We start from the raw sequence: 144,179 nt of genomic DNA on the forward strand, positions 1-144,179 counted from the left end.
CAGTTCTAGCATTATTCTGCCATTTGTATTCATTTCTCTAAGATAGGTAATAAAAAGATTTAAGACACTACAGGTTTCATCCACTGATCAATTTTGCGGTTTTGGGCTATTTTTCTCCCATAAGATATCTTCTTTCAGCAGTAATAGTGGAAAGAAAACATCCAACACAAACATTTAGGTGTAATATAAAAAAGATAATCATTAGAAAGTTCTAGAATGAAATGTTTAAAGGCTGTTTTCTCAAAATTAGTTTCTCTCATGCTCTGAGCCATAAATCTCAACTTCAACTACACTTAGATATCAAACTTACCAGTTTTATTCAAAACTATATTCTGAAGGTTTTTAAAGAGGGGTTTGTCTATATATCATTCATACCCTGATTTATAGAACATTTTTTTCCAAAAAACATGACAAACATTGATTTTATATGGCTTTCAACAGTATTTTCTGTTACATGAAATGATAAAAAGGAGATATCCCAATTTCCTTCTGTAAAACAGTATATATCAACAAAACAAAATAATAACTTTGAAATCTGCTTTATCCAATGTTGAGATTTATACGAAAATATATGCAAATTAGCACATATTTAATGGGATCATGCCTCATTTGCATATCTAAACATACAATTTCAGAAAATGCAAAAAAATATTGTCTTAATGTAAAAAACAAACTGGCAAGGTTTCATAGTGATATCCATAAGTTTAAACAATGATCCTATTCACCTGTAGTGTCTCCCCTTAGATTGATCTTCTCAGCTGTTACAATAAGTGAAACTTTTCATTTAATTCAGCTTCGAATAAAGAAGTTAAATTATTTTGTTTCTGAGGAATTCATATTTCTTGCAGTATTTCCAAATTCCCTTATGAAGCAATCTATGTATCCATCATCCCAACACTTCTATCTCTATCCATCTCATATTGTACATATGAACATGCACAGAGCATATAACAGCAATAACAGTTGTAAGTAATGCTGTGAGTTTTGTCTGGCTTGAATTAATAAATCATAGCAAATATGAGATATCTGCATGTCCAAAATGTAATCTGGAAATTTGCTGTATTGCAAAGCCAGTTTAATTCACAGGTAGCCTCATGATAGCTGAAGCAGAAATGCAATATGTCATGCAAAATTAGTTCAGAGAGAATAAGTTTCAGGGGGAGGCAAAATGTTATGAGGGAGTCCATAATGGCAGAGGCAGCTTTATCTGTGCTGCTCTCTCTCACACACACTCTAATTACATTTCACAGATTGTACTACAATAGCTGCTGGTAACCTTTAGTGGATGGGCTTTTCAATAATGCAAAGTACACATTTTCATATCTATTTTTCCCACTGTGCTTCCCATTTATTAATTTGCTGAACACAATAAAACAAAGACTCGACGTAATGTGCTCCTTTGCTCAAAAGGCACCCAACAAGATAAAAACACAAAGCCATCTCTCTGTAATGAAGAATGGGCTCGCATGCAAACCAGCAGCATAATATCTGATGTTTCCAATTTGAAAGCCCATTTGGTTAGTAAGTGTAAAACGGCTGCAACGTTCTTTTGTTTCTAAAACTTCCAGTTTGTATTTGTCTCCCCGATCAAAATAATTCATATCCTTTGCTGTAATTTAGCCTGTAAATCTGTATAAAATACTGCATCATGTACAGATAATACTGCAGCATATATCATACAGATATTTTAAACCAATATGTTTTACTTACAGTATGGTTATATTGTTTGGCTTTTTGTTTCCTCTCCACATTGTTTGGAAGAAATCCAGCTGTCTGGGGGCGACTGGATACATCTAAGTGTGGGAGATCAGAGGCAGGGTGAGGAGGAAGTGCTTATTCACAAGCTGTCTGTCTGCTGAGAACTTACACTGCCCTGTTACACTGGACTGTTCATGCTTTACTTGTCTGTGCACTTAGTTTCAACCAGAGGAGTGGACTGGAGTTACATGACTTGAACTCGAGCCAGAATCCAGCCACAAATTTGATCATTTAGGAAAAACATTGAAAAAAGATTTTAACACCATTGACTTTTCTTGGACTTGGTCTTTTGACTTGAAAAAACTTCCACCAAGTATGGTGGCCCTGAGAGCTCACAACTTGCAACTTAAGAAAACACATGCAAATACACAAAACACAAGAAAATTGAGAAAACATCTTCATCAATTTGACAACATAAGCGCAACAATTAGAAAATGCACTGCAAAGACCACAACACAACACAATAAGAAAAAGCGCTGCAAATAGACCACAACACAACAGAAGTTCCAGAGGACACTTAAAATGATGCACATGTCTGGACAATGCTTGTGATATTATCACGTTATTTCAAGATAATGATAATTTCATGCTATAACGCGAAATATATCGTTAGCCTGCTAACGTTAGCCTACTAGCCTGTATCAATGACATTGCATTTAAACAAATCAAATAAATGAATGATACACGTTTCAGTTGGTCTCTCTCAATGGCACCAAGTTGGTCTTGGTCTTGCTACCCCACTAACGCTAGCACACTATCGATCGCCGGCTAATGTTAGCACGCTATGATTGGCCGCAAACCTTAACATGCTATTGATCGGCCGCTAAAGTTAGCACGTTATCAATCACATCGCAGTCAAGCACATCAAATAAAATAAATATTTGATGTCTAAAATATTCACACATGTGCAGCACTTCAAAGTGTCCTCTGGAAACACTTCTGTTGTGTTGCGGATTTTGCAGCACTTTGTCTCATTGTATTGTGTTGTGGTCTATTTGCAGCACTTTTTATTGTGTTGTAGTTTTTGCAGCAAGTTTTCTTATTGTGTTGTGTTTCTAAATGCTGCGCTTGATAAAGATGTTTTCTCAACTTGCTTGTGTTTTGTGTATTTGCATGTGTTTTCTTAAGTTGCAGTGCTGTGAGCTCTCAGGGCCACCGTAACCAAGCCATGCTACATGAAAGTGCTATGTCAGCACTACTTTTTAAGATTAACTTCAAGCGCACTTGTTCAAGCAAATACATTTAAAAAAAAAAAAAGCATCCATGACTTATACACAATTAAATGTATTATTAATATGTTGTTAATTGCATTACATTTGGTGTAGAATGCATTATGATTGATATGATTATGATATTATCTTAAAAGTGAAAAGATAAAACTTAATCTTATTGGTTTTTTATGCAGTACCAAATAAACATTAAAAAACCCCACTTAAAACACTTTGATTAGGCACCAGAAATATAAAAAACAAAGATTGTTCCATACCTAAATTCAAACAACATGACACAAGAATTCTATAATAGGACACAAAACCACCAGTCTCAGCAAAAGCTGCCAAGGATGTTAGAACGCTAACCCTTAGCCCTAAGCATCTAACCATCTAACCACCTAACCCTAAACCGTGTTCACGTTCCTCCCGTTTAAAGGACCTTTTAATATTGTACTGCTTTATTACTCGACAAAATAAAAGAGATAATGGATGTGTGGTTTCCAGATGCGTACAATGCTAACATTTTTTTTCCACACTTGAGTGTGTAATGTTTTTTTGTTTTTTTATGTGACTCAACTTTTTTTTTTTTTTTTTAAACCTTGTGGTCATTGAGATATTGGCATAAGTGTAGCAGTACAGTGATGAATCTCACTTGGTTTGCTATAGTTCATGTGGAAAAAACACAATTTAGAATCAAAGCAAAGCCTCATTATGAGCATATTTTTAAATGCTGCAGTGTGCAGGTACATTTAATTTCTCTCTGCACAAAGACCAGATTGTGGCCCTCGGTTAAACAGTTTGCCTCATACCACAAATAAAATGTTCCTTTGATCCAAATCGACTATGGCAGCTGCTACAAGGGATTTTTAATTGAATGATTATTGTATTAAATAGTTGCTTTTAATGGAGCGTGCACCTCTGCAATTATTTCCGCTTTAAGAACCTGAACCCTGGGCAGGTCTTTACAGCCACAGGCGTTTGGTTCGCTTCCAAATGAGTGGTCACTGTTGGTGTGAAGTCAGCCTTTCATTTGCAACAGAACACCAGACAAAAAAGGCATTTATATTAAGGTTTATACATATTCTAAATAAATATATTTACAGTAAATATATATTTATATATTCACATTCTTTACACAATCATTTCTGAACACAGTTTGTCCACAAAAGCTTGGCTGTGACTCGAGCCTGGCAGCAACACCACTGAGCAGATTCACAGCACAGAAGGCCCTTTCAAGTATTATCTTGTCTTATCCTTTTTACACATATAAAAAAAGAAGTCCAATAACTACTAATAGAACAAATCTGAGTAACTTCCTTAATCCTGTGATATTTTCCCCTGATAGGATCAATATTTGCCAGAACGCTCCTCTTATCTAAGCACTGTGATGAAATATTGAATGTATGAAAAAGGTGATAGTGTTAGCCATAGTCTTTTCTAAAGCCAAGCACGATCCCAGATTATGGGATCATTTATGAAAGATTCTGCTGTTGTCTGAGACGATATTTTCCCTGACATCACAAAGATGGAAAGCCCACATGATCAAATATGGGGGAAAAAAGTCTCCTACACTATGGCTCTATAGGAAGCTATAGTGCTGGATTCCTCTTTATTATGACTGCTATAAACTTTAAGACACATGTCCAAACACTTTTCATACGGACAAATTTAGATTAACGGTTTGTTGATATCATAAAAATAAGAATTTCTGTCAAATAAATAAGAAAATGTAGTTCCAGCATCTGAAATGTGAGAAACTGACTTTTAATTTTTCAATTTGACAGTAACTGTGGCTTCATCAGTCAGTATTTCCATCTAAATATCAGAATTAAGGATGTCAAATGCATCCAATTCTCATATGCCTGGACATGGAAAGTATATACTATATATTTTTATCCATGTATTTATAGTGCATGCTTTTCTTTACAGTCGGTAGATTGAGCAAAACACATATATTTTTTTACAAGTTCCCAATTAGGGATGGGCAATATGGATCAAAAGTCCCATCCCGATATATTTAAGCTGAATATTGATATACGATATATATCCCGATATTTTTATCGCAAAGGGAGACCAAATGTTCAGTCAAAGTCGAAGCCAATTATGACGTGTCACAAGTGTTTTTATTGAAACAACATCAAAGCTCCATGAAGTGCACATTTAAATAAAAAAAATATAAAATATAAAAATAGCCTATGAAATAAAATGGGCCAATCTTAATAAATATATTTATAAGAGAAAAGAATACTGACCATTACAAAAGAACTCAATATGACAAACCCTAGTAAGGCCAGCATTTATATATAAAAAAAGAAAAAAATTGAACTATATCGATATATGCGAAATTGTCTAATTCCATATCATATTTAAAAATATATTGATAAATGTTTTATATCGATATATCACCCAGCCCTATTCCCAATCAAACAATAGCTAATTCCTAGCTATAAATTGTACATTTCCAGACATGTTTTTGGCATTGTTCATACTTTAATGATAGTAACAGAGAGAATGGAAGGGGAAGACATGCAGAAAAAGGACTTCGGGGCGGATTGGAACCTGGGTCCGCTGCAACGGAAACTCAGCCTTAGTGGTATGTGTTCTAGTGAGCCAGCGGGGGCAAAGGATGTCACCAGATAAAGGGTAGGCATACTTTAGGGAACAGGAATCAGGATGTACTGTATAAAATAAACTGGCAAGTAGGTGATGTTACCTAAAACCTAAAATAATGTTGTAATGTGTGACCAACTGGGAACATCCTTTGTGCTGGAAGTTCTGTTTGTGGATATTTCTCGATGGTTACCAAGGGAACTTTTTCCACCTAAAAAGTCCTGGCGGGAACATTCTCATATTCTCACCCATAAGGGAATGTTTTCTTTATCTCCCAAAGGTCCTATTTGTGATCTTGAAATGTGACCACAAAATAACCCAACCCCCATGGAACATCCCCCAAAGTCATATTGGGAAGATTATTATATGACCATCTTAGACCCATATGGGAATTTTGTGAATTAGTCCCCAACAAAACATCCTCATTGGCCAACAGGGGACCATATGGGAAAATTCTGTTTACGTCCCAAATAAGTGATAATAAAGTCATAAAAGGAGATTTGAACTGATGCACTTGATGTTTGAGGAAGACTTAGGACCTTCATCACTTTGGAAAACCTTTAAGGGAACATTACACATAGTCCCCAGAACATCTCCTCCTATGTGGGATTATAAATACAGAAATGATACATAGTAAGGTATATTAGATGAGGGCTAAATGTAGCAATTTTCTGGCATATATTAGAGTCAAATCTTCACTATAAAGCATGTTTAACCATTTCTTCACAATGAGAGGGAATGTTTCATTCGGCATGCTTGGGGACAGCTTTCTTTTTAAATTATTTATAATATGTACCCTATTAAAAGTCATAAATGTGATCGGGATGTCACATTGTTGGGAATATAATGCTTTAATTAGAGAGTAAACAACAAGCTGATATCATCTTGTGTGGAAATGGCCGGGCTGGGTTCTTGGGAATTTACAGCTGCCAATACCCAAATGATCTAACTAACTGAAAGAGAAAAAACAGTTCTGCACTGAAGACACTTGAGTCACACATTGTGGAAAAAAAACACCCTAACAGCCACTGTGAACAATAAATTGGAGAGGGGTGAATGGCAACATTTGTGTCCAGTTCTTGGCTTGAGAAGAGGCTGTCAGAGGAACAATTCAACACATATCAAGCTCGTCTTTATCAGAATAAAGGTCATTAACAGTACTGTTGTGTGCAGTTATTGTCTCAAATTCTGCTTTATTAAAGTGGCAGCAAGGAGAGATTCATTTAGTGTGAGAAGTCTCTGCAGCTGGCTGGCGAATGTGGGAGGAAACACTTGGTAAAAAAACAAAACAGGCACAACACACTACTTCATCATACCCATACCCACTTTTTTATGCCTCACTCTTAAATATATCAGGGCTTTTCTTTGTTTTGTCTGTTAAATTCAATTAAATTGCTGATTAGGTATTATTAACATGCTGTATATAAATTATTTTTTTAATTCACATTCCCTACAAATGTGAAATATTGACCTTATTATTTGCCTGAACTAGGGTGCTTCCCTTAGACTGTATAAAATATGCTTTCATATTGCATCATTTTTATAATCTTAATTCTGTTTTAGATTGGGAGTGTAATTATTTTGCTTAGAGTTGCCAACTTTGTCATTCTTAATGGCCAAAAAGATGTTTTTATGTTTGACAAGAGCTGTTATATTATGTTAGGAATATTTTTTCAGGCAAGAAAGGAACCATGAATATTCCCAATATGCAACAGAAAATTCCTGTTTGGAAATGTACTGCAATGATTTGGGAGGTGTGAGAGCTACTGGCCAGGTGAGACCCGTCCTTAGTCATGTGATACACAGCCGGTAGACATACACAAGAATGTCAACTGTGAACGAATGATGAACAAACACGAACAAATATAACTGCATTAGAACCAGAAGAGAAAAAACTGTTTTGGTAGTATAAGGTGAGTAAAGGTAAAGAATAGCACTTCCTGGCACACTGAAGTCACAAAAAATCACTGGTCCTAGCCAGGAAATTGACCAGCGACATGGATAAAACTACAACTTCCATATTTCCTTTTTTAATGCATTATGCAAATTACATTAAAGATGTTAATAATTGGGATACACAGTGGTGTAGTGGTTAGCACTCTTGCCTCACAGCAAGAGGGTCGCCGGCCTGCGGCTCTTCTGTGTGGGGTTTGCATGTTCTCCCCGTGTCAGCGTGGGTTCTCACCGGGTACTCCGGCTTCACAGTCCAAAAACATGCACTTAGGTTTAATTGAAGATTACTTTATTAATCCCACAATGGGGAAATTCAACCTCTGCATTTAACCCATCCTTTTTTACAAACAAGTGGACACACCATGCAAGGGGCAGGTGCCTTCAGTCCACTTCTGTCCTACACCTGTCAGTACCGGGATTTGAACCAGCGACTCTCCAGTTACAAGCCCGATTCCTAACCTCAGGCCATGGACTGCCCGATTGGTGACTCTAAAGTGCCTGTAGGTGTAAATGAAAGCGTGATTGTCTGTCTCCATGTGTCAGCCTGTGATAGTCTGGCGACCTGTCCAAGGTATACCCCGCCTCTCGCCCAATGTCAGCTGGGATCGGCTCCAGCCCTCCGCGACCTGAGTGCGGATAGGTTTAGGAAAATGAATGAATGTTAATTATTGAGCTGGTACATGTCTTTTTGCAAACAGATTCAATTAAGTTGCTTAATCCTGAGATTACATATACAATAGCCATATACAGTAAAGCCCATAATGACAACAGAACCCAGCCATAAAAAGCATTTGCAAAAAGCAAAGTTATAGAGAGGAAACAAAATGATGTATTTTTGTAGGCCAACCTGAAAGGATTTTGGATCATTGCAGAAAATAAGCTCTGTGGCAAACAGTTACATTTCTGATGCTTACACACTTTGTTCAGCAGGATAATCTTCCTTCACAAATGAACACGTCCATATCCTGATGGTTGAAACGTTAATGTAGCCAACAAAGGGAAAAAGCTAATGTTATGCTAATAGCATAGTTATGAGACTGTGGTGTAGTTCATCACTATAGCATAATGTTATAGCGAACTACACCATGGTTGCATGACATTACAGCCGATATCTCCAACAAGCTAACCAGCAGTTTTGACAAGCTAGGGAATCCGTAGCCTAATTAATTGTTTATTAACATAATTTACAATCAACAAGAATTTGCAAGAGCACTGAAAAACACGACTAGAGGCTGTGAGGTGGACGAATGACAGAGTTCCCGTCCGCGTCCAGCGTGACAACGTTTAATATCCCCGATATCAAACGTTCCCCCGCTCATTTAGCTGCTTTTTTAGCAACTGCCTTTTTAAGGACATGTAAAAACTCTACTAAAGTGGAAGTATTTACTAACATATTTTATGCAGTGCAACAAAATGTGAACATCTCTTAAGCTTGTGTTAACCACAGACCTTATTTCAGACATCTAACCAAAAACCCATTCAAAATCCACATTGAGTTTGAGAGGTTAGACCCCAGGGCTCAAAAATCCTCACTGGTTGAGGAACTCATTCCTGTGGCGCCCTATTCACATCATATATTCCAAATAAGCTCACCTTTGGCACCAGTGAGTTTTTGTTAGCTTTGGTCAGGAGTATATGAGTGAAGGGGATGGTGGAACAAAGTATAAGCCCCGACATGAGGAAGACCCTCAGAAAGCCTCCAATTATCTGCAGTTTTATATTTGTACTATTAAAACTAAACTATTACTGAATAAATAGACTGTTTCTTGTATCTCAAACAATTAGAGTATCTCCAGAAATATGATCCTTTTACTTTATTGTTTTGATCTGTTTTATTACTGTATGTCCAAATGTTATTGGTGCAAATAATAAGAGTCCTCATTTAACATTACTCCCTGTCATCACTTAAGAGTGATGGCAGGTTCAAATCCTGTGTGTACATTTTGATACACGGCATATTTTTGTATATATCTGGTTTGTTGTTACTTGTGTGCTGCAACAGATTGGGCTTTCATGCAATATGCTTCCCCTGAAGCCTCATTTATTTGTCTTTTATTATGAAATTCAGTGATACAATAATCCTTTCTTAGTGTAGAGGCCAGAGTAAGATAGCTTTCCAAGTTTGTTTTATGCCTCAGGTATAATAATGGCCCAAAAATATGTACTACTTACACTAATACTACCACGCAGATTCATGTGTTTACTAAGGGGGCCTAGATTTTTCTGTTATGCCACCAGTTTACAGACTTGGACCAGACTCTGGCTGTTTATTTGGCCCACATCTCTGTTAAAAGACATTCACTGAATAGTGATTCATAAACACACAATGGCTGTCTCATGGATTACAATGCATTAAAAGCAGGTATTGCCAGGAGACAGCCTTTACAATCTAAATTGGCAAACTGTTATTTTCACACAGCCAAAGAGGTCATATTTCACTTTTTTTAATATTACATCAAAGTGTTCACACCAGACAAGCACCAAGTGTTGCCAGACTCAAACAAAGGTTGGTTAGAAACACAGGTCTGCGAGGGGGAATGAATGGGCTTCACATTCCACTGATCTGCTTAGCAAACAGCACGGTTCTCTACTCAGAGAAATTCTAGCAGTACTTTTACTACTGACTTCAAGCTTGCATGTGTAGCCTTCTTCACAAATAAAATGTCACTGGTGCAAATTGTAAATTGCCAGATGTGTTGGGAGATTACCAATCCACGTGCCCGCAAGACCTTACACATCCACAATAATACACATAGAAGGGACTTTCAGTGCTGTGGCTGCAGGGCATGGGGATCTGAAGGTGTTGGGCAGAGGCTGGGGGCGTCAGTTGTCACATTTTTCTCCCGTTCAGCTGATACGCTTTACAATCTACACATTCTACATCATGTGACCACAAAAGCCAGTGCAAGATTAAGTCTTCAGGGGGATTATGAGGTCGAGAGAGAAAAATAAACAAAGCCAGAACAGAACCTATTCACTGCATTCCATAAATTGAACTTAAAGGTATAGTATGTAATTTTTCTGCATTCAAATGTTGAGTTGTGTAGGTTGACAACAATCTTAAAAAACAGAGAATTCTGTATTTTAGTCATGGTAATGGTGAGTTTTGTTTTTGTCAACTGTCAATGACGTCATTAAACCTTAACCCCTTAAGTTCCTCTTACTTCAGGGGAAACACCAGATAATACATCAAAGGATAATGATAAATCATACGATATAACAGTAATATACTCAGTAACCGTAATACAGCATTTTTTCCCTGCCACACAGCATCATTTTTTTCTGCCATTTAGCAATACAGTTATCTACTCGAGACCACATTTATTGATATATTTCAATATTGATCCAACAATGAAGACAACAACTCCAATGGTAGTTGCTAGTGATCAGGGTTATTATAGTCGAGTAAATTAAAAGTGAAAACTAAAGTAAGTAGTGATATACAAATGTATATAAAACTGAACTGAAACTATACTGCCCGATTTAAAAGGAAAAGATCAAAAGTCAAGAAAAGAGCGTACATTTATTTCAGTTTTAATTTTTTTTTGTAATTTTTGTAGAAACTTAATGGATTTGACATTCCAGATGGTGGCACTATGCTGCAATTGTTGAATATCAGACACTAAATTAGCTCAAACATTAAATATTAAATACACAGTTATCAAAGCATGTATTTTTCATGTATATGTAGCTTGATACTTTTATATTATACATGGTCCTAATGAAGCCAATCTAACACGTCTGTAAAACTAAAACTTATTAAATGTGTAAAAACTGAACCTTTCAAAAAAAAAAAAAAAAACCAAGTACCTAAACTAAGATTAACAAACGCACTCTAAAAACTAGCTAAAATGTAACTGAAACAAAAATGTATTGTAAACTATGACAGCCTTGGTGGAGACACATGTCTAAAATATTATTAAGTTCAGATTTTTAGAAGTACAACTCGAAATCAGACATGATATTTAAATCTAGTGGCCAAGTGGCCATGTTAGGTGGAGCGGGGGTAACATTAACCACAGACAATATTATTTCCTTCCTACATATCTTCAGGTCAGACAGGACCCATTTCTCATTTCACTGTCTTTGATTTAATAATGCACCCATACCCTGGAAAATGAGGAGCACGACTGATCGCTTTTTTACTTTTCTGTGAAGTTAGCTTGTCATCGCTCTCTCCCCCTCTTTAACAGCCCTACCCAAACTTGAGTCCACCCTCTTCCCCCAGCCACTCTAAAATCCATCACCACACATCTCTGTCAGTGCCGGAGAGACTCGGAGTCGGGTGCACTGAGTTGTCCACGCTCACCCGAGCACCAGTGGACCTCCGATGGGGAAATGCTTGGCTGCAGAGAAACCTGCACGAAATTAAATTCTCCACTTGGCTGACTAGGGTGACTCGTCCTGGTCTGCCGGCCTGTTCCTTCATTATTCCTGGGCTGATAACTGACTGAACGGGATGTCTTGTCTGTTTAATGCCAGCTCAGCTGCTTCATGGGAGGAACGGGCTTGTCACTCTCCGCTATAACACACTGTATTACCATCTCCACTTCATTTATTTGGCTCAGATTCAGTACGCCCGTCAAGCCACCCCGTTCCCCCCAAAGACACTTGCAATTCACCACTGCTCAACCTTCTGCATCTTTTAGGAAACTATTCAAAATAACCTGTCTAAAATTTTCATTAAAATGTCATTTAGATGTCACACCGGCAATCCAGATTGGAAACAATAAAGGTGACCTTAATTGTACTTTTTCATACCCCGTGAAGTGCTCTGTGGATATCATTGGCTGGGATTTGCACCTTTTATCAGCATGAAAAAATCTCCATGCATTAAGCACAAAAACAAAACAATGACAAACACCCGCTGACCACAACAAACGCTTCCCACAGAGGTTGCTGGTGCTGGAGCAGACAGTAAGCTTTGCTTCCCTGCATTTATGAGCATTGAGTTAAAGGTTTCTGCATGAGGGCACTGCATGATTGAACGTTGTGATATGGAAACACAGGCAGGCAGCCACTGTCAAAGACACGGCTCGCACTTGACCCCGCAAGCACTCAGCCCTCCTGCATCCCCCCCCCACCCACTTTAGCGGTGCTAGGAATGGCTTTCTCTTCTCAGCTTGCTTTGTAACATTTGCAGAATTAGAATGAATATATCCTTTCCTAATGCACTGGTATATAGTATACTTATCATAATTCATAGCCTTAATGCAGGCTTTTAAGTGCATGTTCTGGTGTTGAGCCTTCGGTGCTCATTAAGGCAAATCAATGGCAAATGCTATTGTCTTATTGGCACACGGTCGCTCAACGTAGAGCATCAAACATAATCGAAGGCTTGCTTCAGAGCAAAAACCATCTTAGAGTGAATAGTAATAAGTGTTTGAAAAAAAAGAAGAAGAGAGGAATCAGTATTTGGAAGTCATTAAACATCCAACGCCCACTCCTTCTGTGTAACCACAAAGCCAATAGCATTGTGGGACAAAATGCTTTCCAATGTGACAATTGATTGCTTTTTGAGGTAGTTGTTGGTTGATTTCATAATTGGTATAATTTTTCACAAGTACATGAGTGTCATGCCATGATGGGCTTTGGAATCCTGGTAATGCAGTGGCCCGTAGTTCAACCTTAAGATCAATAATGTATTAAAACCAAGAGCTTATTGAAATAATAGAAGGGTTTTCGCCAGGGAAGAAAGGCAAGGGGAAAGAAAAATGCACCAAAGAGGAGCGTTTGATTCGACGCCAGGCCTTGACTGTGAAGCGCATTGTTTTCCTGCCAGAGCTTTTACTCCAAGAAATAAAAGGACAGAGAAAAGTCTCGGTGATGTGAAAACTCTGGACTCTGTGTTATTGACGTACACTACAATGTGCGAGCAGCATAAAGCAGCACTTGATTACTCCAAGTCCAAATGAACTGCGAAGCTGTGAACACAAACTGTTCATTTTTTCTTATTTGGATAGCAGTCAGTGAGTTGATGAAGTAAATGATCCCAGATTTCCCTGGTTTTTTTGCCTACACAGGTCATTATTTGCAGTGCCTGATCAGTGTATAACATTTGGCAATCTGCGGCTCCCCGCTGCTATCTCTTCCTGTTGGATCTCCCTGTTTTGACAGTGTTTGAGAGAGGAACACTCTGTGAGGTGTCAGGTGAAGACTATATGTGACAGATTTGGAGGGGAAATCAAGAGAAGACAAACAGGCAGCTAAATGCCTGGGAAATGTCTCAGCGCTCAGACAGAAGGCGATAAGTGCTGTTGACGTGGACATGACAAGCTAGCAACAGTAAACCTCAGGACACGCAGTCCCACCGGAGGCCCGGGAGTGGACACAATTCTCGATGACTGCTGAATGTGCTTAACGGCTCTTATGAAGAGAATTAACAAGAAGTGGGAACCCCCCCCTCCACCACCAGCACCACCACACACCCAACTTCAACCTGCCTTTCTACTGTAAGCTCTTTGATGTTTCCCTGTTTCTCCTCGACAGTCAGCTTTGGTTTTGATCAAGGTTTGATTTCCTCTGACATATCTGATACATATTATGAAAGCAATACAAGCCCTCATAGAGAGGCAGGGTGTCTGGAAACTTTAACTGTTGCAGAGCGGTATGCCGGAACAGGGCAATGACAGAAGTACATCTCCTTTCCACACCGGCGGCTGCAAAATAAATAAATAAAAAATCTGTGCCTAAGAAGTCATACAAGTAAAATGAATGTAGAAAGTTTCCTCACACTGGTGTTGATTTCTTTTCAAAGTGGTTATGATTGTACACTGTCATAGGAGTCTGACAGAGGAAAGGGAATATTGTGCTTTCATTTCAGGAACATCAGAAGACCTGGCTCCTCCATTCTAAACACTGAGGAGTACAATGCACAATCAATGTCACATACAAGATATAAAAATAAGCCTTTATTAAGGAGACCATATTATTGTAAGATCAGTAAAAGGCAAAACATGTCATCTTTGTGTACAGGTTAATACACATTTATTATTATAACTATACTTAAGTAATTTAATATTATACTTAAGGTTTTCCATTTTATGATTATCATTATAAATGACTTTGGCTTTAAGGGTTTTACACACAATATTGTGAGTTTATACAGTATAGCTTTTATTGATTCAACTGCCCAACAGTATATAAAAAAGGTTAAAATAAGCTCAGCGTCAATCAGCTACTACAATGAAATGCTGACAGGTTAATGCATCACTGATAATAATTTAAAAAATAATATGATATTCAATTTAATATTACAATGTTACAAGCCATTCTGTGTTGCATTTGATACTACTAAGTCATTTTTTTCTGATACTACCAGCCAACGCAGGGGTGCCAAAAACTGCAGCATTTTCAAAGGCCACTGGCTCTTAAAGCTAGTCAGTACCCATAGACTTCCATGTTAAAATCCCCAACTTTACAACAGACATAAAAATGTTTACAGTCTTGTACAGTTTTGGTCTCAATACCTAATATTGCCCTTTATGAGAACCATATGGGTTCTTTTAAATTACATTAAGGGTAAAAGTTCAGCTAAACAAGCTGCGAACACAGCACTGACATATTATCCGTTTGTATGTCTATATGATTACTCGTTAGCAAGTTTCTTCCAGCAGTTACAGAGCAGCACTAGCATTCATGTTTCTGGCAGCCAGAAGTCTCTTTTAGATTTGTTTTGGTCTTCACCAACTGAGAGAACTATCTTGCTCTTTGGCACCAAGTGCTCCACTGTGTTTACTACTACAATTTTTAGAGCGTTTCTGCTGAAAATGACGCTATAGAGCTCATAGAGGCATGTGACTTGTTTTGCTTATGCTGCCATTTTGACATGAAAAATGCTAGCACAATGATTTGGCGCTAGCATCAATTTCAAGCTGTCACCGGGCACTTTTAGTCAGTGGACATTAAAGTCCATATTGCATAACTTGTTGGATTAAAGAATACTGATCCCTATAATGTCCCTTTGACACGTTTGGAAGAAGCAGTGCCATTGTTAATATAAAAATATTGATTATAGTAAATAATTGGAACACTTCCTCCATGGCTAACGGGGGACCCAGCTGCCTAATCTTTGAGCATCCCTGTGCCTTGTCAATACCAGCCACATTACACAGCATTCACCTCAGAAGCCACCCGTCATTCCAAATATATAATGCCTCCCACCAAAAAAAAACAAACAAACAAAAAAAAAAACAGATGCACAACCTGGTGCAACTCTGCCCAGAATTGTATGGTGAATCAAAATTGGGATAAAACATTTGAATTACAGAACACAACTGTGATGCCTGCCCTCCTGGACTGCCAGATCATGAATATATATTGCATTATGAAGATGTGATGACATTTAGAGCAATCACATTTAACCCTCTCGTCTTGTGCCTCTGTTTCTCCTCTCTCCACTAATGCATTTTGCAGCAAGGGATGCATCTTAAAAGATTCAGGGAGAAATGTCAGCCAAAGCAGACACTGCTTGAGAGCTGGGGTCATTTCAGACTGGTTTCTGAATTCTGGAGACACACACAAGGGTGCTCTATCCTTCACTCCCCCTCCCCTCCCCCCCTCCCCCCTCTCTTTTTCCTATTCCATTCTGTCTCAGCCCCCTTTCCACTCTAAATATTTCTGTTGGTTTACCCTTGTCCATGTGACTGCGTTGGAGGTAGCACAGACGCACTACCGCGCGAGAGAGGCTTGACCAGTTGGGCGCTGTCTCCCACCTCATTACCAGATGCAAATGAAACGGGTACACATGTTTAATATTTAGTGGCAGCAGAAATGTCAGGCTGGCACAAGATGGAATTAAACAGCACTGTCAGCGCAAGTGAACTCAAGGCTTTCTCAGCTATTTCACTTCATATTGAGTTACTGTCACAATTTATTTCACAGCGGTGGGACGACTAGTGTGAAAATGTTCTGTGATGCCTTTAAGGATGGAAGGGGAATCAAGGAAGAAGTGTGAAGGGTATTGTTCAGATGAGGCTTTGTATTTATTTCTGAGCTCTATGACAACACTTTATTGTCTTAACAAAGCCCTACTATTCATCAGGGCATTTTTTTTAAATATTATACTTCTGTTATTGGATAGTACTGATAAAAACACAAAAGTGAGAGCTGGCAAATTCACACTGTTGTTAATATTATGCACTGAGCCACAGACCTCCCAAGAGAAGGCTTTGGTTTAACTAATCCTGATGATCCATACCCGTATCAAATGTGTCATCCAGGCCACACCAAGAAGCCATGAAGGATTTAAAGCAAAGTGGCTTTGCCTGCTGCTAGCATGAAAATAATATGTCTAATAGCTCAAAGAAATATTATATGCAGAGAAATAGTAGAATATGTTGGCTGCAAAAAGATTCCAATTGGATTTTGCACTCTTGTCACCACACACCGATGCATATTATCAGATTCAGGGCTAAAACAAGTTAATGTTCATCCTAATCAGCATGGCAGATAACACTGGGACCCACAGGGACCTAATTAAAGATACTGTACATGAGAGGTTTATCTTCACAGCTCGGGAAAAAAAAGTCACCACATTGGTTTATCCTGGCAAAAAGGCAGGAAGTAGATTATAGTGTGTTTTCCCTTGTTCTTTTATGTAAAAGCTCATTTTTTGATAGTTGCATTGAAGGCAATCCTTCTCTCATCATGCCATATTTAATAATAATAATGGTAATAATAACAATAATAATAAACATAAAAAACAAATTTGTGGTTGTTATTTTACTTTACCTAAGTTTTTTGTCTTACCCCACTATATTTATCCGAAAGCTTTAGTGACTACAACCCCGATGCCATAATGATGTGATAATTTGCTCATGCTTTGTGACATAAATTTAAATTTATACATAAACAAAGACAATATGTTTTATGTTCAAACTGATAACCTTCTGTTTTTGTAAATATACACTTTTTATTCATATTTTGATGGGGGATAGGGGATGCAATTAAGTTGCAGATTAATATATTCGGAAACAAAACATAGGAAGAGTTTAAAAAATATATTGTTTTCTTATCAATTAAACTACCCAACAGTTTATACAATTACAGATTTTATCAGTCAATTAGCTGATTAACAGAAAACTATTTTTGATGATTATTAACATTTTATGGTTTAAACTTCTCATATATGAAGATCTGCTGCTTTTTCTTTTAAGTATTTTAATATTTCTAATGAAACTATGAGGTTTGTACTGTTGGTTGGACAACACAAACATTGTGAAGGCATCACTTTGGGCTCTGGGTAATTGTAATGACATTGCTCACTATTTTCAGATTTTTTAAACACCAAACAAATGATCAATAATTGGGGAAATAATCAGCAGTTAAATCATAATGAAAATATTAATAAAAAATTGATACAAAAGCAGCTCCAACACAACTAACTACAACAGTAAAATCCTTCTTTGACATTAATGCATAAATAATAATGATGTAATGATATAATATATAATGGTACAACTATTACATAGTAGTCACGGGTGACATTTTTCTTTTTACTTTGAATACTTTTTACAGAGTGGTATTGGTACTTTTACTTCAGTAGAGGATGTGAATACTTCCTCCACCACTGGTCAGATCAATGAGAAAGGGACCTTGGAAAGAAGGGGGAACATGTATTTTGAATTAATTGAAAGCATTATTATACAATATTGTATGAGTGAATGGAAAATTAGAAAGTTTTGCTGTGGACAGGCAGTCAATGAACTCCCACTGCCTTTTGAAAAAAATAGAAGTGTTTCATTATTTCAAGGTGAGGGCTTTAAAACAGCATTTTAAATGTTACCCCGCTGTTCAAGATCATGAAAACCTTTAATTTCATGCAAATGAACAGCAAGGAGCATGGAGCTTAATGTAAACGAATGCTTCTTTTGTACTGCTGTAGAAGTGAGCTGGAGAGAGAGGCCAGGATGAAAATTCCCAAGGATTCTTTAATTGCTATCTGAAATTATGTAAATCCCTCTGCTAGGCTGAGTGCAATTATCCAGCGCCTCTCGCTGCCAGCTTTACTAATGTCTAACAAAATATCGGTGGCTGACATTTAGACGTGGTAATGCAAATGAGAATTAATTTTTCTTCCAAGACAAAGGGCATTGGAAAGATCACACCATTTTATACAATAAAGGCTGGAAAAAGTAGGGTTTGCAAGATGACAAAAAATGTTGATCAAGAAATGAGCCAAGCATTGAAGCCCATTTTATATCAGCAGCATGGTCCCCGATAAGATTATTTTCCCTATTCTGCACTATTAATCTATTTCTAATGCAACACAGAGGTATGCTGCAAGCAGTAGACATTCATTTAGAGTTAGAATTAATTGCAGTGTGTCTCATTTTTAGTAATGATATGGGGAACCCTCCCCGCTCCCCATTGTTAGAACACGTTCCTGCCATGGCTGTGATGTTGGACTGTTTGGGTCACGTTTTTCCATTTATCTCCCCAGGTACAGAGATGGATGTAGGCCAGGCACCGCAGCCTAGTGAGGCTCCCCTGTGTGCAGCTCAGAACACCTGTCCCGCTGTGCGTCGGCACCCCCAATCTTTACCAGGCCAAGGAGGAGCACCATCTCTCTCCATAACGCTTTCCCCAAACCGTCGTCTCACGGGAACGCCCAAAGGAGCAAGATGAGGAGGAACCTAAGGGACCGGCGTTCACTGGGAGATCCGCCGCCCAAAACTGCATTTCTTAAACCAGAAATCAAATTACAACCTGCTGACGTGGAGAAAAACCAGCTATTAATATTTTAGTATGGATACTGTGTGCAAGACACCCCAAGCTGTGAGAGCATTCTCAGATGAAGGGGGAAAAATACACCAACAAGTGCCTGTCTACACTGCTTTTACCACACCAGCAGAATTTAACAAAGCTACCACAAGCAGACTAATGAGAGTTGGTAGTAACCAGGTTACATCTAGAGAAGCTGCAGTGGGATAAAAAGCCATGAATCTTGTGAATCATGAATCATACTGAAAGAAAATCATTGATTTCCAAATTTGTTAGTAGTGAATTTGAAAATTAAAGCATTACATGTTAAGTGTTGCTTTTAGGGTTGAAAAAAAAGATCCTATTTCTACCATTGAAAACCCCCCAAAAATTGTCAAAAAAAAGAAGCTTTATTTTACCTCATGAAAAGACATTTTGTTGAAACATGGTTTTCACAGGACAGTGACGCACCAGCTGTGATGAACCATATGTTAACAGCTAAAACGCTGCAAATGCTGTTTTTTGCTGTCAGAGGAACTGATTGACAAACTGTCATGACACATGATTTCCACAGGAAAACAACAACAGTTCCTCCACGGTCAGTGGTCAGTGACCACTGACTCATAGGTCAGTGACACTTCACCTAATGCCCATGGGTTGAATCTGGCCTGTGGTAGGTCCCTGGATGGCTCACCGACCCCTTAATAAATTTACAATTATAAAAAAATTAATTTGGATTCTGATAATGTCATTTTTTTGTTTACTTTGAATGTAAATATGTGCCAGTGTGAACAAAAGGGGAAAAAAATAGAGCTTGTTTATAAAAAAAGAAAAAGCCCCTGATGGAGGTTTAGGCTAAGCCCTGAATGTCTTTAAATCCTAGAAACGCCCCTGTGTACACCTGACCTGCACGGGACTGCTCTGACTGGATTATGAGCCTTTTGATGTTTTTTCATTTTTATCAGATAAATTATATCAATGTTTCTTTTATAAACTGGAACCTTGACTCAAGACGGTTTGTAAAGTGGCACACAAGTGTAGCAATAATTTGTATCCTGGACTAAGCTTTGTTAGGGAAATGATTGTGATTTGGGTTAAAATAACTTGTAGTTTACCTACATTACATACATGTCTTAACTTGAGTTAGCTTGTATACGTAAGTCAATGCTGAGTTTTGATTTCCCAGGGGACAAGAACTGCATTCTCCTGAGTCAAAGTCTTGTGTTTGTTCAACTTATTCTCATGAAGGTGCTTGTATGATTTCCTATGGTAAAAAGAACAAGTTTGGGCTTGAAAAACACTAATTATGGACATAACTCTAATAAAAAGACAGGAACCAGGTCTCCCAGTTGAATGACTGGGGTTTGACTCATCCACCATCACTCCTGCCCACTGATAGCCAGCCACAGTGGCTTTAAACATTACGTTGCTTCATCACTATTTTTTCTTGTGATACCTACAAATCCTAACTATCAAATCATATGAACTGTTCATGAGGACAGCCTTTTACCTACACGGACTTTGTCATCCATTATACTGCATTGCCTGATTTCCTCCTTTGCTCCAGTTATAATTACTATGGCCACTAGAGGTCACAAATGACTTATGGTGTCATTTTGTGGGCAGAGGACAGTCTGAAAAACTAAGATAATGCCACAATCCACTTCCCTCCCCAAAACCATCTCAGCTAACAATTGTACAAAATCCTTTTCTCCTATGATGTCACACATCTATGGCATTGCATTACGTGTCAAGTTTTGATGTACAGATATTTAGATTCCCTAAATTACTTTCAAATGGGCTGTTATCATCAGTCTGTTTCATATAGAGAACAAATCATCACAGGTCACAAGGAATAGGCTTTGAAAATTCACCACACAGGGCCTTTATTTTGTTTCGGAGATGGCCTGTCCAATTGAAAGCTTTATCGTGCATGCTAATGTTATCTCGGGTTCTGCACCTACTGCTAATGTGCTGCATCTGTAGGTATTTACTATTGTATATAACCCCCCACAACACCTCATATCACCCTCCTTCTCCTCATCTCCAGCTTTCTAACCTCCATCTTCCCCCTGCCCCTCCACCACCTGTACATCCATCAGAGGGCTGTCATGGTAGAGGGGCTTCAATGCTCCTTCCTGATGCGGCCATCAAGGCCCTCCATCTAACACAAGCCGACACATCATAATAACAGTAAGAGGCCTTTCCTGTCCAGTGTCATGCTTGGAGAGATTAGTTCCCCTCCACAAAACCCAGGTAATTTGCTTTTGCTGAAACACATTTGTAGATGGTATTCTTTCAGGTTAACTAGTTCATGAGAGGAGATGAGACACTTGCTGCACACAGTGTTTGCTTCTTTATGCCATTATTCCCCCTCGGCCGTTTTAAGTAGAAACCAAACAGCTTTTCTTACATGCATACAGTGTGAGTGTCTGTGTGTGGGTGAATGCAAATAGTAGTCTTTTAGCTGTTAAAAATGTGAGACTTTTATCACACATTTTAACTCTGCATGCATGCATATTATAAAAGGGTTCATCAGTGAATATACAGCTTTTCAGATGGTGCACTTTTCCAAACATCCCTGGAATGTAAAGCCAAATTATGATGCCAAAATAATGCAAATTTGTTTACTTAAATACAACAAAGGCACATAAGTGACAAGTCAGTAGAGCGTAGCTGTTTTATAGCTGTCATTATTTTTGACTGAATTATTATAAGGGTTAGTTAAAGGTAGGTAAGGGTTTTGAATATGTCACTGACTAAATGGCAAGTTAATCCATCTTCAAGCCTAATGTAAATACTGCCAAATATCAAATTTGGTGTGAGCTTTGAACATAATTTAATAATAATACATTGGTTATAACCTGAGAGCAAAGCAAAAAAAAATTTGAGCAGGAGTTAATTTCTGTACGTCTAATGTCTATTTCATTCTTTATTAATCACAGTGGGCTGCTCTGAGTCCTTCTGTGTATGAATGGGCTGTGCTCTGTGTCTTCTCACATTTGCTGCATGATCATATTTCATAAACACTGCATTTGAATTTTTATGTACAGAGTATGCAATATTCATGATAAACTGAATATGTAAATAGGTAACCTTTATTTATGAGTCCCTGCCAGACTCGTACTCTTAAGTATTACTTTGGATGATAAGATGGATAGACAAAAAATGTTAGTTAGGGGACTACTTGTGTGGTCGTGGAATGATTGATAATTAACAGCTTAATCTATACAGGTTAGAGGTCATAATTCTGCTATGAGTTTTTTTTCCAGGCTGACAAAAATAAATGATATTTGTAATTGTAAACAATGGCAAAAATATGTTCTTTAATCTCTCCACTGAAAGAGAGACAAAAGGATGTGCTTTTATGCTGCTTGCTGACTTCTATTAGGATGTATAGTGATGCTGTACAGAGCTGAGAATATCTACAAATTTATTTGAATGAATCACCCACGAAAGAGCCCCAAAACTAGTCAAGTCTGTATCTTTTAGTCACACATTTAATCCTAATGCTACATTCCATTACATTTCCAGCCTGTAAGTGCTTTGGAATTACACGTCCCATTCCTGAAGGAGTCCTTTTTTCTTATTGTTTAGAGAGCGGTTAGCATGCCGGGGATGCTCCAAATACGATTTTACATCCACTTATGGAAATCCATTGTTCCTTGAACATTTCCACATACAAACCAATATATGCTTTTCTAAGAGGTCTAAGACCTCAATTACATCAAAGGCAGTTTGTCCTGCTGCTGGGCTGCCTGCTAAAGGGCTTAAACAACTGTGTCAATGCTACCCCCTTGTGACCGCACTGCAGCAGAAGCATTTCCTTACAGCCATCTTTCATTGCAAGAAATACTAGAGAACTGGTCCACTTCAATAGCATGAAATAAAATCACATTTTAACTTGTGTAATATCAAAAAGGAGTTAAATAATGTAAAGAATCTCAACATTTCTGCTGTGAGAATGATGCCCACTGCTCTGCATGTGTTGCTGTGTAACACACCTTTATCACAATAGTCTGTGCTTTGTTTTGAAGGGCAATTGTCTCACGTCCTCACTGTAGTTTGAACACGGAAGCACTGAATAATAAAGATTAAAAGAAACTCTGAGAGATTCTATTTGCACAATGGAATTGAAATGTGTCATCACTGCACCGATTGCATTTGTAGCTTCCCAGATCTCTTTCATTAAAACCAAAAGACGTCGAGAAAGTTGCCATGCTGACGTGCAGACAGATGTGCATGTCAGAGGCATGAGAGGGAATATTTTGGAGGGCACTCCTCCTGCTGTCCTGGCTCAGGCAAGAGAAAAAGCATGCAGTCTTTTATTGTATGGACTTGAAAAGAAATAATTAGACACACAGATATATAATTCTGCGAAGCTGCATGGCTCACTTGTCACATGTGGCAGAAAAGAAAAAGGGGGCTGAATTCTCTGAAGTGCAGTTTGCCATAGGCCGCCACTTTTATTTCCCCCCCAAGTTTGCTCTGCCTTCAAAGACACGGGGAAGTTGGAGCGCATGGGTTTTTATTCTTTGTTATTGTAGTGAAGTCTCTCGAAGCAAAAAAGGAGCATTTTACAAATATTAGTATTTTATTTGAATATAAGGTACATTAAAAACTAAAGTTAAAATAAAACCTATGGCAATATTATTTAGCAGACAGCCTACAGTATTGAATATATGTACAATAACGTGTTCATTTAATAGCTGAAAGGTATCTTTACAGCTATAAAAACGCCAAACAAAGCTGCCCAGCATGTTTTAAAAGCATAATGATAATGTTAACCATAATAATGGCATTTTCCTATTACAAAATAAGATCCTAGTTGAGCATTTCTTAGAGGCTTTGTAATGGAAATTGAGATGACATTTTCCATCAACTTCACCAAAAAGTGGGAGGAAGCAGATCATCAATCAGAATGGATATGCCAATACTAATAAGCATTGACGCAAGCCTGCTGAGAGATTAGTGAGCTAAAAAGGCTAGTGTATATTCTTCCACTGTAACTCCCTTTTACCATGCTTTCAATATTTTTACAATTTCCAAATAATTTACTAAAACAATATATACAATCCAATCCACACAATTTAAATGAAAGCCTGTGATTGTCCTGTTAAATCAGAGGTGGAGTGTAACTAAATACAATTACTCAAATACTGTTCTTAATTACAATTTTGAGGTTCTTGTACTTTACTTGAGTCTTTTCTTTTAAAGCCACTTTCTACTTCTAATCTCAGAGGGAATATTGTGCTTTTATCTGACATCTTTGGTTAGTTAATAACGAATTAAGACTATAAACACTTTTTAGATAATTGTTATTAATTGTGTTATTAATTACATTTTTTAACCAAAAACATATCATGGTCACATTTTCTTGAATGTGAAGATATTCTGTTTTTCTTCTCTAATATTTTCAGATTATTTAAAAAAAAAAAAAATTCCTAACTTTGAGATTTATAGGCAACTGTTGGTTGGACAAAACAAACATTGTGGAGGTGTCACTTTGGGTAATTGCGACAGAATTTCTCATATTTTTCAGTTAATTTTATCAGTTTTTACAAAGCAATCAATGTATCAGTTAACGGAGAAAATAATCATCAGATTAATTGTTGTTGAGTTGTATCAGATTCAAATGAGTTCAACTTCAACCAACTATAACAATAAAAGCCAGCTTTTACATCAATGCACGTGTTTTCATAATCTAATGATATAATATATAATAGTATAGTAGTCACAGGACGTCATTTGGGGGATTAAGTAATTTTATTTTTAAGTGCATTTTCATGAATTCTTACATAATGTTACTTAAGCTTAAATGCATGACTATACTTGTTACAGTGTTGTATTATTCATTTTACACAGGTAAAGGATGTGAATACCTCTTGCACCACTGTGTAAAACTATGCTGTAAAAGAGGTGCAGGTTGGGTCACATAACCTACAGTCTTCACCCATAATTCACTGTGCTCCTATGCAGCGACATCAGCAGAGGCCATATAAGGGGGGCTGCACTATGTTGACATCTCACACAGCCCCCCAGGTTAGGCCATGTCAATCACAGGACATGTGATTGCAGGAGTCCCCGCCTGCCCTCTCATTGACACCTCCCATTGACTTTCCTTCACGCAGATCAGTGAGCCTAAACCATTTCATTCAGGGTGACCCACACACACACACACACACACACACACACACACACACACACACACACACATACACACACTGGACAGGTTGATTTGTGGCTCGCTGGCAGGCTTCAACACGGCTATGACTTTTATCCACTTAAGTATGTATATTTTACCAGGTCCCATCTCTCATTAACAGTCTATGCACACTGGAGAGCTCCATGTATGTATGTATGTACGCCACCAAAACAATGTTCACTTCAAAAGAAGAGAAATAGTGTTTGAATTATTTTCTTCCCTGACCTTAGGTCCATGTATGTAAACATGTGACCTAATATCATGCTACAGCGTTGTTATTTATGTCATATAATCATTTCAACTCCCTCAGGATGCAGTCGGCACACAAACATGACCAAAATACATATTTAGATTTATTTGTCTGCAACTGTCCAATAAAACATATCCTTTGCATTTCCATCTCTGGGCTTTAGTCCCAGTGGGAGTTGGCTGGCTGAGAAATGTTGTGCTTTCAAGCTTCAGGGAACAGCGATGTGAGCAATGTTCAGGGTGGAAAAAAAAAAAAAAGTGGTACGCTGCCTAAGTGTTGTACTATAAAGAGAGAAGAAGTAGGTTTTCACATTCCAAAAGCCTCCAAGGGTTTTAGCTCTGCAGTGGAATGTGGGTGCAATCATCATACTCATCTCAGGAGAGACTATAGCAGCCTCTCGACCACTCACTCAATCTTTTTGTCTCATTTTCCTTTTATTTCTCTGTCTGTCGCATCGTTTTCTGCCTTCTTTGAGTTTGTCCTTCCTCCTAATGCTCTCTCTCCCGAGCCATCTGAGCGGCATGTTTTCTATCAAGGGGGAGAACATTTTGAAATACCCAAATGAGCCTTGGTTGTGTCATTCCTGTTCGTGGAAATAAAATGTACAACTTTGTAATGAAACAAGTCGATTGTAAAAAGCGGAATGAAATATTTTATGATGTGCTTATGAAGGGAAGAAAGAATGTCTTGATGAAAGCTGTGCCCTTCAGTGCGTTGTGGATTTCATCCTCATGCCATCCACACATGTTTTAGGGTGTTTGTGGCGAGAGAGGCATCCCCTCTGTAACCAGAGTCATAAATGAATTACTATAAAAAGGGTTACTCAAGGGCTCCATGGCTTTTACGTAATTGTGTGGTGGTGAAAGGGGGTAAGGGTCTTTCCATAAAATTTCAATAAATTGTACATTTTCTCAATGACTTGTTGCCCCAGTGAACAGTACAGTAAGAATACTAGACTAGAAAGAAATGGAGTGCAAATGCTGGCAGAGGCAATGTAATTTTTTGAAATGTGAACTGTTAAAAAGATAGCAATATGCTTTTATAGTACATATTGTGCATATTTAGGCTTATTTAAAATGTCATTAGAGGTAGTCTACATACGTGACATCTGTGTAAAAACTGACTGCTATAAGTGCACCTCATATTCACAGAACGTTCCAGTGCTAAATGAAATTCATGACCAGACGGCCGTTCTCCCCTGAGTAAATCAAAAGCCTTTCTTATTTAACAAGCGTTTAAGTACAACACCAAGTTAACTGTGTTACAATGTAATACATTTGTAGCTTAAATTCTCTCATTTAGTACAGAAAAGTAAACTAAAGCAAATTCAATCAAACATGTTTCAAGTAGACTGGTGCTGACACAGGTGAGCTTTAACAGTATAAAGCTTCTTAAAGGTCCCACATTGTATACATGAGATGTAATCTCTTTTATCATAAAGCAGGTCTAGGTGCTATATAATACTGTGAAAGTATCAAAAAGCTCTATATACAGAGAAATTCACACAGCCCACATTAAGAAACTGTGCATTTTAAACATGCTGTCAGGACTCCTGTCACAAATTTACTATATCAAAGGTAGAAAATGCCACAACAGTGCTGTAACAGTCATTCCCCGGCTGCAGTGACAGTGCAGATGCAGAAGTCCCAGAAACACTGACCAATCAGAACAGACTGGGCTTTTTTGGGAGGGGGGCTCAAAGAGACAGGCGCTAAAACAGAGCGTTTCAGACAGAGGATGAATACAGAATTATTCAGTATGCGAAAAATAATGTGTTTTTGAACATTAAGGCATTTAAACAAATAAAAACCCAAATTGGAAATATGAACCTGAAAACTTGCATAATAGGTCCTCTTTAAAGGCCCAAAAACTTGAAACACTGAATATTTATGACTAAAGGTTACTTTTAAAACGTATTCCCCCCATATTACTGAATGCATTGATTAGATTACTTAAAATAAAATTAAAAAAAATAAAATAAATACCATATTCTAAATACTTAGGATTGATTTTGCTGATAGACGGACAAATCGAGCAAAAATATAACCTCCTTGGAGGAAGTCACTCCCTCAAGTAATCTTTTTTTAAAGACTGTGACTGTTTTCATTTTACCACAGATTTAAATTGTGACTATAACTGAATAAAGTTAGTCATATTTTGTGTTTAAAATATACAACCCCGTTACTTGTATTACGTTGGTGTGATGTTATTGACGATTTGATTGGCATTTTCATAATTGGTGAACAAATGTATGCGACATTAACTTTTCCCAACTGAGCCCCGCCCACTTCGAACCTCCAAGGAGCTCAAACAAAAAAATAAAGCCAAAATCTCTTGCATTAAATGACCAAAACCATTCTTACTTTTGATAAAGTTTTAGACTTCAATAACTATATTAAGAAACTGATTGAGAAAATATGTGTTCAGTGCCTTTGAAAGGTGTCAATATGTGTAGCTTTAAATCACGACATATGTCATTTCTCAAACTAAGTGATATTAAAAGATCCCGTTCTAACCTCTCTGAAATGGTTGGCAGCTGCTCTCTGGGTATCTGGAATATTGGTTTCTCCCACTTTCTGTAATTAGCAATGATCAAGAGGGATTATAAGCGGCGGTTAACAACATTGGACTCCTCAATGACCCTGATAGATGGTCAATTATAGTGATCAGGTCGTGGCGTTTATTGGATTTAAAGTGGCAGTGATGGGCCCTTTTGGCCCAGTGTGGGTAATTATCACATTTATGCATGATTTAAGGAGACAGTGTAGAACGAGAAAGACTTGACTTAAATTTAATCATTTCCTTATCTATGTATTTATGCAAGAGTTAACAATGGATGGTCATGAGTGGAATAATGCAATGAGAGTTGGATTAGTGTGATATCCACGTACTGTATAGCCGTCGTGCAGGACGCTGCTGTCATATCTGAGGCTGCAGGGAAATTTACTCTTTCAGACAACTTGGCTCTTTGCTGGGAACGTCTTGTTTTGTTCATTTTTGGCGAGAGTGTGTGTATAATTCACGTCAGTGTATCAAAGAAGTGTTTTTAAATTACACTTTAACTTGTCTGTTTTTTTCTGTATTTCATTGTGACCTCCACGCGGAGCTACATTTTTAAAGAATGCTCAAACTAAAACATCTCATGGTCAACAGCCTCTGGTTCTGCTAGCAGGGGGGATTATGCCGATAGAGAGCAAATGCTATACACCGATCACAGTTGTCAATAAATTTTTCTCTTCCTCCCCATCATCCATTATTCTCTGCCTGTTCTGTGGAGGGAAAAAAAGGCATCTCGCCACTCTTGCTTAGGCAGCGGCGGACAGCTTTCTGAATCCAGACACCTGAATATGATCAACTGAAAAGCTGCTGCTCAGCTCCTCTGGTAACGGAGGAAATACATCAGTGCCTTGTTTATTTACTTTTCCCACATGCCAGAAAAGGTCAGAGTCAGAGGATTATACTGCACGGACCAAGTGGAACTCAATAAAAGCCCAGCAATGAAAACAATATCATCCATATTTTAAACAGCTGGCACCAAACAGAGGGAGCCTTACACTAGGGTGCCAATTATTCTACTTCTCAGGGTTTTCGCAGCAAACCACAGCAGCTCAGGTGTACTTCCCAAATAAAACCATTATTTCATATAGTTTGTGAGGAATCTGGCCACGTATGTTAGCAATCATTTAAAGGACATTTAGGGATATTTCTTCAATCATGAGCCACTAACTAATACTTAACGCTGAGGGGGGAAATGCAGATTTATTGGTGTTTAAATGCAGATGTTTTTCAGGCAGCGAGTGTGGTTGTTTTCATAGTCTGGGTTTGTTTTCCCTCCATGGACTTATTAAAGTCAGTGCAGCACAGTCTGTGCTCTATAATCCTGATGTATTATTAATCATGTCTTCCCGTACAACTCCAAAAAACTTCCCTTTTTGATTTTTTTTAACGTGAAAGTGCAGTGAATTTTGAAACGCAGCCAGGTCCAGGGTGACAGGATGCTTTATTTTCTTCCTGTTACAGAATCCAAAAGCAAAGTAAATACAATGGCAGCATTGTTTGCTGTTGGAAACAGTTTCTGGCACAGTGTACGCCTTGTCCATGTACGGTGTAACATGTGCATGGAGCATGGTGTTCTCGCATCTACTATTGTAAGTTCACAAGTGCTGTCATGCTATAGAGATCGCTTCTGACAGCTCGGAAAATGTGGTGCATAAACAAGAGGTTTCACAGCTGATCCGTCTGTTTCTGTCAAGATTTTCGAGTATTGTATTAAATTGACATGTAAACAAAAGTTTGCTCCTAATAAGGCCTTTACCCCTCACCGATTAAGAGGAATAATGACTTGTTTCATTCATATCTTGTCACGTTTTTCTCATGGGAACTTTTATAAATGCCATCAGCCACAATGCTAAAAGCCAGTACTTTGCTCTCACAATACCCTAAAGCATACATCTACCATGAAGGCTGTTTGAAGCGTCAAGCTTCAAAAGAGCAATTCTATGAAATTATTATCACTCAAAATAGATTTTTATAAGACAGTCTGTCTCTGTGGCATTTGATGGGGGAGAATTTTCTTTTTATATCTAAATCCTATTTTCTCTTTCTCCTTTTGTCATATCTTGGTCAAAAGTATAATATGTAACGGTTCTGCGTTAAAATGTCTTTAAACACCTATATTTTTTGGGTTGTGCACTGACATTATCCCAAATGTTTCCAACAACGTTCAAACCCAGAGAATGCCTAATTTTATCAAGGATACACTCCGTGTCTGTTGTCTGTCAATAGTGCTGCAGTTGTCAGTCAGCACTTGTTTTAAATGGACCTTTATCAGTTTTGCATTTATATAAACATACACACAGAATAAAACACTACCCCACACTGTGCCTCCCACCACCACGGCACAAAGAGCACCCCCGAATGAGAAAAAAAATAAATATATACATATGAATATAAAAACAGCATAACATTAAACTACTTGAAATGTAACAATTAGAATTTAGTGTAAAAAATAATGGTCTATTTCTTTACATACTCAATAAATGAAGACAATACTTGGATAAATATGTCATGGGAGCCTCTCAATGTATGCCTTGTTTTATCCAGGTGTAGTAAGGACAGCACCTCCTGAACTTTTTATCTAGTTTCAATTCAACTTTTTACAATACACTTGTAAAAAATTGCATGCCATACAGCATTGGAAAAGCTTAGATTTTGAACATGAAACTGCTTCATTCATTGTTTGTACTGATTTTAATCACATGGTTTGTTTGTTTTATTATCAGCAGAACTCTGCAGATAATTTCAGGTCCTTGAACAATGAATACTGAAGGAATTAGAACTGGGAGGAACTGACTGAAGTTACATCATTGCTTCATTTGTGTCTTTCTTGTTTTGATTAAGAGACACCTAGCAGCAGAAAATTACATATTGCACGTTTTAACATTTGAAGACAAAGTGTTAATGAGCCTTCATGTTTGTGCATAACTTTGTGAATATGAATGTACATAATATATTACAGCATGTAGGCTGATCAATAGTCCCACTATTCAACTCTGCAACAATGTGGGAATCATGCTCACATATACCACCCTGCCACCATGGCAGGTGCTCATGGCATTTTTTCTCTCCCTTTTTTTTTTTTTTTGCCTCGCTTGGGTAAGATGATAATCCAAGCCTAGTCCACTGACAGACTGCAACATGATTCACTTGGACAGTGACTGACTGCACATCCAATTTGTTTCAACTCCAGAGCAGCAGCTTATTATCTGAAATGCATGAGATGTCTGTGCATGAGAGGCGTGATCAGCTGGGGCATGCGCCGGGGCTGCTGGGAAAGTAATCAATAAGGGATTGTCTCTTGTAGTTTAGGCCGACACATTATGACAGAGCTGAAAATTAAACAGGCAGATATTAATAATAATGGAAATCAGAGGCTCACTGGTGAGGTCGGGGGGAGGGGTAAAACTCAAAATATGTATCATGTTCGGGTGTGGGTGTATGCGTGCGTTAGTGGGGGAGGAGGGGGAGTATACTTGGTATTTGGTTTTTTTTCTTCTGAATATGTGAAATATGAGACATGGATGCAACAGTGATGGCTGAGTGTGTTATGTCTCTAAATGTCTTCCTAACTTATGAGAAACATTCACTAACCACAATCATTAAAAGAGGTTTACATGTCTACTAGTTTTATGGTATTTCAGGTCACAACAATGAACTTTTTGGCAGATGTTTTAAGCCCTTTGTGGGTTTGGTTTATAATTGATCAATAAAAGTAAATCTAAGAAGATTGCTCATAATAAGCAACAGCTGAAATGACACAAAGGGAATCAGGTGACCTCAATTTGACTGTATAAATTATTATTTTATCCAGACTTAATTACCTTTTTTCCCCACAAATGTTTATTGCACATACAGAAAGCATTTACACATGACAAAACAAAAGGCGTATCTTGCAGTATTATACAAGAGAAATCATGGGTATATTACTGGACGAGCCTTCCGGGTACAGGCCCAGGGGCCCAGAGTGTATAATGACAGAGTGTGAACCTCCAGCTACTCCCTGAAACCCCGCCCCTTAGCCTTCACCTACAAAAGGTGAAGGCTAGACACATACCAACAAGAAAAGACTCAAAATAACTACAAAGAGACAGAAAAAGACTACAAAGAAACCTAAACAAAACATAGCTGATGCAAAACAGCTGTAAAGAGACAGAAATAGACCACAAAGTAACTACAAAGATACACAAAACAACTACATAGAGATGCAAAACAGCTGCAAAGAAACACAAGGAAACCACAAAGACACTTTGAACTATCTGAACACAACACATCTACAAAGAGACACAAAATGACTAAAAATAAACACGAGGCAACTACAAAGAGACAAAAAGCAACTACAGACACAAAAAACACTAAAAAAGACAAACAGAGCAAATTCAAAAGAGATTAAATGACTTAATTAAATGACAAAATGGGATGTCAACTACAATGATAATTTACTAATCCTTTGGAACATATATTTTACTGAAAACTGTACAAAGACGATTTTATGTTCAAACTGACACATTTTATTCTGTGAAAATATATTCAATTCTGAATTTGATGCATTCTGTTTTACATAGTGCTTTCTATTTTTTTTGGGAATCTGGGTTGTACAACCACAAAAAGACAGCAAGCCACAGAGAGATGCGTATTGACTACAAAGCGGCACAAACTAAGACAGAAAGGCTTAACAACAATAACCTCTGTGTGTCTTGCTCCTATGTTAGAAAGGTGTTTGGGCCCTTTACACGTCTCTGCCCAGGGGCCCACTGCCTTATAATCTGCCCATGAGTAGGAGTAACACAGAGAGACAGACAGCTAAAGAGAGATCCCCCTACCTTGTCAATTAGCCGTGGCAATCCGTTGCTATTGTTTGAGCAACAAACGCGGCACTCTGGGTGGGAGGCGGGGTGAAGTGGGGGAGTTAACAAACTGCATTACAGGCCATTACAGATGCAGTGTCATTGATTATTTATACCCTTATAAAATGCCTGGCTCCCTGGTGGACCAGGCTTGCTTGGCTAGCTCTGATAAAATGTTCCCTCTAAATCACCACACCACAGCTAACAACACATTCAAATACATAAGAGAGTTGAGTGACAAAGTCCTGCGTGTATAATAGATGTGAAAATCACTGTATCAAGAACAAGAAATAAACTGTTGTGATAGCTAAAGCCCATCACTACATCTTATTAAACTAATAACTCTTTGTGTTCTCAGTTTTTTTTGACATCTGATACTGTATGTGTGATATGATTAATTTTAGAAGGAGGAAGCTGCTTCTTCGAAGAAAAATTGGACAGTAGATCACATCCCTCCTGGAGATTTGTCCACAGTGGATATTTTGCATTAGTTAGCAGGGGAGCAGATGGCTGCGACTAGTCAAGCTCACGCTCAGCACTTTTTTTGAACTTTCATGTTGTAGGTGTCTGCTCTGGAGCAGGACCTTCTCCAACCAGTCACCTCACCATGGGAATATTCCCTCCAAGATATTAATGGTTGCCCTTGCCGAGCCGACCACCTCAGCATAAAGCCCACCGGGACGCGGAATAGCAAATGCCACACCTTTCGCTTCCTAATGACACTACGCTGACATTGTGGCGCCTTCAAAAACTCCCTGAATTACATATATCAACCGCTTAGTCAACTAAAACACCCATGTAGTAATTTGACACGCTGCCCTCTAAATATTTGTTATTAGTGAGATATATTGCATCTCATGAAATGCATCCTTTATCATATGGGTTAAAGGTCCAGATGCCAGATGTCCCGTAATGCAGCACGTAGAAAAGCGTGCGAGAAATGCACGGTATGTCGACACAGTGACAAACGCATGCCAACTGAATTGCAAAGAGGTAAAGTAAGTCCATATTGGACACACTTCCCAGAGCACGGAAAGTATGAAAGAGAGGACAACATCTTGTATCATCTATCTTCCTTAAATGCTGAAGCCGTGACAAAGTGGATTGAGAAATTATGATAAATGATAAGACATATTTAGTCAATATCTGTAATTCTCTTTCTTCACTCTGCTGTATTTTTTTCACCCCCCACCTCACATTGTTTAGTTGAAAAAGACACCCGTTCATTTAAATAGCACTTTGAAGGCCAGATTGTGACCAAATTGAAATGGGCATTGTACATGTTAATATCAATATCTCCATCCAGGAGATAGATTGTCAAGCTGCCTTTTTGTGAATTTATATCTTATTTACAGAGTGAGAGAAGTGGAACTGTGGGTGTTTCTTTTAAACCGGATCTCCGGAAAAACACAAACATCACCAACTGTGTAGGACACTTTTGAGATTAAAGGTATCTGTTGTTAATATTTGACCAAATCAGGGACTTGAGAATGAGACAACCTGTATCATTTAATTAAATTAAAAGAAAAACTACAGAGAGAAACAACAGCATACAAAAGAATGGAAAAATCCAACGTTTTAGTACAGACTATGGGTTAATCTCATTACATAATCTCATGTCAAGTTATGAAAAGGGGTTCATGGACCATCAGATTCTATGTCTGCATTGTTTGTTCATCTGTGACATCAAATATATAATGATGTTAGACACATTTTAAAGAAACATTAAGAAAACAGTATTGCCTGCATTTTCACAACAAAGCAGGAAGACCCACATGCCCACATAGGCTGTTTGTTCCACACCTGCGAATACGACCCACCGGAGAGCTTCCTACATTTATGCTCCTACTGGTGGCAGGAGATCAACACATCCTCATACCTGAGCATATCAGTCACCGTTTTAAGCATGTGGTTAACATTGTGAATGGATTGCAGTTTGGTTAGGTCTTGGAAAATATCATGGTTTGCCTTAAAATATATACGTTCGTAACTATAGGACGCGTAAATTCTATGTTTGTTTGCCCGTTGTTATGTTTATATGTTGCCCAACTTCCTCCTTTGCTCCCGTCATAATTTCTACAGCCACTAGAGGTCACTGCCACAATAAACGTAAATATGGTTTGTAAAACACTGCTTGTACAAACAACCTATAGGGGCGGTTTTGGAGGGCTGATACATTTGTATCCTTTAGAACACTCCCAAGAATTGGATGTGCTTAAAACTTTCAAAAATCACGTGAAAAAATGATGGCAACTTACACTGAAATACATCAGGTTCTCAAAAAATAAGTCCAAGGTTAAAGCAAATAATTAACTACATCTCTGAGATTTACCAATCTGGTAAGGAACATCCCATTATCAAGGTTGAAATAGTTAATGAATAGTTCATTCACTCAAATATAAATTAATTCAATTTTAACATTCTAGGTAATTTTTTATATCTTTATTATCAGAATGGTTTCAGTGAGAACAATGATCTGTTTCTCATGAACACCTTAGAGGCTGGCATTTTTTCAGGAACCACATGGGCCACAGAGTTCCTGTGGGAATCTTGCTGGATAGGAGTCAAATTTGCTATTTATCTTGGGACTGGAAGGGGACAGGGAAAAACTACTTGTTCTACTTCATGACAGTTATGTAAACACCATATTACAGAGGTATATACAGCACAGTTAAATGCTGAGCACTGGTTTATAGCACAGATATATGGAAACAGTTTAACTCCACACTGGTAGCCACTGTGACGTATGCAACATACTGGAACAAGGTGGTGTTTCACAACACTTACGGAAGCAAATTAGTTTGTTTTTTTCATCTTAGTTCTGCAGTGTGAATTAAAATGCATTAAATATCCCAGTTAAATGCCAATTCCAGGGCTGTGGTATTGTTATTGTTGGTATCATTTAGAACATTCTTACCACTTTATTTGCCATTAGCAGCCCTGTTTGAGTTTACATGGGTCAAACTGAAGCCATTATCTATGCTGCCTTCAAAGCCACCAGACTCCTTTGACAAAAACAGTAATTTTAACCTGTAGAACAAAAGGAGTTACTGATCTACTCAGTTGGTTGGCAGTACATAGATTAGCTTGCATAATGGTACTTCTGCCTGCTTCTCCAACCTGGAGCCTTGCTGACCACCATCTAGTCTAGATAACACTCTGACTATAGATAAGTACCTCATACAACCCCGCTTACAACAGTTTATCCATTAACCAAGTCAAGCGTTACATGAAAAATGTCTATTAATGCCTCCTACTCAGGAGTTACTGCTTGGTTACCGTTATTGACACTGGATAGTGGCCCTATCTTGCCACTAGGTAAGAGAAATTGCTCTAAGCTGGCAATGAACTGAGTGAGATATGTGTCGGCATGAACCACCCTGGGAACCAAAAACATGACAGGAAGATGAGTGAAAAGCACCATGCAACACAATGCAACATCCCCTCCAAGGAGAAAGACATGATGGCGGCTCATCATGTGTAATGTCTTTTTACCTTGCACTAACCCAACTATTTCAGAACCCATAAAGAATTTCAATTTCCAGCACAAGATACCTGAGAACCATCTAATTACACGACTGAGGGATGATTGAAGGGTGTAGTAATGGACTGAATGGTGACGCTGTGAAACACCTTGTTACAAACTGTTTCCTGGATGCCATCAGTCACAGTGCAGCGGGGAAATACTACAGCAACAGGTAGCCGTCTATACAGTCAATGGAGTCCAACGTCTCTGTGAGCTTTAACACACAAAGTGGGAGAACCCAAAAGGGAAAGGACGAGGACAGGGATGGGAGAAAAAGACAAGGGGATCATACTGCCCAAAAAATGTTTGCAGAGTCGATATTGAACACCGTTGTTGAGGTTACTATTTATCTCATGCCGGCCAAGTTGGCACGCACATCTGGCGCTGGGTACTTAGTGCAATTATTTATGATTTCCTCCAAGATTTAAAAGCTCTTCGCCCGGCCTTGTAATGCAGTAACTGATTGCACTGCTAATGTAATTAAGGGGAGATTATGATGTCCACGTGGCACACCAGATGGTGGCATTCACAGCGATGGGGGAAGGCACAACTGGCACACCACTGCACAAGGGCAGTGAGGCGCAGTCAGTCGGAGCAGTCCAGACTCCCCACCAGACGGAGGAAAGTATATGTGTGTATGCATGCGTATGTGTGCGGTGTGCATGCACAGATGCATGTGAGTGTATGGGTGTGTGTTTGATGATAAGTTGAGCGATAAAGTGTAAGCTGGTAAGAGATGAATGTAAGTAAAATACTAGCAAAGAAATTACTTAAGCTAGACTGACTGCCTGTAGATTCATGGCAAGGGCATAGCAAGCATATAGGTCGAATAAAGACCTGCTGTTTGATTTTAAGGTTGTATTGGGATTTTAAAGGTATTGCTTCTTTTTAAGTGCAAATGTGAAGAATTACAAACTGAATCTGACAGTTCCTACATTGTCAACTTGTGCAATTCAGCACTGCAGCCAGGAAAACAGATGGCATAAATGGAAAATTAAATCACATTTGGCGAAGCCATCATGTTTCAGGAGATTTTTCAGCCAAAGCAACAATGAGACTGGACCAAACTGACCTTTAATTAGAAAAAAAGCATGATATTATAGAACCCTAGCAAGGCTGTATCCTATGGGGGCACTAAGGGTAGGCTTCTTAAAGCTTGTTATTATAAGCTATTCAGGAGACACAGGGATTTTTTTTATGTGTAGACAGAAAAAGGGAGGAGGAGGAGGAGGGGGGTGAGGGTCATATATGAAATGAGACCTGCAGATTTCTACACAGCCCATAATGGGTTCATACGGGTGACGGGGACATTGGGGCGCAGTAGATTTCCCAAGTTGAGATAGGGATATTATTACTCTCGGGGTGGCAACACAGAAATCTCCATCTTCAGTCCCCGGAGTAGTGTCAGCAAATTACAAAACACAGTGAATGACCTTTACACACGAAAAGAAAACCTTTGCTGTTTTTTATCATTTGGGTGCAAAGTCGTTCGCTGAGGTATAATTTTGGTCCAGGGGCTCTTCTGTCATCCACTGATTACCACTCACAACATTGTTAAGACTCACCAGAACATGTGAATGATATCTTGTACATGCTAGGACGATCCAGTGTTTATGGGGTCGATTTTAGCCGTCATAAAGTATACATGAAACAAAGCGTGAACAAAGAAATCTCAGTTTTAATGAACCTTTTCAAAATGCCAGCTGTAATGCTATGCATCCTACACTGGCTGCTCCCCCACAGCAACCTGCCACAGCCATCATTCATCTTACCCCACAATCCTCAGCATGCGATGTGCGGCACATTAAAACACTGTAATAGCTGATGGCTTTCACAGTTAGCATGTGTTGCTGATATCTCCAGACTCTCAACGAGTGTTTCATCACCTATTCCATAATTAGACCATTACTTTAGCAGGTGTATCTCTTCTCAGCCAAAGCATGTGTTGTTTTTTTTCCACTGACACCTGAGATTTTATCTTATCAACTTCAGCACTGCTTCAAATTCTACATAAAACGAGCATGCCTGTTTCAGTAGGTTGTCAACACCTTGATGTGGAAGCATGTGTTTGTAGGATTGTGTGTGTGTGTGTGTGTGTGTGTGTGTGTTTGAGGTAGGTGGTGGTGGTGATGATTGGGCGTGTTACAAGATCTGACAAAGAAAGATTCTTGTAGAATTGATTTTTTGTGAACTGCTGCTATGGTTTATGATCTGAGCACTAAAAACTGTTTGGCTAGGGTGGAGTCTTTGTAGTTGTTGTTCTGTTGATCATATATATTATTTGAAGTGAAGTATCGCTTTTTGCATGTGTAAGAGAGCCCTAAATACCCTTGAGCTCAAAGTCTGAAAAGTTTCCTACATACACTTTGATGATTTGGACTACAAGACTACTCCTCTGAATTGTTTGACATCTTAAGATACAAGTATTTACCTTTTTGCCAAGAGTTAGAGAGACATGACCACCACCCTCGTGTCTGTGCAATAAACATGAAGCTATTGCCAGCAGTTGGTTAGGTTAGCTTAGCATGAAGACTGGAAACAGGGGGAAAGAAGACCACCTGCCAGCACCCCTAAAGCTCCTCAATATACAGGTTTTATTGTTTAATTCAGACAAATAATGTTGGAGCTGTGGAAGTTACTGAAGTTAAGGTGCCCAGCAGAAACAGTGAGACACATAACCCCTGTAAAAAGCAGTTAAAGCTGTAATTTTTACATTTCTGTTTTGTATAAATTCAGTGGTAGGAAATGTTGAGTTTCAAATTCAAATTTCCTGCCTTCTGGTGAATTATTATGCACCAATTTATGACGGGAATGTCTTAATTTATGTCAAGGAAAACACAAATTTAAACTCAATATAATGCAGTAAGGCTATTCTGTTGTGTTTTTTGTGCCACCTATATGTCAGTGATAAATGAGTAGGCGTACATTTTAATCAATTTATAAACCCAGACTTGTAGGCTGCATAACTGAAATGCATGTAACTGTAGTGTTACACAACCATGTGAGCATAATGAATTCCATTAATTTAAACTGAGCAAATCAAATGCAAGTTTATGACAACAAGTACCAACAAGTTATCACAATCCAAATCATAAGCACTACAGGAACAATCTGCTGATTTACAAAATACTGTAGCTGTGAGCACGCAAAACGTCTGCAGCACTGACTTCAGTTGATTTGGTCAACAGAGCCAGGGTTACTGTGGGCACAGCTCAGGCATCGTTAAACAGGTCACTAAGCTTATTGCAAACAGTGCACATATTATAGCCAAATACACACAATATCAAGCTCGTCTAAAGCCTGTTTTGCACAGTACACAACAACATAGCTAAATACATTTTTGCATCTAAATTATAGTGAAATGAAGTGTGGAAACGTATAATAAATCAAAAGCTTTACCTTGACCTGGTGCTGCTCTGGTTTATTAAGTTACTCCAAACACGTTTATAAAGTGGTGCTCAAAGGGTGAGGAGCTAAAGTCCGTCACTGATGTCCAGTGCGTTCCAAATGTCTATTTAGTCAATCTTGTAAATGTCCATTTATTAAACCAAGCTGATTGAATGGACGATTTAGTGTTTCTGCTCCATAACATCTGCCAGGTAATACAAAGTTAGACTTCTGGAAGGGGTCCTTGAATTAGCACGCTACATCCTACAGCAATGCCAGCAGCTTTCTTGTTGGCAAACTCGTAAAAGGCGCCCGGCTTCTTCTCTGGTTTCGCTGCGCTCTGTCTGTGCCATTGTGATAGCTAGCTGCAACATTAGCCTATAGATGCCTGGTTTTTAATAATCATTGTGTATGAACCAGACACATGGGTATACTTTTTGCAATGCAGGGTTATTAAACCACTCCAAACAGCTCCAAATCACAGTGAAGTATTGCAATGTCGGTCTACCGCCTGTGGGCCAGAGACAAAAGTTAAGAGTGCGGCTGTATGGGGGCTTCATCGGAATTAGAAAACCGGAATCACCCTAAAAACACTTGAGATCAGGCATAAGTCTGACCATTGTTTGGCCTATTGTCTACACAAATGTTATGTTTGACAGACGCTGTAACTACCATGGACATAAACACCAGCTCCTGCTGCTGGTGTACGGCAACACCACTTGGACAAACCACACACATTGCAGTATACTGAAATACTAGAATGATAGTAGTTATTCATAATGGAAATACATTAGGTTTATCTATGAGTAATAGTATGCATGGAGGCCTGAAGTAAAAGAGATTATTTCCCTGACCATGGCAGCCTACTTGTTGAAGTATCCTTGAGCAAGATACTGAACCCCAAATTGCTCCCGATGCTGCGTTCATCGGTGTGTGAATGAATTCCCAATGGTGGCCACCGGTATAAATGTGTGTGTGAACGGGTGAATAAGCGCTGTCTGTAGTGTAAAGCGCTTTGAGTGGTCGCAAAGCAACTTCAAATATAAATGCAGTTTACCATTTACCATATGTAACCACAAGTTCCATTTGTCTTTCTCTCTCACCGCTCATTTCCTGTCAATCTTCAGCTGTACAATTTAATAAAGAGAAAAAATAGGAACGAAAATAATCTTTTCAAAAAGCATCTTCATACTGTAGGAGTGAGATATCTAAAATCAGAACAGAATCTAGAATAGATACAAAGGCTGTAAAAGCAGGCGGTGCTGTGTTTGCCTGTTGAGAATTTCCAAAATTAAAATTAGAAACTAACACTTGTCTGCAAACACAGGCAAGATTCTGCCCCTTTAATTAACATCAACAGAAAGTGTGGAGGTGGTGAAAGTTGCTGGTCATAAGAGGTGGCAGTTTCCCTCCGAACATCTCATCACTAATTAATAGAAGCGTTATAAAGAGAGAGAGAGAGACAGAAAGAAAGAAAAAAATGGAAAACTGATCACATCATGTGCTGCCATGTAAGCCCATAAACACATTTCACAGTGTGTGGCCCCAATGAAGACACCATACTGGCATATGGCACCATGTCACAAAACAGAGCAACAAGTCTTTGATTTGAATAAATTAGGATAATAGTTGCACAATGAAATAATTTATTTGATTGGTATGATGGGGGTAGAAATAATAAACTTGGTGATGGGAGAGCATCTGTCGCCCCTTGGTGTTTTGGACAGTCTACAAAGAGGCTTTCAAGTTTTGTACTCTGGGAGATGTACATCCTAATGTTACAGCTAAGCTAATACATTGCTCTTTATCTTACTTTTATCTGATTACAGTAATGATATGTGATGATTAGAGAGACAACCAACTGTCAGAAGGCGTGACCCGTAGATACATCCATGTAATGATAGTCATTTAGTGAAGCACAACCTTAATTTAGTTACCACAGCCAAATTGGATCTCAAAAGTTATTGCAAAGAAATACACCCACGAGTCAATGTGGCATTGTTGGCCCAGGCCTTTATTCTCTGCGTCTCCACAATTCACACTGACAAAGTAAATTGGCACATTTAGCATTCATAAAGCTTTCTGATGGTGCTTTCATAAGATGGTCTCTGTTGAACTGAATGTTGATAATCCACTGCTTCCATAGGCCTACTGCACTCTTTGACTATAGGCAGCATGTATATTATGATTTTTATCTGCAACTCATGATGAGCTATAAACATAAATAATTATGTTCTAAAAGTAACAGTGAGGCACTTGATGAATCAAATGACTTTCTAAAAAGGAGTGTGATGGCAATTTACACAAGACAGACAACTTACATACAATAAACTAGGGGGAGGTGAAGGTTGTCCAGTGAAGTAGCCTAAAGAAAAAAAACTGAAATAAATATGGCTTAGTAATTTATTTATTTTTGTTCATTTTAATTGCTTTTCAAACAAAAATAATCTGATGGAAGCATAATGCATTCACCTGAGAAAAGAATATCTCATAATCTTGAAAAAAAAAAATACAAAAAAGAAAGTCTGGTCTTGTTTTTCTGAATCAGAAATCTTACTGATTCAGAAAAACAAGAGCAGAAGATTTTTTTCCATGAAAACTTTTCTCATTCATTTGATATATTTAATCTTAAGTGTGTATGTTTTTTCCGTACTTCTACCTATGGTTTTGTTTAATCATTTATTATTAACGGTACCCGGAAGTATCTACTTCCGGTCGGTTGGCGTGATTTGCGAGGTGAAAGTCCAAAGTTGAAACGGTGACAACACTCAGGAGACAGACGGTTGAACCAGGTAAACAAACGCCGAACGACATTTATTTACAGTAAGAATGTCATGATACGTTACCACTTTAAGATAGCGGCTGCAAGAAATAAATGAGGATAACAGAGTAACAATTTAGCAATAAATTTGTATGGATTTTTTTTATGTTTGTTCAACATCAGTAGACCTGCTGACCACAGTCTGGTTTAGCACTGAATCACATGTGTAACAGCATAATATTAAATGCATACCAACTATTTTTGTCGCCTGTCCAAGTGTGCATCTAACTATCTATTGAGTATTTACTTGAGACTGTATGATTAGTTAAATCATGAATGAAAAAAAGAATTGAAGGTAAATGGAATCATCACAACCACAGTTAACTTGCAATGATGTTCCCAACCTTGTGTATATTGTATAGGCATAGTAAATGTTAGCTAGTTAACAAGGAAACCTATACAAATTGTGACAATGTCTAGATCCAATACTTACAAATTACATGTTTCTGTAACTCCCGCATTTTTACCAGCTTGCATTTATTCCATCTTTTTTAAAACTGAAGTGATGGCTGTTGAAATTAGACCAATTCAACAATATGTTAAATCTTATCAAGAACACATTTTTTAATAATTAATTCACATATTAGTAAGACTCCAACCACACAGCTACTATTACTACAAAGGCTAAAGTAGTAGCCTATTGTACCTTAAAGTTGTTTTTAAAATCTTTTTCAAGGTATTTTTTGTTCTTATTTTATTGGTTTTACATCAGATGTATACATATTTTAATGGTAAACTTCTTTGTATTCATTATTATTTTATTGTTGCTTTTTACATTAATGCTTATTATTTTGCCTATGTTAATTCTTACTGGCCATTTACTGATCTAAATTAAATACATTTGTATTCTTGGTTGTTAACGGTTTTTACTCACATGTTTATGTCTCTGTTTTAATTATGCTTTTTTGTATCAGTTATATATGTTTTATCTTTATACAATCTAGTGTTTGTGGCTGTAACTTCCATGGTAGCTCTGATGTTGTGCAGTTCATTGTGCTTCCAAGTGGAACAAAATCACCCCTTATCATCAAAATAATGTTTTGCTCGCTTACTTATAGTTATAGAGATGAAGCTTCACTTACTTTGCTTACTGTAGTCATCATATTGAATATTTCAGCAAACCATTCAAGTTTGTATACTGTATAGAAATACACACTTTTACTCAGGAGCTGAAAACAAGTTTGGATGGATTTTCTTTGGTCTGCCTGGATGAGTCTCTAAGCCTTGATGTTGTGCTGGAAAACAAAGCTCATTTTGAACAAATTAATGTTACAAAGAGATCCTTCATTCTATTAGCTAATTTGCTATCCTGTTTCATTTGAATAAGTACGGCTATCCAACATTTGTTAAAGAGACAGCTGTTTCTGGAGCAAATCCCCTAATTTGATCAGCTTAATTGCAATAGATTTCGTAAACATCAAGATTGAATGCAGCAACTTTGTCAGTTAGTACAAGAATGCTTTAAACCTAATCTAATAAAATTGCGTAAGGGAACCATTGCAAAGCCACTTACCCTGTAAAAGGCTTGCATACCCATTAGGGAAAAATTCCCTTGGACAGGAATAGATACCAATTGATTGGGACTTCCTTGAAAATATGTGATCACTCAGCCTAATTTGTGATTTGGTGAAGTCATTTGGTAGTCTCCAAATGCTGTTTTTGTCATTGGTCTCACTTGTCATTTGATTCTGGATTAGGGGGCCACTTTTTCTTCTGGATCCTAATAAGCCTCATCAAGAAGTCAATAATGTGGTCATTTTAGCCAAGAAAAACCTTGTCCATTCTCTATTTAATCACCCTGAAGGGTGCAATCCTTGTTTGGTTTCACTAGCTGCAATTTGCATATTAAATTCAAAGTTTTCACATTTAAAATGCTCCATGTTTTAACTGGACTGTTTGTGTTTTTACCACAAATTATTTTCAGTATTTATATTTACATGTTGTGTCTAAATTTCCTTTTCTGGAGAGAAACAACTGGATCATTGTTGTATGTTTTCTGTGGTAAAATGGCAAAAGTGTAATAAAGCTGATCTTTTTTTTCTAATGCAGCTATGTCCGAAGTAAGCAACCAGCTGCCCAACGACCCCATCTCTACAGTTGGAGTCATCACTTCTCCCAGCAAGGCCCCTGACGGCTACTATGTTGTGAGTGTTCATTTTGAACTGTATTGAAACACATACTTTGATTTAATACGCATTGGATTAAGCCTACAAGTTTCTCTTTAACTGTAAAAAAACACAGGTGAAATAGTTGAATTATTTGTTTTATTTATTTATTTCATTTTTTTGCCAGTTACTTCAGGACCAAAATGTCATTGATTCAAAGTTTTTTCTGAAATATTATCTTTTTATTTTGGTAAGTTTTTTTTGTTTTTGTACACTGCTGTCGGCTGTACATGTTACTGTTGTCACTGATTGTGTAGCATAACTTAGAGCCAGGATGTTGGCAGCCTTCCAAAGTGTTTTTGTTGAGCTGTTAGATGATTTATTCATAAAGTTTACTTTGATGATTAGGAAGATTCCCTTCCTGACATTGTTGCTGGTTGCCACCAATGTTAGAGACACACCAGAGGCAAAGATTTAATGATGTTTGGTTGATGCCCAGAAGAGTTATTTAAGTGTAGGCCCCGTGTTTCTCTTGCTGTATATCCTAGTACTACAACAACTTAAACACTGATAGTACCTGTGTAAGGATGTAGTGCATCTACCTCAGTTGCTTTATGTGAACCTGTCCTTGTTGTGAAAGAGTTTGAGAGGGTTAAAAAGAGAAGAGAGTTTCACAAAATAAGCTCAAGGGCAGATCTCTCTTCCTCTCTCTCACTTCCTATTCAGACTCCTTCTCCTAGCTCTCACCCTACACCCCCCTCTTCCCCCAGATTTTATCTCTTCCTGCTCCACCCTACACACCCAGCTTGTTCTAATCTCTGGCAGATGATAGTGGGTTGGCATCAGAATGGAGCCACTGGCAGGGAAACTGAGCACACACCACACGGTAGTGACAAACAGAGAGGAACCCCATCAGACTTCCTCCTCTGCTGCTCCAGTGCGCCAATACATTTCAGCTGATGTGCAAATATTGTGCATGTTCTGTAGGGCTAAAAGCTAGTCACTGACTGTTAATGACACTGGTTTATCTCTGTAATCGATGCTCAGTAAATTGTACTTCTTTGTTAACCCCCAGGCACTACAGCAGTGGTTTGAAACTTGGAAATAGTTTGTACTTCAGATAATGAATTTTGGACATGTTACAAGTCACCACAATCAAATGCAAAGAAGGAAATCTTTGTGTCACCTTTTGTCACTGCATTATTATTTTTTGATCATGATTTGTCAAGTTTATCATAGATTATAACTGAAATCAGCAGACACTGACAAGAAAGCTTAGAGATAAAATAAAACACAGGAATGATGAAGTTAGAACATAGACATGAATAAAAGACAATAAGTAAAAGTATGGAATAGCTTGTTAAATACAACCAGCACAAAAAAAATACAATTATTACAAATAAAAGCTAGACTGAAGAATTTGGATTATGAATTTATACTGCCACACTGCAAAAAAAATGACTTCTGCATCATTTCAACAAATGTTCATGTCTGATATTCACTGAAGTACTGTGAAAAATACCCATAATACTGTTGACTAATATGTGACATTGAGCAGTATTTAATTTGGTAAATGGACTGCATTTGTATCATGCTTTTCTAGTCATAGCAACTAATCAAAGAACTTTAACACAACAACTCGTATAGTGTTGGCCAGGAGGACCATGCAAAGAATGATCAGCATCTTCCCCAAGGATACTTCAACATTTAGTCATGGTTGCAAGGGATCAAACAACTGACACGAGAATCAGTCGGCGACCGATCTACCATCTGAACCACAGTCACTTACTCAATATCTGTGAGGTGGTTTTGTGTCCTCGTGTCCAGACTGGAAGATCGGTCTCCACAACTTTATACTAAATTGATCCCCTGACTTCTCATCTACTGTCACCATGTGGTTGAGATTTTCTTTTTAAAGTCAAGTCAAGTTTTATTTATATAACCCAATATCTCAATTCCCAAGTTTGCATTAAGGGGAGAGAGACCGACACCGTCTGTCTTTAGATCTGCGGTTCAGATATGAAATAAACATACCCCCCAAAAATGTCATTAAACTGATGGAAGGTTGTTACCATGAGATCTGGTACAGATATGTGTTGTGGACAGAGAAGAATCCTAGTATGAATTAATCATAATACCTCCAAAACTGACTTTCCCATCAGCTGCATCTAGTGTTAGTACAAATTAGCAAATCCAAGCCTGCTAACCCTGCCTGACTACATGGTAACATCATATCTGCTGAGCTACAACAATGAAACATTTTCAATGGGAGCATGTTAGCATGGTGACATTAGCATTTAGCTCAGAGCACAGGCTCACAAAGCCATTAGTGTTCTCCTATGATGTGAACTTAGCACAGCATATCTTTGATATTATCAGTTTATTGATATATTTCACTCTGTGTTTGTTTTCCTTTGTAAACTAAAATAAAATCCTTCAAGGTAATAGAATATCAAAATCATACCTACGAATAAAAAGTCAAGCACAAGTTAGCCTCCGATGTGATATTCAAGGCCTTTCAGACTCTGAAGCACTATTTCAAATGCATTTGTCCCATCAAGAACATCTTTTGAACATCACCATGTGGTCTTTCATCTGCAGACTTGAAATACAAACAAAAATATCAACACTCTGCATCAGTGTGCTAATGCAGCGCTGAGAAGGGGAAGTCTCATGATATTACGCTGTATTGATTTTTTTTCTCCCTTTCATACTACACTTCTTTTAGAAATCCTCCTTAATACCGACTGCTTACCATACTTACCATACTTTTTATACAGCAGATCAAAGGGCTGATTAACTCTTTTGCTCTCTGATACTATGCGCTCACATCTCTGAACTTGAGCAGGTTGTTCCAACACAAGAGAGCACAGGCCCAGATCAAACACTGTTCCACTGGGATCAGGAGCTTTGCTGAAGCACCAGCAGCCACCCAACATCAAACACCACGAGCAGACTCGCACACACTCTCACTGTGCAAGGGTTGCAGAGGGGATGTGTGTGTGTGTTTCAGATTCACCTGAGCATTTGACATGTTACGCTTATAAAGTCATTACTGAAATCTAAGTTTGTTTGAAGAAAGGCTAGTATTAGCTTATGATTAGCTAGGATGCTTAGGCTTATTACAAAACCAATAGCTGCTTGTCCGGCTTTGAGTGAGCATCTGTACTTTAAAGGTATAGTTAGACATAAGCTCATTTGTTTTCTTCCCAAGAGTTAGAAGAGAAGATAGATACAGCTCTCATGTCGGTCAATAAGACCAGAGCTAGGGTCCAAAGGTGATTAGCTTAGCACGAAGAGTGAAAGCAGGGGGAAACAGCTTGTCTCAATAGCTAAATTAAAAGTTTTGATTAAACAAAATACACATTCATGTACAAACTGTGGAAATGTATTTGTAGGGCTTTATACATGCAATGAAATGCATACAAAAATATATAAAAAATGGATGCATAACCACAATATAAATATAAATAACTGGCCCCTTTTTTGGTCTAATTCAGGCCGTGCTTGTTAGTCCCTCTTGTTTTCGTATGGATTAAACAAACTAGATTCAGTGTGTAGCCGATAGCTGTATTTTTTAACCTTGAGAGAGCCAAGTAGGGTATTTCCCTCTGCTTCCAGTTTGTAGCTAAGCTAAGCTAATCAGCCCTCAGCTCTAACATACTTAATGCCTGGACTTGAGAGTTGTATCAGTCGTCTCATCTAAATCTCTGCAAGGAAGCCAATAAGAACCTTTCCAAAAGTCAAACTATTACTGAAAGTCAAATAACTTTTCAAGGTAACTGCTGCTGTACTGTAATTTTTAAATACATTTTCAGTCGTCATTTTATCTATTATCAGTTGAGAGAGAAAGGATCCAAAAAAATTTTCTCCCTTCAGTTTTTCTGTTCCTCTTTGAAGGGATGGGCTTGTTTCCCCTGTACATCTCTTCTGTCTTCCCCACCTGGTTTCAGTCCCCAGAGGATTTTGATTGTAGGCCTTTATATCTTTTTATTCACAGCTGTGCCTCTCAGTGCTTCATAGTAACTTGCCGTCTCCAGAGATCCTTCATAGGAGTGCTCAGCACACCCTAAAGACTTGTTTCATAGGTGGGCTTTTAGATCACTGTAAGCTTTAGATTTTAGGAAGTGGCAGTTGAATCTGTCATTGCATTTTAAATCAAATGTTACAACCATATTTCAATATCAGAGCCACAACGTTTCTTATCAGACGCGTGGCATTCTTCTCATTGAAGTCTGTGTAATGATGGAGCCGTGCAGTGCCAGACTTGAAAGTATCAGAAAGGAGCCATCGCAACTTTACACATGCCTTTTTCTGCCGTGGCTCAGCAGTTGGCGTTTCACATTCAAGCTGCGTCGCATCCTTGCTGCCGGCGGCTGTGGCAGGATGATGCCTGAGGTGCCTCCGAGGAGGACCGTGCCCTCGTTACTCCTCAACTTGACTTTGGGTTTCACAAAGCGAGCCTTTTGTTTACGCTGACAGGATGCGCTGGCTACTGACCTGGAAAAAGTGGCCAAGACGGGTTGTCTTGTAAGGAAGAGGGAGGCTGGTGATGTATAGGCTCCTTCTGGGACCTTTCATGGAACTGCTGTTGGAGACGCCCCGCAATCCCTCTCTCCGCTCATCTTCTGCTCTTTCTCTCTCTCTCATCCCACTATCTATCTCTGTTCCCCACTCTAGTCCCTGCTCTCATCCCAGCTAGTCACTGGTGGTTTTTCATGAATCTCCCCATGCCATGTTTCCCCCCACCCAGTCACTGAGGTCATTCATCATTATTGTCAAGGGGGTAATGTGTGTGGGTGGGTGCAGAGATCTATGACTTCTTCATTTGAATGAACCTCATTAGATTGACTCTTCTTTGTAAAGGATCCCTTTAGAAAATAACTCTGGCAGTTATTTAGGTGATTCTCACATGATAGCCAATGGAACATGACGCTTCAGCCGAGCATATTTGCCGGAACGATGCAAGAGTCTCTGTGATGCAGTCTGCAGGTTGTGTTTTGCTTTATCATTCTCCCCTGCATACCTACATTTACATAGCAATGTGGTGTTGGACCTTGAGCTTGACTTGTGGTGCCTACATGCTGTCAATATGATGCAATCTATTTTTTTTACTGACTCCACTGATCATTTACAACTATGAATGAGCCTATTGTACAAGGGCGAGCTGCTCAGGTTTTTGGACTTATTTAGGCATGCACATAAAACAGCTTTAAATCCTCAGTAATTTATTCTTAGAAGACTTGTCTCATTAAATCATAGAAAGAATCCACACATGGATTAGAGCAGTAAAACTATTTAAGGTGCATGTGCAGTTTACCTGTTTGTTGCTCAAGGGGTTCTACAGTAGGTTAAAAAAAAAAAAAAAGATATATTCCACATTTACCCCAAATATAATCCCTGCTTTCCCACAGAAGCACATTGAAGTTTGGTTTTCCTTATTAGAGCAGATCCTTGTCAGGGCATCTTTAATCAGCCTGGTCCCTAGGGATGATATTTTTAGCCACCTTTTTGGAGGCTAAGACTTCTTTACCCACGCAGAGCACTAATGAGATGGAGCGCTAGTGTAGGCAAGCGTTAATTAAGGCTAGTATGCAAGGGAAGAGGCAAAAGCAACACGCTCATGGCATACATACATTAACTTTATCCCACCTCCTGCATGTTTTTTTCTCTCCTTGTTTTTTTTCCCCTCTCTTTTTTTCACGTAGGTTGCACAAACAACAGATGGCTCTGACGCCGACCTGTGGAAGGACGGCTTATTCAAATCCAAGGTCACTCGCTACCTCTGTTTCACCAGAAAAACTGTAAGTGTGAACGTAAACTTCTGCCTTTTCCCTATGCATTGTGCACACACACCTCATCTGCAGCACCTTTTTTCCCTGTTTGCCAGCAGTGATTAGCTCTGCTTTCTGCCGCCCAGAATATCTTAATGCACTTTGCACTTTGATCCGTAAAAGTCCCATTTAAAAAGGCCAGCGTTGGCAGTGCAGTTTTGAACTTTTACATATAATGGATTTGCATGCATATTCCAGATGAATAATACCTTGGTGAGATATTTTTCATGTTGTACGTCCTCCTGAGGATATTATTTATGTTTATTCATGAAATAACAATGAGCTGTATTTTAACTATTCCAATTTATTCAATCAACAGTGTCCCTGTAGAGAAAATGGTTTCCAACCAGCAATTGTTGAAAGCAGATATAATTGTGAATATAAAAAAATCCTTTTTCTGGAAGAAACTACTCCACAAAAAGCACTTTGAGTATGGTCGAGCTATATATAGAGCTCCCTAATTGACTCTTCTGTGGCTGAAATGATTTCTGAATGTGTCTCATAATGCTGTTGGGTCATTTTTGGACTCATCTCCTGCCTGCAGCGTACAGCTGATGTGTTGTTGCAGGGCTGTCAGCTGCTCTGTGGCCATAAATACACCTACCTGTCTAACCTCAGCTCATCCAGCTTACTATTGGCTGTCTCTTAATTTGTTTCCATCGGTTGCAGGTAGATAATGCAGAAAGTGTAAACAAAGCCTTTATTTTTAGTATCATTTTGCATCAGTTCAATTTTAGGACTTAATCAAGTCTATTTTTTTTAACAGTATGTCCTCTAAAAGCCAGGCAACTTGGCAGCGGCTGCCTCGTGCTTGAGCTCAATCTGCTCCTCAGTTTAGTATATAGCATACAAATAGCCTCCCCCTAGTTCCTGTATATTATCTTAAAATGTGTGTCCACATTGTTTTAAAGACTTTGATACAAATAAAACATGACAGAGCCATCAACAAAGGCTATTTTGTCTGCCACTCAATGGAGCTCCCACTGTAATTGTCTATGACAAAAACAGATTCTGTAAAATTAGCCCCTGAATTATGTGGGGGGAAGTAAATAGTTTGTGATTTATCATACTCTAGGTTGGAGGTAGAAAGCCCCTTTTGTCAGACCCTGATGGAAGAAATGTCTCCAGCAAAAGGGGGAAACAGTAAAAAAAAAAAGGTTCCATGCATAGTAATAACATTCATCCATATTCCTCCTTAAGTCAGTATAAAAACTATGAATAAAAAATGTCTCTAATGGTAATGACTGTCGGGCAACAGTAGCAGTGAAATCCAGCCTTTTCGGACGCATCAAGTCACGCCTGGCTCGCCCCACTCTCTACTGCCGCTGTGTATTATTGCAATTTATTATGGCAAAAAATGAAAATGTAATGGGAGGCAGGGAAGAGTCATGCTTGAAAATGTCAACTACACAGTCCCTGATTGTTTTTAACCAGTCCCATTCTGTTGATTAGACTGCCTGCTCTGTCTCCCATCATCCCACAGCTTCTCGACAAAAGGTTGAGAATGATTACAAGTTCACAGATGCATTCTCTCATTGCAAAGAAAAAAAGCTATTAGAGAGTAATTACTTCAGCTATTTTGTCAACCCTTCTCTTTAGAGACTTCCCAAGCTTTTAGTAAATCATTGACTCTATTATCTCTACATTTTCTTTCCCGAGCCCTCCAAAAATTGACTAACCTTTTCTTTTTCCTGCTCTCTGTCCTTTTTAAAAGTTAAATTTGCATACATGACTTTAAAATTCCCTGCCTGTGCTCTATCTTTTTTAAGGGGGCCGACGTTGTTGTGGACATGAAGCTGATTGACATTAAGGACGCGTTGCCAGAGGGCTTCACACCTGTGGAAGAAACATTGGACACAAGTAAGTAAACAGTCAATACCGACCACAGGCTCGCTCCCCCTCCTCTCTCCTGTTTTTTTCACTCTCCGACCAGCTTATGCTGAGGTCCTCGGGGGCAGCTTTGCTTGAGATAGTGAATGTTTTATGGGTGCAGGTTAGCTTAATTTATGGCAGACTGTGGGAATAAAATAAACATTTTGCCCTGGAGGTACAAGAGAAGAGAATCATGAGTCATTGTTTATCTCAGCTGGAGCTGTGCTTTTCTTTATGAGGGGCTTATTTATTTATGTATTTATTTGGGGAGAGGACGAGTGGATGGGGGTTATCTAATATTAATGAAATGCATTCCCCAATGCTTTAGTGCTTTTTGAGTGCTATGTATTTCCCCCTCACTATCCATGCCTTGGAAATGTAATAATATTTTGGTGTGGGGAGTGAGGACAGCTTGTTTATTATTTTTATTATCATTGCATTTACACTGCACTTTCTAGTGTTGCAGGGGAAATAAATGAGCGAGGCACGGGTGCAATATAGGAAAGCATGGCAATGTTTTTTTCTTCTTTGTTTTTTTTTTTTTTGCCAGAATGAAGAAAAGAGATTATGTTTTGTTTGGCTGTGGTGTAATTTAATGTTTTATTACTTTATGTGAATCCATGTTTAATGTATACATGTGACATTATGTATGAGTTTCTATCTAGAATATCTAGTTTAAATCCCTGTTGTGCACTAAAGCTGATGGAGTATTCACTTGCTTCTGTCATTTTACCTACTAAAATGATAAAAATTATAATAACGTATGTGGATATTGTGGCTTTCCGCTGTCCAGTTATTTCCCTTTGAGCACAGCAAGTCACCCAGGAGCTGATATTAGCTCATCTCTTATTCTGAGACTGGTAATGACTAAATAGCAAAGCATAAGTGGGATTTGTGAATATACTGTATATATTCCTCCTAGAGGTTCACACTGTGTATAGATAGTTTTTTCTTTAACTTGAAACTCAGAGATGACAGAAATTGACACACAACCGCCAATTCCTGTCTGACACTCTCCTGTGTACCTGACTCATCAGAGGAAACTGCCATGAGGAAGAGGAGGCTCTGTGTGAAAATCAGCCCTTGTGCGGATGCCGTGACGGCTGTGTATGACATCCAGATCATCGCAAAGTCCAAGTACCATCTTGTTAACTACACGTGTTTGGGGTGAGCTGTTTGGCACTGGAAATTAATGAATTGTGTTTTGTTTCTTCTATCAGTCACCGTACTCTGTAGGGGCGTAAAGATTCACTAAATGCGGATTTGGTGGCGGATTAATAAGGAAATATATAGAGGAAACATTTTCTGGGTTTGATTAAATTGATTATGAAATCACTAAAAGACACTTGGGTAGGTTGACTTTATAAATTAACTAAATAAAGAGGATGTTCACACATTTCTGATGATGACTTCGTCTGTTTGTAATCGTGGACAAATGGTCCACAAAATCATAGATGAATTAAATGATTAAATGTGTCACATTGTTTCTGAACAAGGCAATACAACTTTGATTCAACGTAAAGACAGCCATTATCAATCCCAACGGTAATTTTTACTTAGTTTAGACGAGACTAGTTTAGCTATGATGCAGTAGGTGGCGTCACTTACTGTATCCGCAGCAACTGATGGTGGGATGTTAACATTAGCAAAGACGATGCATTGATATTGACAGTTCAATATCCTGGTTAGCTGCTTTTATTTAACTGTAATGTGTGGGGGGTTACACTCGACCCCCCTTCTTACTTCTTACTGCACCTCTCGAGATCTTTGGCCTCCTGTACCTGTACTAAAAGTCAGCGATGGTCAAATTTGTGTTTGGAATTAGTTTTTGCAACAACAGCTGCATTCTGGGAAACCAAAGACAGAACTGCAACATGAGATCGCAGTTTTTCTTTTCAGAACTGTTACACCCCTAATACTTTGTGATACATTTTCTAATTTCCACAAAGGATTGCTAACTGTTTAAAACACATAAAGCATTCCCTGTGTGTTTCTTTTTCATGTGTACACAGTGAGATAAATAGCATGGGGATATGGTACAGAACAGGAGAGGTCTCTCGGCATCAGTCATCCCAGGAAACGCCCAGTTCAGCCGTCAGTGACCCTCCAGCCAACACGACAAGGTAACATCATGCCACTTCATTCAGCGGTGCCTCTTTAAGTTTAACTTTCCTCCTCGCTTTCTTTTTTATTTCACGCCCAATGTCCCCTTGGGTTGTTGTTACGCTTCCGTACCACATGTACGGCAATGAAGACACAAGCAATTGATCACTCCCGGGCAATCTGCCGTAAAGGTTGTCGCTGGACAACGAGGTAGCGAGGGCGAACCGGAGAGACAGGCTAACTAGACAGGATCCCCTGAACAAGAACATGAGTTCAATGAGGGCTAAACTCCTGCTATTTGTGGGTTGTCCCAGGAGGCAGAGGCAGGTCGCTCCTCTGACTGCGGTGACAGGAGAGTTGTACTGTGCAGACAAAGAGGAGGAGATGTAGCCCGGAGAGCGAGCGACAGCTGCAGAGGAAGGGAGGAGAGCTCCAAGATCTCCGCCATGCTGGAGCGTGTGTGTGTGTGTGTCCCCTCCTCTGCTCATGCTGCTCAGGCTTCCTCCGCCTCAGGCCTCAGAGTGAATGGAGCAACCCTTTGTACTGTGTCCAGATCAAACAGCTCAATTATTTATCGCAATGTAGAACTGGGGATTTCCACAGCAAATTGTAAATAAACAATCGAGACTCCTTCGGTGTGGCGGCGCTGTGGAGAGGCGAGTTTGGCACAGGGCGATGATGGCTTTGCCAGCTTGAAGTGCTATGCTTTGCCATCCTGTGCTGGGCTGAGTAAAAGCCACTTAAAAGCCACAACAGGCCAGAGCGGTGGATGCCAGCGGGCGTATTCAAAACAGAGCTTCTGTTCACATGGCCACTCAGTGGGATGAGAACAATAAAACGGACAGCCGTGAATTCAAAACCCAAGTTCAAACTGCGTAGAGTTTTGTGAATCGTCCATATTTTGGAAATCGATGGTCAATAGTCTTTGATGTGGTGAAGCGATGGTGAGCGCTCAGGCCCATGTGTACGCCTTAGCGACTCTTACCGGTAATCCTCCGTTCTTTTGAAGCCCACTTTCAAGTTGGTGAGGCTCAGAGGTTGGAATAAATTGCACCTCGAAGCGACTCACACCCCCTCCTGATGCCTGCTGAGATCACAGGCTGCTGTTTTTGTATTAACATTAAAATTCATTCCACAGTCAGAGAGTCTTCTTTTGAGAGTATTTCCATCCATAATGCCCTGACACATAAGGACGGGACTGTGGGCAATTTAGACAGCAGCAGTTCTTTGACTATTTATCTGGCATCCTCTCTGTGTAGTTACATGCACTTTAGACAACCATACATACAGCTGTAAATATTTCTTTAAAGTCACAGGCTAGATAGTTTGACATGGTGATTTATAAACAGCTCTTCAAAACTCACTGATTGCTTAAGTAAGTACAGTAGTACAGCGTTACTGTCTGTGTAGTATCACCCCACTATACTTTATTCATATTCAGCAAGAGAAAATTCTCTCCTCCATGCCTCCTTCAGGCTATCTATAACAACTTTATGGCCTTTGGAGAATAGCACCTCTTAAATTTAAGTGCTCTTTACAGTCAGTGGAAAAGATGTTTTAAATACAGTCAATAATGTGTAAATTTTTAATGACCCTTATAATTTTGAAAGCTGCAGTGATCCCTCTCAAATGTTAAGTTGCCTCAGGCAGCGAGAGCTTGTTAGAGTTGTGTACAAACGCACACCGCAAATCAGGTTTTTTTCAGCAGCACAGAGCTGCAGTACACACTAACTGCAGGGTCTTGCATCATTATGGGATGCACAGAGTTATTGCATCAAGGCTAAGGTGTTGTATTTGAATTGTTTTCATATTGTTTTGTCAGCTGAAAACAGGATATCTGCAGAGTTTTCAAAAACTTTGAATTTTTTTGCTAAAAAAGGCCTCAGAAGAATCTTCGATCAAGTCACTTATAATTTACAAAAGTCTGAGATATTTATCAAATTGTAGGCTGTCGGTAGACGCTGCACAGCTATGAACTAAAAGGGGGATTGTTACAACAGTGTATTTTGCACATAGAAGGCTGTTTAGTGTGTATTTGTGACTTAGAGTTTCAGTCAGCACCATTAGACCTATAACAACCAGTCTGTACTGCTACTGAAGCTCATTGTCTCATCACGATTCAAATGTTAATTGTAGCAAAAACTTAAAGGAGCAGTGTGTAGGATTAATCGGCATCTGGCGGTGATGTGGCAGATTGCATCCAACTGAATACCCCTCTGTCACCCCTCCCTTTTCAAGCAAAACCTATGGTGGTCTTCAGGTAATGTAAAAACATGCAAAGGGTCTCTGCTGGTGTTTGGTCTGTCTGCTCTGGGCCACTGTAGCAACATGGTGGTGCCATGGAAGAGGACCCACTGAAAGGTTTATTCTAAGCTAACGAAAAAACAAAGATTCTTAGTTTCATGTGATTCGTGCTGCACTGGAAACCAACAAATTTTGGCCCTTGCCACAAGAGCAAATGTTTGGTATTTTCACTTGAAAAATAAATAATGGATCAAATGTCAAAATGTACGTAATTTTCTTTCAATCAACTAATGGCTTAGCAGCTCTATAAAGAATGACACATTTTTAATTGGCTAATCCATTCGTCCATTGTCTGCAGTTTTTCCAGATCGCATTAATTGAATCAATGATTTATTACGGTTAATTAATTATTGTTATACATACAGGGCTTGGAAGTACTGAAAATAGTGATATAATAATAAAGAATTCTAGACTATATCATCCCCACAGGTTTTTGTTTTTTTTGCTTTGGCTGCTGTCATGAAACAGGTATTAAACTGCATTCTACTCGATATTAAAGTCTTAAATTTAACTTGGTGGACCCTATATAAACCCTAGGAAAAAGAATCTTAGGAATTAATGGAAGAATGATTATTTCCTGAGTTCAAACAAGTTTCATCAGTTCAACTAGGATCAAGGATAAACACTAAAACTAAAATGCTTATTTCTTATTGGCTCAGGCTGTCGCACCATATTGAGCCACTAAAGCTGTTAGGCCTGTTAAACAGTCTGCTGCTGCAAATGCATCTGAACCTTGTGTGTTTAACGTCTCTTTATCAACTTTGTCTAAAGCGTCTCAACCAGCGAACATGTTGTTTTGATTCATAGCTGCAGCTCGATGTCAACCACTTTGGCTTGTTCTCTGTCAAGACCGACCGTATCAGCCGCTCCCTGACTTTATAATGTAGAAAACCTGCGCCATCCGGTCAGCCTTTTTAATGTGTCCAGTAAAGTATCCCCCTCCTTCCTTCTCCTGGCCAACGCTGCCATTTGTTCTCCTGATAAAACTGTCATTGCTGAGGCTGATATCTGACCTCTACAGTGACTGCTAGCATAAATTAGCCTTGTCCTAATATTGCAATTTCTTTCGCTTCACTCAGAATCAAGGTTTTTGACATTTCTCTTAGAATAATAGGCTATTGTACACACGGACACTTTTTAAATCAAACTGTACAGCGATAAAAATGTCAAGGCCGAGTGTCTTTTTTTCCCGTCGCATACTGTAGTTGGCTTTTTTCTTTATCACGTGAAGCCTAGAGAGTCATCAGTGTCAGGATTGGCATGCATATCAATACGTTTAGGAAATCGCTGTCTTCTACCTGTGACACTGCGCACGTTGCTGCAGCTCTGCAGGAGTATTGTATCAGCTTTCATTGCTCGCTGGTTAACCAAGACTCCCCACTGCACACGACTCTTGAGGAGAAAGAGACACCGTGACTGTCAGTGTGTCGCCTCACAGATCTTCCATCCCAAAGTGTTGAGGAACAATCATCCCCTGCTCAATCTCACTCATTACTTTCTTGTGTTCAGAAAAGTTCCAAAAAGTAGCGGAGATCAAGCGAAGGGATGCCAGGAATGATCGAGTGATCAGCTGAGATCTGATGGGCTCAGACTGTTCACTGATTTGCCACCAAATTCAGAGAGATCCTCTTTTTCAACACCTGACACCGAGCTTAAAGGGGGATAATGATGGGTGAGAAAGCAGCTCCCACAAAGCAGCACTGTCGGCACATAGAGGAAGGTGTGGAGATGTTGTCACGGGAAAGGCTGGATGTGTGTCAAAACAAGAGCTTCCAGCTCTCTGTATCGCAGCTCTGGCTCTTCACTGATATTACTCTCATCCTCCTCTTACCTCTCCACTGACTACCGCTTGTCTGTCCCCTGTGTCTCTTTTTTTTTTAACACAGACAACTCTTTTCCTTATTCCACATGGAACAACTTAAAAACGGCGTACAAAAAAAAATCTGTTGAACTGTAATTCACATTGTCAAGGAATCCTTAGTGTCGCGGTTTGCTTTGCTGCACTAATATGATTTTAACTCCGGCAGATTTCATGGGAACATAAGACTCTTGATCTGCGTTGTAATTGTGTAAATCTTTCAGGCCATGTTCCCAGTTTTACTATAATTTGATGAGGAACTACACTATAATTGAATATTCAAATTAGGAATATGTGTCAATATGGCTCTCCTTGCCTGAAATGAGGATTAATTGTTGTCAAAACTCCAGTGGCCGACATAATACGAGCCCCGACACTGCTGTTGATTAGCAAATGCACTTGCCATGTTTTTGTTTTAAGAATTAGTTGTCTAATTGATTTGCCATATGTTACCCTCTCCAATGCACCTAAAATTGTATTTAGAAATCACCAATTTGGATTGAGACAGTTTTGTGTTTCAAACAGATGGGAAAAGCCGCCCTGGAGGTTGCCTGTAGAAAAACATTTCACAACCACATTTCCCAGCTTTCACGCCGAGTCTTGGGGGCTTTAAGTACCACTTTCACTTTCTCAGATACATAGATAAATAGCCAGACGTAATACTTTCTGCGTTCTCTTTGTTTATTCTGAGTATTAATTTAACAACACAAACACAGACGCCCTCGAAGGACATTTAAACCACCCCCACAGAAACACACTCTCTCTCTCCGTCCATGGGATGTCTCTGTGCTTTGAAAGATGTGTACCTTTCTTCCTCAGCAGCGGAATCAACCTTTTGAAAGGTAAAAGAAGTCTGCGTTGAATATGGCAATCGTTCCCCGTAAGATTGATGCCAACCTTTTAAAAATTCACCATTGGCCTGGATTTAACATGGCCAAATGCTGATGTAAATGAGGAGGAGAAAAGTCGACCCTTTCATTGCAAATAAATCTGAGTTGCAGGCTTCAGCTCATAAATACCACAGCCTGTCAGAAGTCTTGTTTTATTGCTCTTGATGGAAATTATTGCATTTATTTATCTCATGCGAAGAGAGGCTTTGAAAGCCACAACTCATGCCCAACATTTGTGGAATATGCAGATCTGCCTTCAGTCTTAAATTTCAACAATTTTGATTTTACACCCCACCCCTCTGTGTAAGAATTATTATGTTTTCCATAAACACACCAAATACAGAACATGATACACACTTCATCATTTGCAACTTCACACCTGCTCGCTCCCAAAATCTGTTGTGTCTTTTCATAATTCAGCACTGTCTTATTCTTCTTTGTCTTGAACAACAACCCGGTACGCCTGCGTGTCCTCCAATCAAAGCAATTCCCTTTTTAATGATATCGCCAACTACTTTGCATTATCATTATAAGATCATTTGTTTTATAATGCCATCCCGGAGCTCATTTTACCTTCAGAGCATGTCACGTTATGCAGCTCTCTCGAAGCTGTATTTTTTTTTTTTTTTTTTCCTGCTTGCTGTGGATTTATCGATCCGTAGGGGTGAGTCACAGGGTGTAATTCATGATAGCTTGATTGATGAGGATTTCAATCTTATATGGTTTGTTAACTTCAACTGCCCACAAAGTGCATTCTGTGCTGTTTTCTGTAATACAAGGCCATGAAACGGTAAAAAAAACAGACTTCCCTTGAATAATGGAATCTCTCAGTTCCTTCAGAATTTACAAGATCCTGCTCCAATCCCTGCGTTAAAGGTCTGTTCAGGCCCCTGGGCAGCTGAGGCACGCTTTAACTTTTACCATATTTCTTCTCTTTAGATTCATCCTGTTATTTCAGTGCTCTGCTGTGCTTTTAGATGAAAAAAGCCTTAGTGTAAGGAGTACAGTTCACTATACTAAATAAATTATCTTGTGTTATATTTTAATGTCTGAGTAGTGTGTCTTAAAACATAATTGTCCTCATCAAATAGAAAAGTTTACATGCATTTTGTGTGTTAGGGCTTAGTTGATTAATCAGCAACTCTATCATTTTAGTTCTAGTCGACTAACATTTCTTTTTTCAATTTGTCATTTTTTCATGCCACGTCTTTAGTAAACAAACAAAAAAGATTTAAATCGTGTTTTTGCGTTATTCTTTGTAGGCTGTGAATCACCACAGGCCTGTTGATACCACATTTTTATGATGCTCAAGTCATGATACGAGTCAAAACTTTGTTAACATCTCTTTTATCAAATAACATATACAGTTTTCAGCCTCTTCATGTGACTTTGATCATTTTTATTCCAGCAAAATGGGATTGTCAAGACAGACTGACCAACACTGTCAAAAAAAAGCTTTCATAAATGTTGCATTCACCTGACAAACTGAACTGTTTGTATCAAAGTCTACACAGTCCAGCGTAACTAAATCCAAATGTGTGTGGAGTAATGTACAGGTGTTTTGAACCATGTAAGTTTGTACAAAAGTTAAACAGCCCCTTGAGAAACTGTAAAATTTGAAAATACATTTCTGTAAAATTTTTATACAATAAATCTCAACTCATCACCATTTTGTTGACTGAAAGCAATTTTATTGTTCTAGTACCAACATATTTAACTCACGTTTGCAATATTAATAATGTGTGTGTGTGCAAAACATCACAATACTACCCTTTATTGATTTTCCCCTCCATCCCTAACTCTTGAAGAAAGTCAGTTTTACAGATCTGTTAATTATATCAATTAATCGATTTAGTCGCCTCAGAATCTCTTTAGTGGAGGCCAGCCCTTGTTTTTACCATCAGCTGATAATATATTGTTGCTTTCTTTCTGCCAGGGTCAGGACCACGAGCAGGACGGGCTATGAGCACCAGAGCAGTGGGAACTACACCATGACCGGTAAATGGTCTCACACTCACACAGTCAGCACCATTCATGATCATCACTATAGACAAGTGGAGGATTCAGTTTGCCCAAGATACATTAAACTGCTTCCTTTTAGCCATCTTACTGCAAGAAAAAGCTCTGTTTTGGGAGGAAAAACTACTTCTGCTTTCCAACTACTCCTCTGCTGCTTGATCTCCAAACGCTCTATGTCTAGATCTCCTCAGTGATGGATACTGTACAGAGCTTTGCTTATCTGAGCGAACGTGACTTCCCAGAGGAGCTCGGCATTACACTCAAGAGAACATTTAACAGCTGTCAAAGATGATCCATCACATGCCATACTTACATATGTACCGTGCATTGCACCGGGCCAATTCCCTTTCTCTTTTTGTCAAGGAGAGAAGAAACTCAACTATAGCACAATGCTCCAGGAGTAAAACAGAAGAGAGAGGCTAATTCGTTAGGGAGCAGAGCTTAGCAGTGACAGCCTCAGAGCCACAGAGTCAGAGCCGGCTGAGACGCTCTAGCCTTTACAGAGTGTGTGATCCACACGGGGTGAACGAGGCAGGCAGGTTTTTTATCCAGCTGGAGAGAGACACCATGTGGTGAGGATTCCTCCTGCTGCTCAAGCAGAGGCACACCCAGGATAGAGCCATGCTACACCCTGCCTTTTAAATACCAGTCTAGGTGTTAAATTATTGCTGAAGTCTACATAATGGAATTGCATGAGAAAAGAAATAATAATTTGAATTTTTAAGTTAAAGTCTACGCTGTTTTTTTTCTTTTTTGAATTTGCATCCAGAAAAGAAAGATGGTAACCAAAAAATGATTAATACATAATTTTGTTACTATGACAGTCATATTATAAGTTAGTCAAGACAAGTGAGCAAAGTGTGGCCCTGAAGGAGCAGACATTAACACACAGCTGAGTGCTTTGTGGCATTGGGTGTGCGATTCCTCCACTGGGACAGGCTTTGAGTGACAGAGAAGAACATGCACATACTGTACAGTACGTTGCCAGCAGTCATCATTTATCTCCAGACTACTGTCCTCTGCAGCTGCACACACTTCCCTCTTCCTTTCATGCGTCCCTTCATGATTTAGAAAAAAAAAAGAGAGGATAATGGAGTTAGCCTGAGATGGTTCTTGGCTTTATTTCTTGAGACTGTGTACTCGTCAGCCTCACAGCATCACACTGTGAATGTGAGAGAACGCAACTTCCCTTCATTAACAATGTGATAGCCCGCAGACCAAGTGTGAGGTCGTAGCCGACAGCCTATTTGTGTTAATTGTTAGTGGTGGTGTGTGTGTGTGTATGTGTGTGGGTGTCTGCGTGTGTGTGTGCGCGCGTGTGTGTGGGCTGACAGCTGGCCAGGTTCGAGTTGGTCTAAAACCATGTGCGCTCTGTCAGGGTTGTACAGGCGCCTTCTTTAGGATTGATGAATTGCCTGCTTTCTTGATTAAACCCTCCGTCACTTCCCAACAAAACAAAAACCCCAACAGAAAAAAAAAGAGTGAGCTGAGGGGAGGAGAGGTAACATGTCTGGGAAATCTGTCATCCGCAGTCACATCATGTACAGATGTGATGTGCAAGCGCTTTGACAGTTATTACCAGAATATTAAAAACTAATTCACATTTATTTTGCAGCCCTCTTTCACTTGACAGTTCAAGCTCATTTGAAAAGTTATCAAGTTTTCATGGCGGCGCCAACCTTTTGCTTTTTCTTCACCACGTTGCTTTGATCCACGCCAAGTCCCTTTGCCAATTAGGTCTGTTATTCATACGCTGACAGGAAAGCAGGATAGTTTAAAGGTAATTAAACGTGCATTCATGAAATGTGTCCAAAAAGCATACGTTTGATAAAAAATAAATATGATAGCGTGGAAAAAAAAGCTCTAAAATAAACCTATGTGACGCGTTGCAGCGCAGTCTCTCGTCATTACCTACAGAACAACATATATAGTATTCAGCAGACGTCCACCTGATAAGAAGGTAAACGTAATAAAAAGTAATACATTTACATATCTATTGCATTAATCAAAAATAAATCCTGACATTGGCCCTGATCTAACGTAATATGGAGAGCAATTATTTCCCTATCCATTAGAGGAACTTCAATTAACAGACACGAGACAGTTCATCCTTCAGAGGAGGAGGAGGAGGGGGGGAAAAATAGGAGGCTCAAAATTAACTTGGGTTTGCAAAATATCTTGGCAGGATGACAGTGATTTTTGATTTTCAGGAAACAATATTAGAATTCTTATTAAACTATGTGCATCTGCTTTTAATTTGCTGCAAATAATTGGAAAATGCAATGGAGCTTTCCAATTAAAGCTCCACTTTATGCTGTTTAATAATACCCTCATAATATTATAGCTTATGAAATGACAGGTGAGTTGGTGTATGAATAAAACATAAAGCCCTGTAATAAGAGACAGAAAAAAAAACGGGACAGTTGTTGGGGGGCTTTTAAATGCTCGACATAATTTGCATATATTAATCTCCTCTTTTCAGCCTTATCAAGTATTCCACTGTATTTGAAGTTAAAATAGTCGTGACAGGCAGGGGTACGCTTCGTTTTTCCAAGGATTTATTACTTGTATAATTCTGGATCTTTAATAAGCCAATATGACTGATCCTCTGAGTTCTGTGGAATTTGGTTAATTGTTCCAGATGGTGCTCACTGATTATGCAAAATTACTTTCTTTCTCCTCTTTTTTCCCCCAACTACACCATTTCTTGATTGACTAACATGGAGAAAAAAGATTATTTTTGGCGCCGCACTTTCATTAAGAGGGTTCTCATCAGGTTTCAAACAAAAGTTCCATCTTATCTCCCTGTGTAGTTCTGGGCGAGGCTGTGCAGAGGGAGGCGATCAGCCGGCTCTTATCTCAAACCGTGATGGATCTCAACTGCTTCTGCACCGCTGGGGTTATATTTTAGAATAACACAATTCTTTAGGCTGAGGGATTAAAAAACACGACCTCTGGATAGTGACACAAAAGTTATTATTAGTGTACGCCGTTCTCTTCTTTCTCTTTTCTCCTCTCTTTCTCTCGCAGAGATTGATGAAATTACTAAGCAGCGGGGTTGGTCCTCCACTTGCAGCTCGGGCTCCATCCACAACTCACTAACATTCTGTTTTGCATCAGCTAAACCGAGCTGAATGAATCATTTATGGAAGTGTTATGGGGGAGTATCGGCAGATTTACTGCCGAGCTTTTACTTTAGATGGAATGGGATTTCTATGAAACCGATCTTGATGTCTGAAGTAATGCCAAAGCTTACATCAAGACATGAAAGGAACGCTCTTAAAACCCACGTTTTGCTTCTTAATTCCCCTGGTCAGCAAAAGGCGAAACAGAGAGAGAGGGCGCGGTTCAGCAGGAGAGTAGTATTTACACCTAATGTATACTCACACTCACACACACACACACACACACACACACACACACACACACGTCCTCAAACTGTTTACTACTCCCAGCAGCTAATGATATGAAGGCGTGCTGAATTTCTTCTGTTATGGCTTGTAAATAAGGCAGTGTTTAATTTTGCCTTAATTCAGATTTACGTCTGAGCTGTTCGTGCATTTTCCATATTTAAATAGCAGCATAGTGTCAACGCTATGGGGGAAAAAAACCACAGAACTGAATTAAACGATTGGCTTAAAATCACACCAGCATGCTCGGAACAAAAATGAAATGCTAAAAAGACAAAAATAAGAAGGTAAGGAAGGTGTTAGGAGAGTTATTGTCAGTGTCATTAAATGAAATATAGTCAGAATCTGCTGAGAACTGATTGTGTACAGAATGTACTGTATGTAATTCTCTCTACTCGTAAAAAATAAGACCCGTAATTGTTTTCGTATCACAACACAGGCTTTGTTTTCTTTTGGAGAAAAGTCATGGATAATGGAGTAAGTTAAATTGGCAAATTTGTTCAGACAAACATTTCATATCTTATGGAATTGTCACATTGGAAAATGTGTGTATTTTTCAGAAAGCAAAATAAAATAAAAAATAAAAGAACTATAACTAGGGGTGTGACAATATCCTGGTATTGACGATAACTGTGATATCTAAAATATGAAATACTGATATCATGTGAATAATACACATAAAATCTTTTGGTGTGCTACAATTTTAATTCAGAATTAAAAATAGATCAAAATGAGCTTTCAATGTTATTAGTTACTGATGTTATAAGTTATTGAAATCAAAAGCGGTCTCGGTGAAATAAAACATTGGACCATATGCCCTTAGCATTGTGGAGCCCAGAAACATATGGCAGTTATACTGCACTTCATACCATGAAGACTATTTTTTTATAGAAGAATTTGAAAACATAAAAGAAAAAAAAACGTTTCAGGGCATAAACCAGTGCTTAATTGATTGATAAAAATCAAGACTCCATAGTCAAAAAATGGCAGTGCTGAGAAGTGCAGAGGAAAAAAAAATCAAATAAGAAGTTGTATTGAATGGTGACCATAAAACTGGAAGTGTAAATAAATTGTAGAGTTGGAAAACCAAGACACCCTTAATAATGTGTAAAATAATCGAGCGCTTCTTAAATAATTTCCATTTCTTTCTGTTCTTGCTTTGTTTTGAATCGTGGTCACAGACTTTCTCCATCTCTCCACACTAGTATTTTAGTGTAGTTCATTTGCCAAGAAAACATAAAACGCAAAATAAACATAGATTCATTTGACTGAAAGCATTTATTTTTTTACATTTTCTATAGATATTGCAATGTTATTGTTAACGTGACTTATTTGGCCATGATCATCTTGGACTGAAAATCTGATATCCCGACAGCTCTAATCCTAAAACAAGTGTAGAATCAATGATCTGAAAAGCAAATGTGAGAAAAATATCTGAAACACTACAGTCTAATTTGTGATTCAACTGTGACCAAAGCCAAACACAATATAAAAATCCAAGGTTTTTACTTTGTGCAGGCTGTGCATGTCTCCTCAGTCATAAAGCAGTTTTGGATTTTAACAGGTTAAACACTCTTTCAAGAAAATCCTGTTGACGTTTATGCTACTGATATGTCAAAAATCTGATTGGTCTATCCTGGTTATTTTGGAAATATGATCGATGCCAGTGTGATGGTGCCATTAAGTATTTGAGGATCAATCCTGAATGAATCGTAATGGAATTTTTTGACTGGAGCCTTGAGGCCCTCCGGCGTTTTTTGGACCTTTTATTGAAGTCAAATAAGAGACTTTAAATGGCTGTGCATTTGCAGGCCAGACTGGACTCTGGAGTCTCATCCCTCATTGCTTTCTATCCATCCCTGAGATAGAAGCAGTGCCCCATTAGTTTCAGTGTCCAGACGTGGACAGCCTCAATGGATGGGCCTGTCACGGCTCCCTCATTTGCCCCATGTACAGCAGGGTTTGTTATCACACATCTAATTAGAACTTGATAAAAAATATTTCACAAAAATCCAGTCATTAAATATAGTTTAAGGAGATTTATGGTCAAATATGCCTTAAAGATCTTTTAATGGCTCTGCTGACTTGTTAAGTTTGTAATTAATGATCTTCTAATACATACTGTGGTGTGATTTAGAAAGCACAATGAGATTCTGGGAATGAAGTCGTTTTGGAAAAGGGCATCTGGGGCTCCCAGAAGCTATATTAAATAGTTCTGCTCAGACTGGTTTGCTTAGAGCCATGAAGTCTGCTGTGAAAAAGTTCACACACATCAGCGTCTTCACATAGATGGGGTCGTTTTTATGTTAGGGTGCAAAGAATAGTGCGTGATTATGAGACAGTTCCTTTGTCATGTCGTAAAAGTCAATTATTGTGTGCAGAAAAGAGGCTCCTCTGTTGTGGTACTTGCCTTTTCTTTTAGTGCGTAGTTTTATTTAAGTAGTGGAAAATGTCCACACAGAGTAAAACTAATAAGCAAATGCATATGTATCAAAGTGTAAATGCATTATACTAATAACAGTCGCCTGTTTCATCAGGAGAGTAATGGTGTCCTTATTAGCATAATTAATGACAAATGGCAGCGCAGCATTGGTGGATTGGTTCTAGGGGATGATAAATTGGTGGATGCCCAGGTTAGTGGCTGCCAAGGAGGCCTCTTTGGCTGTCATCCCTCCTGCTTCCACTCTGGCACAGTTCATTACTCACCGTGTGAGATGCCACTTTACATTGCCTGGTACTGTGAGCATGGAGAACTTAATAATGCCACCACAACCACACAGGGCCTGCTGCTTTACCCACAGTCCAGAGGGCAAGTAGCTCAGCGAGGGCTAGGGGTCGTGGGGAGCAGGCCGGCGTGGGAATCATCTCCTGCAGCTGCACTGATCGAAACAGATCACGAGTCAGTCGCTACTTGAGGGGAACCGGGGCCATATGACCCAGTCTCCAGTGCTGGTGAGTGTTTCTTGTTAGGATTTCTGGGGCTCGCCACATCCCTCGCATCATTACGGGTTAGTTTGCCCACAGAACCGCTAATTAAGAGGGGATTTGTGTAATTGTGCCTTCTGCTGTGTCCCATCCGGCACATGCAATTTACTGTCAGCCCTCTGCCAGCTTTTACACTTGTCCAGAGAGGCGTACCCCATTTATACACACATTCTGCTGCACATTTACCAGCAGCCACAGCTGGGGATCAATGCCAGTGCCATGGCAATGTCTTAAAAGACACTGTGCTGCTGATTAAAGTCTGATTGTCCATTTAATTTCATGAGAGCTCTCAATAGCGAGCCAGCGAGAAGGGCTCTCCCAGTGCTTCTCCAGCACTGACTGCTTTTAAAAAAAACGTTTGTACCGGATCACTGTAGGCTTGTGGTTCCCTACATTAAATAGCTCTTACGAACATGCATGACATATACTGTTCAGTCCCTGTATAGGCGAAGTTATTCTGCAAACACACTCCTCCTCAGCATTCGGTGTTATGCAGCGGTGTTTGTGGCCAACTCACCGTAGGTGTTGCTGGCTCTGCCCACTTTCTGGAAGAGTGATGGACCAGCGCCCGACTGGGGCTGCCTCCTGGCTCCCTACCCACAACCAGATTTCAAGGACTGCTTGTCACAGATGGAAAAGTAAGTGGGTCATTCTACATAAGCTTGCCATTTTGCATCCCTCTGGTAACAACAAAAAAGTTTAATTTATTTCAGGTGATTTTTTTTCATGAATAAACCAGTTATTGTAGATGGCATTACAGTCTGTTGTTTTTGTTCGGTGAGTGTGTTTTTTTGGTATTTATCCGGGGCACAATTAATTAAAGTGTTATTGAAATCGTAACATGGACTAGTGCAATATTTAGATCTCAGGATGGTGCAATTTTTTTTAAAGAACATTTGTTAAAATACCATACAGAAAATTAAAAAAATAACACCATGATCATTTTTGAAATATTTCTCAATATAAAATCAAGATAATGACGCAAAAACGATCATTCCCTCCAATACTGTGAATCATGTGGCAATTGCAATATTCGTTTAAATAATCAGAATTACATACTGTTGCCATATCATGCATCCCTTTATTTATCATGTATCATGTATTTTATTTATCATGTTCAAAACACTTAAAGACCAAAAGAACATGAAGGACATTTTAAACACTTGTTTCTTTCAGCTATATGTTTGATGATGCATTTATTACATTTCACAAACAAAATAGTTAATGTTATGGTAACATTATACACCACTTGTTCTTTGAACGACCCCCCCACCCCTCAAAGTTGACAAACGGCGAGCTTGTGTAAAATGATTTGACTTCTTTCCATTCCCCTCCAGCTTCTATTCTGTGTTGCTTGGTGTGTAGCAGGTCCTGCCTGCACTGTGTAACCATCCGCTGAATGTCTTGCAAACTACTCTTAGCATTAGAAACATTTAGATTTGTTTACATTTGGATGAGATGAAATTAATATTTCAGTATAAACTAACTGACTTGCTGTCAGGAGAATTGCAACAGAAGCTTGCACACACCACAGTCAGACTGGGGAAACAGGCTGCCGGCTGTGTGAGGCTTATTTCCAAACAAATAAAAATAGATGATCAGAAACCCTCAACATCATTTCAGTACGTGATCTATTTTAGTATCAGCGTTATACACTTTTTAGAATGTTAATTGACTCCCCAGTAAACATTTAAATAATTCAAAAGTTACATTTTCACTTTTGCAAGTGAGATTTTTACTACATTGAAAAGTTTTTTTTCTTTTTTCACTCGTCTGTCTAGAGGGCTTGAAAAAGAGGGAAAAAGATAAAAGAAAAAGAATGGGTTTCATAGAGCCATAGTCATTAAAAGAATCTGAAAATAGCAACTCGCTATCATCTGTTCTCATAGCACGGGTCAGGAGCTCTGACACCTCCAAAATTCCTCCTGTCAGGGTAGGGGGCCATTTGTATTCTCTCTCATTAGGCAATTTGACTAATGACCTGCCGTGGCTGCAGAGCTACTGAGGGACCCGGAGCCTCGCGCCCTCTCTCTTGCAGCAGCCTGAACACACACCCTCTATTGGAATGGCACAGATGGCATGCCCGGGCGACAAAATAAACTACAATATGTCTCCGAGATGCTGTCAGGCCTGGGCACTATTTCTCATGTCAGAGAGGGGCTAAGGGCTGTGAGTGGGCATAGGGGGTCCTCCTCCAGCTCTCTGTTCATCTACTCACCATTATCTGCAGAGGTGACAGAGAGCGGGGTCTGCAACTAGAATAGCATTTCCATGGTCTGCATAAAGAATCCGCCCTCAAATTGAGAGTCACACCGACAGGAAAGGTATTGCAATGTCTAGCCTGGCTACACAAAGAGAAACATCCAATTGTTTGGGATATGAAATACAGCAGGTTCCAGATAAAGCTCTAACCAATTTTTGAGCAGCTTGACTTTATTATTTCTTATTATTTTATGGTGCTGAACAATAAAAATCAGCTCAATCATGAGTAAAAACTTGTAATAGATGCTCGTTCGCGCTCTCAGATTATTGGTCTGACTGTGACTTTCTCACTTAATTCAGGTGCGAGACGGAATCACCCAAGTAATCATACTAGACAGAGATCAATGAAATTCTGCTGAATTAGTGAAGTGTAAAATAAAAGTTCATCAACATTCCCAAAGTGTTACTCTTGAGTTGTGGTTCAGGTAATATGGGGTATGCTCGATCACCCACGCATATTTTTCCATCAGTCAGTGTCTGAGCGCAACTCGGTGTGGTTTATGTGTGTGTATGTACGCCTTGTGTGCACGGCCATGTGTGTTAGAACCCGGGAAACGCAATGTATGGCGCTGCTGAAGTCCTGGGTGACAGTGCATCCAACAATGGAAGAGTGAGGGATTAGTGCTCAGCCCAGCGTACGAGGGAGCCCTTCCCGCCCTGAAACAGCCATTCATCTGTGCCCAGGGGCTGGAGATGACAATGCAGCCATTGCTCATCGCACCTGACGGAGCCATTAATAAGGCAATGATCCACACGGGGCCTGTGCTGACTCCGTTCTTTACACTACAATCACTCAAGCCACAGGGTCCTCCTTACTTAACGCCACCTCTGCGCTTACCGCCACCACCATCATCATCATCATCATCATAGTCATTGTACCAAGATTCCTGCCAGATGTTTTCATATTGACTGCACTCACATACTCCAAATGCCAAACTACCCAATTCCCTCCACTGCAATACAGTCATGAGTTAATGGACTGTAGCCTGGCCATTTGAGTGGCTAGAACATGCTTCATAGTGGGATTTCTGGTCAGAAGATTGGATTTACATTATTTTTGCCCTTTGCACCTTCGGATTTCTCCATGGTATTCATTTCTTACCACCAAGTCATCTCCAGCGCCTCTCCATTTATCTGGATGTAAGATAGCCTCTCTAGTATAGATGGTGGAGGAATACAAAGTGAGATCTGGTTTTAAATGTAATCCTTGAGCAATAAAGAAACTCTGTGGCCTTCAGCTCTGCATTCATCTGTCCGCGCCACGCAGATCCATCAGCAGCCACAATCTCGGCTTCCCATTGCTGGCTATTGATTCAAATGTATTCTCCCTGACTACCTGCCTCTGCCTGGTGTTGGTGCTCCCAGCGACACAGTAGTGCATGTTTGTTCACTTGTTTTTATAAGCTTAAACAAGTCATTGGACCTACCCAATCGCCTTGGTGAGCTCGCTGCTTCAGGTAGCCACATATCCAAAGGCGCTACAGGGAGGTGGGTGTCAAAGCTGGGACTCTGAACAACCCTTGGATGAGTGGAAAGGGAGGCTAAATCTTTCAATCCTTGCATATTTTTAGCCATGTTAACGGCAAGGCTGTAGAGATAACAAAGTCGGTGGCTTTGTGGTCTACTTGGACCCAGACCCATTTTTTACCAACATCAATGATTCCCAGAGGATGAATCCTAATTATTTTTTGGACCCCCTGACTTTTCTCAAGTGCCACCATGAGGTTGATATTTGTGTTTTTGAGTGTGATATCTCTACAACTATTGGATTGAATTTGGTACAGACTAAATGTCACAAGAACCTATTCTTTACTACCAAGTCAATGCCTGAGTCCTGAAAACGTGACAATAGGCTTTTTTTCTACAATTTCTCAGGTGCTGTCTGGAATCGGCATCCTCAGTATCCCTCAATGCTGCACCTTACATAGCCACTCACCCTCAATTCAGACAGAACACCATGAGGGTTACAGATGTAAATAAGGTTCTATGAACTCCTCAGGTCTACCAGAGACTGTATGAAATACCTGGGTGACAATGAACTCTGACGGTCAGGAGGAATGAAATAGAACAAGAGCTACAGCTGTAACTAAGGTTTTAAAGTCAGTTGTCATCCAGGAATTTCATACCATCTCTTGCGGTCAGGAAGAATGAAATGGGATTTATTGTTTTGTTGTTGTTTTTGAATTGGTATTTAGTTTGGGATTGAGATTTGTGGAATATCACTGGTCTTGTAATTGACTGCTAAATGTCTGTTGTTGTTTTTTTCGTTTTTTCTTTTCTGTAACCGCACCGCTCTTTCTTCGTTTTGGCCTTTTTCTTGTGTCTTGTTTCATTCCCTGTTTTTTCTTGTTTAATTGTACAGTGTCCTTGAGTGTTAGAAAGGCACTTATAAATCCAATGTATTATTATTATTATTATTATTATTTTGACATCCCTAGTACAGACATTAATGTCCCCATTAATTGTAATAAATTTGATGATCCCTTAATTTTTCCATCTAACGCCATCATCAGGTCAAAAGTTCACTTTGCTTTATACTTTGTTTTGACTTAATACTTGCAAAGCTAATAATATGCCAATTGGCCTCAGCTATATTTTTTGGTCTAATTAGCAAATGCTAACATGGTAAATGAACCTGCTTAACATCAGCCTGTTAGCATTGTCACTATGGGTGTATTAGCATGCTAACAATGGCATTTAGCACTGCTATGCCAAAGTACAGCCTCACAGAGCCGCGAGCCAGGCTCAAGACCACATTTTTACTGTGGGAGAGGATTGGAAGCCAAGAAACTAAATAAGCTTTCCTTTGGTCATGAGGGTGAGGGTCATGCTTTGATTACAAAGATCACATTGTACTACACTTGTGTGGAAAGTGCCAAACCGTGGATCTGTGTAATAACCAAGAAAGGAAAGCAAGTCACATAAGTGTCAAAGTGAGGGATATTTTAGAATTTCATACTTTACAATATTGCTGTGAACAGGAAAGGCCAAAAGGAGTGTCAGCTCTAAAACGATGACTCATGAACAGCTTCGGCTTACATTTATGAGTTCCTTTTCCTGTGCCAGCCGCCTGATGGACTGTGGGTAAAAGAACACCAGTTGGAAGCTTGGCCTCTTGATATTTGGGGCTCCCGTCGCAGCCAACGGCAGCAAGTTTTGTGCCTCCAGATTTGGGAGTTTTATAATGAAGCCGAGCAGCTGCAGTTTTCCCTTCAGTCTGGAAACGAGAGGCTTTGTGTCCCTTGTCACCCTGTGTTAATTTGGGCCCTAATGTATTTTATAAACAAAGGGCTGCTCTCTAGCCTGACAGTCGTGACACCTTGATTCCAGTGCAGGATGCATGCAGTACGGGGTTACACCATTAATAATCAACTGGCAGCCATCACACCATTTTAACCACGATCATTATGATAAAGGGCATACACTTAATTACAGGCCTGCTTAATTATAGCTCTGTTGAAGCTCGTTTGTTTGGTCAAATGCTAATTATACCACCACGCTCTTGGCAAGTCCTCATTTCAATCCACTTTTTGCCGGCTGAACAGTGTGGCTTATTTTCATGCAAATTTGATATCTGGTGAATGTTTTGTCTCTCTTCTTTCCGCTTTTCTGTGCCTTGTGTGAGCATGTCTTTGTTTCCGAGGTGAACATCTCTCAGACAAGACGGAATCGGGAATAATCAAGAGTAATTAAACTGGATGAGGGTAGGGAAAGGGCTGGGTTGGAGGAGAGAGTGGAGGTGCTCACATACAGCGGAGAATAAAAAAGCCTTTCATCTTCTCTCCACAGACGGAAGGAGGGGAGGTGCCGGGGTGGCTGGGGATGTTGATAGCTTTGCTGTTTTATAAACCCACGCTTAGTCTTGTGGAAATACTCAGGATCAAGAATAGAGAGTAATATCTTTCCTTTTTTTGTCAACCTTAAACTTTGTTTTTTCTTACTTTTTTGCAGCTCTGGACGATGTGCCCTTTGTGATCTCTGAGAAGTTTTATAAAAACTCCAAAGAGGTAAACATTCTTTGAGGAAGTAGTCACAGAATGCCACATGATTATTTTATTACCAGTTATATGAGAGAGGCCATGATACTGACTGCACAGCCACTTCTCCTGCAACCTGTTGTGTAGTTTGGGCCACATTATATGCTATTATTATTTTTGGTACTTTAACACTGTATACAGCCATGAGTTCTTTTTCTGCTGCTTTCTTGTCTTTCCTTTCATTTACTTCTTATCCTTCCCCTCCTCTTAATTGCCTTTCCCATCCTTCCCTTTCTTATCCTTTCTAAGTCTTTCCTTTCCTTCCTCCGCCTACCTTTCCTCTTCTTTCCTTTTCTTGCCTTCTCTGTCATTTCCTTTCCTTTCGTTTCACTTCCCTTCCTTTTGTTTTCTATTATTTCTGTACTCCTCTTCTTTCCTTTTCTTTTCTTTCATTTTCTTTCCTTTTGTTTTTTTAAATTCCCACTCAACTTCTTTCCTTTACTTTAAACTTATTTCCTTTCCTTTCCTTTGCTCTCATGTCCTTTCCTACCCTTTCCTTTTTCTCAAATTTTTCCTTTCCTTTAAACTAATTTCCTTTCCTTTAATTTCTTCTAATTTGATTTTGTTCCCTATCCTTTCCTTTTCACTAATTTACTTTCCTCTTATTTCCTTACCTTTAAGTTAATTCCCTTTTCTTTCCTTCCCTTTGCTCTTGTTTCCTTCCCTTTCCTTTCCTTTCCTTTCCTCTTATTTTCCTTTCCTTTCCTTTCCTTTCCTTTCCTTCCCCTTCCTTTCCTCCAGACTGAGTGATGAATGCGTGCAGTCAGGCAGAGCTGGCTCAATGCAGTCCATTTGGCTGGCTGGCGGCGGTTGTCACTATAGCCCCGTTTGTATTGACACCGAGAGGGAGAGGATTAAAGATTTTAAGCATGCTTACTTAGCCATGAGCCTAACCGCCATGTTTCTTGTGTGTGTTTTTTTTCTTCTTCTTCTTCTTCTTCTTCTTCTTCTTCTTCTTCCTCTCCCTCCTCCTCTCCCTGCTTTTGATTTCAGATGCAGCAAGTCAATTTAATGGGCATTACGATCAAATCCCTGGCAGAGATCGAGGAGGAAGTGAGTAGAGGCTGCAACGCTCGGCTGCCGCTGACGCCGCTGGCCCAGAATGCAAAGCAAACGGTCTTGGGGTTGTAATTAAGTGTCTGAGACAGCGAGGCCCTGTTGGCTCCACTAAGCCCCAATTGAATAAAAGCATGGCCAGGCAAGGCAGCCATTCTCTCTTAAAAGCTTCGTCTCCTGTTCCAAAACACTTGACTTTTATTCCCCAATTCTTCTCTCAAACAGCTCAATCTAGCATCTCGCACAGTGCTGTAGATCCTGGGAAGATTTTTACTGGTCAGATTCTGCACGTTATAACTTTTTCGAGTTTCCAATCAGCTTCATCTTCAGTAGCAAAGAAAGTTAGAGATCATGCAGAGCAAATAAAAGGGCTACAAAGTCCTTCCCATTTCTGATGAAACACTGTAGCCTGCAGGCATTCGTAGGAAGAAAATCATCTGTGTGCAGCCCATGTGTTTGTGAGAGCAAGAGAAAGAAAGAGTGGGTACATTCGTGTGTGTGTGTGTGTGTGTGTGTGTGTGTGTGTGTGTGTGTGTGTGTGTGTGTGTGTGTGTGTGTGTGTGTGTGTGTGTGTGTGTGTTTTAAAGAGAGTGACAACCCCCCTTCTCTCTCATTAGCACGGTATCTTGGTATCAGAACTGCCAGGAAGTGACAGACCACTGTAAAAGAACAGGTGCTGTTGGGTTTGAGATGTGTTACAGAGCAAACACTCCCTCATCAAACCGGGTGTCTGTTCTGCACTCTGCCTCTGTCTTCTGTCACATACTATCCAAATCACACAGAGTCGCCATCTTGTCATATGGTCATCTGAATGAAGCTCATTGTCAGCGAAGGTATTAATGGCGTGTACGTGTATGTGTGTTTTTTACAGGGTGGAGACAGGCTGGCTGCTCATCCTATATGCTCTTGTCTTTTTTTTTTCCTCCTCTCCTTTCCTCTCCTCTCCTCTCCTCCTTCCTTTCTTCTCAGAGAGTGTGATTAGCAGGAGGACACATGGTGAGCTGAGCTGGGGAAGGGAAGGGAAGGGGCATGAGAAATCATTAATTACAGCCGCGCTGGAGCTGATGAAGTAAATGTGAGATAGTGTAACACACAGGATTTAGTGAAGTGGACGACAGCACAAGATTAATGGTGGGGCCAGGCTGATGAGGATGAAGTCACAGCTTAGCTTGATAATTAGTTTCCAAGTGGAAACATCCCTCACCATTGTGTTATTTTTACTTCTCTCCTCTTATTATTATCCCACACTGATATCTGCAGAACAAGGAGGGAAATATAGTCGGTGATATTCTTGCAAACATGCTGGACAGCAGAGGTTTTTCTTTTACAATGCGACGTCTGAATGATTCGATTTTTTCTTTTCTTTGTCTAGTTTTGCAGGTTTATTTTCCATCAGTTTACACTATAAATTGCAGTTCAGCTGATATGGAATTTCTGAGACCGAAGGTACTCCTACAGAAGGCTGCCAACATAACAAATAACTTTATTTGAAATTATTTAACATTAATATACATTATACAACAAATCTTATATTGTAAATCAATTCTGGAAATGAGAACTGAGAAAATAAAGAGTAAATAACAATAATATAAATCAGTAAATAAAAACCAGGTACTCTACGTTCAGTTAATTGCTGATCATTTAAATACAGAATGAATGTAAAAGCATAGCTGATGACATTTCTAGATCATCCCAAGCATTATTTTCTGCATTACATGTTCTTTAAAATTTGTTTTCATATTGGATCATATTGGACAACATATAAGCCAATGCTCATGGATACCGATATGCTTTTGATATTATGCCTCTGTTGGCTAATAATATCAGTCTGATAATATCAGTCAACCGATAAATCAGCCAGACTGTACTATAATGTCTGTAATGTCCAGTAGAGCGAGAACAATTTATCGGTTGGCTCATATTATCAGCCGATAATAGCTTATTATTGATATATCGGTATGTATTGGTATCATTGTCTGATATGCACTGATATGAAACATTTTTTACACAACATATAATGCCGAACAGAAAGCTTGAGGTGATTTAGAAATTATGAAATTGGCAGTAAGGTGTGCGACTGCTTCTGCAAAGATAATGATTTAGTCAACAATGTTTTATATTGCATGTATAATAATGTTAATTATACTTTAAGATAATTATTTGTTTAATAAAGCAGCCTTCTGAGTTCCTTTGCAGAGTCATATCAGTACAAAATTCACATAGAAGAGGTACATTCATTATATCAGCAAACCTTATCAGTAATCAGTTAATTTTTCCCTCTAAAATCAGCATCTGCAAAAATCACATATTGGTCAGCCCTTATGTCCCCTATGTTTTCCATACACCATGATTTGCAGAAGTGGCATCTCATTTTTTGGTAATATAATACCATGTACAATCCTATACATAGTATGAGACTGTACCCCAGTTTGCTAAATATTGTTGAGCATTTTCTTCTTCTGTTGTCCAGAAGAGGTCACTGTCTGTGCTTAACTCTGGAGCTTTTTTTCCCCCTCTTCAGAAACTGGAGGCGCTTTCAGCACAGAACCTAATTGCCTCTTTCTAAACCCATTAAAAAATATAGATTCATGAAAGAGATGTACTTTCAAGAATTATACATATGCACATGTAATTGAGGAAAACTGTTGTAATCACAGCCACAGTTGTAGATAAGACCATTTCCTAACAGGCATCACTTAAGCCATGTCTCGGATGATGTTGGTTCCAGCAATTAGGCATTCTTTTCATTTCCCAAATGACTCACAAAACTTGCGGATATTATAATTGCTTTTAGCCACGCATATCTAATTTGTGTCTTTTTAAGTGTTAATTAGCACGCGATTTAAAGTGACATCTTTATGTAGTTTGCTCTGCTGAAAAATGTTGTTGGCGGCTGGCTAATGATTTTCAGAGGGAGTATGCTGCTGGAAAGAAGTGTGTATGCACACATGACAAGATTTTCATTAGCACCTATGTATGATGGGCTTTCAGTGTTTGTTGGGAGTTATCTCTGTGTGTGTTTCTGTGGCTGCCTGTGTGTTGCCATGTGAATGTATGGAGGGACAGTGGTGTACAGGGGTATGTGAGAGGTGTGAGAGGGAGAGCTCCAAATAGAGGTGGAATTAATGAAGACAACATGTCACATATTTTTGGCAGTGGAGCAGGGACAGGAAATGAAGCTCGGCTCGTCTGGGTGACTGCCGCCCATGTTCTAGTGTGTCACTGTCCTGTCAGCCTGTGTATAAAACTGGCAGACATTGATACATGCTCTCCCTGATAACACCCCATTCCCCCATCCATCATCCACACACACACACACACACACACATACACACACAGATATACGTGCACACAGGATTATTTATTTACCGTGCCAGATGTTGAGACTGTATTTTTGTGTGGTGGGGGGCTGAATTTCTTCACAACTAACAGGCTTGTGATATGTGACAGGTTCTGGGTAACTTGCAGCTTCCCCTCGAGTAGATGAAAATCAGGGGAAGGTGGTATTTTGATCGAGAAAACCCGGTTTGAGCCACTGTGGCTCCGTGGCTTCTGTTGGTGATTTGGAAACTTATTTAAGTGATCATACAGCATCACCTAGTGCTGTGCTGCAGTAATACAACTGTCTAACTTGGTGAAGGGAGCACCACTTTGTGTCACAAAACTTAACTTGGCCAGTGTTACTACACCCACCACAACATCTTGATGTGTTATTATTGTGTTTACAGTCACCATCATCTAATCAAAAATGACGTGTTATTGTAGATTGAATTGCTTTGTCACTTAAAAAAATAACTTTGCCTTTCTTTCAATCATTTTAATTTGGATTTATAGAATATATTCTTGAAATGTACACACAGGGTTTATTTACTATTACTATGAAGGAATTATCACTAACTGTTTGTAAAAACAAAATTCAAAATTGGCCCCTTCTCCCCGACTCAACAAAAATCAAAGTAAACCCCAAATTCAAATGTTTTAGAGCATTGGCCTCTTGGGATTTTTTTCTGCACTGTTTTTGTCTGATTTTGTCTTCACCAAATCAAAACATTTGTATACCTCACTGAATCAGACTCATTTTCATATGAGGTAACTTGAGGCTAGAGATTGCTCCGTAGCCAAACACTGGCTGAGTGAATTTAGCTGATAGTAGAAGTACTGCATTTTTGAATAATAAATATCACTGTGGATCCGTCACATTATGGCCTGTAGGTCTGCATCATGGCCAAAAGCAGTCTTTGGCCTTCTATAGTGTTACATCTATTTCTTATATTTGAGTTTGAGACAAAATGGTCTTTGGCAGTAAAGGCTGAAGTGTCTACTCAGTAGGGTGCCAGAAGTTTATCTATTTAGTAGAGGGGAGTAAAATAGTAATTCATCAAATCTGCGAAAACAGAACAAAAATGACATGCTTTCCTGCCTTTAATGCTACATAAGCAAAGAATTTGAGTTTGAAGCCCTCTTACTTAGTAAAGAATCATGTCTGTTACTTGCCAGAAGGGGGCAGTGTTTGTTTGTATTTTCTCAGTCTTCAGTCTGGATGAACATCTCGTCACTCTGCTGTAGGGGTAATTTTAGGCCTGTGGGGGAATAATATTAAATAATACATTTCTATGTATAACTCAACTTCATATCAGTTTGGAACATTAAGAGAATTGTTGAAGTTTTATTAATAACCATTTTATAATTGTATATACTTTATTTCTTTGGAATTTAAGGGATGATCTGGATTTTTCCTAGTGGGTTATATGGGGTACATATTCATAGTCAGCATATTACTACAGTAGATTGTGGTCAGCAGACAGCCAGTTTGAAGAAGCAGGCAGGGGTACTGGCAAACAAGCTAAGCAATGTACTGCTGGTGACAGCAGCAAAACACATTTTAGCCACCTAAAAAAATTAATTTCAATTTAAGTGTACGCTATATTTAGAATATTTTCACTGCTTTATCTTGCCATCAGACAGCCCTCTCATGTGGGAAACTGAAGCCGTTTTCTATGCTGTCGTCAAAGCCACCAAACTCCTTTTACAAAAACAGTAATTTACCTCACCAAACACAGGAGGTGCTGGTCTGGCGCTGCCTCGCTCATTTAGTTTGTTTGTGTTAATGTGTGACTTAGGAGTTAGTTAGGATTCACCAAAGTCAGACCATAACGCAAACAAACTAACCAATCAAGGCAGCGGTAGACCAGCAACTCCTGTTCTGTGAGGTGAAATTACAGTTTTTGTCAAAGGAGCCTGGTTACTTTGAAGAGAGCATAGATGGATATAATCGCTTCACTCCCCTCATGTTAACTTAAACAGAGCTGTCTGAAGGTGAAAGGTGAAAACATTGTAATAAATATAGCTTAAACTTAAACTAATATTGATATTTTTTCTTTCCTTTTTTTTCTCTTTTTAGGTGCTTTAAATTCTTTTTGTTGCTGCCCTTGTCCACCACAGGAAACCGGGCCATTCCAGCTGCCATCTAATAATGAATGATGATTTTGTCTTGTTTTTTATTAACCAATGTGTTCTTTTTCTTCTCCTTTTTCTCCTGCAGTTTGACTACAACTTCAGTACGGAGCGAAGCATTATTGTGTAACTTCCACACAACATTCACACCCTGGCAGACGGAAACATAACGACCGCACAATACAGATCTGATGGACTGAAGGTTTTTTTGTTTGTTTGTAAAAAAAATAATGTACTAATGGAATTAAGAAAAAAATCTAGATATACTGCAACTGTATATTATGTAATTTAAGACCGAAAAAAATATTTTTACCTTTATAGATTCTGTTTAATTCAGTGTTTTTGATAATGTACAACTGTGCATATTACATTTTAAAATATTTTTTACCTATTTATCTCGTAAGTGATTTTTCTTATTTGTGTTTCATCTCATCTTACTAAGATAGTCTCACAATAGGTGTCATGCACAAAATAAACCAAACTAATTAATATTCCCGAAACAGAAGATTCATAAAAGTCTGTTAGCTGTGACTCACATTTTGCTCGTCAGAGTAACAGGGCCGTGCTGTCAGTGAGGAACAGTCAGGGAACAGAGGAGCAGCCTCGTCACACACAAACAGGCCCCTCTGATGTTCATTTTCCAGCAGAAGCATCTTTCCATCACAAAGTTCATCATGAGCAGCGTGCAGCAACAACGAGCAGAGCTTTGAGACACAGGAGCCTTTTACCCCAGGCGCCCGCCCACCTCAGCAGTGATCCCTCTCCTGAGTCAGGTCTTTAAGAATAGAACAGAACATTAAGTTTCAGCTCCTTGAACACATTATCATTAAATATTAAATGTGTTATTTTTATCTACAGCTGTATGGAAAATGTGAACCTGGAGTTTTTGTTTTCTTTTTTTTGCAGGTTTTTAATATCCACAAACCCTAATTTTATGAATAACCAACACACAAGAAAAAATAATTCTTCATTCAATTTCTATTTTTTCTTCTTTAACAAACCAAACAACACCCTGTTGCCACTTTGCTGCCACATTCAGAAGCAGAATTTTCACCTTGTTACCAAAACATCACTATCTTCTCACTCCTGCTCACATGTGTCATTTGCAGCTAATTAAATTGTCAGAATCCATTTGCACATTTTTGAAGGTGTAATTAGTATTAGAAACTCATTAATGGATTAATGTCCCAGTTGTTAATTAGACTCTCCTCCTGCTAAGTTTGTGAACTTATGGATTCTGCTAACAATGCAGGTTTTATGTTTCTGTTTTTGTTTTTTTCCTGGTCAAAATTCCTAGTGGCTTTTGGTATTCACAGGTGTTTAATGACGCGTTGAGCAGATGACAACCCTCCACGAGCGTTCGTGTTAACTCCTCTGTTCTGCCGCGGAAATCAGAGCTACGGTCTGAAGAATCCTCTGCAGAGGGAACAGCTTTCACGCTCCTTCATGAAGGTGACACTCATGTCAGTGATGCCCTAGAGAACAGTGACAGGCTGCGACAGCCCTCCTCCCTGCTGCGCACAAAGTGCATATACAGTATGCCATATGTATCCAGAATCACACACAGCGTCTACACGCAAATCTCCATTTTCCTGAGAAAAACTTTGCACTAGGTAATATCACTATCATACAAACTATTACATCCATTTCAGGGTTTTTTAGATTATATTTTAACCTCTCCCAGTGTTTACACTAAATTAAATTAATAGCAGATAGTGTATGATGTCATTTCAGGTGATGTGTGAAATTAAAACAATATTTAGAAAAGGCGCACATCATAAAGTAATCTTATATTTGTTTCTTCTTATTTGAAATTCCCATGAAAGGGGCAAAAATAACAATGGAAGAAAATAAATGACAGATATTTTCTGTGTAGACACAGTCCGATACAGTAGTTTATTCCTCTGTGCCGTAGAGCTCCATTGTTATCCAAACACTGTTAAGATCACATAAATAAGATGTTCACTGTTGTTTATTCCAGGAATTTTGTCCTGTTGCTGTAAATACTCACAAGTGCAGTGATCCTCAAAGTAAGGTGCGGAGGCCGGCCAAGGGGTCGGTGGCACTCTGCCAAAAGTCCCTGAAATAATACATATATATATCATCATTGATCTCACAAACCCATAAAAGAATCTGCATATATGTTTCATACATGTCGAACATCTTTCTAATACATTCTTTCTCATAAACAGAAGTGTAAAAAGCCTATATTCAATTATTCCAAATATTAGTATAGTAGTATTAGTCTGTATGTTCTCTGTCTTGTAAGGGTTCTCTGCCTTAGTGCACAAAATCCACAGAAATAGTTCCTAAGAAATGCACTTTTTGTATATGTTTGAGTAGCGTTTGCAAAAAAACTCCCAACTTTCCAGGGAAATTGCTTAGCCTTTGAAAAAAATAATGAATCAAAATAGTTCTATTTTAGCAGATTTACATCTTCAGTAGGATCAAGTTGGCTGGAGGCTGAGTGCTACTGGGATCTGGGGTTGACAAGTATTAAAATACAAACTACTGGTATTTTCATTGGAAGTGTTGACAATTACAAAAAAGATAGAATTTTTCCTTTAATAATGTGATCCATTTTCTGCTTAGTATTCTGCACAACATAAGCTGAAGATATCCTGTCCACAGCGGTTGTTTCACCTTTGGGTGCCAGTCGGTGCAGGGTAAACTAAATAAATCAAATAAAAGTTCAAGTGCACACCAGGATACTAGGATTGACAATATTTTATTGACAGATTACATTCAAATATAAATATGTATAATATAATGTATTCTGTTATAAAACAGTATCAATCTGTGATTTATTTTTATTTTTATTTGGTTTATCTTATTTTTGCTGAACGTTAGCAGGATTTAAGGTTTTTGCTGTTAGCATCAGGTAGAGCCTGGCGTTCACTCTGCAGGTCAGATGTGTGTTTAGATGAAGCTAATCACTGGTTTTGCGTTCATGTTAAGAGAAGCAGTGCAGCCAAACTCTCCAGATGGGCACGGAGCTTTGAGAACCACAACTCCCCCGTGAGCCCTGCCCAGCATCACCCATCAAAAAGCTGCCTCACATGGTTTCACTTTTCCTTTCACTCTACTTTATGATATGGAAAATAATAATGATTTTCAGAGACCACATTTTAAAATTAAAATGGGAACAACCTTTTTTTGTCTGTGAGCTCTGCAGCAGTTTAAAGGCTTGAGGAGTTAGTTAGGGCTGTTGTGTGTCTTTAAGCATTGCACATATGGCCAATCTGTTCCAAGGCATCTTTTAAACTCCCTTGCTATCTCTAACCTAGCAGGCTCCTCAGTCACCGCTGGCTCTGTTGGCTCAGCCCAAAGTTGAGCTGAACTGCAGAGCAACACATCAAAGCCCCACCCTCTGAGTCGGCCAGATGTCCCATGGTCATTTTTAAACTCACACCCCGGCACATGACATGGAGCAGTGTGTAAGCATGTAGACAGAGGTGGATGGGCCGCTTGGAAATTGGAAAAGGAAGCCTGTATTTATGAGGTGGTTTGAGGTGCTGTGTTAAGACAGGCTTAGCCTGCCACTCTCCCTCTGACAGCCCTGTTTCCCCCTGAGCAGGGGTGACCAGAGACAGCGAGAGGTGAAGGAGTGAAGGCAGGAAACCTGTCAAAGCAGGTCCAGACCAGACCTGGACCCAAGGTGAACAGACTCACAGGCAGGTGATGCAGCAAATCATACTGACAGAAGATGTAAAGCCTAATGTTCACATTATTTGTATTTTCATAACAAGGAAACACAGGAATTGTGATTCCTAATGTGATTCATTCAGCCCAGTGAATGCTGGGACAGACTGAACGGCCCATGACCTTAAACAGGAAAAGCGTTGTATGAAAAATGAATGTTGTAAGAAACAGAAACACACAGGTTGCAGGCAGTGAAATGCTGGCATTTACCAGTTACCTCCAGCAGTCTCTTCGTTCCATGTTGACGTCATCAAATGTTGGAGTGCCCCGTTGAGATTTAAAGCGGTAGGTTGGACGTGTGGTCTTCTCCGTAGCCGCCACCTTTAACAAGCCCCCAGGCTGCACTCTGAGGGGAGTCTCACATCAAATCTGTCTTCCTGTACCTCAGCTAGAGGTAAGATGAGTGATCTCCCAGAGCAGGGATCCCCTCTCCTCCCCCACACAGCGGCTCTCCTCCCCTCTCCTCTCTGCCACGGCGGCCAGCCCATGTGAGTCAAATTATTGTAATTGAGCAAGGATGGAGTCGGGTGTGAGGTGATCTCTCTCTTCATCCCCTCCCTCCCTCCCTCCCTCCCTCCCTCCCTCCCTCTCTCTCTCTTTCTCTCTCTCAGATATTTCTCCACATGTTGTGAAATGACCAGCAAGCATCCCTCTTACGCTGCCTGTAACACAGAAATCAATTAACTCCTTTCAAGTCAGATCAAAGGCCCAATACACCGTCCAGGTCTCTCCACAACCTGCGGGACAATTAGCTCTCCCTTTGGACAGCGACCAGGCAGGGCAGATGAAGGGAGGCTGCTGCCACCGTTCACATACGTGTGAAGTAGTCGTAAACAAACGGGAAGTGATTGGACATAATTCCAACTCCCATCCCCCTAATTTACCAGTTAGTTAGTGCATAAATACAAGAAGATGATAGGTTCCATTAATCTGCTGGGGGCATCATGACTAAAGGAAAATGGACATTGGCTACTGTATATATCAGGATGTTTGTGCTACTCTAAGCAGCCATGTGGCAGCCGCTACACCCATGGACAGGTTATGAGACAAATGGGCCCCTGGGAGCAGACATGTTAATGCCCCCCAGCCCGCCTCCATATAGGAGCAAGACACCCCAATTTAAATACACAAAAAAGCACTATTAACAATGCAGATGTACTGTTTATACATGTTCTTCTGTGTCTCTTTGTATTTTTTCAAAGTTACTTTCTCTGTGTTCGTGGCCATATTGTATCTCATTATGGTCTCAGGTGAAACAACTTGCCTCCCGTTACCTCTTGTCAGTTTTTAGCCCTGTGTTTGTTTTAGCTCTCTTTATGGTAATTTTGTCCCTTTGTTGTCAGTTTAAATCTCTTTGTTGTTGTTTTGGATCTCTGTGGTTGTTTTTTGTCTCTTTGTGGTAATTTTGTGTCTCTTTGTTGTCAATTTCCATCTCTTTGTGGTAGTTTTGTGTGTCTTTGTTGTTGTGGCTCTCTTTGTGGTCATTTTGTGTCTCTTTGAAGTTGTTTCTTGTCTCTTTGTAGTCACATCGTATCTCTTTTGAATAACTTAGTCTCACTGTGAAGTCCTTTTGTTTCTCTGTTGATGAGCTCTTTGCAGTTGTTTTATGTCTCTAACATGCTGTTTTGTCTGTCTTTGCAGCAATTTAGCATCATATTGTGGTCTTTTTGCTTCTTTTTGTGGTCATTTGTGTCTTTTTGCGATCACTTTGTATCTCTTTTAAGTAATTTCGTCTCCCTTTGTCATAGTTTTGTGTCTCTTTGCAGTCATTTGCAACTCTTTGTGGTCATTTTGTGTCTGTTTTTGGTTGTTTTATATCTCTTTGTAATCAGTTTGCATCTCTATGTGGTCATTTTGGCTCTGGCCCTGGGTCTCCTTGACCCCTTGGGCCCCTAAGCCGGTGTCTGCTATGGCTCGTTCAGTAATGCCAGTAATGCCATGGTTGTGGCACAACATGGGAGTGTGACATCAAACTGATTAGACAAGGGGGTGCGAGGGGAGCTTTCGTCCACAGACAGGTGCACTGACCCTGTCCACCCCTGAAGGTGCCACTTGCATTTTATTGGACATTTAGGGCCGGCCAGCATTTTTTAACAGCCACCTGGATGCAATAAAGGGCCAGCTCCTGAGCTCTGGCTGCCCAGAGGATTTCCCAGCAGCTCCCGTGGGACCTCTGGCTAGTTAAGATGTTTATTAAGCTGAAAGTGGTCCAGTGGGAAAACACAGCACTTCTGAGAGATTCGGGCCAGCAGTTTTCTTGTTAGTTGGAGCGCTCCCCGGAGGATTGGGTTTCTTTTTCTTTCAAACCTCGGAGGGAGGACAGGGTCAGTTCACAGGGCACAAGGTTGACCAACTGGTAACTAGGCACATGAACCCAGGAAGGGGAATATCTAGAGACCATCAAGGTCAGCTTGGAGCCATTCCCACACTTTCCCAAACTGAGTATGTTAGCTAAACACATCCTAAGTAGCTCCAAAATGCAGTTGGATAGCCACTTTAGAAATATCATTCACTAAATTAACAGAAAATATCTTGTGGAACAGGGTTTTTTTTCTCAGAAAACTCTTCTGAATGACTCTTTTCACTTTTAAAATGATTAATTGAAGCCAAAATGTGCGTAGTGCATATGCATGAGTGCATAGTATAACTTCAATACATGGTTATTTCTCTCTTTTTACTGTACGACAGAAGTTCTTTGAAGAAAATGTCCGTTTGGAACATTGCGATGTTAGTTCTGCTTGCTGTGTGACAGATCTTGACCTCACTAAGCTCTGCTGGACCTCTAGTTCAAAGCGCAGCTCTTTAGCCTCAGGCACTCTGCCCTAATAACTTCAGTTAGCCCGTTAGCCCGTGTTTTCCTTTCTCAAAGTTTAGCAGCCGCACTCTGCTTAAAGGAGAAGTGTTTCGAGGACATAGAGAGGAATAGTTAAACTTATCTTCTGCTCAGCTTGATAAATATTACCTCTTCCTTTTATCCTGTTTAATTTTGAACTTTTTCGGGGCCAAACTGCAGAGCCGGTGGTTAGCACATTGTGAACTGAGCAGCACATGCGGCCTGTGATGGGTTTTTAGTGCTCTCTGCCTAATGTTCAGGACAGATTAGAAATGTTCGGCCGTGACAGATGCTGTCTAGATCTTCACTACCAGATCCACCCAGCTGCAAAACATCTGGCTGGATTTCTACCTTTTCCTCTGAAGTGCAGCCTATTAATGACACACCCACCATCATGCATGCGCGCATACACTCGCATTCAGTACACACAAAACACATCCGATTGATCGAGGAGGAAAAAATCACGCGTGCAGATTTTTTATTATCAGGATTTGTTTTATTGCTGCATATTTAATTTGTTTTCTATTTGTCTTTTTATCTTGGTCCTTATCATTGTTAATCATTATTTGCCATGAAAACAAAGCCACTCAATTCCAGCTCTGCATCACAGCCGGTGTATACGTAGATGTATTTAGAATATCTTTCACTAGTTCAGCCGCAGAGTCTGCAAGCACATGCGATTTATTCAGCAGGCACAGAATTTATGCATTCCACATGAGGAGCAGGGTAGCGAAGGCCTACGCTTGTTTTTAATGGCACACATCCTAAAATCATGCTCCTGGCCTCCTGCAGCCTCCACTTTTTTGTGCGTCAGAGGAAACATTATTTTTGCGGAGACAAATCCACTTGATAACATGATCATCTGATGAAAGGAGCTGCAAATCTTGCCTGAGCTGAAGCACTTCTGCTAATGATGAAAACAGTCATGTAACAACAAATGCCACGTATCCCACTGTGACATGACGGTATAATATCAGTTGCTTGTATATACACACACGAGCCAATGTTTTTAAAAGTCTTTTCTCAAAGGGAGAGCCATTGTTTTGTTTCCGTGTCGCTCCTCCACTCAGCACCTCTGTGACGGATGTTGAATGGTCCTTGTTGGGGAAAGATTTAATATTCTTTAGGCGCTCATCAAGAGTTAGAGAAAGTCACCAGTCGCAGTCTCATGGAGACATTTGGAGAGCATGGTTTAATTTAGTTTAAAATTCCCAGGCAGTAAGTTGTTCCTCATGTGTCTGAACAGCTTAGGCTCACATGCAGACTTGTTTGGCCATCGCCTGTGTGTGAAGTAAAACAGAAGGGAAGGGGAGATCCCCACATCACAGAATAAACAGATTTTGTTATTGCTGGGTTTCATAATGTATCATCTGTTACCATCTGTGATCCAACTTTGAACAACTTTTTTTTCCCAATTGTTTTGAAGATAATCCTGTGGAAAGAGAGAAGAATTCATTGGGTTTTAACAAAACATTTGATATGTGTTTTTTATTATCATTATGAAGGCATGACACAATTCAGAAAAGATCTCATTCAATTTACATTTTAGTTTTCACGACTTTACCACAAAAAAGTGTGTGGGAAAAAACTTGAGTTAATGTCATACTCAGTAAATTAATTTCTGATAACACAAAAAATCTGTTTTTTACATTTGATGTTAAAAAACATGAACTATTATTACAACAAAATGACTGAAATTAAAATGAAAAAGTTGAATTTGTGTAGTGCTTTTTTTGGCAAGTTGAATGAATACATGAACTGAAAATAAGTATAACAAAAAAAAGATATCTAAGTTTGTTTATCCAATAAGAATGAGATTTTTATTGCAACTTATTATACTTTTTCTTTGAGGATGGTTGTCATAACACTGAATCAACAGTGAAAAGTAACTGCAAGTTATAGCGGCAAAATGATTGTTAAACCAACAAACTTCTCTGAGGAAAATGTGCATGTATATTATCCTATATTTGTAAAAGATACTTTAATATAATTTATCACAGACCAAAAAAATACAGTGCAACTCACTGCAAGAATAATACCAGAACAGAATGGCTTAAAAATAAAAAAAACATATCACAGCAACAGTGTAAGAAGAGAAAGGACAAAATGGATAAAATAAAAATATAAACATATGAAACATCTAAAAGCAACATACATATTGTAGCAATTTGGGGTCAGAAAATTGTAATTTATGGGTCTGAGATTTTAAAAAAATGTATTTCTAATGATTCAATATTTTTGATGCATATATAATTTTTTTGGTTTAAAAAAATTACATTGACATTTGATGATATATCTGTTAATCTCTTCTTTTTTTAAATTAACAACATATACAAGTCATCAGTAGAAATCGCAGACATGGTGTTTCTACTATTATTCTCATCTAAAAGAGTTACAGATTCGAATTGAACAGAAAAAATTTGTAAATGGTATACAAAGTATTTAAAATATAGAAAAATATAAATAATGAATACAACAACTTTAAAATAATAATGATAGAAATATTATTAATTTTCGTGTAATGGATCCAAAAAGTTTACACTAACCTGAAGTTTTAGACACAAATCCTGTGTTTCACTGCATTGAAAGTTGTATAAACAATAATAACATATGATTCTGACATGTGATTCTAAAGAATAAATAATGTTCATTTTGTTTAATTAATATATTCATAGAATGTATTTCTTATTTCTGTACCTGATTCACAGTGTTTTATATTAGCATTTCTCCAGTTGTTATTTTTAAGTTATAAAAGGAGTTAACCAGTGGGTTGTACTGCCTGGTTTCGTCCAGCAGGGGGTGATATTGTAATTCAGATAGTTGCTTTTAGGGGTTTCGGGGTGATATCAGCATACAACTGTGAAGTAAAATGTGTTTGGACTGAGTCAGGGGACCAGGTGCATAAATCTGACTGCATCCTGGATCACTGTCATCGGATGACACCACAGTGTTTCTGAGGAGAGCATGTGGTTTTGAGCTCAGCATGGTGATCTATACCACTATGGCAATACATTTAAATACATTTAATGCAAATCCCTTAAAGACAGCTTACTTTTCACCACATTTTATTTAAGTGGTTATTCTCTATATTATGATATATTACGTATTACTTTGATTATTATTATTATTTTTTTTTTTTTACTAAACATTACTCTGAAATCAACATAATTATACAGGAAATGGATATTAGTGACTGTGGACTATTATTTAGGTAGGCTATTTCTCTGTATTTCAATATTCCATATGCACCCATAACTCAACTATATTTAAGTTATAGCAGTTTGTTTAATTGTGTACTCAAAAGGTAGCAGCAAAACTGTCAATATTCACTTTTTAAATCACTATGATTGTAATATTCTATTTATCTGTATTTCTTTATATATAACTATCTATCTAGGGATTTGCTTTCACAATTTAGTGGGTTTAAACAATTACATGCTTCAAGGTTTTCAAAAAATGTCATTATTTATTATATCAGATGTAGTGCTATAGTTATAAGCATTTGTATAATTTTAGATGTGCTGATATTAATATTATATAGTCAATCACTGTTTGGGAATGTTAATTAGTTCAATGTTAATCAAAGTAGCCTAAAGCTTGGTTTGGCTCTGTGTCTTAACAAACTACACAAATGCAGGTAAACAGTTCTCAGACTCACATTTCAAATGTCAGCTCGCTGTCACACAGAGCCCTGTCAGGCCATCTGTCAAGAACTCAATAAATTTGTCAGTGGAAAAAAGAAAAAAAAGCTGAATCCAATAAATCATAACATAAACAAATCTAGCCATGGGTTGACAGTGCTGTATTATACTTTGGCTTAATCCTGGGGGAGTTGGGATTATCCTGCAGTATCATTTTTTTTTTTGGCTGCCTCAGTAAGATGGAACGTGTGGGCCAGAAGAATGAAAGCAGAAATATATGTGAGTGAAGAAGGGGATGTGATTTAAATAAATAAATAAACTATCTGTGCGCATTTATTGCAAATTTAAGCAAACTCAACTAAATAAGAAATGCTTATATGTAATATAAAAATAGTGTAAAATCAAATGGATTTAATTTGTGGCTTAAATTAAAAATCAGGACCAGTTGTTGTATGCTACTTGTGTATTCAGGGGCCCTCAGGCCTGTGGGGCCCTGCATCACATCCCATTTTTGTTATTACAGCAGCCCAGCGCCTGTTTACTTCCTGCGCGAAATCACACTCAGAATATACACGTTTTGAAATAAGACAGCGACTAAAACCTGTAGAAAACATGATAACTCAGCAATGTTCTTTCGAAAACGAAGAAGATTGAATTACAGTCAATTCCTCGCGAATTGCGGAGGTGCAAACCTTCAATAAGCGCCAGTGCTGATCCAGGAGCGGTCAGCAGCTCCGTTGACTTGACGTGGAAAACGCTCTGCTGCTCTTGAAATCTTCTTTACGGCCACAGTCATGATTTTTACACAAACGTCCACATGTCCGTGCTAAATGAAGCGTATCAAACAACGTTTCCCACAATTCTCTAATGTATTTAGCAGGAGAAACTGCTGCTGTGCTGCTGCTGCTGTCTGTTTTTAAGATGCTCAAGTGCAACTCGGCAAACAAATTAAAGTAGCCTGTATTTTTTTTTTTTTTTTTTTGCTCTTTCACTGGAGCTTTTTAAAAAATAAAAAAATAAAAAAAGCATCATGGAGAGCTTAGAAACACTCATTAAAAGATCAAAGTGACTTAACTATCAAAGTCCTCTAGCAATGCAATTTAGGGAGCCATTATGTGTTTGGTTTGCAGAGTTTCTGCTTTGAGGATGTGAAATGTTCTTCACTAAGGTATTTTATTTTTTACAATCGTGCTTATCTTTGCGCTTTGTTTTAGGCTCACATTTCAGCCCAACGATGATGACATAGAAGCAGCGTTTATTACAGCCCACATAGCCTATTCAATTTCATGATGATTATTATTTTTTGCGATTATTTTTTTATTTTTTATTTTTTTCAATACATTGACTTTAGCCTGCGGCTTTAAGGCCTGACACAGTGCGAGTTGTGTGAGTTATTCTCTGGGTTGGAAAAATGAATTGATCCTGCGTGACTTATAAACAGCGTGACGTAAATGTAATTAAAGTCGAAAAACGCTCCATATGTTTAGACATATATTTTAATTTGATTGACGCGTTTGTTTTGATAAGATTTAAATGTAACGAAGTCGTGAAATAACTTTATTTATTATTTTACTATTCATTATAAATTATTGTAGTAGTGTATTTCGTGTCAATTTTGCTCCATTCTGTGTTATTTATTTATAATTTATCATTCATCTATAATGACGCACTATTTTAAATAGGCGTAATATGATAGTTATAACCGAGAATTGATTTATTGGTTTACTTGACGCACCTTTGAGCCTCGTCAATTGTAATGTCAAATCCAACATTTTTACAGGAAAAAGTGTGCGCAAATTTTCACAATTTTAACTCAACCATTTAAGCATGATATTTCCGAAATAATTTGCTCTTCCATCGTCATTTCTGTTTTAATATGCTGATAATAATCTGAAACTCAGCAGGAATGTGCATTGCCATAATGACGCATTATAATGATCTCTTACCTTTCCGATGGATGCAACACTCCTGCTTACTTTAAAGTAAATTACTAAACTTTAGGAGACCATTGCTTTCTGTACTGCACACCTGCTGCAACGTTTTTTTTTCTCTTCCTGCCTTATAGCAGCAGGAGAGGGAGGGCTTGTCATGTAGAGGCTCATTAAAACACCGCCGGCTAAAAGTTGGCGGATTGATTTATTGAATGAATGTTTGATGTCCTCATTCACACAAGTGACCTGGCCGATCACTGGGGAGGGGGGAGGTGGAGCAGGAGAACAGGGTTACACGGGATATATATTATGTTATATTGTTTATTTTTTTTAAATGTATTGATTATATTGTATTGATAGTGCTCAGCTCATAATGCTTCTTAGTGCTAAGATAATCCAATATAGAGCGAGGCGGAGGTAATTGACCTCATGCTGATAGAAGTGCTGCAAATAGAAGAAGCAGAAAAAAACAGCTAAGCCGGGGGCGGATGACTTCATGAGTGGCAGGTATGTACTGATTTTAACTCTACATATGTGTTCGTTTATGAAAAACATACGGATTCATATTGTTTTTATTTGTGCTCGAAACATTTATGTTATAGTTGTATAGGCCTAATTATAAAAATGTGAAAATAGATGAAAATACTCATTTCTTCTTCTGTGTTTTTACTCCTCTGCCTTATACAACTATTCTCTGAGTGACCGGCAGAGGGCAACGCCAACAGTCTGCTCTCTGTTTTCCAAACTGGGCTACAGGTCATCGCCTTGATGCTTCACAAAGAACATCAAAAACAACAGCGAGGCCTTTGGACTCAAGGTAAACGCTGCACACACACTTTAGATCTTTCTGCAGAAAAATGTGGGTTTTTTCATTCCTTTATTTTACAATAAATAATGTGAAATATATGACATATGTTTTATTTTTCTTAAATTAATTTCCAGCAAGCTATTGTTATAATAATAATCATCTGTATTATTATACAGTTGCTTTCTCAGTCACTCTTCGCGTCTTAATTGTCTTTAATTGAGCAGCAGACAGTTTGATTATTTTATTTTCAAATATATATTTAAAAAAAAATAAAAAATGCTGGAATTAGTTTGTCTGATCATATAGCAACGTTGCATTAAAATATGTTTCTTTAAAACGTGTGTCCCATGAGTCTAGTCTTCGTATGTGTTACATCCGGGGCTTTATTAAACTTGATAACAATGAGCTCCTCATGCAGCGCACAGTCTCCTATTAGCAGTCTTGTAATATCGGAAAGGCCTCGGTGCAACAACAGTCTTATAACAATACTCCGCACCTCTGCAAACTGCAAATATCATATCTATATAAAAATATGATTTTGCACATATATGTGGATGTAGATCTACATAAACATATCTTGACTGAGAAAAAAAACGTATGTATATATATAAGTATATATATATATATATATATATATATATATATAAAATTATGAGTGTTTTTGGGATTTTCTGCACAAAGGCTGAATCCTCAGATAATAACAATATAGCTGCTGTGTTTCTGCAAAAATAAATATAGCAAAAACAGCATAGGGCTGCAAGAATTATTAATATTATTTTTAATACCATCGGTGCTTGTTCCTGACCGACCCAGAGATGGATAGCATTGGCCACCTCAGTGTTAGACAGACCGCTGTTATCACCACTGATCGCCAGGTGCATCAGCTGAAAGGGGACAGCAGCTTCCACTGGAAACAATACACAAAAGAGCAAAGGAAAGGCATGTGTTGCTGATCTCTATTTTTCACTACTGACGGAAATAAAGCATCACTATCAACCCATGAAGAATATATAGGCTACGGCTGATTATGTGGCTTCAATATATTCAAGTGATTTAAAAAAAAAAAAAATCTCCCCAGGATGCAGCATTTTATCAGAAAGCGCGTGATATAATACGCCTTATAACTAACTAAATTACAGAGCAATAAAATCGGCTACTTGTTGTTGTTGTAGTAGTGGTTGTGGTTTGCTATTATTATTATTATTATTATTATTATTGCTGTTGTTGTTATTATTATTATATCAGTGCTTCAGTGTGAAGCCAGGCCTGTGTAAAATCTCACTTTTCTCTCTCTGCTCTTCTTTACGCTTCACTCCATGTGTGTGTTGTTATTGGACTGTGTGCAGCAGCACTGTACTCTTCTCCAATAGCATCCCAATGGCAGTGAATGGGAGAATGAAAAAAGTGTAGCCATGCATGTAGGAGTGGGAGGATCCACTCGCTTCAATCTCGATCTCAGACTTTTTGCAGCGACAGGGGCACAACCAACCAACCGTCTCTGTTACTTCCAAAGAGTTACTGCCGGGACATCTACATACATAACACTCTCCTATTTTTTGCGGATTTGTTGTCAAGTTTTGGTTGCTTCTTCTTTCTCACCTTTAACAAAACTGTTACCCGTGAAGAAGTCTCCCAGCTTTTCAGCCGTCGGCTTGAGGACGAGAAGATAAAGCTTCCTCAGTCCTCTAATCATAACAGGTGACTGTTGAGAGAGTTTATTGTGTTCTTTCTGTCTCTCCACGCTTTTCTGACACAGTGAGGATTTGTGTAGCCGGCTTACGCAGTCTTTACCTTTTAACTATCGCGATCATCAGTTTTTTTTATTCTTTTTTTGTTGCATTTCATCTAGCTCATTTTGTAGTTTTCCTCCTCCGGGCTGCAGGCTGTGTGTCGCACAGGAACTCGAGCGGTTTCAACAGGTTTCAGCTTCACCCTCGCTCTGCCTCAGACAAGCTTTTTGTGTGCCCGGGATTCTCTTGTTCGAGTCTGACCGTATTCTTATGGATATTGCAACAGGTCTGGTGTCACTGGAGCGCCTCTCCGCGGGAGAACAGTCCGAGACGTGCATCATGCTTGACGGCATAAAAATTGAAGATCATCCCCTGCGATCGGGACAAGCCACGCTCGGAGTCATACTCGGTGAGTCTTCTTCTTCTTCTTTTTCTTCTTTTACTTCTTTCACTTCTTCTTCTTTTACTTAATAAACAGCAGCAAATCACTGTGAACTGGCAGCACCGGGTCAGACTGTTATTCCTGTCTGGATGCCATTACCATGCCCACTGCTTTTTTGTTCCCTACGATCAAGAAAAGTTCACATGCACACATGAAAACGGATAAAACTACAGATAATAATGAAAAATTTAGTTTTATTCACACGTTATTGTACCGGCAAGGCGTTTTGCGCGTACCCAGGCATAAAACCTGGAGCTGTGATGTGATCTGCAGGCCTCATTGGACACAAAATATCAAATTCATTCATTAAAACATGCTTTTTTAAAATTAAATTTAACACCACACACATCTGCTGATTTCTTTAATGTGTAGGCCTTTAATTTCGACAGTCCTTGACTCAGGCCTTCTCTCTTTTCTGACGGGCCGTTTATTCCAGGGACTGACTGTCATCATCCATCAGTGTGTGAAGGATGCCAGCGTCCCATCTCCGACCGCTTCTTGATGAGAGTCAACGATTCCTCATGGCATGAGGAGTGTTTGCAGTGCACCGTGTGTCAACAGCCCCTCACCACCAGCTGTTACTTCAGAGAAAGGAAACTTTACTGCAAACACGACTACCAACAGTAAGCACAACCATCTCAGAGAATATCTCCTCTCCCCTTTTCTGCATCTCTTCAGATTGCTTTGGTTGGTGTAGTGATTTTTTTTGAAAATGTGATGGCTTTGGCTGCTGGAGGCCTTCTGTGTGTCATTCACGGTGCAAAAAATACAGTCGTTCAGCTAGTGTGAAGTCCAATTCGAATTTTTCTAAATTTAAGAAGTGTAAAAATGTATCGACATGGAGGTGTGTTATTTAAATTAACCTGTTGTTCTGCAGGAGTTAAAAAATATTCTGCATAATTGTAATTTATTATCAATGAAAGAGCAACAGGAAAAAGTGGAATTAAATATGAGCTTTTATTTTCTTAATGATTTTGAGTATTAGATGAAAGTGCTCACACTGGCTGGAAGACGCTGGCATTAGCGGTCATATATTATTGTCATATGTGTTTGTCTTACTCATGTCACCGTGGCCCACGATATTTCCACATGTGTCTGCGGAACAAGCGCTTTTCAAACAAAAAGATGTGATCCCACTCAGGCCCGAGAGTGTGTTGGCGTGCCGGCTGCATGTTTTTTTTTATTCCGCTGGCTGTCAGGTATTTCCTGGTTACATCCTGTGGCCTTTACCCATCACAATCCACCACATTAGATTTCAATCAAAATATGGAAAACAATTTTTCTGTTGTGTTTCTTTATGGAGAGTGAGCCCACGGCGCAGTGTAGCCTAGATTTAATTTCCGATCAACCCAAATTATTTTATTCTGAAAATCCAATGCCTCCAATTAACCTTAAATATTCTGTTTTAAAAATTTGTTTTATTATTTTACCGTCACAATTTTTATCGTGTTTTTTTTATTTAATTTAAGACTATCTTTATTTTATTTAATGCAATTTCTGTTTTATTTTATTTCAGGCTATTTTATTTTTATTGGTTATGACGTGTTTTCGCACGCGGTATAATATGAGACATGGCAACAATTTAATGGTTTAATGAAAAACAATGTGCGTTGTTTTAACTGCATATGATTTATATGTACCTGCAAGCTAAATACGCTAACGTGGATTTAGTAAGAAAAAAATCATTATAAGTGTAGGCATTTGCGCACACAAGACTCTCTCTCTCTCTCTCTCTCTCTCTCTCTCTCTCTCCCTCCCTCTCTCTCTCTCTCTCACACACACACACACACACACACTCACACACTAATACCAACGATTTTAAAAGCATGAATCATTTATTGTTAAATTAATAAAAGTTTTAGAATTTTTAGAAGAAACATTAAAAAAACTTATTTTGGGTTAAAATGCTGGAGTGTGATAATAACAGCAGACCAATGTGATTAAATGCAGATTTTAATTTTGAACAATTGTTGTGCTAAATTCATAGCAACACAATAAAATACAAAACAGCATTATTAATATCACAGACACTAAAAATATTAATTTAATAAATTATAGATAAATTATAATAATGTAGGAATTGCCCTCCTGGTGTTTTTTATTTTAAAGTAAATTACAGAAAAGTTTTACATTCTTTATTAGGCCTGTGACAGGAAGTGGCATGGCAGCCATTATCCATGCAGCGAGATAAATTAGTAAATTGAATTAGTAAATTATCACATAAAAGCAGCAGAGATGGCAGATATGGTGAGGCAAAGTAACAGAAGTAACAACAATGCTGAGGGTTGCTGTTTGGCCTGCGAGGACCCTGGGGTGCCCTGTGTTTCTCATCGCATCAGCGCTTTTCATGCTTGTCACTAAATTTTCAGCTTTTTGTGTGCGGCCTTTTTAACAATTCTACTTCGATTACCGGGACATTATGGCTCTCTGCTAGATACCTTGCAAGCAAACAAAGAGTTACATCTATTGCCATGCGTGCCATTCATCCAGCTTTGTGACAGGAGTGTAGTCGGCTGATAACAATGGAAAATTCATAGCAGTAACTATGGGATACCAGAGCCCCGGCGTCACGGCTCAGAGGTGGCTGGAAGCTGAGACAGTCCGGCTGAGAGAAGGATCTCTTTCTCATGCCTCTTATAGTGCTGTCCAGTTGTACTTTTACTATTTGTTTGGTGTGTGTAAAGACAAGACATAAACATAAAGAGACAGATCTATTTTTTATTCCAAATAATTATTTCCTGGCATTTAGTGTGCAATATGCTTTTGAAGTACCGTATTTGGTATATAACTGACCATTTCCCCTTTTTCTCGGAGTGTTGTGAGCTTGTGTGGCAAGTCCGACTCAGCCAAACACAACAACCTGCTGGGCGACGTCCTGCTCTCACACACTGTTATTCATCACATCTTTTAATTCTTCACCCTCCTCCCCCCACTTTTTTTTTTTTTGTTGTTCACCCCTCCCAGGTCAAACACTGGCTGGAGGGTCCTTCCATCACACAGACACAAGCGTCCCACTTTTTTTTGTTTATTCCATTTTCATTGATGGGATACTTAAAGATGTAATTGGCACCTTTTTGACTTTTATGACACCCATTTAAGATGCATTTGTCAGCCCACAAACTGCTTTGGGCTGTGAGGAGAGCTCGTAGCCTTACAGAGTTCTACGTGCCTAATTACATTCCTACAGCAACTGATTCATGCCCCGTAATCAGCTCTCACTAGCTATAATAAATCAAGGAATTGGCAAGCAGTCTTTTTTCGCACCTTTGGAAGAGGTTTAAGTGCAGACGGGGGAAAACAATTGTGTACTGTGTTATTAAAACTCCCACCAACACAGTTCAACACATCATGCTCCATATAGTGCAATTATATAGTAACAAGATTGGATTATATTGACCTCTTTTTATGCCATGCAGCTGACCTGCATTTGTTGTCATTGATAGGAAAATTTGTGAATGAGGTAATATTTTTGATTCCAAAAACAAATGCAAGGCAAGGAAAAAGAGAATTAATAGAATATTAAAGAGGAAAAATACAGCCACCCTTTTTTGTAAGGATATTTCAAGTTTGATAGAATCGAAGGTAAATATGCAGAGCTGTCAATTGGACACGAGCCATAGCCGTAGAGGAGGAACAAGCTTGAACGAGACGGGCGGTATGTAAAAGGTAGAGTGGAATTACACCACCCCGAGAGAGTTTGTTGTGCCCTGGTGTTTGGAGGTCAATTATACATCATTAGGAGGAGGGAGATCTTTTCCCCAGGGAGACCTTTCCTCTAACCAAGCAGATGCTTTGAAAGGAGCCATGTAATAAGGCCTATCACTTCACCGAAGTGTTGGACAACACCCCTGTAATGGACTGCCTTGTTAGAAACTGCCATGGGCTCCATCTACAAAACATAACATTAAATAAACTTTTTTATACACCATGCTGCCTACTTTTGGGTCCTGCTGATGCATTAAAACATCGCATTCCAGTGTGGATTTTTTTTTTATTCTCCATGCTCTATAAAGTTTTACTATCCAGCAAAATGTTATTTTAGTATGTTTCATTTGTTACTCATCCAAAATGTACCAGCGATGCAGATTTTTCCAAAATTTTAAATTCACGTGCAGTAAGCAAAATTTAATTCAGGTCACGGTAGTATGAGTTGTAGGAAAACACAGCAGTGATGAAGCCATAAAAACAGAGCTCCCAGAACCTGTCTCACCTCCCATGTATGCTGGACGATCCCCCGGTGTGCTGAGAGGTGCTTTTTAGAAATGTTTGGAGTGCCCTCCTGTGAAATTGTTGTTTTTTAATTAGCTGTGCTTGGGACTCTGCAGCAGTGTGTGCCGGATAGATGCTGACGGCTGGGTTTCTGTGTTAGCTCACCAAGTGTGTGTGTTTTACTCGCTCTAGGACACTCCCGCGTGGCCTGGCACTTTGTGAACGCTCATACGCACACCAAAAAAAGAAAAGAAAAAAAAAAGGATGTACTTTGTGTTGTCAACCCAGCCGTGTAGTTTTATAGTTAATTAAAGACTGTCCTCAGTCCTGCTAAAGTATTTCAGCAGCAGCTCTGATGTGTGGGCGTTCCTTTGTGCAACACTTCCTAACTTTCAGCTCAACTTTCCCTTTTTTTTAATTCTCCCTAAAAAGGATAAAAATGTGTCTTTAGCCACTGGTCTTGGGTAAATAAAAGAAGGACCTCTACAGAGAGACAAATCTAATGTTAGAAACACTAAGCCAGATAATATTGCTTCAGCTTGCTGGGATTTTTAGTGCTCGGCAAGGAGCTAGCTGAAGCTGGCCCCGTTCCTCTGTAAGGAAGTATTGGGTTTTATGTCAACATGGCTCGGCCTGTCCCAGCAGCATACTAGGATGCATCATCTGTCATCTCATGGTTTGCTAACTGTCCCCCCTCCCTGGCATATTTAGACCCATTAAAGGACCTGTTGGAGTGCTATTTATTTGCATCACTAGCTACATCTCAGATTTTTTTTTGTGCTTTCCGGTTCCCACAAATAGCTCTTTGAGTGATAAATATTTAATTTAAACATATCATCTTACATGAACTCTTGTATATATGAATAGTGCTGTTGTAGATTTTACACCAGCTACATCTATACAGCTTCAGTAGCCTTCTATTTATATTCACTTGATGTTTTAGTTTTTTTGTGATGCTGTCAGTAAGAATTGTAAAATCACGTGATTTCATGATATTATAAAGGCTGATTTAAATGAGCAGAGTGTGTATGTGTGTGTGTGGGAGGGGGCTGTGCTGGTGTGTATGTGTATGTAGCAGCAGTTGGAACACAAAGCACTTTGCAGGATGCTCCGGGAAGCCACAGAGGCTCAGCCACGGTAATGCCCATCACCACTTTAGAGGCCAGACTGGTGGCGAGGGATGTGGAAAGAGGTCTCTGTGGCTTTGTGTGGGGGGGGAGCTGTAGTGCAGGGGAGGAGAAGGATCTGCAGAGGGATCTGCCTGGTGTGCTCACATTACACTGGATGATAGCAGAGGGGTGCAGAGGAACTCAAGCATGCAATTTGTTGGTAGCCACAATTTAACCTCATCTCCTAAAGCCGGCTGTTAGGCAGCCAGTGGGACATGTCAGTCAATCGGGAATGCTAATCAGTGACGGTGGAGAGAAAGCCCTCGGCTCGGCAATGTAGTGATTTTCATAACTGGCTCCGGGTCCACGGGCCTTCAGGTTTATTTTCACAGCATGACAACTCTTCATAACAAAAAAAAAGGAAGGCAACCACAAACCATTAAATGCAATTTACAAATTAGATTTTGGCTAAATCTGTGAAATACTGCAATAGGCCTCTCAAAGTAGGCAACCGAGAAATATACACACTCAGCAAATGTTTTCTATTTCAATTTGCCAGATTACATGTTTAAATCTGAAGAATGGACATTTTTACTGGCTGGATTTTAGAAATTTTGAATATAATTGCCAGTGTTTTCAGATAAAAGTGTAGCATGTGCATAATTAATACCTGCACATTCCCAGTATTTTTTTAAATCACATTTCCTATCTGTTTGTTTCATTCTGCTTCTATAGTTTGGAAATAGCCCACACTTGTTTCTCCAGGCAGCCTGGTCGAACGTGCATGAGAAATTGAGACATGGCCTCTGCTGCTGGCTCGCAGTATCGCTGCTGGCCCCAACTGTGTATATGTGATCCCACTCTGGAATGTTTTTCCAACACGTAGGCTTTTCACAGATACACTAGAGAGGACTGGCATCATAGTGGCAAGTGCTGCATTCAGACTGTTGTGTGCCCAAGGCTTACTCTCACACTCACGTCACACATTCTAGCTCTACATGGGAATGGGCAGAGCAGTGTGTTTGTCTACATACACCCCAGGTTTTTGTGAGGGTGTGGGCGCATGTGTATGTGTGTGTGTACACTTGCTTCCTCTCTCTGCTGCTTTCTTTCTTTGTCTCTAATCTAAGCTCTTTCCACTGCCTCACATTCAGTCTCTTTATTTTTAAAGATACATTTTAGCATCTTAGTTCGTGCATGTCTGTATTTCAGATTTTTGTACACATACAAAACACTTTTTTTTTTTTTACCACTTTTAATCTTCATCAAATGAGATTAGCCCCCAAATACCGGTATTCCTGCCCAAAGTGACTGACAGAGATTTGCACTTTTATCATTAAGTGTGACACTAAGCTGGTCGGAGCTTTGTCTTGAATGGAGGGTCTGACGGAAACAGGGGCTCCTAATCCTTTTATTTGTGTCAGGCCCAGAAAGAGGGAAGAATGGGGCTGGGGTGGGATGGGGCTGCAGAATGCCACGGCCCTTAGTCCCCTCCAGACCCGGCCTCCACAGCCAAGTGAGCATGAGACTCATCCTATGTGGTCTATGCACTCGAGCGGACGCATACACACTCATGCGCACACAGGCGGGCGCACATTTGTGCATCTACAGTATGCTAAAATGTTTGCTCAAGCAAATGCACACAATCACGAATGCACCGCGTCGTGTACAAATACATGTGTTCGCCCACTTATCGCAGATGCACACACACACATGCACAGTCATTTTACAGTGTGTGTACCTGCTCGCAGCAGAGCATGGATTGCAGTCTAGGAGGTTGAGTCTAGGATGAGATTAATAAAGTTTGCCGGTTCCCTGGTCGAGGTCCAACGCCAGGCTTTTGTCTGCGGCTCACATCGGGGTTGTGGGGCTTCAGCTCCTTTTGTGTGTGCACCCTTGTGGTAATCCATCTCCAGCGGGAGTCCCCTGGGGCACTTTATTTACTCATTCAACTGTTTGGAAGTCTGTTAGACTGCAGATCAGATGCAGTGAAACCAATGTGATTACTTTAACCAGCACTTGCAGATTCCTGCCCAGCATCTCCTCTCACCCTGAGCTGGTGTGCTCTGCAGGTGGGGAGGGAAGGTCCACACTGTCTCATCCCGCTCTGTCTGTCCTGTTTACCGGCCTGGTTTGAGGGCTTATGAAAATTCTGCATTAGGTATTGAACCTCCTGTGCCCACACACTGTAGAGCTGACTTGAGTCTTTTATTATCCTTGTGTATTTGAGTTTATTATTGCTCTCCGTTGCATCTGAAAAATAGAAGTTCCAAAACTGGCTGAGTGAATTTTGTTTCTTTCTCAGCAGATCATAATTCAGCACCATAGCAAGTGTGGTGTCACAGTGTAAAAACTAACATCTATGTTTTATTGCAAACAATGAGATGGATTTGGTTATCCATCCATCAACATAAACCCAGAGCTATGTATTTGGGGCTAACCCTCGTGTTAAACCATTGCAGGCTGTCAGGCTCTCTGAATTTACTCTCCGTCTCTCCCCCCTGGCGTGGCTGGGGAATATGGTTGAAATCAGCTGCCAGGACCAGCATCTACAGCGAGAGCTCCTTAAACTCGCTGTTTAGAACCAGCCGCTGATTGGTGATGGCTGTCTTGGCAAGAAAAATAACCCTGTATGAAAACAGTGCAGATTGGGTTTCTACGTGTCTGACTCACTCTCCTCCTCTCTGACCGGGCCCCCCCACGGCAAGCCAGCATGATTTGTGCATGAGGTCCCGTGACCCATGGAAGCTTCAAAAAGCAGCGAGGGGAAATATTTGGATGATCCTGATGGGGGAGTGGAGATGTGGGAGGGAGGCAGAGATGAGGGGGGCTCGGTAAGTGCGGGGCTAAGCGGTGTAAGGCAAGGCAGATGTGGAGAATCTGCGGCGATGACAGCGGAGTGTGTGTGCAGAAGATGACTGCCCATCTTGGACTCAGACACCCACCACCAGCGTCCCATAGGACAGCTGTAACACAGACGTCATGTTCCGCATAAAACGGTGGCAAACAGTAGAGAAAACTGTGCACAAGGGGGTTGGAAAGAGTTGCAATAGACGAGGCATTTTATCATCAGGTACCACGCTCTGATACTGATCGTCTGTACCTCACCCCCCTGCTGCACACCCCCGATCTCTTCTGCTCTCCCTTTACCTTTTCCTCTGCCTGTTGGATATTAATGTTTCCCAGAAAGCTGCTACAATACATCTTCTCTGGAAATTCCACGATTCGTGAACACTGCAAAATGATCTGGTGTCTATGAAAGGGATGGATAAGGGGATAAAACATAAAGATTTTTCAAAGTGGTTTTTGTGCATATGTGATTTTGTAGTGCTCTCAGGATGGAGATTTCTATGTGCTTGCCTTGATAAGAAAAATGTGTTGCTGCAGGTGAACGCTGAGTTGTTTGCTCCATTCATCTACATTTTCTCCTCTAGCCGACAGTATTGTTTGATTCAACCTCATGGCCTCATAGCACATTATTTATGCACTGAATCTGCCTCTGGGGCCAGTCCACTGGAAACCCCATTGAACAGAAATAGCTGTAGTAGACTGAGGCTTGATGCAAACCCAAACTCAGCAGTTAAAAAAGCAAAGCTTTGGTCTGAGGCAGCCTCAATCACTCTTTGGCCTCTATGCTTGTCGCTGCCTCCTCCTGAGAGTGGGTGGGTTGACTGACCCCTAGGGTGACTGTCTGCCTTAACGCTGGCCCTGCAGGCGCAGCCCTCACAGGGGACGCCAGCCCCAGGCCGGAGTTGTGCTCTGAAACCAGAGCTCCAACGTTGTGTTGTGATCCCAGCTGGAGAGACAGCTCTGGCTCTGAGCGGAGCCCTCTCGCAGCATGCAGCCGGGGTCACCGGTGGCCTCTCAACCTTCATCACGCCGCTGTGCTTCTGCGCAACACAGCCTAGGACTACATTATTTATTGACCCGCAGTCTTCGGTTCTTCTAAGACTTTGTCTTGCTACAAATATCAGAGAACTGAAGTTTTGATGAGGTCATGTTATCAATTACATGTCGCTCGGGAGGATAAACTGCACAAAATGTTAGTTCTGCCTGCGCAATTTTCCAGATGAATGTTTCACATGACTTGCACTGTCAGTAATAGCACTGTGTCAGAGAAATACAATGTCATCTGTTATGTCTATGTTGGCAGTCTCGTCTTTACACTTTAATCTGTAAAGTAACCAGAAAATCTGGTTTTAGGGAAAATGCCACTTTGAGTGTTTGTGGTGTGAATGCGTCTTCATGTCTGCAGTGTTTTTGCAGTTTCTCAATACAGCATGTTTATCGACTGCTATCTTATAGGTTCCAGCTTCGCTTTGCATTTAACCATGTTTTTTGCATTCCTCTGTGAATGTGCTTGCATGTGTATGCAGCCGTGTGTGTGTGTGTGTGTGTGTGTGTGTCTGTGTCTGTGTGTGTGTTTGTAGCATGCCCGCTAGCGTGTGTGTAGTGGGTCTGTCACTCGGCCAAGCATTGGACATGCTGTTGGCAGGCGACGCAGTCTGTGGATTCTCCTCTTGGTCGTGCTGCTCTGGAGGCAGAAAGCGGTGCGTGCCACCCAAACCACCACCCCCCCAACACCCCCTTTCTATCATCAGCAGACCGGCCTTCTCCCTGCTCTCCATGCTCTCCTTTTCCTGGGCCCCAGAGCCTGGGCTGTGGCCTGTGGATGAGTGCTACATCCTGGCTGTCAGCACAGGGGTTAGCTGGGGATTGGCCTGTGGTGGAAGTGCAGTATCAGGCCCTGTCTGTCAGCTCCTCGTTCCACTTCCTCCCGCCCCTCAGCGCAGGCTGCCGTCAGTGGCACAAAAATACGGCGAGCTGTGACTGACTCGGATCTCTGGCCTGAAAATGAAAGGATCACCCTCAGAATAGGCATATTCATAACCACGCCAATGAAAAGGGGCTGTTTAAAACCCTTAAGTGCTCGGGTGTTGTGTTTTTAAACAGACCGCGAAAGCTTTGACAGATGGTTTACTATTTCACCCAGTATTTCATTTCAGGTACTTTTAAGTGTCGCTTTCTGACTTCCGAGGAACAACCACTCACCCACAGCGTCTATTTGCATACAGTTACAGCTCCCTTGCAGCCATTTTTTTACTGGAAAGCCCAATTCCCATTTATCAGATTGATAAATGTTTGCAAAATGTCACTCAAGATATTTTATAAATCTTGCGGGTGATATATTTTCTGCCAAGATTCTGATTTTCTGCGTACATGGAGCAGTACCTTCGCTGCCGTCTGCGGATCACATTATCAGATACACACACAGGTACATGCATGCTTACACACACATGGACACACATCTGTAGTGCACATGGCTGCAGACAAGCCTACACATGTCAGAGGATTTGCGACTATAATCAGATTAATTGGTCCATCTCTCCTTGGAAACATCACATATACACATGAAGGCCTCTGGTAGCTTTCAGCTGGATGCTGCTTACACTAACCAGAGGCCAGACAGCAGGCGCAGGGTCGGCAGGGTCACAGCACGCTCTCTGGCATCAGCATCTCTTTATGGCTTACATGTTCGAAAAATTATTACAGCACTTACAGCCTTGTTCTGTCTGACAGAGAAGGAATTTCGATCTGTTTCTCTTGAGGGTTCAGACTTATTTAAGCAGCACCTTCTTTTAGTTAAATTTGACACAGAGAGACTTTTTTTTCTCACAACATAAACATAAAAGTTGGTGTTGCTTGGCAGAAGCCTCAGCCTCTTCAAAGACAGTGGCAAAACGCTGGCCTTTGCAACGAATATTATAAGTACATTAACCATAATCCTTATTAACATTCTCCAAGCTGCATGCAGGTTTAGTGCCTCAGCACGCAGTGTATGTTTTTCTTATTGCCCACAAGTATGTCTATGTGAGGGACTATCTACACACATGCTGCCATTCATGATTTTATTATAGGTTTTCACCTCACCACAACTCATGCATAGGAACGAATAATGCTTTCTGTCTTTCTGTCTCCTTTAAAATTGTGTAATCTCCTGTTAACGGCATATACTTGTATTTGCATGTACTTTTATGTATTATTATGTGTAGAGGGAAACTAAAGAGTCATCATTACTGGCAGTTAACAGTGTTAAGGGTAATTTTGTGGTGCTTTAGATCAATGATCTGAGTAGTACTTGTAACCAGGGGGTACTTCAGCAGTTGCTAAGGGGTACATGGAAAAATTTGGGGATAACTCAAGTAATTTAAACAAAAATATCCACATATTGAGTCAGCCAGAACTGAGTTTGTGGAAATTGATCACAGTAAAAAGTTGTCAGATAGATAAACACTTGAAATAGTTAAAAACAAAATGAACAGTTGACAGTGAACTAAAAGTAATGGATAATTAGTTCAAATCAAGCCCCTATAGTAACAGTGTTGGGCTTTAAACTCAATTGAAGTTGTGGCCTAATAGTGGAATAACAATTTCCGGATCCGTCACATCATCTTGCCCTAATCAGCCTTAAACCATGCACATACAAGTATAATATATAGCATATGGTAAAAACAAAACAAAAAAAAAACTGGTCTTTATGGAATAGGCTAATATAAAAGGAGACTTACATTTTTGCTGTTGTTATTAGAACAAGCAGTCAAGCAGCAGCATGTTAATGTCATTAATTAAATGATCTTAACTACTGTTTCTGAGCACCTTTCTGCACAGCTCAAGCTCCAACTAACATTTATTATTTTTACATTTACCTAACATGCATCACTTAGGTGAGACAGGATTAGTAACACTTCAGTTTAATTCATTTAATCACAATGTGTCCCCGACCCTGTGATATAGTTTGGTATAATGACAGGCAGGTGAACATTTTAGCCCTGACGGTTCTCCATTAAATAGTTTACTAGCTAACATGCATGCTAACACAGCAACATGCTAACTTTAGTAGGAAACACAGCATCTAAAACTGCCATAAATCGAAAAATATTCAAATATAAACAAAGGTTAGCTGAGCCGCTAAGCTACCACAGAGTTTTCTCTGCAAATGAATGGCATTTCGTACTGAGCTTTCCCCCATGCTATCGTCACATAGCAACATCAGACCGGAAGTTGCTAATGGTTGAAATAGCTAGCTAAGAGCAAGGGAAAACCAGTATAAATAGCTAAATTTTATGAATAAACTGTCAAAAATAGTTAATCAATTACCGATTGGAATAGTTAGCTCAACACAATGACTAGACTGAACAGTTAAAATAGTTAGTAATTGCAAAGGATAAACAGCTGGAATAGATAATTCAATGACAGAACTGTCCATCTGCTGCTCCATGTGGGTGAACCAATGCAAACTTGAATCAATTGTATGAAGAAAAAATTTTAACAACCACAATTATATCCACTTTTGTTTCAATAATGTTTGAATAATATGATCTTAAAAATGAACACATGTAGTGCATGATGGAAGATTTCAATAAGGGGGTACTTGAGTTCATCTGACAGGACTGTGCATGTTTGGGAACCACTGATTTACGGGGTAGAAATATGATATTTATGTGCACAAGCACCAACTTCCTCCCAAGAATAATGGTTGTATGAATTTTGTTTAGTGCCATTTATTTTATTCATCTTCAAATAGCAGTGGGATGTGGTTGACCAACAGAAACATTTACATAATGTTAGGTAAGCTGTCGATCACAAAAGACCTTCACATATTTGCTTGTGATTGTCCAAATGTTCTGTCCGCCTGCTCTGCCTCATGTGGTAAACCCCGCGCTGCTGGCACTTAAGACGAACGAAACAACCCATAAAAACGTATTTTGCAAATAGTGCACCCAGCTCTGGTTTTTTCACACATTCTGCCGCTAATAAGCTCTGACACACCCTAAACAACCGCCCTCTCAAAGAGTACATCTAGTGTGAAGCGGCGGTTTTGGTGTCCAGGGGAAGCCTGCGGTTCTGGAGCCAGAGAAGGAGTCGTGCCCTGCCGTCCCACAGAGATGACAGGAAGATAAGAAAGAAAAGTGGCCTCTCCGCACAAAAACATCCCACCAGGAACTAACCTAACCTGGGGGAGAAATGGAGGGCTTCGGGACTCTTGTCAAAATCTATCCTTACTGGAAGAAAATACACAGGAGAAAAAAAAACACAGTTTCTTCATCAAAATGAGGATTTCTTAATCAGTGGTGACTAGGAACGCTAGTCATCCAGTAGCCATCACAACCCACTCTAAGATGTTCTTGTGGTATCACAAATATCCATATCAAGTTTATACTACAACAGCATGCCTCTGTATGTCACAACTTTGGCTTTGTGACATGGCTTCTCCTAACCAACAGCCACAGAACTAAAGAGGGAGGGGAGCAGGGGGGGCTAAGTATAAGCGACAGACTCTTGGCAGACACATCCCCTGCAGTTATAACTTCGAAAACCGCTTATACTTTGCAATATTTGAGAAGGCGAATTGAAAAGGTAGCCATTTCTCCTAGACGATGCGTAATGAGGGAACCATAGGGAAGGAGAAACAGCGAGCGGTTTCTGGAAGCGGCACTAACACAGGGATCAGCAGCATTAAAAGAGATTTACACCCCTAGCTCTTAAACAGTTTTCTTTTGCTCAATGGTTCCACTTTTACAGATATTTCAAGGAAGTAATAAACTGCACTGACAAGCGTTCGAGTGGCTTTGAAACATCCCTCATGGGCAACAGAGGTCCATCACTTCTATCACAGCGCCTCGGCTCTGCGTCGTTATTTCTGCACAAGTCAGCCTGTTTCTCTCTGTTAACAGCATTTGGCCTCGACTGGATATAATGATCACCTTGTTGTTGTTTATATCAAAGAAATGTTGCGTAACTTACTATAATACGTCAATCGTTACGTCCTCCCCGAGGGTAAGTCGGTTCGGCATTTATCTCGTCGTGAGTGGTGCTTTTTGCTTTGCGGTTACGGTCGACAGACTGTTTTTCCTGACGGTTAAGTTCTTTTGAAGCTGTCTGCATGGTCCAGATGAGGCCCTGCACAGTGTAAGATGTCATACTCCCACTGTGCTGACCAACATGCTCTGTGGGTCTTGATGTGCCCATAACATTTAATGGTACTTTGGCAAATGTTAATGGAAACTCTTACTTTGCCTTGCAATCACATTTTGTTCCCTTCACTGTTTTTTTTCTTCTTTTAATCTACCATAATTATTCGTTTGCGTCCTTTGATATATTTACTCATGGCTGAGAAAAAAAGAGTGGAAAGAATATGCATTATCTGCTAATTATTAAGATTAAGGGTGGGATAAATAAACCAGAACAAAAGGGAACATTTGTCTTGAGTAAGGCACGGTTTAAAGACTGCTGCTACCCCAAAGCATGGATCTTTGTAGTCTCGCTGGGATAGCAGAACATCACAGAGTGTCCCTTTTTGGATGTGGAGCTGGGACCAGAGTTGGCGAAGTACTCAGGAGGAGGAGGTGGAGGAGGAGAGGGGTAGGTCATGCTGTGGCACGTACGTCTCTCAGTGTGGGATGAGGAAACATCTCGACCTCGCACAGGTTCAAGAAGAAACAGCCTGCTTCTGATTAGTCACTCTGATCCGCAGTGATAAACAATTCCTGTGGTCTCCTGCTCAAAGAAACATCACTGGCAACGATTGAGTGTTCACGGGTGGTTTGTGTGTTTGTATGTATGCTCAGACATGCAGGGTTTGAGTGTATGCTTTTATGTTTAAAAAAAAACACACATCTAAATAGTCAGTATCTTACTAAAACTAGCATGAATTCTGATTTGATCTGGTTAGCATCTGTTATATTTGTACATCTTGATGGGATGATGTGATGTTCTTATGGTCCAGGATGACATCAGAGTTGTAATTTGCAATCCAAAACATGAGGGTTTGTGGTGACTGTATTAACTATGGTAAGACAGTCCCATGTTTAAATAGCAGAACAGATAAAAAGACATGCATGATATCTCTTAATGCCAAATCAGCCCACAATAGTCTGGAACCATAACCAGAGGGTGATGGAGGAGCTTTAAAACATTTCACTCAGAGAGGCTGTTGTACTCTTTGCCCTCACTGGTAACTGGGCAAGTTTTATCTGTTGTTGCACTTCCGCGCAGATGCCTGGCATCGAGCCTCGGGGTGATAAAAACGTCTTCAGGAGGTAAGTGTTTATGGTGAGGATCCTTAAGGTTAGCGGGATCAAAGCTCTGTTGAAAGGACATTAAGCAAAGAAACAGGAATAATAAACAAAACAGCCAGTTAGTCATACAATCAGATTTATGACATCTAGAAAACCATGTCAGGGAGAGGCAGGTTTCTGTCGGCCTGTTTTTTATTGCTGTGAAAAACAGCCTCCAAGTAAAAAAGAACAATAACAGTGAGAAAGGTAGGGAAGCATTTGAGATTTCGCACCACAAATATAAAAAAGATCTTTTTTTGGTGCTTTATATTTTGCCCTTGTGTTGTTTTTATCACTGATTGGATGAAAATCGTGTTTGACTTTTTCATTCTTGGTGAATTTCTGGGTTTGTGGGGGAAACGCTCAGCACTCTGTCTCACGAGGAACAGTATTTAAGCGTCGGACAAGAGCCTTGTGTATAGCTCAGGTCGGCTTCTCTCTGTTGCTCGTCGCCTGGGAACGGCTGATTGGGATGACTGTTTAAGCTGAGTACGTTCACCAATGCCCCCTGTATCCCTCGACCCGAACTTTAGTACCAGATTATAAATACATTTCACTTTTTAGACCTTAGGGAACTTAAATCACATGTTTGTTTTCTTACGTGTTCACATTCAAATTCTTTTTTTTAGGAGTTTGGCCCCTTTATGAGCACTTACCAAAGCAGTGAGACATGTTTTTTTTTCAAAGTTGTCCTGCAGGAGTGGGAGTGTTGTACCACCCGGGCCCGTCCTGTCCAGTCATTTGCTCGAGGCTACAGCTTTAAGTGGGAATTATGACTTGAGAGATAAGTATGGAGATAAGGCGCTCCTTGCCTGTTAAGATGTATGGGGTGTCTGGACACTTGCGAGAGGTGCACCTGACCTGGAAATGAATGGTGTTAAGGTACAAGTGCAGCGCATGAACCTACTTTTTCATCCGGCCCTTGTCTCATGAGTGCAACGCCCCAGATCACGACACAGATATTAGAAAGTGCAGACAGTTGTATTTAAGTCGGATTATAAGATTTTATCTGGTGTTTCGGTTAAAATATTGTAGACATAGAAATAGAATGAGAGTAGATCACACATAGACCTGTTTTCTGTGGACATTTTACTAGTTTTTTTTTGTTTGTTTTTTTTAACAATATTTTTTATTGAAGTTTCAAGTGCATATCAAACTTTATGTCCAGTGTACAAACATTTTCATTTATATCCCCTCAAACATACATTCATTCACACAGACAAAGAAAGTGAGTAAATAAGATGGACAGTGACAACAAACATCAAACTAATGGAAAATAAGTACTAAAATGAAATAAATAAGACTAAAGTGGAGCAAAATAACATTTTACTAGTTACTTTTCAATGGGGCTGTAAGGTGTATCACACCCAATAGTTTGAGCCTACAATTCCTTTTAAGCAGCTAGGCAACAGAGATATTGCTTATAAGAGGCCTCTCCATGCTTTGTTAGTTTGATTGTTACTGCTAAACCTCACATTAGGGAGTCCGCGACTTTCTGCAAGTCTGCGCATTTGGAAGTTAGCACCCCACAGCAACAGCACCCTACAGCAACAGCAATAGTACACATAAAAATGGCCGCCGCTTTGACCATTCTGCTATGTGTATTTGAATAGGAAATATATTGATTATGTTAGTTTTCAGACTGAATCCCCTGTTAATTGTGGTTTTATTTTCATTGTGATATGTTTGGAGGAGATTGATTAATAAAGTTTTGAGAAGATATACACTTTAAGAATTTCAAGAATAAATCACATTGTCACAATAATTTAATGGAAAGAGATTTAAAAAAAATGTTATTCCAACTTTATGGGCCACTGTGTAATATTTTATTTGGAGCCTTCCCCTGTCTTGATACAGCCATACTGTCCCTGAAATATCTATAGTATATATATAAATATTATAAAATTAATAGTACGACTAGATAATAACTTAAATCAAAAGCATGAAGAATTTAAGATGGAGTGCCATATCCTTATCATTTAACTCTAATATGTTAATGGCAAGTGATAATGCAATATTAATTTTGGTTTGAGAAAAGATTGATTAGATTATAGTCTTTAACAAAAAGAAAAAAATAACCCCCCCTGCCTATTCATTTGTGTACAGTCCATTATGCTGTATTAGTTGACTTTATAAAATGTGAAATCTGGACATTTTCAGCTGCACTGAATACAAATGGAATTCACGTCTAAAAACGTTATTTTATTCAAGTGAATTATGAACAAATACACAGCTCAGGAATTGGGTTGTTTTTTTTTCTTTCAGAAAAAGAAAGTGATTAGGTTGCTGCTTCACTAAGGTGTGTGGGAGAAACATTCCTCCTGCTTGGTATGTTAATTCTCAGCTCCGGGGCCTGTACCAGCCGTCATTCTTTGAAGTTTCTCTCCGCATTGCCTTCTCCCCATCAGGTGAACTTGTGGCCTTTCAGCAGTTTTATTTATTAGACAATCCTTCACATGTAAAAGATGATAAAGTTGACATGTTACAGGCAGTTGACGCTTTCGCGCATTGAGGGGAAGCGCTTTGTTTAACACCCCAACAAATTTGAGCTTCAAATTTGATGACACTTACATGCCAGAGGAGTTTGCTCATTGGACGGCTGCCAAGACACTAAAAAGAAGCCAGACCAGATCATTTTGATCTCACAGTGTCAGTGAAGCAAAGTACTTACAGGATCATTTTGTATTTACCTATCTCTATCACTTTTTGATTTACAAATCCCTTCAATCCATGTGATTCATTTCTGTTGTGTGTCAATGTGTGCAGCACATTTCTGCTGGTTAGCTACCTGGAACATTTCATCTCATCTGCCAATATTGCTTTTTTTTCTCCTTCTTCTCTAAAACTCTACTAAGAATCATTGTCAGGCAGCCAGCTAATGTCCAAAAAGGTCACCCGCTGTTATGATTGAAGCGAGCACTGGTGGTTTGACCCGCCACACAAAGAGTTATAGGTGGCCGGTCAGCTTGTCAGTCAGGTTGGGTGGTTTTTTAATCATTTCATCTTTGCTGGGGGGCTCTCCTGAGACCCCTGCAACGTTTAGCAGTCTGCGGCTCAGGACCCCGGGGCTCGTCTAAGCCCTGCCTGTATCTGTGCTGCCATTATTAGCTCTGCTCTCCAGAGCACGTCGCTCATCTCTCCCCTGAGAGGGCGGCTGAGAAATGAAGCGAGCTGGCTGGGCGCGGCAGCGGAGGGCCAATAGCCCGACATGGAACAGTAATTACTCCATTGATATTCCTCACACAATAACACTGTCATCTCTCATTTGCATAACCCCGGCTCGGCTCGCCACAGCAGATGAATGCATATGATCTTGTCAGGAGGCTGCAGGAGTTTAGATGGCATGTGAGTGGAGGGGATTTTCACCTTCACCACTTCTAGGTGCCAGTTTTGTTTCAAACATGCAGGATAAACTGTTTGATTGTGATTAAGTTAGCAGAATGAAAGAGGAAACCACCTTTATACTGTTTTATATATACAGAGCTCTGTGGCTCAGCTGTCTTTGCGGTATTAGAACATAAACAACAAAATGGAGAGAGGAGGCTGTGGCGTATCAGGTTTGTAACAGTGCATGTGCACGTGTGAGTCTGCCGGAGAGAATGAGAGTGTGTTGAGGGGGTGGGGTGTCAGCGGATGTCATAGGGCCCTGTCTCAGTCCTTGGTTAATGGCCATTGGTCATAGGCTGTCTCCCCTTTATTTCTTTTGCTCTCCTGCTCTATCCTTCCAGGTCTCCCACTGGAGCAGCGCCCTCAGGCACCGCATCATTTATTGCTGTCAGGAGTCACAGGGGAGAGGAGGGGGTGAGAGGAGAGAGGAGAGGGGGGAGTGCAGGAGGAGGAGAGACAGGGAGAAGATGTGCTGCAGAGAGAAGCCAATGGAGGCGATGGGGAGAGGCAGGCACGCTAGACTGTCAAATCTCAGCCGTTGAATATTTAATGGAGCCTGGAGTGTTTATTTAGTTAGCCTGTCGATTTTTACCGCTCTGTCAATAGCGGCTCCCGTGTAGCCTGCTGATGATCTTTAGTGTCTCTTCCCCCAGGAGAGGCCAGGCACTAAATGCAATTATGGATTTTCCTGCACCGCAATGTGTTTGATATTTTTACTGATCTAATTTGCAATCTGGTAGTTTATTGTTTGGCATTTTAGTGGCGCTCAAGTGGCGAGGCAAATTTGATTTCCCCTCATAATTCTTTATAACTTCATTAATGCTGTTAGCACATTGGCACAGATCTTAAATAAAGCCGGAGAATCATCACATGGATGAATGCATTCCTCATTTTATTGTCTCCATGCCCCATTCTTTTTACTGATTCTGGTTCTAATTAAAAATCATCCTAGTGGTGTACTGTCTTTGTGAAATATGAAATCATAATCGGATTTGAATGGCTCCCTTCACAGAGGCATGCGCATTCAATGATACGCCCAGATCTGTTGTGGGCAGGATGAAACCCGAATCAAAACAACTTTCTTTCAGTGGCATTCAGCATCTTCAGAGACAAATGAGCAGCATTAGCAGCCGAGCAACAGAAGCAACAGAGGCGAAATAATGCGGGCGATTGTCTCGGAGAGAGACAGTGTGGCTCCACGTGTTTCTGTAGAGCCGTAGGATTTCTAGCCCTATGACGGATGTGTTAGTTAGAGGGGCAGCATTAGCCGTAATGCTGTTAGCATGTAGCCGTGTGAGTGATGTGCTAGTTAGATGCCCAGCAGTAGAGCTAATGGTGTTAGCGTGTTGAGCCTTCAGAGGGATGCAATCGGTTAGGCTGTGATGGATGAGTGTCGTGCCGCAGAGGCCTGCAAGCCTCCTCATTCGCCAAGCTGTCAGCCTCTTAAGTGGACGTGCACAATTAGTACTGAAATCAGACACTGCTTAATCTGATGGTAGGCTTAACATTCAGTAGGAAAAATGGCTCATCTAGCCGGTGGTGAGTGAATGATGGCCGCTATAAAAAAAGAAGAGCCAAAGAAGGTGCTGATACACATCTTTCTCATTCCAGCAAATGTACAGAAAGTAGTACATGATGCTCAGACTTGGTTCTGCTCGAGTAAGCTTTGATAGAGGAGAGCTTTATTTTTAAGAACTTTATCCCTCAACTTCCTCTCCGTTTTAAGAAAATGAAATTATCTTTTAAAAGGATCTGTCATCACTACAATTCTCTGCTGCTGCTGAGTGAGTGAGTGACAGACAGATGCTGTCATGTGTCAGAGGACGCATTCCACTTCAGGGGTAAAGAACGGGGCACATCTCACACCTAAACACCCGCAAGCACGAGACATAATCACGCATCATTGAGTTTCCAAAACAAACAGAGAAAATATCAAAGACAGAGGTGCTGTGCTCTCTCACTCTGCCTCTATGATCTGTTACAGAACAACACAACCTGTTCTCATTTGGTCTGATGCTGTGCTCAGACACATACCTGTCATTACTGGCCAGATTATCCGCTTGACTCGACTGTTGCTGTGATGAGAGCAACCGCAAAATTACATTACTGTTCTACATACTGTGTGTTTGTTCACGTTCATCCAGTCAAGAGTTTAGATAATACAAATAAGAATACCGTTATTTATTACTCTGCCTCTACTCTTTCTTGATTAGTCTTCAATCAGTCAGTTTATTACTATCTAAACGTACAGTTTATTTCTAAATGATGTTCCTATAATTCCTTGGAGTTTACACAATGAACAATAGATGATTTATGTGTTCAGGCAGATTTGAACAAGAGGATTGGACTGATATTCGTAAGTTGCTGTACCAGTTTACCTTCCAAACCACAAGGAGTTTCAGGTTCTTTCTTTTTCTTTTCTTTTTCCCGCTCCTGGCACAGTTTACTCACTGTGGCCTTGTTTACTGCAATATATAAGTCCTGCACCTCTTTGGCATATAACAGTTCAATCATAGCTAGAAGTAGGGACAACTCAAACATTTTGTGTGGTATAACACTATAACAATTATAATGCCATAAAACATAAAAAAGACTTTAAAATTTTTGGGGTTGAAATTATTTGATAATATTTTTGTTATTGGAATAAAATGCAATCTATATATACACAATTTTTCCAAGTGCTCACTAGTGTTATAAATATTGGAAAAAAAGAAAAATGGGGGCTCAAACATGCCAAACATATTGAATTCCTATTTACATTTTTACAAGCTGTACTTACAACCTTTCTTGTCCTCTCCTCTCAGCTCTGTGTAAACACCTTCAGTTCAGGCCACTGATTTTCTGTCACATCACTGTTGTTCTCAGCTGAGTCATTCATGGCTACCCAGCTGCATTGAGGAACACAGAATTTAATGTTTTTGTTGTTTTTTTTATTTACAGAATCTGGTTCTTGCAAACGGTTTATTTTTAAGAATAAAATTATTTTTGATGAAATATCACTATTTATTTTCATTGATGAAAGTGTTCATCACACATGATTCGTTCAAGAACTGTCGGAATTTTGAAAATCCGACAATAATTTCTATCTTTACACTTTCTGACTAGATTACAGGTGGACTTTTTTGGTGACATGCCTTTAAACACACTATTAGGTTGTGGGGTTTAGAGGTTTAGGTTTGAGACGACCTCTATACGATAAGAGACTTTACTCACAGAAAGTGTGACAGTACTGAAGATGCTCTGTTCATGAATCCTGCTATAATTCTCTCTCTTTTAACTATATATTACTAGGCTCGTAAAGCAGTCTATTAACATATCTGATGATTCACTCGCAAAAGATCTTTATGAAGCTCTCCGCAGTGTTACCATATGTATTTTACAACAGAAAACACATTGCTTTTATTTGCAGTAATCCCTGCCATTGCTACTGTTGAAGCCCAGTTTGAACACAAGCTTTTATTTTGTAAAGATTTTTCCTGACAGCAAAGATCCCCTCTCTAATTGAGGACTGTCATCGAATCAGCTGCAACTTTCGCCTCTTTCCCTCTCGCAACACTTGTGGTTTCAGACCCTTAGACCCTCTCAGCCAAATCTTAATGATATGAGCCGAGATGAGAGATGTTTGCACTCCAGCCGCGTTTGAAATTCATTTTCCTTATCAGCTGAGATGAGAGGGAGAGCGAGGCTGAGGAGGATTTCTCTCGGAGCAGGAAATGTCATTTCTCCGTAATAGTTTATGATTCATCCCTCCACCTTTGACTAAATAATGAGGGATGACAATTAGAGCAAGCCATGGGAGTAGGAATCAAAGGGTTGAGATTCCCCTTGGCAGAGTCAGGCCCTGTCTGAGTGTGCTCCCAGCAAACTGGATCCAGATGTCGAGGTCTGTGCTGCCATAGGCTGCTGCTGCCACAGCCACACAACAGGCTCTTTCTGCCAGCCAGCCAGCCACTCAGCCAGCCAATCTCTCAACCTCCATGCTTGCAAACATGACAGGAGACTCTCCCGGTGAGAGCCTGGGACAGAGGCCCCCATTCCAAATAAAAGAATTCCAGCTCGCGGCCTTTGCAGAGCCAAGGGCTGCAAAGTATCATTTCTTTGCATGCTGTGATTTACCTAACCCTCGGCCTGTGTCTCTATCCTCTCTTTGTCTTTTCTCATCCCTGAGTGTGTCTCTTACTGTGCATGTGGGCTTGCAAAAAAATTGTATTGATGTAAATAGTATTTTAGTAGGTGTAATAACTCTGCAAATTGGCATGAAATTGTTGCCAACACATATTAAATTGATTTATTTATTTGAGCTTTGACTATCATCCAATTTTTTTTCTCTTGCAAAATAAAAGTACAGCTCGTAGATTACCAGTGATTTAATGTGTCTGTTGCCGGAGAGCATGGAAGGGGGGGGAGTGGAGGGGGGGCCGGGTGTTGTCACTCTGAATCAATGGTCCGGTGTGGCAGAGAAAAGGCCAGGCAGCAGAGCGCTATTGATATGTTTAACAAATTAGCCCTGATGACGGCAGGTGTGATTGTGCAGCGCTGCTCTGGGGTCAGCTCGTCATATGGTGGCTAACAGACACGATATTGCTGCGTGTCCTGATCTCTCCATTCCCTCACAATGGCATTAGGGGCACCCCAGGGAAATAAAGAGTCCCACTCCCCTATCCCCAGTGCTCTTCAAATTAACTCCCCAGAAGGTTAAGCTCCCTGATTCATAATTATTCAAGCCCACCACCACCACCACCACCGCCACCACCCTCTCCACATCCACTTCCCAAACCCCTCTTTCTCTCTCTCCCTGCCACTTCTCCTGAGTGGCACTTGGCTTTTTGTGGGAAAAGCCCAGGAATTAGATTATTTAAGCCTGACCTGTGAACATACAGCCAGATGACGGGAGCGGGATTGGACTTGATCTCTGCCTGTCTAGCTGTCTCTCTATTCAATCTAGCTGTCTGTCTCTCATATGGTGTGTTATTGCTTGTGAGTGTCCCTATGGATGAGACATTTTCAAGCCGCAGCTATTCTGCAATTGCATATATCGCTCTCCGAGGAGCGGCCAGTGTCAAGAGTACATCTCACTTGCATGGACATGATTTGAATGATGCGAGGTGCGATTGGCCTTCAGTTTCTCCCCTTCGTGGGTTCGTGACAGTCTCAGTGCTGGTCTGCTCATTAAATAAGTGCCAGCATCAAACAAAGCATAGTAACTTTTAAGCAAAGATGGAAGGAGAGTCTTCACACAAACTGTAAACACAATACACTCACATGATTACAGTTTGCAGTCCTCTCCTCTAAGAGTATTATTTTTTCTTAATATCTAAGATCTTAAGAGGAATGTTGGTGGTCAAAAGCAATGCACTCTGCTGCTTTTAAAAGCAGTTTCATTTGAAATCAAATGCACCAGGATTATCCATGGTTTTTAAGGAATTTGCTTTTTCTCCGAGTTCACTTAGTCTCCGGATTTCACTGGAGAGTAAAATCTCTGAGTCAAGAGACAGAACCTTAAAGGGGACCTATTGTGCTCATTTTCAGGTTCATACTCGTATTGTGGGTTTCTACCTGAAAATCTTTACATGCACATTATTATTATAATAACATTCTGATCTGACCTGAGGTCTCCAGTTACTGCGCTGTCAGTGTCTCTGCACCATCATTGCAGCTGGGGAATGACTGTAGCAGCACTTTCTACCTATATATAATATGTTTTTAAAAATGTATAGATGGGCAATATGATGGTTTATATTGTGCAGCAGTAAAATGTTTCCACTGGTAGAGATTTAGCAATATGTTTTTGTCTAAGTAGCTATTCTCTCGTAACCTTTTGCATGATCTTGCATTGTTTCAAGTCTACGGAAATAAGAGAAAGTTTTAGGCTAATGTTGGACATACAGAGCAGGAGAAGGCCTCCTGTTAAACTAAAAACCTTTAACAATTGAAATTATTATTATTAGGAATCTTAAAGCTTCCCTTTTTAAGGATTTTAGTTGTACTGTTTCAGTGTTGCCTCGTGTAGGGCATTTGTTTTTGTTTTATAACCTATTGGAATTTGAAATAAAAGAAGAAAATTTGAAGTAAGGTATCTTATTTTAAACAGTTACCTAACTGAATTTACAGAAAAATACTGTAATGTCATAAATACCTTTATTGTAATATAAACATAATTTTAGTGTGATAAAGGATTTTGGCCATATTGCCCACCCACAGTACTTAGACCTGTTTTCTAATCAAATAACACATTAAAATCACTTTTTACAATATGGGACCTTTAAATGCTTTAATTGACACTTGTATTATAGTAAACCTTAATGAGTGTTCAGAGTGTGAAACTGACACCCAAATCACCAGAAAAAGAGGCTTTTAACCTCAGTGGTTTGATTTTTTCCCTGCTGGAATTACACTAGACTACCACTGCTGAGACCATCTAAGATCACCCGTTAATAGTTGTCACTCTTCTCAATCAGTGCAGGTCTTCTGTGGAGGAGTCGTGTGTGCCTCTGAAGTCAATTGGGTTCCTCAGGAGGCCCAGGGTAATGTAATGAGGGACCGCTCCGACTGAGGAGCTGGGCTCCTTTCTCTAAAATCACATAATTAATCTCCTGATTCCACCACTCACCATGTCATGACAGATACGTTTGTGTTTGGTGCATAATGGTGAAGTGTTCTGTGCTTCCCGCATGCACTTTGTTTTGGAAAACGGTTATAAAGCCCATTCCTTTAGAGCCTACTGAGGGTTACATACAAAACAACACTCCCTTTGGGCCCTATTAGGAGACAAAGAGAAACACACACACTTCTCAGGCAGGTACCCTAATAATATGTCGGCAATTTAGATAATGACTGGGAGTGAGATAAACTGAAGTGTGTATTACAGGTAATTGGATCTACAGTGTTGTGGCTACCTAAGCATCTATGGGGTTGTGAGCTGGTTCTTCAGCTTACAAGGGGCACTAAGAGATGGATTGTCAATGATAAGTATTGTAAGGCGCTCTCGCATATGGAATAATAACGGCTGATTTAGGATATTTTGAGTGAGATATCACCCTCCGACGGATACCATCAGAGCCAGAAGCAAATCAGAACTGGCTTCAGATATCTGGCTCTGGACACGGCAGACTTTTACATCATTTCTCCTCCTGCTCTCGCGAGCACGTCCAGTTAGTCGCAGGATGACAAATACAACACCCGGGGCTGTCAGAATGATCAAGTTGAGAGAGGTTTTTTTTTCCTCCAAGGTGAAGCCTAGAAAAGTTGGAGCCATAATGAGAGTTGTCAAGCCTGTGAGGTGAAGCGCAGAGTATAGCAGGCAGTGGGAGCAACTCAAGGGAGCCTTTGGGGGCCTGGTGGGCTGCTGGATCTCCTTGGCCTTTAAAGAGATTACCTTGGCAGTGTAAGGAGCAGGTCTACCCAGAGGGTTTAGGGGGAGATAGGCCAAGCAGCCCATTACCAATACTGCAGAGGACTCTCACAAGCTTCATTAATAATCTGATGATGAATCACTACTTTAATTGGACCTTTATAGCTGTTGCCTAATCCCAAGTACCATCTTCTCAACTCTATTCTTAATTGGCTGGTAGTTTGTTTTTATTTCACACAATAATCATATTTTTAATTGATTAAGTTTTTGTTACTTATTTCATGAAGGATGGGTTGGATGAATGGTAATTGGGGCCAATGTGACGACTCTTTAACAAAGCGTTTGTAGCTTTGAAAATGCTGAATTTGCAGTTGGTCAGATATGTCCATATGGTTCAAAGTAGTGCCTGTTTTAAGACTACACACAGGGCCAGATTTCTCCCACTCTTAATTAGATGAGGGATGGTCTAATTAAATCAAATTCATTATCCACAGCTCTAGAAATCAAGAGGCTCTATTGGAAATAAGGTTAGGCTCCCCCTCATCCATCATGCCTTAAGTAACCAATTTACAGGCCAGCCTTTTGCATGAGGCATTATTACCTTGTCATAAACACTTACCTTTAAAATCCTCGAATCAAGCCGTGATATGCTAAGCTTTTATCACATTAGTTTGTGCTACTGTGTCAGCCTCTTTCTGCCTAAGATAAAGTAGGCTCCCAATAATTATATTAGCCACATAAGGCGGAGACAGTGCAAACGACTGCTATTTAAAGCTGGCTGATAATTCTGTATAATTAAGACATAGTACAGGTCCTCATACAGAAGAGGGATCGAGGGCTTTTCCGTGGTGAAACAATGAAAAACAGAACAAACAATGTTTTCTTTTTCTTTTTTTTTAAAGGAAAAGAGGTGCTGAAAAATCACATTTATCTCTGAAGATTTTCTTTCTGCTTTGGCTGCGTGTAACACCGCTAACTATACACTTGGCCACAATGTCTCATTCCTGCAGCTGCAAGTCACTCTGCATCCATTGTCTGGGAAACACAAAAAGCTACCATCATAATTATTCTGAGCTCAGCTGATCTATCTAAGCAGACATTCATCATATTACTGATGCCGAAAGTGATCAAAATCCTGTGTTTTAATAAACTGTCGCGACACTGTTTCGCAGTTTGGATCTTTGCATATTTGTATCTGATTAGTGCAGATTTAGCATTTGAATAGTGTGGTAGGAGATGTGAGAATGCTGTTGCTTTAAATTTATAACAGTCCACCATAGGGCCACAAGCCCCTTTAAATGCAGCATGGTGGTGGAGCCATATTCTGAAACACATGAGGCCTGTCCTCTGATCTGTGTTGGAAAGTGAATTAGTAAGCTCCATTCTAAAGCCGGTGATAGCAATGGGCTGAGAGCAGTGATTTGTTGGCAGTGTATATTACAGCCCACGGTCAGGGAGGGAGGGATCAGAGAGGCGCGTGTGTGTGTGTGTGTGTGTGTGTGTGTGTGTGTGTGTGTGTGTGTGTGTGAGAGAGAGAGGGATAGGACAGGGGGCCTTATCACTCAGTGTTTACTCACAGTAAATTGAGTTGAAATAATAGTCTTTCTCTGAGGCCAAACAATGGAGCAGGCTGCAGGCCGAGGGCCCAGGCTGGTGCAGAGCTGGCCTGCGCCACTTCAAAATGAAAGGCTGAGCCCCGGGCCATGGTGAGGAGGCACTGTGGGAGGAGGGGGGCCTTTATGTGGTCGGCTACACCAGTTGCAGAGCAGACACCCCTCTGACAGGCACCTGGGTAGGACAACGGGGAGAGAGGAGCGTGGAGCTGGTAGCAGGGGGGTGGAGTGATGAGGCCTCGGGGCTCTGTCATTAGGTTGGTGGTGGAAAGGAAGATGACTGCCCCGAGGACAGAAGAGCGACAGGTCCCGGTGGGACCTCGAGCGCAACCTCTCATTCCCCCGGGTCTGCGCTGGGACTGGTGGGACGTGTCAGTCTGTTAGCCCCCCCTCCCCTTTGCTTCAACACGCTCACATAACCTCTGGCTATGGGTGAGCTCCAGGAGTCTAACCTGCAAACAGAGAGTGTGTGTATGTGTGCGAGGCTGAAAAATAGGCGTAGAGAGAGCATATCCATGTAGTGCACAAACCCTCCTATGCCATTGTTTCTGCGTGTGCATGTGCTTCAGCTGCACCTCAGCTCTGCCTCTTCCCCTTCATTTATCATTCTGCAACATAAAGTGCTGCCACAGCATTATAGAAACAGCTGCTTTTTTCAGACAGCCACAGAGAATGGGGCTGCTCCCCGGCACACAAAGACACTCCTGGACCTAAAGAGAGTGTAAAATTGGTGGCTGAATACAAACCTTTTTCCTTGCTGAGAGGGCTGACCACGGGTGTCAGTGCGGCGGGAGTCATTGTCATCACGTCTGAAGACAAATAAGCATCCATATCGGGCCGATCATGTGTACAATGAGTGGCAGGGGCACCAGCGAGAAGCCAAATATGCATAACTACAGCTGCTGCCGCATCACACTCTCCAGAGAATTCATATTAGGCAGTTTAAGCAGGCCTTGTATGTATGAATCATCCAAGTAGAGGCACCTGTATCTCTGTGGGCTTCACTACAATGCAATGCCAATTTATTGAATCCCGAGCTGAAGCAAAGAGAAAACAAACCCTGCCAGTGCTCTGTTAGGGGTCATAATGCAGTCACTAAAGGGCCGCAGTAAGACCGCCGAGGTGTCTGGAGGTGTTAGCGCCGCAGGGCCATGCAGATACACTGTTGGTTGGGTTTGTGGACAGAGCAGACGTGCCGTGCCATGCTTCGCCATTCCATTCTGTGCCTTAAAGGCTCCACGTGGAGAAAAGGGAATTTTGCCGAACCTGTTCTCTTCCAGCTGGAGAGATGAGATTTTACACTCCGCCAACCACATGACAGAGAAATGCTCGGTGTGCGCGCGGGGCGGGTGGGAAAGACAGAGGAGAGCAGAGAGAAAGAGCAGAAAGGGCATCAGACGAGTCCTCTGCCAGACCTCCTGGGGCTAAATGCATGCTCGAATACTTTAAGACATGAACAACATAGTTTCACAGTAACATTAGCTGCTACGATGCAGAGAGAATTTCCCTTTCAAGATTAAACACACACATACACAATGCAGGCTGCAGCAAGTCTAGACAAACAGTCCTAAAAGAACAATAAATGTTCTTTTAGGACTGTTTGTGGTTTGTGTGGAATGTATATCATCGATAACAATGATGAAATGATCAACAGGACAGAACATTATGTGCTGCAGGTGTTGCTTTAAAGATAACACAAAGAGTAAAACAGAACAGTTTAGTACACAGTGTTACATAGATTCATCCTTGTATTGTTGAGTATACATGCCTGTACAAATACAAGACAAAGAAAAAGACAAAAATGATAAGTAGCATCAGAAATATACATGTAGACATATGACTGCAGTATTCACATTATTTACTTCTTCTTGAGTGTAAGTTTAAAAAAACATTTTCCTTTTTAAATTTACTTATAATTTTTTTTTTTTAAATAGCTCCTCTGGGTTTTATTCCATCATAAATGATTGGATTATTTAGAAAAAATAGGATATGGGATATGGATTTTTTTTCAGCCAATACCCATACTATAACTGATAATTGCACATTTTTGTATTTTAAAAATAAGTTTATATCCTGTAGTTTATTAGAGAAGAAAGATGTAGTGAGCATAGAGGGATGATTTAATATTTCAGCTGAAATCACTGTTAGTGCAACAAAAACACACAGTTCTGACTCTTCAAATGTTTGTTTTTTTCTAGTGAAGTCTGTCAAAAAGCTTCATAAACATACTTTGGCTTTCATGGAGCATTTTGCCAAATAATTTGAATGAAATGCTTTGACATAATCTGTCAAATCAGACATCTCTATGTATTAAATACTGATGACGAGCCACTACCCGCTTCTGTATCAGTGTGTCGATGCTGTTCTTGTTAATTCTGCTGTAGTTAATAATTTATACTGCTGGACCACTACTGGACAATAATTTGTCGGTCCTGATATATATCGTGCATCATTAATTAATAGCATTTTACTCCACTTGGTGAAGGTTGAGCTTTTTTTATGTACTGTTGGTAGTTTAAACATTGCATCATATTTTATAAGACCATTTAATATGTTATTGTATTTAAAGTATTTATCTGTAAACTCACTTAAGCTAATACAAGTACCTCAAATTATTTACTTCAGGACAGTACTTCTGTAAATGTAATTTTAATTTAGTTATGCTCCACAAATGGTCATTTATAGCAAACTATATATATTATAGCATTTTTTATTATACGGTTATTATATAGTTATTATATAGTTCCTTAGTTATTCCAACTTTATGGCCAACTGTGTATAACAATTGTTGGCATTTTTTGGTATATCTAAATATAGAGAAATAAACCATATATGTGCAATAATGTATAATATGAACTCCATGTAGCGAAAATCAGGGGCTAATTTCAATCAGAAGTAAATTTTACATCATATTAACTCTCCTGACATACAATACATAAAAGAGAATATGAGGTAAATTGCATTAAATTAAATTTGATTACTTCCAGCAGCATGTTTATTGCATGTTGCATTTGGTTGAACACGATGTGATTCTCTTATCCAGCTTTATTTTTTTTCAACCTTCTAATATAAATGAATCACTGTTTATGTCTGACACTCATTTAGAAACTCTTAGATCGAAGCATTTGGGAAAGAATGTATTAAAAAAAAAAAATTAAATGCAAAATGACCTTTCTTTCCCAGTCGACCCAAAGATGGGTGGAATTTGTAGGTGGTCTCAATAATGTAGCCGCTGGTCTTTAGTGAAACAGCAGGTTTTTGGTTTGCTCTGTGGTGTATGTGCGCCCCTCTGTCTGTTTGACACATTCCAACACTGCACCCTCTCCAAGGCTCCTAACTACCAGTCAGTCGCCATGGTTACAGCCATACATCCATGCCAGCCCCTCACACTCAAAGACATATTTGTTTGGCTAGTGTAGCTACGTTCCTGACAAAAAAACACAGCTTTTTAGCATAACACCTGCTAATCTCGGGATTTAGCTCTTTGAAGAGGATTGCTGATCAGAAATTCAAATATATTATTTGAATGCTAATCTGAATGTTAATCCCTGGCCCCCGGGTCTTAAAGCATCCTGTCTTTCAATAACAATGTTTATTTTTCATTTGCTTTCCCTTTCTCATTTTCTCACATCCCCCCCACCCCACCCTCCCAACCCTTATTTAGCTGCGTAGTCTATTCCCTAAAGGGTATCAAAGATGGACTCATCTTTTAAAGCATCAATGATTTGGATGCTCGTAGATTATTACGAGTCATTTTGATGAGAATTTAAGGTGACGCAGAAGGTTGCCCTGGGTGAAATGCTTGGTATTGATCCCGCTTAATTGATGTATACTACCACAGTATTTCATTAATGTCTAATTTTAAACTTTTGCTCACTATTTCCCTTAAAATTGTCTGAAAAAGAAATGTATTTATTATTTTGCAGCATTTTTGTCTATTTTCCTAGATGTTATCAGCATCACTGTGTATCTGTGTGACTGAATGTTAAAGAGGATGAGTGGGTGGCTGATCTGGTCTTTTAAATTATGTTTCAGTGCAGATAAATAAATGCCAAGAAAAAAAAAATAGGGGGAGAAGATAATGAAAGACAGAGCAGACCAAAACATATACATCCTTATAAAAACTATGAGTGCTTATTGACTTATCTGAGTAGCTAACATGGTGTACATTACTCTGTAATTCCTCGCTGTAGATCCTCACACAGTCAGCAGACTCAACTATGCCTGCTCTTCTTTCTTTTGTCTCGGTTAAGACGCAGAGACAGAGAATCAAGGGCAGCAGGATCACAAACACATGAATCCGGATCTTGTGAACAACGTCTAATTCCTGGTTGCCTCACACTCTCCTTCCCCCCCAAACTAATTTTGGGCTTAGACCGAATCTCTGTTAAATAAACAGAGCCCCCTCATCTAACCAGGCTCCACCACAATGATCTCCAGATCATCTTCTGCCCATTAAAACCTGGGCAAACACTTTACTTCAAACCAATACACTAAAGATTGGAGGAAGAGAAAAAGGGGGCTTTTTCCCAGATTGTCTCTCTTTCTCCTTTGCTACCTATTAATCCAGTATCTTTCAGCCCTGGTAAACTCCTCAAGATGGACATTGCTTGGTTCAGGGTGGAAAGAGGTCAAGCTCCATTGGCCTCTGCACAGAGCTGTGGAATTTTTCATTAGTGCACAGCTGGGTCACAAGTGGCTCCAAAGCCGTCTTAATATTGTGTAGGCCCACAGATTAGGAGTGGAGAAAAGAAGCCAAAGCGTGATGCTCTCTACCAGACCCTGTCTTTGCATATTTGCAGACTTGTGCTTTAGAACACCTCATATTACTGTTTGTTTTATTTCTTAGACCCAGAACCTCTGGGTCAATAGTAATTATAAAGCCCTCCAATCCAAATGTTGTTTTTTAACCATTCCAGCTCTGAATCTACTGCGATGAGTCCATTTATTTTCTTACAATAAAGAAAGTATCTCACTTACTTTTTCATGATTTAATCTAGTCTTCGAGAATTGTTATGTGGACATGAGATCATAATTCTAAAATTGGTATCAGTATCGGCCTCAAAAACCCCATATCAGCCGGGTCAGTTTGTTTTCATTTCCTCAAAAGCATCATGATTTTCCTGAGTCTCATTAGATGAAAATAAAAATGAAAGTGTATGTGTATCTGTGGGCAGTTACAGTTAGCCATAGCTCTATAACATGTGAGAGCCATTACACTTATTGTAGCCATCACTCTCTCTGCTCTCCCAGCTCTTTCAGAAGCAGCAATCACTCTCAGTGGCTCGTCGAGCGGGCCGAGCCCTTAATGGTGCAGCTCTGCTCCACCTCACGCAGATTAGCTCGGAAGGGGTGGACAAACAGAGAGCCTGCGATTTAGAATTGGAAAGAAATATATAAAATGGGCACGGATGATTTTACAGGTCCTTTTAAAAGGAGTTATTCAGGGTTGTTTTTTTATTTAGTAGGGTTCTTGCTGGCGTCTTACTTTTAGAGGCACCGCGTTGTAAACATGTCACATCTCCAGCGGTGATGGCCCTTACAAACTGCTTCACTTACTGCAGTGACAAAAGGCAGAGCTGAGCACTTTATAAAAGCCTCTTAATTCACAGACTTTTCATTTATTTGTTTAAGGATCAACTCCACTTTGGAAAACAGGTAAAAAAAAAAAAAAAATTAAAAACCCTCTTTTACAGTCATAATTCCCTCACTGTTGCTCAGAGTATTTGTTGTGAGCTCTAAAAACTGAGCCTAAATGTGATGTTGCGCTCATTTTACATACTCAGGAACACCAGCTGTCTAAACAGCATCATGTGTGCCTGCCTGCTTACTCTTGTATTTAGATGTGTACTTAGCCTGTTCTGCTGCCCAACACACTGTCCTTTTCACTCCATGAGCTTTGTTCTACCTGTGTGGCTGGGGAGGATTATTTCCACGCTGTTTTCCTACTGGCTCATTAGCAGGCACATGTGAAAGAGAAGCGCTTGATACTGCAAGACAATTCTCTGCTGTTGCTCTTGGAGCTTTGCATGAACATGCGTTGTGACTGGGCGTGGCTTACCGTATATATATATTTCATGTAGTTTGACAGCGAACGTGATTTGCATTTGTCAAAAATAGAAAATGACACTACATGCATGTGTTTAAGGACCTTGCAGTCAGTTAGAATACATCCTCTGCAAACTGTATTTCACATGTTGAGTAATCTGGGAAACACACAGCCTCTTGGAATGAGATCATTTGAATAACGACTTCAGGGTTAGGATTTCTTTGTGCAGCTGTGCGGTATAGCGTTATGTACAGATATGCCTGTCTGACCGGGGACTCGTCTGAGGGAGCCGCACATTCCAGCACATAGGAGCTCATGCTGCCATAGAAATAAAGTGGCCATATTTATTTTCACAATAGCAGACGTGTGGGATAGACGATCCTGGAAACACCTTGCTCCAGACTAACTGTAACCAGTTTTTTTTTTTTGTACGGATTCACTATAGTTCTGCTCAACAGCTATTACTAAGTGTGCTCCCTCTGAGATGTAAGGCAGGTGCGTATGCATACACTAACACATCGAAAACACGTCTCCGCTATTATCTTTGCTATGCCAAGTGCAATCAGCTCGTCTCATTCCTCCCCTGTGAGCTTGCAGGCAGCCGGTTGCTGCGCTTCAGTGCGGGGAACAAGCAGAACCCTGTGGCCAGAGCTGTGTGATGAAGAAGGCACCTTTGGGCCATTAGTGGTGTACACATCTCCCGTTAATGTGTTTTACTTTTACCTGCTGGGAGTTTAATTAAAAAACAAAGAGCCTCAATTTAAAGGCCATTATTATGCTAATGTAGTAAGCACGGGATGGTGATTAAGCAGCTTTTAGAGCTGACTGGAGCTGGCCCTTGGGAGCAGAAGGATGGCACTTTTTATTTGGCTTCATTACTCTCCATGAATCTATGCTCCAAAGAGAAATGCTGATACTATGAAACAAGGTCAGCTACTCAGATCATTTATGGAGACAACATTATTGGCCCCACTTTTTTGTACTGTGCTACTCACACAGAGTGAAAGTTTATTCGTAGAGAAGGAATGAATGAGGTTATGCTCTAGCTGCTTTTATTTATACACGCACACCCACTGTGCTACAATAGAACTTTTGGAGTCCACTTTTATCATCTGCCCCACTGCAAGCAATCAAACACTTGTATTAGCTAAATTCAGGTTGCTATTTTTAGACCAGTGTGGTCAGCTTCTAGTGTCTGCTGCTTCTAGAGGACAACAGCACCGTACATAACAGAGTCATTTTTACAATGTTGAGACAGAGTTGAAAAGGTTTTCCTTCAACATCTGGACATCAAATGTTTTCCCCTCTTAAGCTCTTGATACTGTTGCTAAGAACCGATTCTCACACACTGAGGCGTGTCTCATGAGAAGCTGAGAAGTGGCTGTTCAGTTTGGAGACCTCTGCTACCTCTGTGAGACGGATTATGCTAAGCTAAGCTAGATGTGACAGTGGAAACCATTTTTGAATCTAACTAAAGAAAACCGTCATGAAAATAAGCGCATTTCCAAAAATGTGGAAGTATTGATTAAAGTATTTACATACCTGCTTCACCATGTTTTCAGTCTTTATGCTAAACTAAGCTAATCTAACTGGATCCTGGCTGTATATTCAGCCAACAGATGTGACTGTCTTATTCTCAGCCAGAATGTGAATAAGTCTTTTTCCCCAAATTTTGACCTATTCTGTTAAGACCAGAGATGTAGAAAAAGTGGGGTGTTGTCAGCGTGATGTCACTACCCTTTAAAACTTGCAGGCACCATCTTGGTTTTTTGGAACCAGAAGTAACTATATGCGCTATACATGCGCTCCACATGCCCTTGGTCCTGCCCGGAGGCCCTCGTCTGACCTGCCTCACAGGCCTCAGCTCTCACCTCTGCCATGATTGGCATGGCCACAGGTTTCCTGCTCAAACACGAGAGCCCATCTTCAAAGTAATAGCTTACAGCTGCAGCCTGGATAATCCTCATCCCCTCTGTCTTTGAAGGGATGCGGTGACATAATAGCCCGAGCTATTCTTCTCTAAATTGTTATGGTGTTTCTCCGAGTGTTGTTCAATAGCAAAAGGGGAGTAGGTGAGACTGTTGCACGTGTTCCTAAATGTAGCATGATTATCAAGCGCCATAAGCAGCTCCATACTTCCACTCCCCACCTCCCCCCTCGTCTCTCTCTTATTCTTCTGGGTTTCTTTTATCCCGCCCAGTCCTCCTGATGCTTATCACTGCGGCAGAAGCATTAAATGTAATGTCTGTAGAAGGGAAATCATTGGCAACATGTGGTGAGAGCTTAAGATGTTGTCACACTTTAAGTTGCCTATAATCTGTTCAAAGGGAGAGTGCATAGTTCTCCAAAGTGCCTGGAAAAAAAGGGGGAAGAAGAAGAGCAGCGGAGAGGCCGGAGTCTCTCAGCTGCACTTGGCTCGGCTGAAGTGTTCATCAGACAAAATAACTGTCGGTCCCTGTTGGCTTTTGTCTTCTTCATAATGCTCTTTTTTTGTTCTCGTCTGTGTTGTTTTTTTTCTGCATTTGCTAAAAACACGGCTTGTAGCGTTACAAGCCTCGACAGTGTGATAAGCTGTCACGGAGAGGAAGAGAGAAGCATAGATAACGTAAGAAAGAACAGACAAGGGATTACAGGTATATGGACACAGGATTAAAAAGAGGGACGTAATGATTCCTTTGGGAGAGAGGTATGTGCTGAGATGGGCTCTTCATTTATGAGTCCAGTTCTGGGGGAGGCCCTGGGTAAATATTGACACTTCTCTCTGCTTGAGATGCGACCATTGATCCACACAGGAGGAGTCTCATCACTTGATCTGTGCGTTCAGGTGTGGGAGGAGGAAAAGCGAGAGCTGAGGGGACGCGGCTTGTCATGCTGGTGGTCTTCTTTGTGTTGTCTTTTATACGCGGACTAGCTTAAAGGAGCTGCCTCTGCGACAACGGGAGTCATGTTACCCAAGCAGCTCCAGAAGGTGGATTTTAAGGTGAATACGGGTCTTAGCGTGATGGGTCACTGGGATCAAGTAGAAGCAGAACGTGGCAAATAATCACCTAAACCACTTTAAGTCTGATTCCACTCACACCTACAGCACTTTGATATCTTTAATATCCCAGTAGAGCTTAACCGAGAGCTGTGAAGTCTGTTTTTCTTTCTATAAAATTATCATTTACATCTTCTCCTTCGTCTCCGGTTGGCCCACTGGCCTGGTCCTCAAACCACTAATCAGGTAATGTTGGGGAGGTTGAATGGCGTGCCTCCCCCTGGTCAACCTTCACTGCTCACACAGTGGTGTTGTTTTAAAGAGCATTCTTTAGCAGCTGAACTTGGAAAGGTATTAAAGTGGGATTAGGCTCCTCCACAATCCACTGCTTGTGTCATTCAGGGAGTTTGTGTTCTCCTCTCCCCACTGCCACCTCCCCACTCCTCCTCTGTTTGATTGTGGCTAGCCGCAGGAGTGGGACTGACTGTGCCTTTCAAAGGAGAGGGGTAGGGTTAAATCCCTAGTCCACTGCTCCCTGCTAATTCTCCTTGTTCCTTAGAGAAGGATTTACTTCTGCTGCCAGCTTCTCAAAGGCCTTCTCTGCCCATCCGAAAAGTCGCCGTTGCCTTCCTGTGGAGGTGTGGTTGCCATAGAAGGGGCGTCATGCATGGCTATTCCATCTGAACCCCGCTGAGAATGGGGACCAGGGACTGAAAACAGGCAGAAAGTCCGGATTAGACCCGAGGACAAAGCAGGACAGGAAGATTCCAGAAGGGACGAATAGGAATTACAGCAGCAAAAATAATGCAAAGTGACAGAGAGGGGAAATAGAAAAATAATGGCTTACAAGATTAGACGCGGCGAGGAGAAAGAAGAAAGGAAAGAGGGCTGAATGAGAATGTTTTCATCTAGATGAGAAGATTTGAGAGAGCGGTCGTAGGTGAATGCGGAGGCCTGGACGTATCAAAACCGCGCTAACAAGTCATTTCCTCAACTTTTTTTGCTCTCTTTCTTCGCCTTAAGCCGGCAATCATTAGCTAAACATTAGAGTTAGAGCTGGGAACTCGTCTTGACAGATTCATCACCTCTTTTCCCTGATCCCAGCATGTAGCACACTAATCCCTCTAAAAAGTAGAAACAAGGCCCTGAATATTCCGTTTATCTTCACCAGTGTGTCTCCATGTAAGATTTCCTTTTTTATTTTATTTTTTCCCTTTTTATTTGATGAGTAGTGTTGTTCTTGCCTTTTGTTTTGTAGCGTCCAAACTCGGACGTTTGTTTAGAAGACAGATCCAGGTTGGCAGGTCACTTAAACTAGAACCCTGCTTGTTTGAGAAACATGCCAACATTTCTTTTTCAAGGGATTATCCTTGAGGTTTTTCCATAGTTGAATAATAATCTTCTTAACTTATTGTAATAAATGAAAGATTAGAGGATTTTATGAACCCTGTGAGTGCCAGATTCTGATATCTCTGTTGTTTTTTTACTGCTGCATGATGGTTAAAAAGAAAATCAGACGCCGCTTTTTCTCTGCCGGATACAGGTGTTCGTCATGACGGATGAAACTAGTACAATAATCAATCAATTCCTGGGATGTAATTAAGATAACATAAAAATCAGATGCTGATCTGATGAGCAGAAGTGAAGCAATTATTTTAGGAAGCAGCGTACAACGAGAGAAACCACAGTATCTTGTTTCCAGCGTGCATACAGCTGCTCACACACATGCATTTCCATGTGTGAACACACACACACACACACACACACACACACACACCGTATCAGTACTCAATCAGCACCTATAACAGCATTACCATAACAAAACCATCCTTTGGTTTCCCTCCGCTCATATTTACACATTATATTCATCACTATCGCTCATCCCTGTCCCGAACCAGCAGATGATGTCAATTGCTCCTCTTGCTGCCTCCCTGCCTTGCACAATGAAATAGATGTTCACCACAAATAGATAGGCGGTTGCCAGCTGTCTTCCAGACCAGGGCAAACAAAGAGGCCACTAATAAATCCAGCTTTACGGCTGGACAAGATCAACCACACTCCCTGCCTTCTTGCTCCATTTAATGTGGCTTCTTCTGAACAACAGAGAAGGAATTAAATGCCTCTCAGTCACCAATAAAACAATGCAAACATCTTCCTGAAAGGATATAAAAGAAGATGGAGGTGTTGTCTAGGAAATGGTGATAGAGGCCGTGTTGCGCCATAGAGGCACGATATTAGACAGTAAGATGAAATATGAACAGACCAGAGGGCAGCTCAGTACAGTAGTCAGCAATGAATCACAGCCACTGATATGGTATCTGATGCATACAGAGTGTCATGGATATGAAAGAAATGTGTAAATTGTTCTCAAAGGCTTGATTAGGATCATCAGGTTTCAGTGGTCACTGCACTAGAACATGATCCAGCCTCTTTTTTGGATTTGTGAGGGTGTTTGGGTGCCCATGACTGAGCTCGCTTGGAATGACGCGGGACCGGGGCCCACCCTAGAAATTTTAACAGATGAGCTGCTGCCAAAAGGAGTCACCTCCCTGGCTGCCCACAGGATCAGTGAGCCAACTTGACTCTTAGTCAGAAACCCCTTAAGTCGAGAAAGGCAATAGGACAAAGTAACGCCACTACTTTTCATTTATAATAGAAAGAGTGAGTTGTTGCTCTTTTTACGGTTAGATAGTAATACAGGCCCTCTCCCATTCAGACAGATTTCCATCAATCACAACCCTTTATCTAATAAGGGGCGGGTTTATATGGTGACTGCTGTCCTTCACTACTCACGACACTCAGATCAAACTGTCAAACTAGGCAACACTGTTGAAATATGAATCAAGGGTCTGTTACTGCGTTGCCCAATTCTTGCTTCAAATATTTTCAGAAATGCATTTTAATGGCTGGTTAGCTATAGGTCAATAAAGTTTGTGCTGCCATTTATTTTTATTTTTTATTTTATTTTTGGACGGAGATATTCAAAAGATCCTTCGCTCCTACAGCCATCAGACTGTCTCATTCTTCAAGAGATTCTACCAGACTAACTGAATTTCCCTTTTGATAGTAATTGATTTGATTTGATTTGATTGAAAGCGGATCAGCCCAACTTGAATGTGTACCTTGCTGTGATTGGTTGTAGGTCTATCCAGAAGACTTTTTTCTTCTTTTTTTTCTTCTTCTTTTTCTGCGCCAACATGCATTTGAGAATTAAAAGAGTGATGAAGACAGACGACGAAACTTCATAAACAAGATCAGAAAACACACCTGCAGTTATAGCTTATCACCATAGGTCCCGAAAAAATCTTTGAGATTGTAACTTTAATGCGGTCCTCTGTAACTTTCACTGAACCGCAGCTATTATGGTAACAAGCAGCAATTGTAGGCTATTGGAAATATATTATTATTATTTAGCACATGTAAGAAGAGTCTTGATAAGCTACTGGTCATACCAGTAGAAGGAAGACTAACAGAAAATCCCTGAATGTACCAAACAGAGAAAGGGTGCATTTTTATTTCATATGAATTTAACTTTTCATATAACAAATATTGAGTTCTCAGTTTCTGTCAGAAGTTGCATAGTGTAGCTTTAAACAGCTGCAACTGTCATCAGCACACCTGCAATCACCGTACTCTCTTGTTCTATAGGTTGTTTGCCACCAAGTGCAGCGGCTGCATGGAGAAAATCGCCCCCACAGAGTTTGTGATGCGCGCCCTGGAGTGCGTCTACCACCTGAACTGCTTCTGCTGCTGCGTGTGCGACCGGCAGCTGAGGAAGGGCGACGAGTTTGTCCTGAAGGAGGGTCAGCTGTTGTGCAAGATCGACTACGAGAGGGAGAAGGACTTACTCAGCTCGGTTAGCCCCGATGACTCAGACTCAGGTGAGCCCTCTGCACCCTCTCACATGAGAGTGAGAACAACACCGTGGTGCTATCGTCATATGGCACCAAGGTGTTGTATTCTGTATGCTCTGTTCCATCACAGTGGTAGCCAATGTAGACATCCACTAGAATGGATCTGAGCTGAAACTAACTGGTTTTAGTTGGTACTGTAAAGAGAAAAAAAACATGATAATTTGTCCTTAAACTTGTTGCCAGATCATTTGCAGAACATCTGAGATTATTCAGAGATCCCTCATGCAGCCCCGGCAGTAAAAACTTCTAACACAGCTCCATCTGCAGCTTTTCAATGGCTGATTTTGTAGCATTCTAATTCAAGCGGGGAGCGTCGGTTTATGATACAGTAGGAAGTGGAAACAGGACGAAGCCAAGCCACCCTGTATTAATGGCTCTCCATGCGTGGGCAGGGTCTGGTGCTGGAAAGAATTAAATCACTGTATCATGGTGAGTGACAGAGGGATTTGGGGCCTTTCTGCAGAAAGCCTGCGCCTCAGCTCTTATCAGCTCTTGTGTTCCTCGCCTATAGCCTCCACACACAATGAGGCATCTCGCCAAGCCTCACTGTTCACTACCATCTGGCTCACATTTAAACATGCACAAAAGCGGGGAATTTGTCAAATACATCTGTGCCTGTGTCAACTTTTGTCAACTTGTGGGAATATTTGCTCTGCGTCTTCCTCGTTCGCTTGTGTCCCAGTGCATCGCGCAGGCATGTCTATTGTGCATGTCTCCAGATTTCAAGATGGAGAAAATGTTGACATGAACAGAGGTTAACCTCGGCATGTGGCAGACGAAATGTAGGTTTTTCGGCGGAGAAATGTAGATACTTATCAGAAGCAGATAACAGGAGACACTGAGCCATCATGTGTGCCTCTCCTTACAGACTCTCAACCTCAAAATAATTAGGATTCAGTAAAAACACTGCTGGTTTAGATCTGGAAACACTTGTTTTCAGCCCCACATAGACATATAATTGATGGGGGTTTTTATTCATTCATTAATTTTTTAATGTCATGTTTACATAGCTTTGTGGCCTTTGTGTGAAACTTAAATGCAGAATTCCTTCACTGGTAATGTTGAATTAAATCACATATTTAATAGTTTGTGGTAATTTTTTATATCAGAAGCAAAAATAATTGAAGCTGCCAGCCGTGATAAACAGCTCAAAGGTTCTGGCGGGATGGAGTGTGGTTCAATCATATTAAATCTTTAGGAGAACAGCTCTCAGAAATAGAAAAAAATGCCCTAAGTTTGCAAGATAAATTAAAAAATGACTGACTTCCAGTTAGGTTTTGGTATAGCCTTTGAAAACTGTTTTTTAAGCCTTGATTTGATACATCTGCCTACCAAATTTTGGTCATCTATGTCAACTCAACTTTGAAACTATTAGGGGGCGCTGTAAGGGCAATCAGTCCCTCTTGAATCATGGACTGTATAAAATATGGACGTAGTCTCCGTGATGTCACCCATAGGTTTCTGGAGTGCCACAATTAACTTAAAAATGGTTGGCTCCAGTGGCTCTTGTCATCACCATTTTGGCAGTGCCAGACTCAAAAGAATCAAATCAAATCAAATTGGTGAGTTGTACAAAAAATTGACCCCCTTACAGTTGTCATGTACATGGCAAGTAGCTAAGACCCAAATTATTTTTGTACCAGCCTGCAAACATGTTTATTTCTGTTGTAAATGGCCATTAAATATGGGAGTCAATGATGACTGACTCCCTTTTAGAGCCAGCCTCTAGTGGCCAGATGAGGGACTGCATAGACACTTCCACATTGGCTTCATTTTTCAGTCCTGGAGGTTGTTGCTGGTCTTGAATGCCATAATATAAGGTTTCTCACCAGTTTTGATACATGTTCAAAGTGTTATAGGTTTTCAAGCTGTTTTTAGCCCCTTAAAAATGCAATTCTGTTGACAGAATAATAGCTCCTTGCATTGCAATAGGGCTTAAAAAACCTTTACAACACAGTGTGTTTAACAAGTTTTAAAGTTTCTTATTGTTTCCTTCTCTTCTAAGCGCAAAGACATTTATAATCATTACACTCATTTACAATTACTCTTAATGAAATTAATTGTTCTGGGCGAGTATTGAATATGTAGTTATAGTATGTAATAGCTGAAAACAGCAAGCAACCTTTAATTTAAAAAATAAACTAACAGGCATTTTCTTAATAATGAAATCTAATAACACCAAGTTATTATAGTGTTTTAATGGCACGTTGCAGGATAGAAGCATAAAAATGACACAGATTTTACTATCTAAAATTGTAATATCCTGCTGCTGACAGTAAAAATTTAGCAATCTATGAAAGTTGTCATTATTTTAATGTCTGAAATAGAGCAGAAAAAATGGATTTCTTGCTGTGTCACGGGAGATGACTTTCCAACATATACTCGTGTTGCCTTTTTCATGTTGCACTTGATGTAGTATTCTTATCAGAGATTGATTTAGTGTAAATCAGACAAAGCTGAGCGCAATAAATTCCATGTGACGCAGTGTCCACTCCAGTGACAAATGTGCATATTTCATTGTGCTCTCCAAGAGCAAGAGCCGTAGACTTCTGTACGTCTAATCGTACATGTGGCCTTTTCCTTTTGTAATAAATTGATAACAAAGTATCAAAAACACATGTGTCTCCTTTGATTATGCACTTGTGGTGTGTGAATCTCCCAGAATAGGGAAGAACGAATATATATTTATCAGCAGACTGTCACTGACTGAAAGGGTGTAGTTAGTTCAAGCTTGTGCTGATGTCACGGAAAAATGACTCTCTCTGCAGAGAAAAGTGACGATGAGGAGTTGGACATCAAGCCGGAGAAAGGCATAGGAGGCCAGGGGAAGGGAGATGACGGGAAGGATCCCAGGAGGCCCAAAAGACCACGAACTATCCTGACCACTCAACAGAGACGGGCCTTCAAGGCCTCCTTTGAGGTGTCCTCAAAACCCTGCAGAAAGGTAAGTCATCTGTGAGGAAAATGTTGTTTTTTTATATCCCCTGGTTTGCATTTGGGGGTTTAGATGCCGACCACGAGCCCCTACAGTAGTTTCACAAATAAAATTCTCAAATTAAAAAAATCTCCCCCACCTCAGAGCTGTGCTTTGAAGTGGCAAGCAGCATTCTGTTCTGTGTTAACTGAGGCAGGCTGGTGTAACGCAGACCGCCTGCACCAAATGTCATACTGAGATAGGAGAGCTGCCTCTATAGCCCGGGCCCTAAAAACAGGCACTGCACCCGGTCCAAGGCTTTGAAGAGGCAATAACCAAAGACGTCCAAAAAGACCACTGCATTCATTCAGCGCTCACTGAAATCAAAGCAAAACAAAGAGCCTATCGGGAAATGTGGAAGATATGTTAAGGAGGCAAAGTATTTCAGCGTGTCTTGAATTGTTTTGTTTTCTTGTGAGATGCTGAAAGTCTTCTGTCTTGATGCTTTCAGGTGAGGGAGACGCTGGCTGCTGAGACAGGACTCAGTGTCCGGGTGGTGCAGGTGTGGTTTCAGAACCAGAGAGCTAAGGTGAGAGCTGCTAACACAAGACGAATTAGATTTCCACATACAACAGCCTTGTTCCATCTTAGAGTCCAGCTAATAAATCACTACAAATATGTGTGTTAAACTTATCACTGCATTCCTTTCACAAATGTTTGAAAAAAAGAAAACCCAAGGAGTTGCAAATCTCGCTCACTCTTGCATTAAATGTCTACGCCCTCCTCTTTTCTGATTATTATCTTGTGAAAACCTTTGATACTTGACAATGAAGTGCACTCAGACACAGATTCTGTGCGGTTCATTCGAGGGTGAACAGCGAGGAGCATCCTTTTTAAATTAAAGAGCGCATGTTAGTTTTGGGGGTTCCTCACAACTCTGACTCCTCCGTTTCAGATGAAGAAGTTGGCAAGAAGACAGCAGCAACAACAAGAACAACAGAATTCTCAGAGGCTTGGCCAAGGTACGACACTGTGCTTATCCTGAACACACAGTGGAAACTCATTGTTTCAAAGCTCCTTCTCTGGGAAACTTTTTATTCACATTTTTCTCTCACATGCAGTTTGACACTAGGAAGTTTCTCTGAGCTCATCTTAAATCTTTAGTTCATTGTGTGTACGTATCAGCAACATTTTATGACATCACAACTGGAAGCCAATCATAGCACAGAATACAACTTACACAAGTGTGATGTGTAAACATGCAGTATTAAAAGATTATGGATAGAAGGGGATGTAATTTAAAGCAACTATAATTTATAAACTTTCATTTTGTGTTGATTTTGGCGGCCCCTGTGGACAAAAGCGGTAGTGAGCATTTGTTTTGGAAATGAGGAATGGAAGACTTATTTTCAATAACAACTGTTATGTGACAGTGGTAAATGAAAATATGTACACAATGTATTATATCAATAAATAGGCATATTACATTCCTGTCAAGGAGGAAGGGGGCCAATTCAGGATCAGTTTTGAATCCTTTCAAATAACTTTTTTTCCCTGTCCGTGCTCTACTCCAGTCCCTTTTACCTTTTTTTGTTAATACTTTTTTTTATTATTTGCTGACCTTGCCCCAGTATCAGCCATAACCATAATATATAACATCATGAATAAAATTCTCTAAAGAAAAATATAATCCTGCTTCCTTTTAACTAGCTAACACATATATGATTGTGATCGTTTGTGATTGCTAAACAGTAATATCATGCTGAACACTGAATCAGATAATATGATCTTAATCCCTATGTTCTCTTTCAGTATAGTCAGATGTTTTGAGAAGAGAGTTCACACATATTTATTCAATAACAGATTACAAGTATGTCACTGTGTAAATAAAATCTGTCTGGAAGCCAAACAAAATGAACGACAGACGTCATTCTGCAAAGCCACTGTAAAGGAAAGTGCAGGGAGTGGGGGTGTGGGCCGGGCTCCAGTGATGAAGCCGCAAGAGTTTTGTGTCCCTCTCGCAAGTCAATTAGCCAAGAGCAGTGTTTGTGAAGGGAATTGTGGGAGAAGCCACAGGAAAGACTACTGTAGGTTTCCATGGAAATGCTAACAGATGCAGGGAAGCAATCCAGGTATTAGGAAGGTTATTGTAGCTGTATCACAAGCACCAGACTCCCTTTATTTTAATCATGTTTTAGTTGTGGCAGGATAAGAAAAGTGTGAAACAGAAATTCAGATTTAAAGCAAATGATCAAGTATGAATGGGACTCTACCAGACAGAAACATGTCCCTACTGTTCCTGATGTCATGGTTATGGTTTTCCCCTGTTAAGCCACACCTGTCTGCCCTTTGTTTGTGGCCACATTAACATTCTGCAAAGTCATCCCACGTTTGTTTTTCTTAACATTTTCTGTAACATGTTTCCCCGTCTTTGCCCTGCAGAGGTAATGTCCAATCGGATGGAGGGGATGATGAACTCCTTCACACCACTGGCTCCGCCGCAGCAGCAGCTGGTCGCCATGGATCAGAACGGTTACAGCACAGACCCGTTCCAACAGGGGCTCACCCCCCCACAGATGCCCGGGGACCACATGAACCCATATGGTGAGCATCCACCAACTCCCACCTCCTCCCTTCACCCCCTTTACCAAAAAAAAACACCCACTCGTGCTCTAAAAAACACACATATGCCTGTCCCTTGATCAACCCCCTAGCTCCCCAGTGTGGGACATGTGTTCAGGCCGCAGCTCCCCTGATTTAAGCCGCTCACAAAGACGTACGAGCAGCTTTCCCTCCCACATGAGATAACACAAGCACGCTCGTAAGCTTTTTGGTTTTGAAGTTCATTTTCAAATCTGTTTAATATGGTTTTTACTCTCCGCCTCCACTTCTAAGACATGCTCAGTTACTGATGTTTTCCAATGGTGTTAAAAACATGTGGTCAGAGAGTACAGCTTGAGATAAAGTGCAACCCAGAGAATGATTGAGAGCTGTGTGAGCTAATGAATCAGAATGAGAAAACAACAAGTCCCTGATTTCTGTGTGATACAAGAAAGAATTAAAATGCAAAGAAGCAGGGGGGGGAATGAGTCAATCAAGTGTTAGTCCACAGGATGTAACTGGAATAACACATTTCTGAGTGATGTCCTCAACAAGCCCCAGAGGGACCATTTCCTGAAGTTCATAACTTCCTTATAATTTGCCTCCATTTAGTTCATCTCGGTAGTAAGAACCCAAATCCCCAGTCTCATCACTCCTTTGGTTTGGGGAAAAGAACAATATTGGCAAGGCATTAAAAGATATGTCTCAAAACACTGTCCCCATTTTGTGCAACACTATCATTAAGATCCAGAGTGTAATAAAGTTAACTATTCCCTCCAGAGAAATAACATGTTGAGGTTTTATGAAAGGCGGAAGCAGTTGCTATTAACCAGATCTTTTAGGAGGATGCCCCTTGTTTACATGCTCCCTCATAGACCGCAATTGTCCCAGCGAGGGCAGCAAAAAGTGAGCTTTGATATCGAACAAAACAGCTCTCCCAATTGTGATGACACACAACAGCAATTTCTCAAAGTGACTATTAGTAATTATAATTTCCCAACGCTGCTATAAATCTCAAATACAAGATTGCATTGATTTTACAGTCAAGAGCGGGGTGTTGGTTCTTTGAATGACGCCTCTGCCACCGAATCCTGACGGCTAATCTCCCTATTGTTCTCCCCGCAGGTAATGATTCTGCATTCCATGACATAGACAGCGACACGTCTTTAACCAGCCTCAGTGACTGCTTTATGGCATCGTCGGACGTCAACTCCATGCAGGCCCGCGTGGGGAACCCCATCGACCGCCTCTACTCCATGCAGAACTCTTACTTTGCATCATGAAAGAGAAAAGTGGAAAAAAAAACATCAGCACAGAATAAACTGCCCATCTCAACCTAAAGCCAATGGCCAGGAGTTTCTACACCAACATGGACACAAAGAAGAAACCTTGCAGTAGCTCCTGGTTATGTGCTGAAGCTTACTCAAAGATAGTAAAACCACTTGTTGTAGGACAGTGAAGATTCCTGGGGAAAAAGACTTAAATATTGTTAGAGATTATTCGGTAGGATTGCTTATCTGTCACAGGAGATATTACTCTTTTCTTTGTTCACTTAAAGAAAACAAGTAGATATTTGAAGCCACTGATTACACACTCTCAAACCAAATAACACAGTGAATTTATACAGTGCATGATCAATTGTAAACTAAAACTTTTTGTAAGCCCCTGCCCCTGGTTAAGATGTGGTGTTTGGACTGTTTCTTCTTTACACTACATGGATTTCCATGTTCACCGTTAGCATTTTGATCACTTTCAATAGGTTTAGATATTGTGTTAATAGTAAATAGGTGCAGCATGTCTGCACTGTACATTTGTGTATGTATGTATGAGAGTT

At 40.0% G+C, this 144,179-nt stretch overlaps 2 protein-coding genes across 3 annotated transcripts in view; both read left to right on the top strand.

Moving 5' to 3' along the window:
- Positions 1-42,758: 42,758 nt before the first annotated feature.
- Positions 42,759-81,870, top strand: mvb12bb (multivesicular body subunit 12Bb). The gene is made up of 10 exons (XM_059338132.1): positions 42,759-42,798; positions 44,877-44,971; positions 50,641-50,736; positions 52,536-52,626; positions 53,676-53,805; positions 54,651-54,761; positions 61,730-61,791; positions 74,421-74,476; positions 75,500-75,559; positions 81,105-81,870. The coding sequence occupies exons 2-10, from the start codon at positions 44,879-44,881 to the stop codon at positions 81,144-81,146; spliced, it is 741 nt and encodes a 246-aa protein (XP_059194115.1). The 5' UTR covers positions 42,759-42,798; positions 44,877-44,878; the 3' UTR covers positions 81,147-81,870.
- A 10,899-nt stretch (positions 81,871-92,769) lies between these two features.
- Positions 92,770-144,179, top strand: part of lmx1bb (LIM homeobox transcription factor 1, beta b) — a 52,238-nt gene continuing 828 nt past the window's right edge. Inside the window, exons 1-10 of one of the 2 annotated variants that reach the window (XM_059338195.1) lie at positions 92,770-93,630; positions 93,880-93,940; positions 95,948-96,070; positions 96,540-96,726; positions 136,565-136,797; positions 139,599-139,774; positions 140,256-140,333; positions 140,700-140,766; positions 142,187-142,348; positions 143,471-144,179. The exon at positions 143,471-144,179 is cut by the window's right edge and continues 828 nt beyond it. In XM_059338195.1, coding sequence (XP_059194178.1) covers positions 93,892-93,940; positions 95,948-96,070; positions 96,540-96,726; positions 136,565-136,797; positions 139,599-139,774; positions 140,256-140,333; positions 140,700-140,766; positions 142,187-142,348; positions 143,471-143,628 — 1,233 coding nt within the window. In that variant the 5' untranslated portion in view covers positions 92,770-93,630; positions 93,880-93,891 and the 3' untranslated portion in view covers positions 143,629-144,179. Of the gene's footprint in view, positions 93,631-93,879; positions 93,941-95,329; positions 95,630-95,947; positions 96,071-96,539; positions 96,727-136,564; positions 136,798-139,598; positions 139,775-140,255; positions 140,334-140,699; positions 140,767-142,186; positions 142,349-143,470 lie in introns of those variants that run through there. The other variant, XM_059338196.1, reaches the window with a different exon arrangement.

This window comes from Centropristis striata, chromosome 7 (assembly GCF_030273125.1).
Source record: "Centropristis striata isolate RG_2023a ecotype Rhode Island chromosome 7, C.striata_1.0, whole genome shotgun sequence".
Classification (NCBI taxonomy): Eukaryota; Metazoa; Chordata; class Actinopteri; order Perciformes; family Serranidae; genus Centropristis; species Centropristis striata.

Bases quoted from the DNA above. Each gene is read 5' to 3' on its own strand.
- mvb12bb (XM_059338132.1), top strand. From the start codon at position 44,879: ATGTCCGAAGTAAGCAACCAGCTGCCCAACGACCCCATCTCTACAGTT. The intron at 50,737-52,535 runs GTAAGTGTGAAC...ATCTTTTTTAAG, and splicing joins TCTGTTTCACCAGAAAAACT to GGGGCCGACGTTGTTGTGGA. The intron at 75,560-81,104 runs GTGAGTAGAGGC...TTTCTCCTGCAG, and splicing joins TGGCAGAGATCGAGGAGGAA to TTTGACTACAACTTCAGTAC.